Source organism: Mya arenaria, chromosome 3 (assembly GCF_026914265.1).
Source record: "Mya arenaria isolate MELC-2E11 chromosome 3, ASM2691426v1".
Lineage (NCBI taxonomy): Eukaryota > Metazoa > Mollusca > Bivalvia > Myida > Myidae > Mya > Mya arenaria.
This window is the reverse complement of record NC_069124.1, coordinates 92528953-92639252: the sequence shown is the minus strand read 5'-3', so window position 1 is coordinate 92639252 and position 110300 is coordinate 92528953. Positions and strand designations below refer to the sequence as shown.

The window sequence follows — 110300 nt, the reverse complement described above, 5'->3', positions numbered from 1 at the left end:
TTTTAAAAATACTAACCACTTTTATAGAATGACTTAAAATTGTTGTTATAAACAATACATTTCATTATTTTTTAGCTCGACTATTGGAAGAATACTACTCGCGTCGGCGTCGGCGTCTGGTTAAAGTTTTAGGGCAAGTTGGGATTTTCACTTATAAGTCCAATACCCTACATTCAATTGACTTAATACTTCACACAGTTGTTCAGGGCCATCACATGATGAGGTTAGATAACTCCATGTTATTCTTTACACAGATTATGGCCCCTGATTGACTATGGAACTTAGGTTAAAGTTTTAGGGCAAGTTGGAATTTTTATTAATAACTTCTATATCCTTTGTTCAATTGACTTAATACTTCACACAGTTGTTCAGGACCATCACACAATGAGGTTACATAACTCCATATTATCCTAAATACAAGTTATGGCCCCTGATTCACTTAGGTTAAAGTTTTAAGGCAGGTTAAAGTTTTAGGGCAAGTTGGGATTTTCACTTAAAACTCCAATACCATTCATTCAATTGACTTAATACTTCACACAGATGTTCAGAGCCATCACATAATGAGGTAAGATAACTCCATATTATCTGTTATACAAATTATGGCCCCTGATTGACTATGGAACTCAGGTTAAAGTTTTAGGGCAGGTTGGGATATTGTTTAATAACTTCTATACCCTTCATTCAATTGACTTAATACTTCACACAATTGTTCAGGACCATCACCCAATGAGGTTAGATAACTCCATATCCTTAATACAAGTTATGGCCCCTGATTGACTTAGGTTAAAGTTTTTGGCAAGTAAAAGTTAAGGGCAAGTTGGGATTTTAATAAAAAAAAACTTCTATTCCGTTCATTAAATGCACTGAATAAAATTCAAAATTATTTACGACCATCTTACAACAAAAAACATAACTCAGTTTTAAGCCTAAATACAAATTATGGCCCTTGAATTTAAAAAAAAAAAAATATTTTTATTTTAAATTTCCTTTGAAAGGCATATTTGTATATTCTTAACCACATTTTCATAATGGGAAATCAAGTTATTTGAATGACTTGCGTCATTGTTTGGGCGGGCTGGTGGGAGGGCAGCATCAAAGTTACCTTATGTATCGAATAATTTTAGTTAGGTTTGACATAAAGAGACCAAACTTGGTATTATTACATCGTTATTGTATTCTAAGACAAAGCGGAGTAGTCGAGCAATTATATTATATATATATTATATTATATTATGCAAACAAGAGTGCCAATTGTCGCAAAATACGTCCATCCTTTATTTAGGATTCCAAGTTTGGTGGTAACTGGTTGTACGTTCACCAAATTTAGAGAGCAGACAATGTTAATACACACTTAGCAAATTAAAGGGTCGTAACTCTGAGTGACTTAGGCAACATGGCTGACCAAGATATTCTGCCCATATACATTCTGACCACATTTGGTGATGAAGGCTTCAACAGCTATTGATTGGTAATTGATTTTAGGTAATTTCTATAACTAAAGGGCAATAACTCTTGAGTGACTTGAGCGATAAGGCTGGTTAACAAATGAGGTCAAGATAATTTGTTGATTATTGGACAAAGGCTTCTAAAGTTATTGATCGGACAAGACAGATTTTAGGTAATTTCTATATTTAAAAGGCTAAAATGATCAAGAAGCTCAAACGATATGGCTGACCAACTTTGGTGATAATTGGAAAAAATGCATCTAAAGTTATTGTACTGGATGCAGCCCGCCTGCTCGCCCATAGGCCACGGGTGAAACTATAATATATCCCATTCTATGAACCCTCGTATAAAAATGATACTCTAGTCATTATGGTCACATCAATGGTCAAGCATAAGGTGGAAGAGGTACTTAATTATAATTATAGAACATTAACTGTCAAATTTAATCATATTTCAATCCATCAAAACAAAGACTCAATGATGGACCTAGGCGTTTTTCACAGCCCATATAGTTATCATTTCTATGGAAACATTCTTTACAAGTTAGTAACAGGCTTAATCTTCCATAAAAGGCATTTAAAACTATGAGTGCTTCAGAATTTTACATCACTAGAAATATCTGAACCTGTGAACTTCAGTTTTACAGAATTCACTGACATGATGAGCACATTATATCTGACATTTGCTTCAATTGCTCAATGAATCGTTATAGGTCACACAGCAAGTTGGCCATTACTGGCAATATATTTCAAATTGGACAAGAATTCCTCATTTCGAAACTCAAATCAGAAGAGTCCGGATTTAACATGGGAGCATTTTTTAGGTAAGAATTGTATAACACACCATGTATAACTGAACATGTTTGTTTTCTAAACATTGCCATGCATGTATCACAGACACAACTGAAGATGACACACCACATTTATTTTAAGTTGCAAAAATTGTAGGAAAATATTGTTTGTTCTTCTTGTTATATACTTTCAGACTGAACAGATCCTGTGCACAATAACATATTTGGTTTGAAATGGTCTACAAATATTCCATCATAACTTTTTGTATTTCCCCTTCAATTAACATAGAACTAAATTATCATTTAAAGGTTTTGTGAGAAGCAGTGTTTTTCACATCTTTCCTTTATTTTGCTGGTATAAAATAATTTTAATACTAAACAAGGCTTTCCAGCTCTGTCCCATAGAAAGTAGCTTTTTGTCAAAAAGGAAGCAGAAAGTATGAGTTATTGATGACAAAAAAAAAGAGGAAAATAAGGAGTAAAATCCATTTTAAAACAATTCCACATGCATGGACCCATTCAGTACAACTCTTATAAATTTTAGCCCTGTATGATAGTTCAGAGATTTTGTAAATTTTATAACTATCAGTCCTCCTTAAGTGGACATTTCATCAATTAACTGAAAATAGCATTTTGGCAGTACCAGATCATCGGTGAAAAAATCAACAAATTAGAAGACAACTTTCTGACAACTTCATATTGTGTTAAATTTAAAGCCCTTTTCGATAAAAGGTAGGAAAGTAATGGAGGCCTTTAAAAAAGGTTGGAAATAAATTGAAGACTAGATAGCCTGCCTAAACTTCTCTTGCATACTTGTTTTTCTATTATTATTTTTTATGATAAAAAATATTCTAATTTAGCTCTATCAAATAACCAAGTAGCATGTATCTTCAACTATATATCCAACACATGAAAACTGTTCCCCAGACTGCTGGTTGCCATGGTGGTTGTTGCTATGGTGATGTACCTGGTGCCCTGTGGAGTGGAAGGCTTCAAGCTTACCAAGGTGGGAATGTGCTACTGGGTGTGCCTCGATGACTGTGACGCGTGGGGCACCTGCTCTCCTAACTGTGAGCTTGTTGGGCCTTCAAATTACTGCTAAATATGGTATATAATTGTTGTTTGTTTCATGTTGTATATAAATTTCCATTGTAATAGCAGTGATTTATAATGAAATACTAGAAGATCGGGTAAAAATCAATGAAATAAAACCCTACATTAGTAGTGTCGAACAACATCAAGATAAACAATATTTTTTATGTGTCCTATATTGAGGCTTATAGTAATCACTCATACGTTAACAACTTCTAATAGTCATAACTAAATTCAACTAGAGCTATCACTGAAGGTGATTAATACCCCCGAACGCCGCCCTGATATGAAATTGCAGTCAACTATTTGGAAAGCCAACCTATAAATGACAGCTTTATTTTATGGACTATCGTCATTGTAATTTTGTAAATAGTGTAATGATTCATGTACACTGAACTCCTTCTCATTGTGCTGTTCCATTGTATAAAGTTTTATTACATTCCATCTGGTAGTTTTCAAGTTATGCTCCGGATAAGAAAAAAGTAACCAAGGGCAATATCTCTGTAATTGGCCGAAATAGAATTGCGGTTTCTGTACACTGCACTTCCTCTCATTATGATTTATCACTATATGAAGTTTTATAAAATTCCATCCAATAGTTTTCAAGTTATGCTCCGGACAAGAAAAAGTAACAAAGGGCAGTAACTCTGTAATTAGATGAAATAGAATTGCGGTTCCTGTACACTGCACTTCCTCCCATTATGATCTATCGCTGTATGAAGCTTTATTAAATTCCATCCAATAGTTTTTAAGTTATGCTCGGGACAAGAAAAAAGTATTAAAGGCCATAACTCTGTAATTAGCTAAAATAGAGTTATGGTTCTTATGCACTGCACTTCCTCTTATTGTGCTTTACCACTGTATGAAGTTTCAATAAATTCCATCCAATAGTTTGCAAGTTAATGTCTGGAAAAAAAATGACGGCAAAAAAATAAAATAAAGGGCAATAACTCAGTAATTAGCAAAAGAAGAGTTATGGTTCTTGAACACTGCACTTCCTCTTATTGTGCTTTACCTTTGTATGAAGTTCCAATGAATTCCATCCAGTACTTTTCAAGTTATACTCCAGACAAAAACTAGAGCTATCCCTGAAGGTGATTAATAACCCCGAACACGGCCTCTCATTATGATTTATCCTTGTATGAAGTTTTATGCTATTCCATCTAGTAGTTTTCAAGTTACTGTCCAGACAAGTTTGCCAAAAAAAAAAAAACACAGAAAAAGGCAATAACTCTGTAATTTGCTTAATTAGTGGTGTGATTCATGTACACTGAACTCATTCTCATTGTGCTGTACCATTGTATACAGTTTTATTACATTCCACCTGGTAGTTTTCAAGTTATGCTACGGAAAAGAAAAAAGTAACAAAGGGCAATAACTCTGTAATTGGCTGAAAAAGAATTGCGGTTCCTGTACACTACACTTTCATTATGATCTATCACTGTATGAAGATTTATTAAATTCCATCCAATAGTTTTCAAGTTATGCTCCAGACAAGAAAAAGTAACAAAGGGCAGTAACTCTGCAATTAGCTGAAATAGAATTGCGGTTCCTGTACACTGCATTCCCTCTCATTATGATCTATCACTGTTTGAAGTGTTATTAAATTCCATCCAATAGTTTTCAAGTTATGCTCCAGACAAGAAAAAGTAAAAAAGGGCAGTAACTCTGTAATTAGCTGAAATAGAATTGCGGTTTCTGTACACTGCACACCCTCTCATTATGATCTATCACTGTATGAAGTTTTATTAAATTCCATCCAATAGTTTTCAAGTTATGCTCCAGACAAGAAAAAAGTAACAAAGGGCAGTAACTCTGTAATAAGCTGAAATAGAGTTGTGGTTCTTGTGCACAGCACTTCCTCTCATTGTGTTTCACCTTTGTATGAAGTTTTAATAAATTCCATATAGTAGTTTGCAAGTTAATGTCTGGAAAAAAAATTGACAGCAAAAACAAAACAAATAAAGGGCAATAACTCAGTAATAAGCTAAAGTAGAGTTATGGTTCTTAAAATTGCACTTCCTCTCATTGTGCTTTACTATTGTATGCAGTTTCAATGAATTCCATCCAGTACTTTTCAAGTTATACTCTGGACAAAAAAAGTAACAAAGGGCAATAACTCAGTAATAAGCAAGAATAGTTATGGTTATTGTACACTGCATTTCCTCTCATTATGCTCTATCATTGTACGAAGTTTAATCCAATTCCATCCAGTAGTTTTCAAGTTATGCTCCGGACAAGGTAAATTGCAATGGACCGACCAACAAACCGACCGAACGACCGACCGACCACAGGATGACTCCAATATACCCCATTCAAACTTCGTTTATCGGGGGTATAAAAATTAACAAAGGCCAATAACTCAGTAATAAGCAAGAATAGAGTTATGGTTATTGTACACTGCACTTCCTCTCATTATGCTCTACCATTGTATTAAGTTTAATCCAATTCCATCCAGTAGTTTTAAGTTAAGGACAAGGTAAATTGCAACAGACCGACCGACAAATGACAAACCAACTGACCGACCACAGGGTGACTCCAATATACCCCCTTCAAACTTCATGTTAGTGTATGTTGAGCATCCTATTCATATTAATGGTCATAGTCACTTTTTTGTTGCTTCCGATTGTTGAATAATTCAGTCATGTACTTCATTGCAATGCTTAAATTTCAACCACATTCCAACAGTTTGTGATTTATATTAAACTGGGTTAGCACTTTGCTTATCTCTAACTCATTAAGAGACTAGATATATAATTAAAAGGAAATCATTATTTTTGATTTTGTAAAAAATTGAAGAAATTAATAATATACCGTACAAACTTTTGATGAACATGGATATATCAGATTTAAGATGGCTAACCCACAATGGTGTTGTTTTTTTATCATTAAAGAGGCTGCATGCCGTATGATGAAATAGCGAAAAAAAGAAAATTGTCGAAAACTGACATAAACTCCATATCAATGTGTACAATGCATTGAAATTTTCTAACTGTAGTACCACATAGTTTACAAATATTTTTTTTTCCGCAGTTTTTTCGTAGCTTAAATATTCCAACCATTTAGGGTAAGCCTTCGTAGCACAGTGGATACAACACTGGACTGCAATTTTGGCAACACCGGTTCGAACCCGGTCTCCAACTCGATTTTCTTTTTACATTTTGGTATTTTTTTTACAATAATAATATCAAAGCGTAAAAACATTTTATTAAATAATTGTCCTGAGATTTGTTACAGAAAAAACTTTTTTTGGTGCCGATCTGATGTATAGTCCCTTTAACATCTTCATTAACTCTTAGCAAAGTTAGAAAATTTGAACCTGTAAAGTCATGTAACAAGGTTTCTCTTCGTTTCAGTTATCTTGCTGGACAAACAGCAAAGACATGAAGGCCATTTGGTGGACAGCATAAACAGAAGAACCCACCAGTTGTTAGGGTGCATTTATTGACCTTATCATAAGCATGTAAACCATAGTTACCTGTAACATAATATACGTGATAATCACTCAACCATGATAGAACACACACCACTAAAAGCAAATGAAAGTATAAACTTAATGTTGTATAAAATTCTATATGATTTGGAACATATTATTATGAATGAAGACATACTTATTACTATGACAGATATTGTATATATATGCAGACATTTATCATTATTCTGACACTGTGGTTTGAACAAGTATTCATTCAAATGATGTATTTCCAAGATATTTCCAAAATAGTTAAGACTTAATTGAAATAAACAGCTTTAAACTTGTGTTTTGATTATTCAATTGGTAGTTTTAACCTTGACAAAAATAGATTGTTAAAGAAGTACTTGGCATCACTGCTTGTTACGGAAGGAATGTAACTATGGTAAGCGTTCTGTCCTATATGGTGATATCCTAAACCAATGTAAATCTCAGTGTAACGTCATATTTAGTCAAATTAAGCATTCATATAATTATCAATGGTTTTCTTCATGAGACAAGACTTATAATATCTACATAAACTCCGATCAGGTGGGACTTATAATAACAATAGTTTACAATTCATATAATGATATTTGCTACATTTTATTTTCATGGTGTGATATAAAAACAATAGTTTACAATTATTATCCCATATTTGCTACATTTCATTTTTACATTATACAATACCAGTATCTTTATAATATACTAAATAGAATTATAGAAATGATATCAAAACTGGATATCTAATCTGATTTGCCACCTCATCAAGACAACAGAAAACAAACATTAGGTTTTAAGACTTGCATATAAGTGCAAATGATATGTTAGTCATAATTTTGAGACATCTCTCATGTTTATCTCACACTGAACTTATTATAGTACAATTTGTGGGAAGTCAAATAAAAATTTGAACAAAGTAGATTAGATCACAAAAATTCAAGTCCATTTCAAATAGAAAAAATACAAACTTAAGTCAAAAGGTTTCGCACAGAAGATGCCAAATGAACACATTTTATGAGGGAGATCAGCATTCATCACTGACGACAACAAACTTCCCAAAATGAACCATTCCAACTCTTAACAAAATATCAACAAAGTAAAATGTTAAATAAAAGCAAGAATAATCACACTAAACAAAAACTGAAAACTGAAACTTTTTAAAAACAAAAACAAAAAAACATCATAGCAAAAATAGATTCTAAATAAGGGTAAATCACATAGCAGTTAATATACAAGTATCTTGATACATAAGTGACTTAATGAGCATTTACTCAAGGAATTTGCCACACAGTATGACAATAATGATCTTCTGCTACTTTATATAATAATGTATTTGCTGCACACTACTGTCTCTTAAGCACCACACAAAGACTGTTAAATTCTTGTTCAATGTGACAAAATAGAAACACATCATGTGTGATATGAAAGAGGCTGAAGTGATATATCAAATGCACCTCAATCTACATTATACGATGTAACCAAACTATGTATGTTTAGTGTTAATACGCTATGAACATGAAACAATATGGTAAAATATTGTATGTGTCCATTAGCCATGAACAAGCACCAACATGGAAGTATGTTCATGTTAATGTCCACAAGCAATTAACATAGGTTGCTGCAATATGGTAGTTTGTACATGTAAGTATCCATTAGCCATGAACATAACCCCAATATGGCATTATGTTCATGTTTGTGTCCAATAGCCATGCACATGCCCCAATGTATTATGTTCATGTTAGTGTCCATTAGCCATAAACAAGCTCCAATGTGGTAATATGTATGAGTAAACTAGGGGTATATTTGCGATGAAGATAATGTAGTGTTTACTCAGCATGCAAACATGTCACTACAGTCTGAAGGCTCTTCTTTATGATGTGCAGGTTTGAAATATTTCTTGTGAATATACATGTTTGTCACTACAGACAAGACTTTAAATGCAAGAACTGATTTGCAAGAAGAAAATAAATATACAATAGATTACAGAATAACAGAAAGACTAAACAAAAGGAATGTTTCATATTGTCCGGGAACAACGTAAGAATGATCCAATCCATGTTGATCTTCCCCCAGAAAACCAGAGGATCCTCTCCACAAAGAACTCCAGGCCTGCTTACCATACATACATACAATAGTCATAAACACTTACAAATCGCAGGTCATGAATTTCTCTAAATTGTTCTTCTTACAATTCCTCAGGTTTCAGTATGAGAGTTTACCAATAATTTGGATGGTTTTCGAAATGTTAGAGTCAAGATTTATATTGGTTAGATATATTTCAATTATTATGAATGATGTCAGGCTAGGCGGTGGGCAAAAACAAAATTGTGTGGGGAGAGGTCCACGTTCAATATACATTTGACATTTAAACCAAGGACTTATATGTACCTTTATCATCACTGAACAACATCTGTTAAAGTCTTTTGTTCATATAAAAATGGGCAAGAGAAAAGATTAAGCTATACATGGACATGCACCTAACCTTTACATGAATTAATGAAAATATACATACACAAATTTGGACATACTTATAAATAATGGTGCATTTAAAAACCTAAATTTATAGCTAAAAATCTACATGATTATAACTTAACCTTACACTAAATGCTAACACTGAAATATTGCAACCTGAATAATGACAGTACATAGTATGATACACAATCATATGAAAACATTTATTTTTGCAGTTTTCTATTTTTTCCAGCTTGAAGATAACGCCTGAATTTTCTATGTTGGAGAATTGTGCTGAATATCATACCACTGCAACAATAAATGATTTCATTCAAATAAACAATATAGATAGAACACAGCAATAACAAGCAACCCAAAAAGGTTTTACCCAATACAGAGAAATGATGCACATTATAAATGATGCCCGTTATAGATGATGCTTGGATTAAAATAAAGGCCTAGAGCCAACCCAACCACAAAAACTGAGAACATACAATTCCTGCAGATTTCAGCAAAACACAGAAATGGAACAGCAGAAGCATTAATTTTTGTAGAACTTTCTGACAGATTCTGTATCTTTTCTTGAAGATAAGGACAATCTCATGTTTTATGATAAACATGATAATTTCTACATAATATCAAATATTCTTATCATTTTATAATGATCTGATTTACTGGTTATTCATTGATATAACTTGATTACCAAAATACAATAAATTTCTCAGTGATCAACCTTGTGATATATTGCAAATAGCAATCATCAATTGAAAATAGATCACATATAAAAACATCAGAGACAAGTATTTGTCTCATATGTTAAACAACCTGATTGAATGCATCAAACTAGCATAATGTTTATCTTCTTTACTTCATTTCTCATCTTATAATGGTTGATGTGTAAAAAAAGTCCATATTATTTACAATCTGTTGACAATTTCTTCATATTTATGGCGGATAAAATCTCTGGTTGGCTCAAGGAAGGCTAGATGTGACCGTGCCTCGTTCATGAGGGGATGGTCAATGTCCGAGAACATCACCACACATGCTGACACAGTTAATGTGAAGAACAGGGAGAAGAATGTGTACGCGAAAATCTTGCCACATGAACAGCTGCCTTTTGCTTGTACGACAGGTCTGGTCGTAGGTTTAGTTTCCCTACTAGGCGTGTCAGGCTGGACATGGTTGTGTGTTTGTTCGATCTCTTTCTCAAGGTCCATGACCTGCTCCTCAAGGCTTTTGGCAACACCCTCGTCATCCTCATCCTCTTCCAAGGTTACGTTGGGCTCGTATAGCTGGGTTGTGTCAGCCTCCCCAACCCGGGTCTCGCTGTCCAACGGGGAGGAGACACTGATCGTGGGGATTCCCCCATTCATTTTCATGGAGTCTGGCCCCGCAGCCTGTACCCTGTCAGCCCGCTGTTGAACCATGGTTTCCTCCATAACTGGAGTTTCCTGGGTCACAGGCCGCGAAGATTGGGGTCTCTCTGCTGTCCTTGCTTCAATGGGGACATCCACCGCATTTTCTGAAGATATCAAAGAAAACCAATTTCAAAACTTAAAACCTACATGTAGTTGATATTAACACAAACTTTGATTTCTATGGCTTAGGACTGGAGAAGAATCCCACTTCATCAAGAGTACAGGAGTGTTCTACAACTACAGACCAACAGCAAGCACAGAGCTGTGGCAAAGAACATGCATAACAAGTGAATAAGCATACTAAATTGTGTCTTGTACAATTTGTATATATTACACATGTATGTGTATAATCTCCTATGAAACAAAATACCTTGGAATTTTGATATTGAATTTGTGTTTTTGTTTCATTTAATAACATAATATATTGCTTCAAAATTTATCTGTGAAAACAGAATGATTTATTATGTGAAGCAGAGAATTAAATCTTTGATGGCCAGTTGCTCAGCTGTTATCTATTCAATGTAGGTATACACTACAATAGCTGATAAATAGGAATAAATAGGATTATACCCATTGTTATTTTACTATGAACTCAGTTAAGGAAAGTTGAGCAACCGGCCATGAGGCAATCATCTACAATCCTGCAAATTAAAAGAGTTAGACTAGAGCTGAAGTGTAAATATTTGACAGATAATGGTGAGTTTTATAATAAGCCATAATTCTTAATTGATCACAAAACTCCACAAGAGTCCAGTATTTTATCACAGCTTTACCTGGACAGTGCCATTTTACTCTCTGTGCAAACCAACTTCCACCTGAGCATAACATGGCTGTTGTGTTTTAAAAAAAACAACAGCTGTTCCATAAATGTTGAAAGCAATCAAGGATGCATATATATATACAAAAGCAGATAATGCTCAACAAGGCCAGCAAACACACACACACACACACACACACACACACATAAACACTTCGAATGCAGTCCATTTGGTATACCAATTAAAAAAGCAGTTTTCAAAATATTTGTTGAAGGCATTTCTTCAGTCTAGTTATAGAAAAAGCATCTGTGATTTTTGACTTACCTCCTGGTGTGGAAATGTCTAGGTTATGGAAAAGGCAATGTTGATTATTTAAGTTACAAATGGTAAAAACTTTATATCAAGTTCTATGTCTCTGTAAAAGGTCTTATCTTTTAGCTCAGAATAATTCATCCAAAGCCGTTACCAGGCAACTGTTTTATAAACCTTAAGAATATGTAAGTTTAGTCTGTGCAAACTTCTGTGTACACTTTAAAGCTGTTCTTGATCATCTAATCAGTTAAATATACTTAGAACTAAATAAAGATCTAGCACCAAAGTAAGACCAATGCATGAGACCCATCTGTAAGAGGAGAGACTAACGAGAAATATCTGTACTGGGCAGTTGCTTCACTCCGGACAATGCTTTAATAGTCAGACAGCTAATACAAAGAATTGACAAAACAAAACCTAATATAATGTTATCTTCAAAACAAAATCCATGAATGGGAGCTACAACATTCCTAAACGGGACATTCTATGTGCAAGAGGAAAGCGTTTGAATTATCCTGGTTGATGAACCAATACACAAGTGACATGAAGCAAAATGTACATTTACTGTTGTCTGATTTTTATTAATTGTAACTGTATGTTCATATGAATATATGAAAGTAGAAAAACCCATTTCAGGTACCGGTAAGATACTGTACATGTTTGTTAATAACAAATAGTTTTTTCTGTGGTGTTTGGTAAGTTTAAATTAGGAAATCTTTATATAGATAAGCCAAGTATGAAACTCCGAGCAATGTTTTTGAAACTTGAGAAAATGTGAAATACAACAACAACAAAAAAGATAACTGGTAGAAATTTTAAGCTTGTTATCCCTTGTCATGCATTGTTATTAAAAAATAATCAAGAAATGTTCAGAATGAGGCACTGTTTAATATTTCTTTATTAAAAAATCTGCGTTAAGAGTTACAGTGAGTTTCCCCTTTGCAAATTGTTTTTGATTTAATCTAAACAAAGTTGTTCAATCAGCTATAGGCAGTCTTTCATAAGTAAGAAAATGAACAGCATATCTGTCAAGTGGTAATGGCACTGCCTTTAACAACACGCCAACAGTGAGGATGAAACCCAATTTGTAATGACATTTCTACATATGACATATTACACATCAGTAATATAACAACATCACTCCGCATGTTAGTAAACAAGTTAATTGGAAACAATAATTGCTTAAGTGGTCATTTTCTAATAATTTATTATAGCAAGTCGTACATTTATTTCTATTTTTTTATATCATAAAGATTTATTTGTATAAAGAAGTTAATAAAACGTGATATTTCTTATTGAACTGTTATCGTCTTCTGTTTATAAACAGGAATTGATGTCAGGAACATATTCAGACATGTGAACCTCTGGCTGTGCCAGAGAGGTAGATTTGTTTTTCAGAGAGGCAGATTATGGTCCAGAGTGGAAGATTTGTTTCTCAAGAGAGGTAGATTTGAGAGGTAGATTTGTTTCTCAAGAGAGGTAGATTTGTATCTCCATGCAGAGAGGTAGATTTTACTAGATGGACATTTTTAAGTAATTTTAATGTGTCCTTTTTGGGGTAGTAAAAGTGTACTTGTCCGAAGTTTCTTCTTTTTTGCATTGTCACATTGTTTTGCTCCTAAAAAGTATCTAAAACTAAGACACAAACAAAAGCAGCTAACATTTAAAACATACAAAATGGCTTAAATACATGAACTGTTAAAGATCTAAGTGCAGGGGGCAAATCTTATTTTGGAAGGACTTGGATAGGGTATGGATGTGACATTTAGCTGTGTTCTTTTTAGATTAACTTTGATTAAACATTTTTAACATGCTGACATTAAGGAACTATATGACATTTAAAATCACTGTCCTTGAAGGAAAATTCATTCATTCAAAAATAGAGTGTTAAAGAAAACAAACTTGAAAACTGTTTCTGATAAAAGAGCGCCTGAGCTGAATATTCAAATTTTAAAAAGAAAATAATGATAGTTAACATTACAAAGAGCAATATAAATAGTTAAGTGGTAACAATTAATTAAACTGTTATCATAAAAATTTCCCAAAAACATACAATCATTTGCCAAAAAATGTTCTACACAGCCATCAAAGGTGAGCATGTGCTAGTCTCGTGATACCACATGGCAAAGTGATATCACGAGTTGCGAATAAGCGACTTCTGTTTTATCGCTTTAGGCCTTCGAACTCTGTGATACAACAAGTTCACAATATATACACACTATTAGACGAAAGGGCCAATATTTCTTTGACACCATACAATCACCCATTTATTATCAACCTTTTATGATGTTATGAAAACAATGGACTTATAATGGGTGTTAATCTCTGCCATCCAGCAATGTGTGCAAGACAACTGCAGTTACAATATGAGAATTGTAAGACATTACTGGACGTAAAATGCATTGTTTTAGATTTTGTCGGGAAAGAGGTATAGCATAAGGTGGATCTCAAAAGTGGTAGATTTTACCTACTGGTGGAGTTCACATGTCTGCATATTACAAAACTATAAGGCATCAGACCTGTTGTGACATCATCATTTAAAAGAAAGCAAGTTTTGCTAAAAGTTTAATGTTGTGTTTTTAACTTGATATCATCTCAGTATTCACTCAACCTACATGTGGAATTCTAAACGATCAGATATATATATTTTTTGAAATTCTTCCGAGTACTACATTTCTGCAATGCATGTAGCATGGTTGCGTGGGAAATGGCGTTCGCCTTGTCAGTTTGTGGTATTTGGTTCATCATCAGTGCAGTGAAACAGGTAGGTCTTTTTGCTATTTTTTTTACTGGAATTAAGCATTTGCTAATAAGAATCTGCCACTCATCATCATATGATATACAGATTTATTCAACTCGTCCAGAAAATATGCTACTAAGCTAGCCAAAGGCTTGTTAAATAACAAATTTCTTGAACACGTTTAATAAATTTGTGCATTATATGACAACTTGTGACAGATACTCTATATAATTATATCAGCTAACAAAATGACCCAATTCAAAATATGAAAATAAATAAAAAATAAGTTGACCATTTAACAAAATGTAACACCTGACCATAAGACAGAAAAGTTACACGTCTACAAAGGCAGCGACTGGAATAGAATGATTAAATGATCTGTAACCAATGAACAGCAGCATAAATGAATACATGATGGTAATGATGGGTAGGGTGATATGGCTACCTTTGTATGCCAGTTTAGAGACGTCATCAACAGGCCGAGTCACAACTTTAGATTCCAGTTTAGCCGCCTTTGTGTGAGCAGGAATGACCACTGTTTCCGGACCAATCACTGTCTGTCTCTGTTCAACCTCGACATATTTTCTCACTTCCCGAGTAGTGTAATGACCCATCTCCCTAACATGTGGTTTCACATCTTTGTGGGCTACTTGAGTTACAGGTTGTTCCTGATTACCTGGTTCAGAGGCCTTGGGGACTTCATGTGTTTTGAACTCCGTTTCTTGATTTTTTACTTTAAAAGGGTCGAAAGCAGGCCTCTCTCCAGGCTTTACAGCATTTTGCTCTGGCGTCCTACCAGGCTTGGACTCGGGCATAGACACAGACACAGGCATAAATACTTCATCAATGCTGGTTTCTTTTGACACGGGCCTTGTGTCAGTCTTTTCCTGTCTGTACACCTCAACAGGCACAGACTGCTGCATGATCTCAACCTCGGCGAGAGGAGCCCGAACGGGAGCAATTGGCTCCTCTCTCTTAGTCTCAGACTCAGTATGGGAACCAGACATTTTCCTCTCGTTAAGTTGATCCCTTGACCTCCTACGACCTTCAGAATCCCGCCTTACGTTTTCCCGTGAACCCCGAGAGTTTCTACGCTTTTCGAAATTATCTGGTTGAACAGAGACAGACGGTGCACTGGTCATGTGCGGTAGAGTGTTCGCTGTAAAATATTAATGTTAGTAAATTTACACATGCCGAACAGTATCAGTTAACAGCAAACATTGGAACAAGGGTTTAACTTCATACAGGGGTATTTACATTGCTGTTAAGGTAACTATGTCCAATATAATACTCTAAATAAAAAGACATTACATTCAATTGCCTTTAAATATATATTTGATACGAAACAGATATTGTACTTGACGAACACTGACATGAGAATCAAGAAGGTTACTCTTGTGTATGGGATGATGTGAGTTCATTGAATTGTTTAGTTAAGCCATGCAAGCCTCATGAAAGATGCACAGACATGCTCTAAATCAGTGTTTAAATCTGCAAGCCATTTGTACTACAATGTAATAAATCTGCGCCGAGCAAAAAAAAAGGCCTCATCAGATTATTTTCACATAATGATTTAAGCAGAAGATATGACGTGATTCTTCCATGTGACTAAACATGAATTGCAGCACAAATACTTATTAGGTATATTCAATTCCTTTTATGTAAAGAATATTTAATATAGCATGACAAAAACAAACATTTTAATTTGTTAACTATATATAAGTCATCTATATTAGATTGTCAAGGTTTGTACTGGAAACTGTAGTATTATTGTTGGTTTTGTCAACAATATACTGTATAATAATTTATGTAAAACATAATTAAACATAACTTTGCAAGTACAAATGACTTGCATTGATGTGAAGTTCATGAATATCCGACATAATCCCTGAAAAATGAACGCCCCACATACGTTAAAGATAATGAATTTAAATGAGATTGTTATAATGAATGTCTGTCAGCCTCTCAGCCAATGAAAATGCCTAAAGTATGAAAGGTGGGTTAGGATAACTGGTTAATTCCTAGCTTACCTCGGAAACCACCGGTGTTTTTGTCTACAAAATATAATTCAGTAACATGAACATACTGTCAGAGTTTAACACAATAATACTGTTAAATTAATGCAGCCAGAGTATCATGAACAGAATAAAACTAGAATAATTTTAAAACTATATAAACTATCCTAATTTTCACGGAAGTTGAGAGTTACAAATAGAGTTACTGTACTGAAATAATTCATGGTGAAAACGATACTCATGTTTTTCAGAACATGTGTCTAACCCATTTTCTTTTTGTATATATTAAAACTGTCCACAGACAAACGCAGTAGAACATGTTTAAATCAATCAAAATGATTTATTTAGATTTATGTCTTAATGTCTAAATGAAGCATATTACAATTATCCATGGCAACTAAATTTCTTCTTATCATTGCAATCAGATTTGAATATAATCAAACCAGTAACTGTGTTTGAATCTCGCGACTTCTGTTCCAATATATGATAACAAGACTTATTAGGATGGAACGACACTTTTATTATACAAAACACTTAACTCCTCACATCAACAACCTATAAACCAAATAGCAACATATCCCGACATAAAGAATGCTTAAAACTATCTCGGGAATCCCGTTTTGCTAATGGTAGTTACAAAATTAAAAAATTATGTTGCCAAATTTAATTCTTTTGGAAAGTTAGGTGTTTTAATTGTTGCACGTTGATGCGGTGTGGATGTGGGGAAGGAGTGTCACTGACTAGCTACACAAGAATGATCGATGAAGTGGGAGGACAGACATCGCACACTCGGCACTAAGGCCGGAAATGTATACATCATTTATATGGTTTAACATCTATTTACTCCGACCACAGTCAACAAAATGCCATAAAATGAAACAACTGAATCACAAATAACAGAAACATTATACACTTGTAGTTTACAACAAGCAAGGCACGCTGAGGTGACTATGAGAGGTCATTTATACATTGTCACTAATGATACATAAAACCTAAACATTTCAATTATAGGAGCGATCTGGTAGCTCCCAGTCCTGTGTTTGCTGTTACCTACCCTCTGTGATGGAGAGGTTTGCAGAGTTGCGCATGTGGATCTTTGCGTCAGACTTCCGAGAAAAATTGGGCAGTGAACACGTCCTAGAATCACAGAAACCATTATGTCAATAAATGTTATATCAATTCCAAGTCAAGCAATACATTTACACAGTAACAAGTCATAATTGGTGCTTGATGATTATATACATATTGTAAAAGATATTAGTTGAAACTGTGAATACTCACTGAACGCATCTATTGCAGTAAAATAGTTCAAATCAACTGTAACATTCTCATCTCAGACACAATGATTAGGTAATGAAAATTGCTCACAAATAAGTATAACATGAATTACTCTAGTAGATCACCACCTTACATATGATCATCAACACTTCATAGCTTAGATTTCTCATACTTACAATAAATTTTGTTTCTCAAAAGAAAAATGAGTAATGAAAATTAGGTGTAAAACAAACAAGTTATGAGCATCTTTCACTAGTTGCTGCAAGTAAATCCTGTATGTAATTTAAAATTTTCAATTTCATGAATTTATAAAGCAGAGTTCAAAGAAAATCATTACCAAGTAATTGTCTGTATCAGTATCTAAGACAGACAAAAAGTTCATGCAGATTCATGCAACTTTTCATCACAATGGCTTTAATGCCTTCAAACAAATCTACTTGAAACAAACGTCTGTGACAAGATCAAGGGAAGATTGCCTGCTATTCTACAGTGCCAAGGTCATACATAAAGGATAATGAAAGTAATGTAAATGAAAACTGCTGTTGGCAACATATTCAATGATAAATCAGACCAAATCAGCCTCATCTTGTAGGAAAAAAACGCTGACAAAAAGCAAAGCAGAAATGTGATCGCAGAAAGCTGGGGCCGTATTCATGAAACAACTTAACAATTTGAAATTGCCTTTTTCCACATTTGAATTTAAAGGAAAAAAATATATTTGTATACAAAAAGTATGAAAAAGGCAAGAAAATGGTCTCAGTTACAAAAATATGTAAATAAACTTCATGACAAAAAAACCTTTTTCTTTGCTTTTTTGGATAATTTCACTAAGATGAAAATTCTCACAATGATATTTTTGTGAATACAGCCCAAGATTGTATTGAGATACGGCAGTGTGGCGTAGAACACAGACAGAGGCAGAATGGTGACAGGTTTGCTACATGATCTGCTAGCTCAATTTATTAACACTAACCATAAAACATCTTTATACCTTAAACAGTTTATTGCTATGCAATGTTTCTTTTCATATTACATTTATGGTGTGCTATTGGTTAAGACTTTGCTTTTTGTCAATTATGTGTTTGTGTCAATGGAATGTCAAAATACTACATCAAATGAAAACCTCACGTTTGGTTTATCTTTATTCCATGTAATTGTTTTATGAAGCTATCAATGCTACACCTGAAACAGTTATTCACTTGAGAAATTTTAAGAATAACTAGCATAACCCCTTAATGTGGCTCAAGGTTCATAAACTTAACAGTAAAACCTAACTTAACTAATATAAGGCACTTTGAACAGCAAACTATTGTAAATAAGCAAATTTTTATTTTTTCTCAATAAATCTCATTTTAATGAGTATAAGCTTGGAGCATACAACTGTGTACATAAGGCAGACATTCAAATTGTAATCTTAAGTTTGCAAAGCTTAAAACACAACTTCAGCATATATAATTCTGATTGATATAGGTTATTGTAAATCTAAACTAAGAGTAAGAAAACTTGGAACATTTTCATAGTCTTGCAGTGAGAATAACTTACAAATGAAATTCACAAAATGTGTGTGAAGAAGGATGCGCAATGATTACATTAAACATATAGGTATTTGAGATTAATGCTTGCAATATTAATATGTGTTTAGGTTTAACCATAATTTTATGTATTCTTATATAATTCCTTTTATCTTTCAGTCTCTGGTTCCTCAGGTGTTCACATTGGTTGCTTTTGCAAAAAAGCCTTTGAGAAAACAGGAAATGAATTCAGCAGTGAGTGGCTGAGTGAACATGTGAAAACCGGACATCCTTTTGGCCTGTGGACTTTGTGGACAGATTAGTTAGCCTTGTGCACAGTGGGCATTGTGAACAGATGGTGTTGTGAACAGTTAAGTGGCCCTTATGAAGAGAAGTCCCTTATGCCTTGTGAATAGTGGGCCTTGTGAACAGTTTTGTGGGCCTTATGAACAAAGGTCCCTGTGGAAGTGGGCATTGTGAACAGTTGGAGTAGTGAACAGTTTAGGGGGCCTTGTGACTAGTGGGTGTTGTGAACAGTTTAGTGGGCTTTTTGAACAAAGGGCCTAGTGAACAGTTGGTCCACAAGGTGACTGCTTACCTCTGGAAATCAGGCTCCTTCCTCTTGATATCCTCGCTTGCCATGTATGCCTCATTCTGGCATCGTCCACTTGAAACAAAACATTGATTGAAATGAACTTATGACTTCTTCTTTTATGAAAGAGTATTGAAGTCGAGATATTCATTATTATTTAGTCAAGATATAAACATTATTATTTAAATACCACAGAAAAAATATGTACAAATTACTCAGTAAAATGAAAATGTGGGGTGCATAATGTGTTGCACGAAAGATCAGCATACCTGAACCTGAACTTTGAGCCCCGGGAAAACAGACTGCCGCCCGACCGAATTTTCGGTGTGTGGAACGAGTTCTGCAACCTGCAATACACATGCAATAGTGAAACATTGGATATGATTATGGTAGACAGATTATATGATAAGGCAGGGAAACCATCTGTATCAATTTTTTTTTTAAATTGATCAGTATTTATATCCATGGTTTTAGTTTAACTTCTACTATAAATACTGTCAACACCTGTTGGTTTGAACTCACTTGGCTAGATTTTCATGTCGTCTCAATTTTTGTACAAAGCATGGCTCAATTCTGCCATTCTCAAAAAATCCTGGCTCAAGGTCATTTTCGTGGTCGCAGGTACAATTTTACATCTTGTTTTGTTTGCTTGGCTTGATCAAACCAGATACATTTAGCTGTGCTTGATTGGTGTGGTATGATCAAAGGTAATCAAGCTTAACAGTTTGTGTGTACATGTCACCACTTTAATTGCAAGCTGTCTTTAATTGGCATGAGTACAAAATGAATTAATTGAGTCACTATAAACCTCTCTGTGTTCGAGAAGGTAGCCGATATTGAGACATACTATGTTCATACTGTAGTATGGAGACTACTCACTACCGGTAATCCATTCTGCTCAACAACAACAACAGTATTCAAGTGTTGATTCAAGTTTCAGACATGTTAACATTACCGCGGATATGATAAGTTCTGTAGACCTCCTACAGGACATTCATAGAATTATGCTGTATTCTTTTACTAATGTCAAAATGCCTAGAAAATGCCTGCTGGTAAAGTGTTTGACATAATGACGCAAATCTACATCTCTGACACTGTTTAAATGTATAATATCCAGCCAAATATATTAGGGATAGGCACATACGTGAAGAAGAACTGCTGCTCAACGGCACACCGCCACAAGTACTTGCACGCTGCCACAGACAAACACTTGTACCCGATTGGCTGATGTTTCTATAACATAAAATACAGCTCCATTTAGACTAAAATTCTTTTATCAAAAAAATACTTTCTGTCAAATCAAACCTTGATTAAAACTGGTTTACAGTGCGACCCCACTAATATATATATATATATATATATATATACATCTTATTTTCCACTGAAAAAAATTAACAAAGTTACTGTGCTGTCACCAATAGAGTGCTGTTAGAATATACACATTAAAGTAAAAGGTCATGCAGGCCTTTTCAATAATGATCTTAGCAGATTATAGTCGGAAATTCAAATTATCTTAATGTCATAGTTGTATTATTTTCCTAAATATTCCAATGAACTGATCTTTATTATTATATAAAAATGAACACAAAGTATAAAGAAAATCCATGTGTTACCATTTGTGATGATAATAAAGATTTGAGATAACTGAATTACGACTAAACTCCTATATGGAAACAGGCCTGCTCCGAAGACAATATTATAATTTTTCAATTAATACTTTTAAAACTAACTTGTAAGTTGCCTTAAATGAAGAATTAACAAAAGTACTTTCTTCAAAAAGGTATCATTACAGGTTGTTCAGGAAAATACCAAAATGTCTGTACAGGGGAATTTTATATTAATATAAGCACCCAGTGGACCGAGTGATAAATATTGACCAGTTCTCCAAACCTAGTTGTCCATGACAACCAAAGAACCCCATGCTATAGGAACATAATAAAGTACACCAGTAAGCTGTTCAATTAATAAAGCTAATGCATGCAAAACAACTTATTCTTTAGGGTTTATTCTCTTGAACTAACTCAAGTCCATCACAATTAACTAAAGGCTCACTAAATTACAAATCAAAACAAGTTTCATTCAAATTAATATACTATGAATTAATGACGAAAAATAAAACACCTGAGATTCATAGCACCTAATTATGGGTTAACAAAATTTATTTAATAAAGAACAATCTATGAATTAACTGACACTTTTCAATGCTATCAGAAGTATAGCAATAAAACATTTTGAAGATTTAATGAATTTATGTGCAAGGTATAATACCAAACAAAATCACAACATTTTCCTTCAAAAGAATATTAATTGAGGAAAAGTGCAAAACTTTACAGACATAATGTCAGGCAATTAAGCGTAGGTACTGCTACGATATATATGGTGTGTGGCTTTGTTAGAGGAGTATTGTCCGAGTTAGTTCCTTCAATACGTATATGTTCCCATAAACAAGGGAGGTAATAAACCATGTAGGATTTCCTGTCCTCACCTTCTTGTGGCTTGTATCTGCATCCTGACAAGATTGTAAGCATGAAAAAATGATACATGGAAGTGTATTAGAGAGAATAGGAAATTTCTCATTATAAGATTTGAACCTACTGACTAAAAGTTTGTTAAACAGTTCTTTGTGCTGTCACTATAAAACTTATGCAGCTATCAAAGATTGTTTTTCTTTTAAAACTACTTATTGGTCAACCAGTCTGTAAAAATCAGCAAATATTAATTATTTCATGTTTCAATAATGTGGTTCATCCATGTATGAAAACATTCGGTCAGTGAATTCATGATTATTTCATCCATGCACTGATCAAATTTCATACATGGATGAACCACAATTCTTAAACACTCACTGTTTATATTAACACTCGTTATTTGCAAAAAAAATCTGGGATAATCCAACAAAAACACTGAAAAATAATGCTTCGAAAATATCAAAACATCAGAAAAATTGGCTGTTAGAAGAGAGGCGGCTTAGCATAAATGACATCACTTCATTCAGCGATGTCAGTCATTTGACCAATCACAAGCTTAGAATTTGTAGTATCAGAGTTATTTCAAGATGTTGTCTTCATTTGAATATAAATGCAATCGAAAGAATATACATTTTGAAAATGTTCATCTAAGAAATTGCAACAGGAATGCAAACAAGAACAGAAACAACATTGACATTACAGGCTGAATGTAAAATGTTCCCTGTTCAATGGTTTGGCTAATTTACATTCCTTCTCACAGAGCAATACAATACTGAGTACACAATAGTTAGCTTTTTGTCAGTCAGAATATCATGCAATTTACATAAAGGCTAGAAAGTACAGAAACTAATAGAATTCTTTCTGACTGCAGTGTCATCAAACAAGTAAAATGGTTGCTTACTGTAATTTCGATTGATCTTGCTGTCAATTGACTGTAACATGATTGTATTACTGTGCAATGAAGCTACCACATGGTTACAATGCACAATAGTCCTTGTAATAAAAACAAGAGAATGGAGAGATAAGATAATGAAGGAAGACCCCACCTCATTCACGTTCACATGTGCGATGAATGTTTTCCCTTCAAAGGCCAGCTTCTTGATCTGAGACCTGTAAGCACAAACACATACTGTGTCATCATTACGGCACAAGAACTCATTTGTTCATCTTTAAGAGCAAAAAAGTTTCTTAGAATTCACATTTATTGAATGTATGTCTCCTGCTATTGCAATTATTACAGATCTGGGGGCCATTTTAATAAAGATCGTAAAGCTTAAGATTGTAAAATTTCAGGTCAGGCATAAACTTTCTTATAGCGTTAACTGTGTTTCAGAAAATATCTAAGAACATTAATCATATAGACTCTGGGATGTGAGCACTTTTAAGCAGGGTAACGTTTATGACAACATATATCTTAATGAAACAAGCCCCTGGGTTTTAATTAATCTGCAAAATTCTTGTAGTCAGAGCAGCATTATGAAGCTAGTGTCTGTGGAAGATAAATTAATGGGGATCAGAAAAATTAGAAAATTCCCAAACTGCGAACTTCATCAAATTTTCATATAATTCATGATTTTAATATCAGATGCCAATTCAAGTTCAGGATATATATCTGGTCTACTGAGTGTCATAACATTTTTGGAAATTTTATCCACTAAATAATTTCTTAACACTTAATGTAAAACACAAAGCACTCTTATACACTAATTCATTAAAATACTCAATGAGATTGTAATTAAGGAATATTAAAGCACAGAGATATCGAAGCTTTATGCTTTTAATAAACTAACAAATGAGAAAAACACCCATTTTTACCATGAACAATCATTACACTTTAGGTAAGCAAGTCAAATGGTTTTGATAAGTGAAAAACAGTGAGAAAAAAAAGAAAGTAAAACGTGATAATGACATGAAAGGCCAATAATTATCTGCCTCTTAGAAGTGTACATGGGATAAGAAGAGTATTTACCACTTGTATATCTGTGTGCGTCGGCTGCCGTGGAAGGTCATGATTCCTTGGTGAGTCACGCCCAGGTACATCTGGTTGTTCTTCTGATCCTGGGAAATGAAGGACACAGTATAAAACATGTATTTTCAGATTACATCCCACCTTAGTGTCTTCATAAACAAAAACACTCATGGCATTCTGAAAAAATATTCCAAGTACATTTTCGAAACAAACAACAACCCTATCTTCATCTTGCTTGGCTAAGTCACAGCATGACCTCAGCCTTTGTTAATTCAAGATATTATGTGTTGCCTTGTTAGGTCATAATATATCTTTGCTTTGTATGGTCACAATGTTATCTTGGCTTTGTATGGTCACAATGTTATCTTGGCTTTGTATGGTCACAATGTTTTCATGGCATTGTATGGTCACAATGTTATCTTGGCATTGTAAGGTCACAATGTTATCATGGCATTGTATGGTCACAATGTTATCTTGACTTTGTAAGGTCACAATGTTATCTTGGCATTGTATGGTCACAATGTTATCTTGGCTTTGTAAGGTCACAATGTTATCTTGGCTTTGTAAGGTCACAATGTTATCTTGGCATTGTAAGGTCACAATGTAATCTTGGCTTTGTATGGTCACAATGTTATCTTGGCATTGTAAGGTCACAATGTTATCTTGGCTTTGTATGGTCACAATGTTATCTTGGCTTTGTAAGGTCACAATGTTATCTTGGCTTTGTAAGGTCACAATGTTATCTTGGCATTGTAAGGTCACAATGTTATCTTGGCTTTGTAAGGTCACAATGTTATCATGGCATTGTAAGGTCACAATGTTATCTTGGCATTGTATGGTCACAATGTTATCATGGCATTGTAAGGTCACAATGTTATCTTGGCATTGTATGGTCACAATGTTATCATGGCTTTGTATGGTCACAATGTTATCATGGCATTGTATGGTCACAATGTTATCTTGGCTTTGTATGGTCACAATGTTGTATCATGGCATTGTATGGTCACAATGTTATCTTGGCTTTGTATGGTCACAATGTTATCTTGGCTTGGTATGGTCACAATGTTATCTTGGCTTTGTATGGTCACAATGTTATCATGGCATTGTATGGTCACAATGTTATCTTGGCTTTGTATGGTCACAATGTTATCTTGGCATTGTATGGTCACAATGTTATCTTGGCTTTGTATGGTCACAATGTTATCTTGGCTTTGTATGGTCACAATGTTATCTTGGCTTTGTATGGTCACAATGTTATCTTGGCTTTGTAAGGTCACAATGTTATCTTGGCATTGTATGGTCACAATGTTATCTTGGCATTGTATGGTCACAATGTTGAAATGACCTTGTTTTGTCGCAAAAATATCTTGGCCTTGTTAGATCACAAATTTGACTAGGCAATTTTTGGATACACTGTTACCTTGGGCCTGAATTTAGCTTGTTATTGTCATGTCATAATGTTAACTAACCTTGCCATTATTATGAAAGAATGTTTCCTTGGCCTTAAAAAGTTACAATATTACCTTAACTTTGTGCGGGTCCACTCCGTAGGTATCCAGAGAGGCAGCCTTCTTCAAAAAATTGGCCTCCGCCTCGGCAGGCACCTGTCCCCTGTGACATAAGAACAAAACACTGTTATAAAATTGTTCATGTAAGACAACAATAAAACACATCCAATATAAGCAAGTCTGCTGCTTCTCAATAGGGTAAGACAATGATTGTTAACTTATAATAGCAGAAGCTCTGCAGACAAGAGCTAGAGGTGATCTATAATGGGCACAAGCTGGTGGGTGAGTAACATACGCGATTGTCTTGTGGAGCTCATGTATCTGCTCCTCCTGCTGGACGTTCTGGTTCGGCAGCATCTTAAACTCCGACACATAACCAGCCTGGTGATCCTCCGGGTCGTAGTCACCAACCTCCGCTAAAATATGTAACACAAAGACCTTATCTTCCCTAAAAAACATGACCAAACAAAACATTCACCTTAACATATAAAACAGATTGGTTTATATTGTTGATTAATTGCTACTCAAGACATAACTGTGTGGGCCATGCTTATATGTGTTTGTAATAACTATACAATGATATCAGCATCCCTACACTGTATGATGTATGCTGCGAGGAGGTTAGCATCCTGTGGGGAACAAAGGAGGCGGCCATGGTGCAAGTCTCGCCTCAGCTGCAGGAACAAATAGTACCTGAAACACAAAAAATGTCCTTTATACTTCTTGTCAAGGTCTTAGCCGAATAAATGCTTGCTAAAGTAATATTAAACAATTTCAAAATCGTTCCAGTGGTTTCAAAATTATGGAGCATACACAAAAAATGGCTATTGACAATTATTTTGAAGTGAACAGGCAGGCACAGTCTACAAAAACGCCAGATCTGGTGCATATTTATTTTAAAATCCTTCCAGTGGATAATCAATTTAAGAGCAACATGAAATAGGAATGGACTGAGTATGGGCACCATTGAGGTAAAGATTTCAGGTTGAAGAGTATACTTTCAAAGACATGATTTCCTTATTAATGTCAGTGAATCCTCTAACATAACAAGAAAAATCAAAGAGATTCATGTTTGAAATGAATAATTAATCTTGATACGATCAGCACCTTGATAGCGTGTGTTTTACAGCTGCATGTATCCCCTACTCGTCATCATTATTGTAGAAAAAGGCATAAAACAAGATCAAATAGGTCATATAATTATGCCTTATAAGACGTATGAGATCTAAGAAAAGCCCAGTGTGTTTTGATAGCATTCTATCTGACATTTGATGGCAGATGCTTTATATGCCTTATCATATTGACAATTGCCATGGTCAATATCTGAATGTAAAAATATGATCATGTCAACATACTGTAAACATGCAAATAGCAAACTGAAAGCACATAAGGTACAACCTTTACAGCATTTATAGGTACTCATACAACAATAGAAATGAGCCAAAGGGATCCTGTTGTTCAATAAAAAGTTTTTCCAAAATATGTTGAAATATCTACCTCATCTCATTATCATAAAACCGAGCCTAATTCAAGGGAAGATCAGAAATCAGACAGCCCAAATTCGGATGTCAGAAATACATTCATTGCTGACAATGAATGGAGAAAATCCCAGCAGTCAAGATCAGTGGGTGTATATCATGTCACAGACTGATGAATTTGTCTTTCTGTATTAATTGCCATGGCATAGAAATGATCACTTAGGTCTGGAGGCTGAGATATATAACTTTATTTATGACATTCAACAATTTATTCAATGTATGGAAATATACAAGCATATACTTGTTCTACGTTAGTCTGTCCAGCAATATCAGTTCAAGCTTAAAATAAATGTTCAAATTTGTCCTGAAGATCATTGAATTATAAATACATTAGTTGTACAAGAGCAAGACAATGCTATATACACATGGCAACCATGTCCCCCTTACATATCCACTCTATATTGGTCACCCATGTCCCCCTTATATATCCACTCTATATTGGTCACCCATGTTCTCCCTTACATATCCACTCTATATGGGTCACCCATGTCCCCCTTACATATCCACTCTATATTGGTCACCCATGTTCTCCCTTACATTACCTATCCATGGACCCCCATACATTACCTCGGTTTACAGGTCAACCATTTCCCCCCTAACATTTCCTCTCTATACAGGTCACTCATGTTCCCCCTTACATGGCCCCTCTATACTTGTCACCCATGTTCCCCATAACATGGCCCCTGTATACTGATCACCCATGTTCCCCCTTACATTGCCCCTCAATACTGGTCACCCATGTTCCTCTTACATTGCCCCTCTATACTGGTCACCCATATTCCCCCTTACATGGCCCTCTATACTGGTCACCCATGTTCCCCCTTACATTGCCCCTCAATACTGGTCACCTATATTCCCCCTTATATGGTCCCTCTGTACTGGCCACCCATGTTCCCCCTTACATTGTCCCTCTATACTGGTCACCCATTCCCCTCTTACATTGTCCCTCTATATTGGTCACCCATGTTCCCCCTTACATTGCCCCTCTGTACTGGTCACCCATGTCCCCCCTTACATTGTCCCTCTATACTGGTCACCCATGTTCCCCCTTACATGGCCCCTCTATACTGATCACCTATGTTCCCCCTTACATTGCCCCTCAATACTGATCACCTATGTTCCTCTTACACTGCCCCTCTATACTGGTCACCCATGTTCCTCTTTCATTGCCACTCTATACTGGTCACCCATATTCCTCCTTACATGGCCCATCTATAATGGTCACCCATGTTCCCCCTTACATTGCCCCTCAATACTGGTCACCCATATTCCCCCTAACATGGTCCCACTGTACTGGTCACCCATGTTCCCCCTTACATTGCCCCTCTATACTGGTCACCCACGTTCCCTCTTACATTGTCCCTCTATACTGGTCACCCATGTTCCCCCTTACATTGTCCCTCTATATTGGTCACCCATGTTCCCCCTTACACTGCCCCTCTATACTGGTCACCCATGTTCCCTCCCCCTTACATTGTCCCTCTATACTGGTCACCCATGTTCCCCCTTACATTGCCCCTCAATACTGGTCACCCATATTCCCCCTTACATGGTCCCTCTATACTGGTCACCCATATTCCCCCTTACATTACCCCTCTATACTGGTCAACCCAGTTCTCCCTTACTTTGCCCCTCTATACTTGTCACCCATGTTCCTCTTACATTGCCCCTCTATACTGGTCACCCATGTTCCCCCTTACATTGTCCGTCTATACTGGTCACCCATGTTCCTCTTACATTGTCCCTCTATACTGGTCACCCATGTTCCCCCTTACATTGCCCCTCTATACTGGTCACCCATGTTCCCCCTTACATTGCCCCTCTATACTGATCACCCATGTTCCCCCTTACATGGCCCCTCTATACTGGTTACTCATGTTCCCCCTTACATTGCCCCTCTATACTGGTCACCCATGTTCCCCCTTACATTGTCCCTCTATACTGGTCACCCATGTTCCCCCTTACATTGCCCCTCTATACTGGTCACCCATGTTCCCCCTTACATTGCCCCTCTATACTGGTCACCCATGTTCCCCCTTACATTGTCCCTCTATACTGGTCACCCATGTTCCCCCTTACATGGCCCCTCTATATTGGTCACCCATGTTCCCTCTTACATTGTCCCTCTATACAGGTCACCAATGTTCCCCCCTACATTGTCCCTCTATACTGGTCACCCATGTTCCTCCTTACATTGTCCCTCTATACTGGTCACCCATATTCCCCCTTACATTGCCCCCTCTATACAGGGTATTGCATAGCCCCCTATATACAGGGTATCCATGTTCCCCTTTACATTGCCCCCTCTATACAAGTCACCCATTTTCCCCTTTAATTGTCCCTCTATACTGGTCACCCATGTTCCCCTTACATTGCCCTCTATACAGGTCACCCATGTTCCCCTTACAATGCCCCTCTATACTGGTCACCCAGGTTCCCCTTACATTGCCCTCTATACAGGTCACCCATGTTCCCCTTACAATGCCCCTCTGTACTGGTCACCAAAGTTCCCCTTATATTGCCCCTCTATACTGGTCACCCAGGTTCCCCTTACATTGCTCCTCTATCCAGGTCATCCCTGTTACCCCTTACATTGCCCCCTTATTCAGGTCCCCCCTAACATTGCCCCTTTAAACAGGTCACCCATTTACCCCCTTACAATGCCTATACCCATGCCCCAGCTTACATTGCCCCTCTATACAGGTCCCCCATGCACCCCCCCTTACAATGCCCCTCTATACAGGTCACCTATGTCCCCTCTTACATTGCCCCTCTATACAGGCCATTAATGTCCCCCGTTACAAGGCCCCTCTATGCAGGTCACCCATGTCTCCCCTTACATTGCCCCCACTCAATTGTCCCCTCCCCCCCAACCTCACCTTGTGATTTCTTCATGCAGCTTCATAGGCTCAGCTGGGTAGAACTTGACACGAAAACATAGCACACACGGGCTTACACCTGCAATAACAAAGTTGTACCATAGAAAGACCAATGCTAAGCAAAATGCTACAGTGTACTTTGACATAAGTAAAAAAATATATATACAAGAATATGCCATATTGCTATTTTAAGGAAAAATCACAACATGAGAGCAGTTAATTAAATCTTGTTTAGAGCTTGTTTAGTTCTCTCCTTTTCACAAATCATATAAATCATTGTAAACATGTCTATGGGGACACACACATAGAGGCATAAAAATATTCAGAAATCTTTATGGTTATCACAGTAAATGATGCTTAAATACTGTACAATATATGACAAGTGTGATATTTGAGATATTTATAATCACAAATGGTATTAAACTATGTCCTTGGAGTGCTAAATTCATCTTTTACGACAATTACTGTGCCTTTTGTGTTATAAAGGCCTGCCATACACTCCATTCACAGTTTTATGATACAAGGACTGAAAATGCAGATAAGCCTAAAGAGATAACTACAATCTCCTAGATCCTGTCAGATGTTCAGGAACAGCTTAAAGATATTGGCCATTTTCCCAAACATATCATTCAGCTCCTGTTAATCAATCCTTCTTTGCATTTTAAGGAAATCTTCTGACTGCAAAGAAGCCATTTGATGCAATAAGATTTGACAGCAGTCTGTCGATCTTGCATTAAGTGATTGGCACAAAAGCTGCATGGTCTAGGTCTTGGATTTTTACACCTGATTTGTGATGTATCTTTCTGTTTCTCCTGATTATGATTCAGGACATGTTAAAGGTATCAAATCAACCAGATGCATGTTTGTTTCCCATGAGCATTTTTATTTCAGAAGGTGACATAGCTTATTTAAATGTTTAATTTTCTAGTTTAAACACAATTCTCATCATTTCATGCATGATTGAAGAGTCAACCTTTGAAATAAAACACTTAAAAACATAATGAAATATGTTTTTCTATGGTTCGTTAGTGTTAACATGTTTCGTGGATTATGTTACCAGTGAAAGATGATGTATTATGACCATGATGCATTATAACATGTGGCTTCAATTTAAGACATGTATTCTTTCAAATGAGAGTTTTAATACCCCCTATGTTAATTTTGTTAGCTAGGGTATATATATAGGCAATATGCAAATTTTGGCAAAATATTCTTCAATTCCTGAATATATTAATGACAATGAAATATTTGTTCTTGCAATAGTCCTTTTCTTTTAAGTGTGTTCAGAAATAAGAATGGGAAAAGGTGTATGTTTTAGCATCACAAATTTCCAGGGATCAAAATACAGCACCAAATTGGTCAGAAAAAAACACCCACTGGGAAAAGTACAGCACAAAATAAGGCAAATGTTTGGTACTGGTTTAAAACATTTTATTCAATAATGGAATTCACAGAATGTATTTAATAAAAATATTTATTTTTTATGAAAGCTGCATGTTTTAAACATGAACAAACCTTAAATATTACATCAAAACAAGTTTGATATGTATTAAAGATACTTCCATTTAGCATCAATAAAATGTTAGTATTGAGGTTATATTTTTGGTCTGTAACACAGCCACACATTCTGAAGAATGTAGGTAATGTGCCTGCGAATTATAATCTCTACTAGAAATATAATTAAAAAGAAATGACACCTCAATGAGATTGGTTTACCCAATATACATAATAGATTTTCATCTAATGGATGTAAAATGATTAGTACAATATTGCAATCAGTCATAAGCCAGACAGTATCAAGATTAGTGTTCAGGCCCTCCGCCAATGGGATCGCTGGGACACATTCACATTCAATATCTTCTAGAAGAGCTCCCAAAAATCCATCGTAAGGCAGACTTCAAAGCCAAATTTCCATTCAGTCATTAACTTCGTTTTATGAAATGGGTTATTTAGAAGTTCACTGGCTAGTATGGAGGCATTTTGTGCTCAAAACTAAGAAAGATATTACAATATGTGAGCATAAAAATGGAAGAATGCCGATAGTGACCAAGTTATATCCTCTTGATTTTGGTATTCATTTAATACAACATGTTTAATTTTTCAAACAATAATGTGACAGGTTGCAGACAAAAAAGTACCGGTATGTAAAAAACACACACTGTAAATGATTTTTATAAGAAATATTTTTTTCTTATTTTTTTTCTTTTTTGTATTGGAATGATTTTTAGTATATTTGTTTTCCTGGCAACCTGACTGGTACATTGAATCTGACCAAAATTGTACACAACCACTGGTCAAGAGTGGGAATATAGGAAATACAAGCTGTTTGATTGGTAACTTAAATATTCTTGGATATATAAACATATTTTAAAAGGATATTTGTTAAAGTTATTCATATTGTGTGTAGTGTAGGTTAGATCAATGTCAAGGTTATCTTGGCTAAAAAAAGAAGGAAAATGAGTCCTTGATTTATAACATCGATAAGATAGCAAGCCTTAAGTATTTTCCATGAAGTAATATGGTAATCCATCAATGCGTAAATATGTTATAGCGCGGACACAAGCATGTGTACTCTGACCTTTAAATGTCTCGTGTAGCCTTGACATTTGAGGTATGGACCCGGGTCAAGGTCACTGCACATCGTCGCGATGAGAACAACATTTGTACCAAGTAATATGGTAATCCATCAATGCATAAGTAAGTTATAGCGCGGACACAAGTATGTGTACTCTGACCTTTAAATGTCTAGTGTGACCTTGACCTTTGAGGTATGGACCCGGGGTCAAGGTCACTGCACATCGTCTCAATGAGGTCAACAATTGTACCAAGTAATATGGTAATCCATCAATGCATAAGTAAACAAGAGCGGTCACAGACAGCTATATCCCCCACCTCATGGGGCATTTTTTGTAACGAAAGCCAATCAATGGTAAGGGTAGTTTCTAAGGAACATAAGAAATGCGTAAAATCAAGAAAGGGCAATAACTCTTTAAAAAATGGTCAAATTACAAAAGCCTGACAATATATGCGCTGCATCACTTTATAGTCATAAACGTAAGTGAAGTTGCGAAGAAACCAATTTTAAATGTAAAATAAGCAAAGGGCAATAACTCTTTCAAAAATGGTCAAATCAGGAAAGCCCGACAATATGCGCTGCTTCACCTTATGATCATCAATCTGTGAAAGTTTGGTAGAAATCGCATGAAAAACATAAGAGCAGTTGCGAAGAAACCAATTTTAAATGTAAAATAAGCAAAGGGCAATAACTCTTTCAAAAATAGTCGAATCGGGAAAGCCCGACAACATGCGCTGCTTCACTTTATGATCATCAATCTGTGAAAGTTTAGTAGAAATCGCATGAAAAACGTAAGAGGATCAGTTGCGAAAAAAACAATTTTAAATGTAAAATAAGCAAAGGGCAATAACTCTTTCAAAAATGGTCAAATCAGGAAAGCCCAACAATATGCGCTGCTTCACTTTATGATCATCAATCTGTGAAAGTTTGGTAGAAATCGCATGAAAAACGTAAGAGGAGTTGCGAAGAAACCAATTTTAAATGTAAAATAAGCAAAGGGCAATAACTCTTTCAAAAATGGTCAAAGCAGGAAAGCCCGATAATATGCGCTGCTTCACTTTATGATAATCAATCTGTGAAAGTTTGGTAGAAATCGCATGAAAAATGTAAGAGGAGTTGTGAAGAAACCAATTTTATATGTAAAATAAGCAAAGGGCAATAACTCTTTCAAAAATGGTCAAATCAGGAAAGCCCGACAATATGCCCTGCTTCACTTTATGATCATCAATCTGTAAAAGTTTGGTAGAAATCGATGAAACACGTAAGAGGAGTTGCGGAGAAACCAATTTTGAATGTAAAATAAGCAAAGGGCAATAACTCTTTCAAAAATGGTCGAATCGGGAAAGCCCAACAATATGCGCTGCTTCACTTCATGATAATCAATCTGTGAAAGTTAGATAGAAATCGCATGTGAAATGTAAGTGGAGATGCAAAGAAATGAATGTGGGCCGGACGGACGGACACGCACGCACGCACGCACGCACGCACGCACGCACGCACACACACACGGAATCGGGCCTACCATTGCTATATCCCCTCGCCTTTTTAAGGCTGGGGTTAATTATAGCCTGAACGTGAAATGTTACGGACAGACAGACAAACCGACAGACAGACAGACTGACAGACGGACAAAGTGCATTCCTATAATCCCCTCCCCACTCTGTGGCGGGGGATTAAAAAGTGGAGAATTTACGCAAAAGGAAATACACAAGGAATCTCACAGTAGGATTCTACAGCTGTAACAAATGCCCCAAATAAGCAAAGACCAGCCATCATAATACACAAGATTAGGCTGTAACCAATACGGCAAATAAGCCAGGACCAGTCATCAAAATGCACAAGGATAGGCTGTAACCAATATGGCAAATAAGCCAGGACCAGTCATCAAAATGCACAAGGATAGGCTGTAACCAATATGGCAAATAAGCCAGGACCAGTCATCAAAATACACAAGGATAGGCTGTAACCAATACAACAAATAAGCCAGGACCAGTCATCAAAATACACAAGGATAGGCTGTAACCAATATGGCAAATAAGCCAGGACCAGTCATCAAAATACACAAGGATAGGCTGTAACCAATATGGCAAATAAGCCAGGACCAGTCATCAAAATACACAAGGATAGGCTGTAACCAATATGGCAAATAAGCCAGGACCAGTCATCAAAATACACAAGGATAGGCTGTAACCAATAGGGCAAATAAGCCAGGACCAGTCATCAAAATACACAAGGATAGGCTGTAACCAATACGGCAAATAAGCCAGGACCAGTCATCAAAATACACAAGGATAGACTGTAACCAATATGGCAAATAAGCCAGGACCAGTCATCAAAATGCACAAGGATAGGCTGTAACCAATATGGCAAATAAGCCAGGACCAGTCATCAAAATGCACAAGGATAGGCTGTAACCAATATGGCAAATAAGCCAGGACCAGTCATCAAAATACACAAGGATAGGCTGTAACCAATACAACAAATAAGCCAGGACCAGTCATCAAAATACACAAGGATAGGCTGTAACCAATATGGCAAATAAGCCAGGACCAGTCATCAAAATACACAAGGATAGGCTGTAACCAATATGGCAAATAAGCCAGGACCAGTCATCAAAATACACAAGGATAGGCTGTAACCAATAGGGCAAATAAGCCAGGACCAGTCATCAAAATACACAAGGATAGGCTGTAACCAATACGGCAAATAAGCCAGGACCAGTCATCAAAATACACAAGGATAGACTGTAACCAATATGGCAAATAAGCCAGGACCAGTCATCAAAATGCACAAGGATAGGCTGTAACCAATATGGCAAATAAGCCAGGACCAGTCATCAAAATACACAAGGATAGACTGTAACCAATATGGCAAATAAGCCAGGACCAGCCATCAAAATACACAAGGATAGGCTGTAACCAATATGGCAAATAAGCCAGGACCAGCCATCAAAATACACAAGGATAGGCTGTAACCAATACAACAAATAAGTGAAGACCAGTCATCAAAATACACAAGGATAGGCTGTAACCAATACAACAAATAAGCCAGGACCAGTCATCAAAATACACAAGGATAGGCTGTAACCAATATGGCAAATAAGCCAGGACCAGTCATCAAAATACACAAGGATAGGCTGTAACCAATACAACAAATAAGCCAGGACCAGTCATCAAAATACACAAGGATAGGCTGTAACCAATAGGGCAAATAAGCCAGGACCAGTCATCAAAATACACAAGGATAGGCTGTAACCAATAGGGCAAATAAGCCAGGACCAGTCATCAAAATACACAAGGATAGGCTGTAACCAATACAACAAATAAGCCAGGACCAGTCATCAAAATACACAAGGATAGGCTGTAACCAATAGGGCAAATAAGCCAGGACCAGTCATCAAAATACACAAGGATAGGCTGTAACCAATATGGCAAATAAGCCAGGACCAGTCATCAAAATACACAAGGATAGGCTGTAACCAATACAACAAATAAGCCAGGACCAGTCATCAAAATACACAAGGATAGGCTGTAACCAATATGGCAAATAAGCCAGGACCAGTCATCAAAATACACAAGGATAGGCTGTAACCAATATGGCAAATAAGCCAGGACCAGTCATCAAAATACACAAGGATAGGCTGTAACCAATATGGCAAATAAGCCAGGACCAGTCATCAAAATACACAAGGATAGGCTGTAACCAATAGGGCAAATAAGCCAGGACCAGTCATCAAAATACACAAGGATAGGCTGTAACCAATACGGCAAATAAGCCAGGACCAGTCATCAAAATGCACAAGGATAGACTGTAACCAATATGGCAAATAAGCCAGGACCAGTCATCAAAATGCACAAGGATAGGCTGTAACCAATATGGCAAATAAGCCAGGACCAGTCATCAAAATACACAAGGATAGACTGTAACCAATATGGCAAATAAGCCAGGACCAGTCATCAAAATACACAAGGATAGGCTGTAACCAATAGGGCAAATAAGCCAGGACCAGTCATCAAAATACACAAGGATAGGCTGTAACCAATATGGCAAATAAGCCAGGACCAGTCATCAAAATACACAAGGATAGGCTGTAACCAATAGGGCAAATAAGCCAGGACCAGTCATCAAAATACACAAGGATAGGCTGTAACCAATATGGCAAATAAGCCAGGGCCAGTCATCAAAATACACAAGGATAGGCTGTAACCAATATGGCAAATAAGCCAGGACCAGTCATCAAAATACACAAGGATAGGCTGTAACCAATATGGCAAATAAGCCAGGACCAGTCATCAAAATACACAAGGATAGGCTTTAACCAATAGGGCAAATAAGCCAGGACCAGTCATCAAAATACACAAGGATAGGCTGTAACCAATACGGCAAATAAGCCAGGATCAGTCATCAAAATACACAAGGATAGACTGTAACCAATATGGCAAATAAGCCAGGACCAGTCATCAAAATGCACAAGGATAGGCTGTAACCAATATGGCAAATAAGCCAGGACCAGTCATCAAAATACACAAGGATAGACTGTAACCAATATGGCAAATAAGCCAGGACCAGCCATCAAAATACACAAGGATAGGCTGTAACCAATATGGCAAATAAGCCAGGACCAGCCATCAAAATACACAAGGATAGGCTGTAACCAATACAACAAATAAGTGAAGACCAGTCATCAAAATACACAAGGATAGGCTGTAACCAATACAACAAATAAGCCAGGACCAGTCATCAAAATACACAAGGATAGGCTGTAACCAATATGGCAAATAAGCCAGGACCAGTCATCAAAATACACAAGGATAGGCTGTAACCAATACAACAAATAAGCCAGGACCAGTCATCAAAATACACAAGGATAGGCTGTAACCAATATGGCAAATAAGCCAGGACCAGTCATCAAAATACACAAGGATAGGCTGTAACCAATAGGGCAAATAAGCCAGGACCAGTCATCAAAATACACAAGGATAGGCTGTAACCAATACAACAAATAAGCCAGGACCAGTCATCAAAATACACAAGGATAGGCTGTAACCAATATGGCAAATAAGCCAGGACCAGTCATCAAAATACACAAGGATAGGCTGTAACCAATACAACAAATAAGCCAGGACCAGTCATCAAAATACACAAGGATAGGCTGTAACCAATACAACAAATAAGCCAGGACCAGTCATCAAAATACACAAGGATAGGCTGTAACCAATACAACAAATAAGTGAAGACCAGTCATCAAAATGACACTTCTGGATAGACAAGCACAAATTCTTATAATAAAGCTTGGCACAAAGCAAGCTGTGAAATATAGAATTCAGAAATTGAGCAAGCCGGGAAAACATTTTACCAGTGCAGGGTGTGAGCTTGTACTTATTTATATTAATTCGACCACTGAAAGAGAGGCACAACAGTATTATGGTATGTCCATTTTTACCATACTTCTGGAATCATTGAAGAACATTCTCTTTCAATGAACATCTCTTAGACTCATCATCCACTTTAAGATATTTTTTAAGCAGGCATCAAATACACTGGTCAGACAAATATTTACATAAGACCTTATAAGAAACCCCCAGACAACCATATTTCAACATCACACGACTTGACTGTCAGTCATAATTGGTTTATCGATGATTGTACTTAATAACTGTTTGCTGGTGATCCCTACTGACTGACTCTCAACAGCTTCCTATTATTGGAGCCAAACTGTTTCAGTTTGCTGGAAATTCCCCCCCACCAAGACATAAGTTGGTCGTCTAACTGCCTTACACACAAAACAGCAGCACATATGTCTTGCATTTCTGCTCATTAGTTCAGATTAAAGTTAAGATATTTTTTTACCATAAATTTTATACTTCAAAGGAGGATATACACAAAAAAATAGAACTGCAGATGATACCTGGTATTCCTGACGTAGATCCCCAGACGTTGGAGAAATCATGTTCATAACATCAATTTTAGTTATTCTAAATAAAAACTGCTTAAAAACATTTATACTGTGAAACAACCAAGCCCAAATTTGTATTTTTTGACAAATAGACATGTTATGCAAAGTAATAATCAAATAAATATTGACACGGGCAATAAATAGGGTACAGACCAATGAGAATATTGAATACAATATGTAAATGTTTATAATTTTTTATAAGTGTGTCCAGCATTTCTATGAGACACTTTCCATACTTAGATTTACCAGAATAGAATGTTTAATATGCAACTGAATAATACTAGAAGATTTATCGTTCTCCTCATCCTGTGTAATTCAAGATACGTTAAGTTCCCTTAAATGCAGCCTTAGTTTTGACGTTCTTAAAATGAAACTGTTAACTCACTGTTATTGTTAGTGAAATAATTTTGGAAATCAGCTAAAATTTGCTGAGTTATGGACATTTTATTTCTCTTGCAGCAGGCAGCCACTTGTTAATGAGTCAATTAACCCCTCTTAATATTATACATAAATTAAATCTTTTTATAATTCAACATATGAACATTTTCATTCTGAACAAATTGTTTTCCCTGTGACATTCCATATAAACAAACTGCTGTTAGCCTTAGCTCACAATTAAACACCTCAAAAGCATTATAAGAAAAAACATTATATATAACTTCTCCTGGACGTTATAAAAGTTTGGAACCTCAAGCAGTCCAAGCCCTCTTTGTGTATTACAACTTCTGTTTTTTTACTGACATCAATATTGGACCTAAACTGAAAAAAAAGAACAATTTTCGGATTTTTTACAAAAATCGCTCTGACAAAATAGCCATCTTTGGGGAACATAAGGAAAATACTCACAGAAAAGTTAAGAGCATAAAAAAGTTCTGGTCACAAAGCAAATTTTAAAGATGAAAATGAAAAAAATTATTATCAGACATTTGTCAATAGATGGGATGCATTTGATATTTGTAGAGCAATCCAGCCAATGTTTACAGATACCTGCGATGACTGCTGCTTTGAAAGCGACAATGTTTAAAATGGCAAACCGGGTATGTTCAGTACAAATATCTTTATAAAAACACATGTCATCTGCTCACAACATAAATACACAGAAGCTGTTAAATGGCAATGACAAGACACAGGGCATGATGAGGGGGCAGTATGGTGCATTTTAGGTAGTAAAATGGGCTGCATGGAACGACGTGCTCAAAAAGCCTGCACATACACAAACTTCCATTTTGAAAAATGTTCCCCAAAACTGAACATGACAGGAGCAGTCACAGACAGCTATATCCCCCGCCTTTTTTGTAACGAAAGCCAATCAATGGAAAGGGTAGTTTCTCAGGAACATAAGAAATGCATAAAATTAAGAAAGGGCAATAACTCTTCCGAAAAGAATCCCTTTATGAAAGCCCGTAGACATGCCAAGCCTTGTCAAATCACAAAAGCCTGACAATATGCGCTGCGTCATTGCAAAGAAGCCAATTTTAAATGTAAAATAAACAAAGGGCAATAACTCTTTCAAAAAAAGGTCAAATTGCAAAAGCCTGGCAATATGCGCTGGGTCACTATATAGTCATCAATCTGTTAAAGTTTGGTAGAAATCGCATGAAAAACGTAAGAGAAGTTGCGAAGAAACCAATTTTAAATGTAAAATAAAGAAAGGGCAATAACTCTTTCAAAAATGGTCGAATTGAGAAAGCCCGACAATATGCGCTGCTTCACTTTATGATCATCAATCTGTAAAAGTTTGGTAGAAATCGCATGAAAAATGTAAGAGGAGATGCAAAGAAATGAATGTGGGATGGACGGACGCACACACGCACAGATGCACGGAATTGCGCCTACCATTACTATATCCCCTCGGCTTTTCAAGGCGGGGGATAAAAATAAACAAATAAGGATTGCTATTTAATTTCAGATACAAAAATCACAAAAACAACATTTTACAGGAGTAACTGGGAGGATTGTTCTGCCTTCATTCAAGCATCCTCAGAGAAAACTGACTGTCATTTAACTTTGCTTTTTTCTATGATAAATCTTAGATAAACAAAGCAAAATTTTATCAAAACATTTTCACTTGGTAAATTCTTCCTTATTGTTTCATGTGTAAAAAATATTTCTTGTTCTTGAAAACCTGAAGTGACACCAAGTTGAGTGTATTTATTGGACAGCAAAATTGGTTTTTAGCGAGAAAGAGAATTGAGCATAATAATGGTCATTAAAAGGCTGAAGACTTTACTTCACAGTATTGATTGTACAAAATTTCATTTTTTCACTTACATGAATAATTATGTTAACATACCTCGTGTCTGGAAAAAAACTCATTCAACTAATGACATCTTTTGAAGTTCATATAGTATATAAATGAAATGTGCATACTATGTTTTTATGTGAAAATATATGAAAGCACTCAATAATTTTATTATGTTAATATGTATGGGAGCACTCAATGATTTCACTATGGGAATATGCATGAGACGATCCATGAGCTGTAGGGGAGCACTCTATGATTTCACTATGGGAGCACACCAAGATTGTAGCATGGAAATATGCATGGGAGCACTTCATGGTTTCACTATGGAAATATGCATGGGAGCACTTCATGGTTTCACTATGGAAATATGCATGGGAGCACTTCATGGTTTCACTATGGAAATATGCATGGGAGCACTTCATGGTTTCACTATGGAAATATGCATGGGAGCACTTCATGATTTCACAATGGAAATATGTATAGAAGCATTTCATGATTTCACTAAGAAAATATGCATGGAAGCACTCCATGATTTCACTATGGAAATATGTATAGGAGCACTCCCTGTTTTCACTAGTGAAATATGTATAGGAGCACTCCCTGTTTTCACTAGTGAAATATGTATAGGAGCACTTCATGATTTCACTAAGGAAATATGCATGGGAGCCACTCCATGATTTCACTATGGAAATATGTATAGGAGCACTCCCTGTTTTCACTAGTGAAATATGCATGGGAGCACTTCATGATTTTACTATGGGAATTTGTATGGGTGCACTCCAATCATAGAACTATGCCATGCAATCCTCAAAATCAAAACATAAGTGTATCGGATGTCATTTTATTATATGAATGGCCGACAGTGCATCAGGACAGGACCACCATTATTCAACTGATTTGACATATTCAGACTGATTCAGCAACATACATAACTTGTGTGCCCTTTCTGTAGAGCATAAACTGCTTCAATTTAATAAATGTGCCCATATGGGAATTTCAGGGATAAAAGGTACAATTTATGTCCCTTCAGTAAATGACAATAGATCATATAAGTGTATGGTTGTCATTTGTGTCACGTAATCTCATCATAGTGATGGTCACAGCCCACAATACCACTTCTATTGAGATTTTCCCCCAGGCAATTGTTAAGCTCAGAGTGCTGCATCAACATAACCATTTCCTAATTAGGTCTATAATTAAACCCATCATCACTCTTACTTGTCCTGGGCAATCAATGATGTGATTGTTTCATTATAAAAGTAAAAGGGTAAACAACAATGTCATGCTAAGTAGTTGCAATCACGTCAGAAGCTAACCCTTCAGCTGCTTGTACACTGCACAGTGTTTGTTGGTCACACCAGAAATTACCCTTTAGTTGCTTGTCAACTGTGTTTGTGGGTCACACCAAACACTTACCCTTCAGCTGCTTGTACACTGTGTTTGTGAGTCACACCAGACACTTACCCTTCAGTTGCTTGTACACTGTGTTTGTTGGTCACACCAGACACTTACCCTTCAGCTGCTTGTACACTGTGTTTTTGTTGGTCACACCAGACACTTACCCTTCAGGTGCTTCTAGACCGTGTTTGTTGGTCATACCAGACACTTACCTTTCAGGTGCTTCTACACTGTGTTTGTGGGTCACACCAGAAGCTTACCATTCAGTTGCTTGTACTCTGTGTTTGTTGGTCAAACCAGAAGCTCACCATTCAGCTGTTTGTACTCTGTGTTTGTGGGTCAAACCAGACACTTACCCTTCAGGTGCTTCTAGACTGTGTTTGTTGGTCATACCAGACACTTACCCTTCAGGTGCTTCTACACTGTGTTTGTGGGTCACACCAGACACTTACCCTTCAGGTGCTTCTACACTGTGTTTGTGGGTCACACCAGACACTTACCTTTCAAGTGCTTCTAGACTGTGTTTGTTGGTCATACCAGACACTTACCCTTCAGTTGCTTGTGCACTGTGTTTGTTGGTCACACCAGAAGCTTACCATTCAGTTGCTTGTACTCTGTGTTTGTTGGTCAAACCAGAAGCTCACCATTCAGCTGTTTGTACTCCTGTGTTTGTGGGTCAAACCAGAAGCTTATCCTTCAGTTGCTTGTACTATGTGTTTGTTGGTCACACCAAAAGCTTACCATTCAACTGCTTGTACACTGTGTTTGTTGGTGGCACCAAAAGCTAACCCTTCAGTTGCTTGTGTGTACTGTTTTTGTTAGTCAGAACAGAAGCTTACCCTTTAGTTGCTTGTGTGTACTGTTTTTGTTGGTCAGACATGAAGCTTACCCTTTAGTTGCTTGTAGACTGTTTTGGTTGGGTCCAGCCAATGCTGAAAAACAAACAGTCTCATAGTAACATAAAATGGAAACAATCATCAAAGAGTACACATCTTATTCAATCAAACGTAACATCAATACAGTATTTAGAAATCATAACAGATAAAAAACTCCATACTGCTTCTTTAACACTAAATATGACGCTGAAGAGAAAATAATCATGATAAATAATTATTTGAAAAGTAACTATGAAGAATGAGCACACTTTTTCTTGTGTTTATGCTGTATGAATTAACATAGGAGTGAATGCTTGCAAATTTCCCCAGAATTTAAAAATCAAGCTTCATTGAATTAACTAGCATGCCCTCCTACCTTCATAAGCATGAAAATATAAAAATGCACCGGCAAACTGCAATTTTTTTAAAAATACAAACAAGAACGACAACTGTCCCAAAACAGTCCATCCTATTTTCCAAACACAAAGTTTTGTGATGAGTGGATGTATTTTAAGCCAGATTTAAAGAGCCGTTACTGTAAATACAGTTTTTGCCAATTCAAGGGTTATTGGTCTGGAGTGACTAAGGCGACATGGCTGGTTATCGAATCTGACCAAGATATTTTGTCAATACACATTCTGACCAAATTTGGTGATGATTGGACAATGGCTTCTAAAGTAAATGACTGTAAAAGATCGGTTTCAGGTAATTTCTATAATTAAAGGGTGATTACTCTTGAGTGACTCCAGCAACATGGTTGGTTATTGAATTTTTCTGATATTTTATGCCCTCGGATACAAATTCTGACCAAATAAGGTTTTTAAAGTTATGTAATGGACAATATTGACGTTAAGTAATTTCTATAAATAAAGGGCGACTCTCAAGTGACTATAGCGATATGGCTGGTTATCAAACTTATGCCCAAACACATTTTGACCAAAGTTTGTGATAACTGTACAAATGCTTCTGAAATTATTGATTGGAAAACATACTGGATGCCGTTGTTAGCTGCTTGTCTGCATACTTTCATTTGATCGAAGAAACAAATGAATTAAGTGACTCAGTAAGTGACACTTTTGATACTATTTGCGAAAAATACATAGACACTACCACGGGCATATTTGCTACTAAAGAAATATTTAACAACTTTTGACATCTTTGAAGAAGATGTGTTTTTTCAACAAAAATATTCTGAAAAAATAAATTAATAAGGTTTGCTTAAGCCTGCTCTGGTCGCAGTAAACATATGGGATTAATCCAATATCAAATTTCCATTTACTTTTTTCAATATATTGTGTAAAAACAAAAGAGGCAGACAATTTGATAACAATTGGTCAAGAGTTATGGCTCTTGTAATACATACACATTCACATTGCCATAATTTTTTGATGCTTACGTTTCATACAGTTCCTTCGCTGATATTTTAAGAAGTTTGCAAAGTGAAGATCAACATCATTCATCATTTTCTCCTACTTCAGTCTAACATTGATATGAGCTACCAACATCAGAGCTGTTACAAAGTGATTTCAAGCTCCAGCAGACTTGTATATATGGTATTAGGCACCCCAGGGTCAAACCCATTTGCCAATACCCTCACCTTCACATCAGCCTTTCATTAGGATTAATGCCTAGCTATGGACTTATATGGTTCAATATCGTGATCACATATTATAAAACATTGATCCTCCATGTAATTTCCCATCCTGCTCATTTTATTGACAATTAACATGAAAAAATAATACAAAAGCATGTTTAGATACAAAAGCATGTTTAGGCTACATTGAACTATTACTAAACACTGTCAATCAATCACTTCCATCATTTTCTCTAATAATCTGAGATTAAGCCACTGGATCTTCTGAAGCCGCTGATTGAAATATTTGTGATAAAAATAAACACAACATTTAATATTTTACTGTTTTTCATTGCGTTATATATAATTATGATGCAAATATGATTCTCCAAAGTACCAATCTTATTAGATCGAAACTTTTTGTAGCCATTGTTTCATGTTTGAGTGTACTTTTTTTTTTTGTCTAATGGTCAACTCACATATTGGAACAGAAAATAGTAGAATGGCTGTAAAAGTGCAGACTAGCTACGGTGATATTCACTTATGCCGAAAGCAACTTATTGAACGCTGTTCATGACAACATGGTACAAAACAGCAATGAAACTCCCAACCCTCTAAGTGATTAAAATTTTACACTTGTGCTAAAGCTCTAGTGTATAAATTGACAATAACTCTCATTATGGGGGCTAAAACTATTACGTATAATTTTTTTTCTAGATATGCATACATTCCGAACTTCATATATTACATTTCTATTCAGATAGATCAATGATAAGTAAGCATGGATTTACTAGCTAAACATACACTTTGTTATGCATGTGTGTAACTTCCTGCAGTTGCAAAAGTGAAAAGTTTTGACATCACTATCCTAAACTTTTCATAATTAAATTTAAAGAAAAGTACAAATTTTTGACGTTAAAGTTTCCATATCACACGACCAAGTGAAATACCTCAACTTAGGAAAATGAACTAAATTAGGAAATGACTTAATACATATGATGAATAACTGCCCTTGTGAAAACAAACCAAACAACAATGTGTGGTGAGTGAAGAGTGTTACGTACCCGCTGTTTCTCAGTATCGACATAGCGGAGGCCAAAGTAGTCCTTCTCCACGAGGTTGAGGGTCTCACACACCTTGTCAAGCACATACTGACCCACCGTCTCCTTCTGTAAATATACAACATAAACGGTCTGCAAACATGTGGCATTAAACATCGGCTAACATCACCATGATATATTTATATTATCTCAAACCGTTTGTTGGAACATGATGTACTGTTGTGAATTCGAGTAAAAGTAAGAAAAACACATTTAACTGGTTAGATTTACACATATTTACATATTATACTGTGTATAGGAAGCTAGCATTGATAGGATGCACAGGCAAAAAAAAATGAATGAACAGTCGGGTAAAAAACCTTAATACCATAGATAGGACACAGTGAAAAATGTCAAATCAGCAGTAACCATATTTGTTTTGAAGAATTTTATTGAAACGTGAAAATGGCAAAGGTTATCAAATAGTACAGCACGATCATGTACATAAATAATAAAATAAAAAATTTACAATCCCAATTGTAAAAGCAACAGCGATATATTGTACATAAATGTAATCAAAATGTCAACACCTTCAGCTAAGTATAGCAAACACATTGTATAATGCGACCAACAACATGGCCATTGCAACAGTTTGTACTGTTGGTATATTTGTTACTACAGTAAGACAGAGGGAGGTTTTCACACCGTCACACATTTACAGGGCACAATGATTGTAACTTTACAGTATGCATGTTTACTTATTATTTTAATAAAGAATCATACTTTGTAAAATGTGTTGTACAATATTGAAACTTAAAAATAATGAACTCTGTTTATTTGTACTCATCTGAGTAATGCTAACTGTACCAGATTTTCTACAGCCAATATAACTTAATCAATCAATTGATGTGAGTTATGTCCCTTTAAAGTACAAAATGTAAACAACACCTTTGCTACCATTTATTTTTCTATTCAAGTATATTTGGCCAGAAATAGAATCTGAAAAAAGTCAGAAGCCTAAAACAACAGATCGGATGCAGGCATTTTTTAAAAAAGAAAAAAGTTCAAATACAAAATATATAAAAAACTACTTGTTCCAGTAATAATAAAATTTCATCACATGCTATAAATACTTATTTACAGTTTTATATATCATTCTGCATGTTTGCAAACAATAATTGCTTTATTGGTAACATTCCTGCAAGTCATACGATTATTTCACTCATTTTTAAAGATTTATTTGAATAAGGTAGTTAATGTCCCATTTAAATCAGAGGAAACATGATTTTTTTCTTCTTTATTTGGGGTTTGGGGGCTGCTACGGGGCAACGCCCCTTTAGGCCAAACAAAAACTGGCTTTTTTAGAAGCCCTTTTGAGGGCTTTCCTGGCTTAAATTTTGAAGCAAGCAGGAGTGTCAATATTGACAACAAATGAAGTAACAACCAAATTTATTAGATCACCTGAAGAATGCAAAAGAAACTGTCTGTTCATGTGATAACCTCATTACATCACCTTTTTTAAGGAAAAACATTACAGCAAGTAGATACTTTGAGATTCCTGATCAAAGGCCATCTTTAATGCACTAGATTTTTGGAGTTCAATCAATGTTGCTACACGAGCTAGCCGTGTCCCAAAAACTCAGGACATTTTATGTAAAAATGCTGTATCGCCCATTAATAGTCTGAACATGAATATGTTAGACGCCAATTTCCATATAAATAGCAACAAAAAGTGTAATTAATATCAGGGTGTATGTCAACAGGCCATACTTATTCTTATATTCATGGGAACATATCTAAGGAAACTTTTACTGGTATAGCATAGAACGTTTCTAAAGAGAGGAATTTGTAAGTCCGATGTTCTAACAGTTGATATTTATCAACCCTGAAAAATGGCTGAGGATCCGTTGGATTTTGAGGGATTCGCCTAAAGCAGGGCAAAGGGGGTTAGTCTCCTTTTAAAATTGTTTCCAAAGTAATTTATATTAAATTCAAGGTATTTAAAAAAAACAATACGGTCTTGTCTAATCAATAACTTCAGAAACCTTAGTTGTCCAACATCACCAAATTTGGTCAGAATATGTATGGGCATAATAATCAGACAAATTCCATAACAAACCATATTGCTCGAGTCACTCGAGAGTTATTGCCCTTTAATTATAACAGTCTGAAGTTAAATTACGCTCTCAATCCTGATGACAGGATTAAATCTAAACTTGAGAACCCCTGGTAAATACATGAAAATAGAGTTTTTTAACATGTCTAAAAAGAGCCTCAACATTTTGATGTAATATAAATCTTCATTAGTAAACTGACATATTGGTTTTCATGGAGAAAATAGCACATAAGCCACTATGGGAAAATAATGACAAAGACTGGTTCTCGGAAAATATGAAGGTGTGAATACAATATTTGTAACCAACAGAAAGTCTGACAGTTTCAGACAGTTAATATTTCACAATTCAAAATCTACACCTATATTATTACCTAGAGACCTTCTTGAAATTGGAATTTTCCAAATATAGCTTTAATTTCAACCCCCTCAGACTTCATTTCATGTCCCAATGTCAACAAACCCAGGAAATTCTAGTCCTGTACTTTTTTCCATTATGAAACTAAATGGTTAATTTCTAAACCATCTTTGACATTTGAATAGTACTATAAGATAAATAATTAATAGACAAATTGCTTCATGATGCCATGAGAAATGCCTCCCTGGTACTATACATAGGAAGATCATGTTGATTTTGTCCCCAAGTGTGCTACTCATGAACCACACATTTGTGACAGTATAAACTACTGTACCACAACAGAAGAGGGAGTTACTGTGAAATCATAAATATTTGTGGGACATTATTTTTGTGTAGATTTCTTGGCTTATCCACAAATTCAAGATCACAACAAAACTCTGACTTTTACTTCTGAAATCATACTGTCTATGTAGAAGGGTATACATGTATTCACAGAATGTACACGGTCGCGGTATGCAACTTGTAAGTACCTAAATCAGTGTTTATTTTACTGTTAATATGGTATATCATTTAACCTAAATGAAAATAAATTAAAGTCAATAACAAGTTGATTATCAACCTCATGACTTACTAAGCAATTGACATTAAATGGCTTCACTATTTGATATCCCTGTTATTATTTATGACCTTTCAACTACAAATTGTATGGCTGGTTATCGAGAATGACCGAGATATTTTGTCCATACAGATCATTCTGACCAAATTTGGTGATGATTAGACTAAGGCTTCCAAAGTAATTGATCAGACAACATGGACAGCAGTATAGAACAGGCTTATAAAAATGCAAGCAGGGCACTGGAAACAAAATGTAAGCTGAATTTTGTAGTTTTTATTCAAGTTAAAAAAATATCATATCTTCAAAAAGACATTTGGTCATCCACATGTATTTTTTATACCAAAACAGATTTTTTATTTAGTTTCCTTCACAACTGACTTAAAATTGGGTAGACAAAATTAAGCTTTATCCGTATATAAGAGGGAAATAATCTTTCGAGTTTCTGACCCAAACAGAAACTAAAAATGAAGATGCACCACTGAGCGGTAATCAGCACTTTCTAAAATTTTCATTTACTTCCATCTATAAGAAACATTGAAATGGCTTGTGGACAGAAAGATGAGTTGGATAGACAGAAAAGCTAGGTTAACAAAAAATCAGTGATAATGACAATGATTTTATTTTTAAGGCATTTCTTAACAACTGAATCCCTACCCGAATTCCTTTCAACTTGCAAGATACTTCCTCCATGGATCTGACCTGACGGATATCGGGGTCTGAGGTGTATGCTGACCTCTGAGGCCCGAGTCCCCCGTTGCAGTATGAGGTGTTACAAGACCTGTCCTCACCCTGGCAACCCCCGTGCCCATTCCCGACACTTACAACCAACTCCTGCTCATTATCATCCATATTCCATTAAAACTAATTTCCTTCCAGTCCCCAAAAAACAAATGCATCCAAAAGTAGATTCCTTATAAGACCTAACAATTGACAATCCGTTGTCATGGTAAACTGACATGTAATATCACTTTGCTCCTTAAATGTTGAACTTTCCTGCTGAATACAGTGCTTAAGAGGTACACATGGTTTCTCATATCTGAGTCTGTCTGACATCGAGGATCTTTACGTGACAATCCTTGAGAGCAAAATGAGTTTTATGATTGAAATGTCCAGCAGCCCTGCCGACCATCAAAGTCCTGAATTAACTGGAGAAGACGGCTCCCATTTTTGGCTGCCTAACACATCCATATGATAGATGAACTCAGTTTTTACATGACATATCATATTCCTATGACTCTCATTACTTTTCTTTGATTTTGTATACTGTTATTTTTCTGTCGTATTGATCAAAGAATATCTTTTTTCCCCCAAATCATCTATTTTCTTATCCTTGGTGAAACAGCCAGGTTAGCTTGCTGCCAAAAATGTGATCATTCACACTGAAAATGGAATTTTTCTTTTGCCTTTTCTTTAAATGTCTGATTAATTTCAGTATATTTCATTAAAATGAAATTAACTTATTAATAGCATATCAATTCAAAATGCATTATCACAATAAATTAACCCAATATTATCCACATAATGACCATTGATAGGTAATCTTATCCAAGAGGACACTTTGTAGCCAACTGTCTGGCATCACATCACAAATACTTTCACTGGAAAAAGAATTACTTCCAGTAATCAATTGGGAGAATCATCAGTCTTGGATATAAATAAATCTCCTTCTCTAACAAGACATCGAGCCTGCTTCTTTCTTGTTGTGCGAGGGTCTGGCACCGAGAAAACCAATTGATGCTTCTTAGAGACACTATACACCACATTCAGTGGCACACTGCGTTAAATCTTCCACAATCATGTGGATAATTTGTTAATACTACCATATCCAGCATTGATAGTAGCAGATCATTACTTGAGGTGACAAGTATCAGCCCGCTTTATTTATTGTAGATTACCAATTTTGAATTCTTAAGTATACATTAAGTTTCCTCAAATTAATATATTACATAGCCTATCTGACCAGGTGAAAGTCAGAAAATACCATGTTCTATAAGATAATAATTCAATGAAATATGGTTTCAAGTTATTTAAGTTCTGTTATGTCCAGCAAGAATCCCAGCAAAGAACACGAGCCTCTGAGCATGAATCCCAGCAAAGAACACGAGCCTCTGAGCATGAATCCCAGCAAAGAACACAAGCCTCTGAGCATGAATCCCAGCAAAGAACACAAGCCTCTGAGCATGAATCCCAGCAAAGAACACAAGCCTCTGAGCATGAATCCCAGCAAAGAACACAAGCCTCTGAGCATGAAATGGCTTCTATGAATATCACTGCCTTCAGATCAATATAAGATCATGGTACAAATCAGTGTCTCCGTCCAATGCCACAATTACTGATTACCAAACTGCCAATTAAAGGGAACATGCCATTTACTTTTATAACTGTATTTCACATAAAGCAATATAATTAGAAAACCTGATTTTATCCAGGTAACCATATTAGCAGTTATATTTTCTGACACAATCATACTATAACAGACACAAGAAAATCATTTCTCCAGAGGGGACAATTTGCCATGCTGTAGTATTTCGATCAGCTCATATTAAAATTCTTAGTGCAGCATCTTCAGTGTTTGTTTAATTGTTACAAAAGTTCAATGCAAAAACATTTGGTGTAGTACACAACCTGCTTTAGTTCAATGCAAAACCATTTGGTGTAGTATGCAACCTCCTTTAGTTCAAGGTTTTACCATTTGGTGTAGTATGCTACCTCCTTTAGTTCAAGGTTTTACCATTTGGTGTAGTATGCAACCTCCTTTAGTTCAATGTTTTACCATTTGGTGTAGTATGCAACCTCCTTTAGTTCAAGGTTTTACCATTTGGTGTAGTATGCAACCTCCTTTAGTTCAAGGTTTTACCATTTGGTGTAGTATGCAACCTCCTTTAGTTCAATGCAAAACCATTTGGTGTAGTATGCAACCTGCTTTAGTTCAAGGTTTTACCATTTGGTGTAGTATGCAACCTGCTTTAGTTCAATGCAAAACCATTTGGTGTAGTATGCAACCTGCTTTAGTTCAAGGTTTTACCATTTGGTGTAGTATGCAACCTCCTTTAGTTCAAGGTTTTACCATTTGGTGTAGTATGCAACCTCCTTTAGTTCAATGCAAAACCATTTGGTGTAGTATGCAACCTGCTTTAGTTCAAGGTTTTACCATTTGGTGTAGTATGCAACCTCCTTTAGTTCAAGGTTTTACCATTTGGTGTAGTATGCAACCTCCTTTAGTTCAAGGTTTTACCATTTGGTGTAGTATGCAACCTCCTTTAGTTCAAGGTTTTACCATTTGGTGTAGTATGCAACCTCCTTTAGTTCAAGGTTTTACCATTTGGTGTAGTATGCAACCTCCTTTAGTTCAAGGTTTTACCATTTGGTGTAGTATGCAACCTCCTTTAGTTCAATGTTTTACCATTTGGTGTAGTATGCTACCTCCTTTAGTTCAATGTTTTACCATTTGGTGTAGTATGCAACCTCCTTTAGTTCAAGGTTTTACCATTTGGTGTAGTATGCAAGCTGCTTTAGTTCAATGTTTTACCATCTGGTGTAGTATGCAACCTCCTTTAGTTCAATGTTTTACCATTTGGTGTAGAATGCAACCTCCTTTAGTTCAAGGTTTTACCATTTGGTGTAGAATGCAACCTCCTTTAGTTCAATGTTTTACCATTTGGTGTAGAATGCAACCTCCTTTAGTTCAAGGTTTTACCATTTGGTGTAGTATGCAACCTGCTTTAGTTCAATGCAAAACCATTTGGTGTAGTATGCAACCTGCTTTAGTTCAAGGTTTTACCATTTGGTGTAGTATGCAACCTCCTTTAGTTCAATGTTTTACCATTTGGTGTAGAATGCAACCTCCTTTAGTTCAATGTTTTACCATTTGGTGTAGTATGCAACCTCCTTTAGTTCAAGGTTTTACCATTTGGTGTAGTATGCAACCTCCTTTAGTTCAAGGTTTTACCATTTGGTGTAGTATGCAACCTCCTTTAGTTCAAGGTTTTACCATTTGGTGTAGTACGCAACCCTCTTTAGTAAGAGGCAGGGTTTCTGCCAGGAATTTCATAAGGCATGTCGGAAGGGGAGGGTTTGTGAGGGGTGTCCCCTCCCGACGTTGATTTTTTTTTTATTTTCGTATCCAAAATGGTGCAATTTCCTGCATTTTAAACAAGTTTACAGTTATGTTCCTATGATTTAGAATTACCAACTCAAGTCCGATTAACATTAAACATATTTTTGTGAAAAGGTTTAATGGTTTCTCTTCATTAATTATTGCTATTTCTCAAGTTTTCCCAACAATACATTATCGACGATATCAATCGACTCATGTTTCGTTTAGTGCGGGTATTATTTTTATTGACACCGTTGACGTCATAGCAAAACGTGTAAAGCATGCTGCATGCTGGAACACAAAAGAGCCCGGAGCAAAGCGACTGCTCGTGGGTGTATTCGTTTTTAAAGCTGCAACAGCTAATATTTTTAAAGCCGGGTCGGCTTAATAATAACTTAAAGGGAATGTAATGTGTATTTTCAGATTAATTATCTTTTTTCTAAATAAATTAAAAGAACGATAAAATAATCAAAGTTTAATAATAAGCAACACAAAATATAACTTTACACTAAACTAAAGATGGGAACGCGACTCAATTACATACGATGACATAGCATAACCATTGTTTATAATAACACAGATATCTTAACACGGTTCTCAATTACAATTTAATAATTGGTTAACAAACGGACTCTGGATTAAGAAACAAAATAAAACGACACATGATTTATGTTACCGAAATCAATTAACACTTATTGTTTACTTTGCGTTCATAGATGATTATAGGGATGAAGGTCGCAATTACGACAGTGGTGTTTTTCACACATTCCCATTTTGATAAAGAATAGGAGGAGTTTGGTTAATTGCTCTGTTGAACCTCACCGACACGCCTTCATGCTGTCGTCGATCTTGAATGGCTGATACAAATGCCGTAATAGTCCCGACACGACTTCTGGCTGTCAGTCAACCGTTGCAACCGGTTGAATGAAATATGCATGGACCGAAATGACAGCTGATTTGTTGCCGTTAAGGCAGTTTTAAGATTATGACTATTAAAGTGTGAGGATAGAGTGTGTTATGACCATGACCTTTGACTCTATGAACTCAAAATCCAGAGTCATCAGCTGGTCCTCAGAAACCTAAATGTCAAGTTCGAGGGCCATGGGTGCAGGCATTGTCAAGTTATCACACAGACAAGTTTTTTTCGTTCAAGGTCACTGTGACCTTGACCTTTGACCCAATGACCCCTTAAATCATAAGGGGTCATCTACAAGTCAGATGCAACTCCAAGTCAAGTTTGAAGGCCATGGGTTCAGGCATTGTTGAGTTATCACTCGGACAACCTTTTACCATTCAAGATCACTGTGACCTTGACCTTTGGCTCTATGAATCCTAAAATCAATAAGGATGATCTACTGGTCAGGCTTAACATCCATGTCAAGTTTAATGATCATAGGTTCAGGCATTGTTGAGATATCAGTGGGAGAAGATTTGTTAACTTTTTTGCGTTAAAGGTTACTGTGACATTGACCTTGGCCTGATGACCCTCAAAGTCGATAGGGGTCATCTACTGGGCAGGCCCAACCTTCATGTCAAGTTTGATGACCATAGGTCCAGGAATTGTCGAGTTCGCTTTCAAGGTCACTGTGTCCTTGACCTTTGACCCCTAAAATCAATAGGGGTCATCTACTGATAAGGCCCAACCTCCATGTCAAGTTTGAGGGCCATGGGTGCAGGCATTGTTGAGTTATCACTCAGACAACCTTTTATCATTCAAGGTCACTGTGACCTTGACCTTTGGCCCAATGACCCCTAAAATCAATAGGGACCATCTTCTGGCCAGGCCCAACCTCCAAGTCAAGATTGAGGGCCATAGGTGCAGGCATTGTCGAGTTATCACTCGGATAACCTTTTACTATTCCAGGTCACTGTGACCTTGACCTTTAGCCCAATGACCCCTAAAATCAAAAGGGACCATCTTCTGGCCAGGCCCAACCTCCAAGTCAAGTTTGAGGGCCATGGGTGCAGGCATTGTCGAGTTATCACTTGGACAACCTTTTAGCATTCCAGGTCACTGTGACCTTGACCTTTGGCCAGATGACCCCCAAAAACCATAGGGGTCATCTCCTGGTCAGGCCAATTCTCCAAGTCAAGTTTGAGGGCCATGGGTGCAGGCATTGTCGAGTTATCACTCGGACAACCTTTTACCATTCAAGGTGACTGTGACCTTGACCTTTGGCCAGATGACCCCCAAAAACAAAAGGGGTCATGTACTGGTCAGGCCCAATTCCAAGTCAAGTTTGAGGGCCATGGGTGCAGGCATTGTCAAGTTATCACACGGAAAACCTTTTACCATTCAACGTGACTGTGACCTTGACCTTTGGCCCGATGACCCCCAAAAACAATAAGGGTCTTCTACTGGTCAGGCCCAACCTTCAATTGAATTATGAGGGCCATGGGTGCACGCATTGTCGAATTATCACTCGGATAACCTTTTACCATTCCAGGTCACTGTGACCTTGACCTTTGGCCCGATGACCCCCAAAAACAATAGGGGTCATCTACTGGTCAGGCCCAACCTCCAATTCAATTATGACGGCCATGGGTGCCGGCATCGTTGAGTTATCACTCGGACAACCTTTTACCATTCAAGGTCACTGTGAACTTGACCTTTGACCCGATGAGCCCCAAAAACAATAGGGGTCAGCTACTGGTCAGGCCCAACCTCCACGTCAAGTTTGAGGGCCATGAGTGCAGGCATTTTCAAGTTATCACTCGGACGACCTTTTACCATTCAAGGTCACTGTGACCTGAACCTTTGGCCTGATGACCCCCAAAACAATAAGGGTCATCTACTGGTCAGGCCCAACCTCCATGTCAAGTTTGAGGGCCATGGGTGCAGGCATTGTTGAGTTATCACTCGGACAAGCTTTAAAATTATTTTACCATTAAAGGTCACTGTGACCTTGACCTTTGACCCGATGACCCCCAACATCAATAGGGGTCATCTACTGGTTAGGCCTAACCTTCATGTGAAGTTTGATGACTATACGTCCAGGAATTGTTGAGTTATCACTCGGACAAGTTATGGTCTACCGATCGACCGACATACCTGTGCAAAGCAATATACCCCACTTCTTCGAAGGGGGGCATAATAACAATGGTACAATGCACATAATAGTTAATTGCAATACTGTATTAAGTAATCAATAAACAAAAATTTTAATCTGATCCCGATGTCACTCTCGGTGAATCCCTCAAATTGTCTAAGAAACAGGCATATATTATACTTAAATGATCTCAACAACTAAGAAAAGTAATTAAATCATGTGGTATAATGGGACGAACAACACTGTCATCGAAACAGTTTGTACTATTGGTAGTAAGGCAGCGGCCATAAAGTAGAGGGACAATGCACAAGACACCACATCACATGATGCATGTCTATTTGTTTTTAATACAGAATCACACAATGTAAAAACTATCATACAATTTTGAAACATTAAAATAATTTAATAATTTTATTTGTTGTTGGGTGCTAATGCTAACTGTACACAATTTTCTACTGCCGTTATAACTAAATCTATCAATCAATGTGAGTAGCATCCCTTTAAAGTGAAATGTAAACAAACATATTTCCGCCTGAAATGGACTTTGGAAAAAAAACACTTCAAAAGCCTAATATGATATACAAGATGATTTACGGTATCTGCTTAGTTTCCTGTACACCAAATATGTAATGGTGTATTGCTGCAGGAGGCAAATGAGGTCAAATGGAGGTGCAACAGGTGCAGTTTAATCAAAATGAAATGAATGCAGATGAGATTTGTTTACAGGAAGTACTCTCAAAAAAAATGCCAGACTCTGCCCTTACAGACTCAGTACAGGCATCTGAGCAGACGACCAAATACACTTAAAGGGAGATTTATCTGCAAGAACTGGGAATATGTTTGTGAGTACATGATTGTACATCTAAATGGAAGTGGTCCATATTTGGCAAATGTCTTCTTAACCTGGAAATTCCATGCTTATTCTGGCAAACAAGATGTCTGATCTGTCAGTTGAACCGGGTCCATTTCTTGTTTTCAATATGCACCTTGTGCAATGTCCACCATTTTGATGTTCTGAATGGCAAAAACATGTCTGAGTTAAATTTCAACAGAACACAGTGGTAAATAAAAAGCTCATCAATAATGCTCACAAATTCAAAGAACTAGCATCATGGGAGATATGTAGATAATTTGTCAGGGGCTTATGCAGCCATTATGTCAAATGTAGCAGGCAAATGTTGTCCAGTTAGCCACCTGATAATTCAGTTTCCAGTATTTTCTCCATATTTTCCCAACAATCAAATCACAGGATGTGAGACTTGGGTTCAGAGTCTGGAAAAATAGTTATAGGGACTAAAAATGTTTTCTGGCTTGCTGGCCTGCAAATAGAGGATACATTATTTAACACAAGTAATGCCTGTCTTGGACAAAGCAGGGTGAGGCTTAGGATATATAACATCTGACCACTTCATATGATTACATCGCATTTAGACAAGCAGAAGGAAGTATTCACTGTGCAGCCGAAAAAATATACATACTTAAGATGTTTTTATAGGAGTTCTTAAAAGAGGAAAATACGTTGTACTGAAAAGTAAAGTTGGAATGTCAACCCTCGTGTAGAACTGATGTTCATCTGCAACTATTTTAGATTTTGCAGAACATACCAATTTTACTGATCAATTTGGCGCAATGGGAAAAGAAGAACAAATCAAGAATCATTTTGCAACAATAGACTCATGGGAATTGACATTGGCAAGAGGTTCATATCTACAGTGCATTCTCCAGGAATAGAACAGCAGCAGGGTATAAACTCGGCGTGTTTCTGTACTTCACCAACATGGGTATCAGATGGGTATCAGAAAGAGTTGCTTAGTGTATGTATCAGAAAAGGGTATAGCATGTGTATGTACTACACCACTGTGGGTATCAGAAAAAGGTATACAAAGGTACAGAATGTGTCTGTTCTACACCACAGTGGGTATCAGAAAAGGGTATATAATGTGTCTGTACTACACCACAGTGGGTATCAGAAAGAGATGTGGAATGTGTCTGTACTTCATCACTGTGGGTACTAGAAAGAGGTATAGCATGTGTCTGTACTACACCACTGTGGGTATCAGAAAAAGGTATAGAATGTGTCTGTACTACACCACTGGGGTATCAGAAAAAGGTATAGAATGTTTCTGTACTACACCACAGTGGGTCTCAGAAAGAGGTATAGAATGTGTCTGTACTAAACCACAGTGGGTATTAGAATGAGGTACAGAATGTGTCTGTTCTACTCCACAGTGGGTATCAGAAAGGGGTATATACTTGTCTGTACTACACCACAGTGGGTATCAGACAGAGATGTGGAATGTGTCTGTACTTCATCACTGTGGGTACTAGAGAGAGGTACAGCATGTGTCTGTACTACACCACAGTGGGTATCAGAAAGAGGTACAGTTTGTGTCTGTTCTACACCACAGTGGGTATCAGAAAGGGGTATATAATGTGTCTGTACTACACCACAGTGGTTATCAGACAGAGATGTGGAATGTGTCTGTACTTCATCACTGTGGGTATCAGAAATGGGTATATAATGTGTCTGTATTACACCACAGTTGTTATCAGACATAGTTGTGGAATGTGTCTGTACTACACCATAGTGGGTATCAGACAGAGTTGTGGAATGTGTCTGTACTACACCATAGTGGGTATCAGAGATGAGCAATGTGTCTGTACTACACCACAAAGGGTATCATACAGAGATGTGGAATGTGTCTGTACTAAACCACTGTGGGTATCAGACAGAGATGCCGAATGTGTCTGTACTACACCACAGAGGGTATCAGACAGAGTTGTGGAATGTGTCTGTAATACCCCACAGTTGGTATCAGAAAGAGGTACAGAATGTGTCTGTACTACACCATAGTGGGTATCAGACAGAGATGTGGAATGTGTCTGTACTATACCACAGTGGGTATCAGAAAGAAGTACAGAATGTGTCTGTACTACACCACAGTTGGTATCAGGCAGAGATGTGGAATGTGTCTGTACTACACCACAGTGGGTATCAGGCAGAGATGTGGAATGTGTCTGTACTACACCATAGTGGGTATCAGACAGAGATGTGGAATGTGTCTGTACTACACCATAGTGGGTATCAGACAGAGATGTGGAATGTGTCTGTACTACACCACAGTGGGTATCAGAAAGAAGTACAGAATGTGTCTGTACTACACCATAGTGGGTATCAGACAGAGATGTGGAATGTGTCTGTACTACACCATAGTGGGTATCAGACAGAGATGTGGAATGTGTCTGTACTACACCATAGTGGGTATCAGACAGAGATGTGGAATGTGTCTGTACTACACCATAGTGGGTATCAGACAGAGATGTGGAATGTGTCTGTACTACACCATAGTGGGTATCAGGCAGAGATGTGGAATGTGTCTGTACTACACCATAGTGGGTATCAGGCAGAGATGTGGAATGTGTCTGTACTACACCATAGTGGGTATCAGGCAGAGATGTGGAATGTGTCTGTACTTCACCATAGTGGGTATCAGGCAGAGATGTGGAATGTGTCTGTACTACACCATAGTGGGTATCAGGCAGAGATGTGGAATGTGTCTGTACTACACCACTGTGGGTATCAGGCAGAGATGTGGAATGTGTCTGTACTACACCACTGTGGGTATAAGACAGAGATGTGGAATGTGTCTGCACTTCACCACTGTGGGTATCAGGCAGAGATGTGGAATGTGTCTGCACTACACCATAGTGGGTATCAGACAGAGATGTGGAATGTGTCTGTACTACACCATAGTGGGTATCAGACAGAGATGTGGAATGTGTCTGTACTACACCACTGTGGGTATCAGGCAGAGATGTGGAATGTGTCTGTACTACACCACTGTGGGTATAAGACAGAGATGTGGAATGTGTCTGCACTTCACCACTGTGGGTATCAGGCAGAGATGTGGAATGTGTCTGTACTACACCACAGAGGGTATCAGACAGAGTTGTGGAATGTGTCTGTACTACACCACAGTTGGTATCAGACAGAGATGTGGAATGTGTCTGTACTCCACCACAGAGAGTATCAGACAGAGATGTGGAATGTGTCTGTACTACACCACAGAGAGTATCAGACAGAGATGTGGAATGTGTCTGTACTACACCACAGTTGGTATCAGACAGAGATGTGGAATGTGTCTGTACTACACCACACTTGGTATCAGACAGAGATGTGGAATGTGTCTGTACTACACCACAGAGAGTATCAGACAGAGATGTGGAATGTGTCTGTACTACACCACAGTTGGTATCAGACAGAGATGTGGAATGTGTCTGTACTACACCATAGTGGGTATCAGACAGAGATGTGGAATGTGTCTGTACTACACCACAGAGAGTATCAGACAGAGATGTGGAATGTGTCTGTAATACACCATAGTGGGTATCAGACAGAGATGTGGAATGTGTCTGTACTACACCATAGTGGGTATCAGACAGAGTTGTGGAATGTGTCTGTACTACACCATAGTGGGTATCAGACAGAGATGTGGAATGTGTCTGTACTACACCATAGTGGGTATCAGACAGAGTTGTGGAATGTGTCTGTACTACACCATAGTGGGTATCAGACAGAGATGTGGAATGTGTCTGTACTACACCACAGTTGGTATCAGACAGAGATGTGGAATGTGTCTGTACTACACCATAGTGGGTATCAGACAGAGATGTGGAATGTGTCTGTACTACACCATAGTGGGTATCAGACAGAGTTGTGGAATGTGTCTGTACTACACCACAGTTGGTATCAGGCAGAGATGTGGAATGTGTCTGTACTACACCACAGTTGGTATCAGGCAGAGATGTGGAATGTGTCTGTACTACACCACAGAGAGTATCAGACAGAGATGTGGAATGTGTCTGTACTACACCACTGTGGGTATCAGACAGAGGTAAAGAATGTATCTGTACTACACCAACATGGGTATTAGACAAAGGTGAAGAGTGTGCTCTACTTCACCACAGTGGGTATCAGGCAAAAGTTGAAGAGTGTGTCTGTACTACACCACCAAGACTCACACTAAGACCATGGTCTGACGAGCTAAATAACAAAATCACACTGACAACAAACAGAAAACACATACATAAAGGAAAGCACTGCATGCATATGCCAAAAAGGTAAGACAAGACTGCTGCACCAAGTCAATCCACCAACATACCCCTTGTGTGTCTAGATTGAGAACTACATCTGTTTTTAGTGTCTCCATGATATTTCCTGCACAATTCACAGCACTGTCAACTAAGCAAGAAAATACTGCCATCCATTTTCCATGCTGCCTGTCACTTGGTTCTCAGATATCCTAGCAACCAACTTTTTACCTTAGCAATTTACAATGAAAATAGAAATTTCAATAACCACTGTAATATGTATTAATTGGAAGAAGCAGATAACATGTACAAGTAATAAGGATTTAGTTATTAAGCCCATTATAAAAGAAAACGTAGACGTTGTAAAAACTTGGTTTATACATGATGATTATTATGTGAAGCATAGGGAATCATTTTATAATTGTATCTGTTTTCAAACTTCGTTTTGTCAGTTGTATAATAAGACTTATTTTAACTATTGTTACAAGATGGAACAAGATGGAACAAAATGTTTTAACAGTGAAAATATTTGCTTCTTCCATTTGAATGTCATTTCTAACAGGTAAACTTTAAAAGCTTGCACAGATGTCTAACAGGTTGGGCCTCAACCCATCTGAAATTTTCAACCTACCCAAAACTACTGTAAATAGCATAGTCCTGTCATAAAACACCACCCAATCTGACCTTATACACACAAATATACTAACAGATGCACATTAGGGTGTATACCCAATGTAGGCAATTTTGTCATTTGATTGAGCCATTTGTTATTATGTTTAATTTTGTAACTTGGTGACCTCATAGAGTTTGGGTATGATTTGAAAGGGTAGGTCCTACTGATTAATGACATGTACAACAAATGACCAAAATAAAAATATAGGATAAAAGTAAGTTAGTTAGTTGAACGTTAAATTTGCAATTTGTTTTTTATTTCTTTATTTTAAGTGAAATCGGTTATTAAATTACCTATTTTGCAATCTTTCAAATCAGTGGTCGACACTATGTTTCCCAGGGATTCCGAAGAAATACCACCAGTTGAAATAAAGGGTCCCTTCCTGAAGTCAGTTTCCCTTCCAAAAAAAATCTTTGTTCTTTGTGTTAGTACCGTATTATATCATGCATAGTACGCACTTTTTTACCCCCAATTCTCGTCTTAAAAATTGCCTGCGTCCTTTCTATGCTATTAGAATTTCATCTGTTTTTTCCAAGTCCATTTCAGGTCGAAATTATCGGCCCGGGGAAGAACGCGGTAATAGTAAGTATCTGTACTGCGTCACCGAAGAGAACAACTGACATAGGTACAATCACACATGTTAACACACGCAGAAATATATTGAATGTTAACTTTAAAATGATTTATTGAGAAATAAATTGAAAACAAACATGAGTGTTTAATTTTTTTACAAAAGGGACGCTACTCACAAAAACTTGATGTGAGTCAGCATTTAACTGGATTTAGTTATAACGGAAAATCGGGAGAGAAGGTAAATATCAATTAATCATTGTTCATAATTTTAATGTTTAGATATTTTACAAAACATTTTGTTGTATGTTACTGTTTTAAAAAATTAATTAAGAAATGTGCATAACGCAAAGTAGCATTATTGTCACTATCAAATCTTTTCAAATGTGCAAAGGTGTGAAAAACACCCGCTGTCTTTCATTAGAAAAACATCAATAGAACAAACTATTGCTATGGTAATACCATACGGTTGTTTGTTCGCACTTAACCCGTCGTGCCTTCAGCTGGCAGGGATAATTACCGACACGCATTAATTATGTCTGACATGCTTTATTTCGCGCAGCGACAAGCCTTATCAAAACAATCATCAGTTTTGACGATACACAGTTTTGCAACGGTTGCAACGGTTGACTGTTATTCAGAAGGCATGTCGGGACTATTGCAACGGTTGCAACGGTTGACTGTCAGGCAGAAGGCGTGTCGGGACTATTACAGCATTTGATAAGTCTTGTAATATGCGTGAATGTTCTCAAAATGTCAAGACTTATATCATTGTTGTGTACACTAAATTACCGAATTGTTAAATTTCCGAAATATGACGATAATTTTCGAAATACACAAGACAGTTATAAGAATATGCCTTATATACATTGTTTTTTACTTCAATATGTTATAAATACTTTACCAACCTCAATTTTTCGGCTCTGATTTTGACATTTTTCCGCTGCGTCCTATCTTATATATTAAGGGGTTTTACCCCTTTTTTTCAACTATTTTTTGGCCTGCGTCCTATCTATGCTAGCGTCCTATACATGATATAATACGGTATAGGCTTTTATATGCCTGTTTAACAAAGAATTTTTCATGACGTCTGGTGTAAAAGGGCTCTTAAATTCTTTAGCTTTAAGCTTGCAGAGTGCAAGCTTATATCTCAAAATTTGAAACTGGACATTGACTAGGAAAACCATTGATGTGCACATTATAATCTCATGCGCTAAATAATGCAAATTAAAATCATTTTCCAATTGTTAATTAACTTCTGCTTGAACTTATGATGGTAAAAAAAATCCAAAAACCACATATAACATCTACCAAAAAAATAGCAGATAATATGTATGAGCCTAACGGTTAAGCAAGTTCGCAATATTAGATTATTTCAAGTTTCATATACACGTTGTGCTAGTAAATTATCATGGTAGAATATACGCACATATTATGAATAGCACTTTTTGTATTTGATATAAAAAAGTAAGTGCCAAAACAGGAAATTAATTGACTAATTTAAAAAAAAGTGATATGAATTTGATAGATGATTTTGCATGGCACTAGTCAGGATCCAGATGGAGTTTATGTGGTGACGCCATGCCAGAGATCACCAAGAACTTTACTTTCATTGATATAGCTGTGAAAAATATTGTTCGCACCAATATTGTATTGCTATAAGTCATAAGTCATGACATAAAACCATCATAGCCGTGACATTTCCATGTTTATTCAGAATGTTTCCCAAATATATTGAACCTCGCCAAACAAAGCATGTTTCTGTTAGAGTTGTCTCGCTTGATAAACAGATTGTCTTAATTTTGTATTCAGGATGTGGACGTCTTGCATTTATACATTTTTTTACCAAGATATTTAATGATATACAATTTGTGGATGTTGTCGCACAAAATATTGATAATTCATGTTTTTTTGGGGGGAAATCAATAGCAATAAATAAATTTGCAAATTGATCATTACACATCACAGTCAATCTCACATGACCATGCCCCACGTCACAGTTTTTGATTTTTGAAACACATATCACAAACTTTACATGAATATTTGAATTTTCTAAATTGCCATGAAAAAGTAAATCAACCCATTCAGCCATGTGGTTGATGCCTTGCATCAGCATTCGTATTGTATTTTTTTGGTATGATTTTTCATATGATTTCTCTAGTCACAAAACCCTTACAACTGCTATCATCTGCTTTATTCCTAACTCAACTTTTGTATAATGATAAGTTTTGGTTCATAAATAGCACGCAGATGATTATAATGACATGTGACCCGGTGGTGTATTAGGACAAATATGATATTCTCACTTTCAATCTGGATGGATAAAAAGCAAAATAATTATTTGGTTGTTGAAACATTATAAGTAACTTTTGCTTTAAAAAAGCCTTGCTCAATGTATAGCTTGTGTTCCACGTTTAGTTTCTCTGTCCACCTTCCTTTTTTTCCCCAGACCTATTTAATGAACTACTTTATATTTTGTTTTCTCATGAAGTAACCTTGTTTTGTACTGGCAAATATAATCAAAGGGAGACAACACAATTTTCAATACAAAGTACCCATCCTGTAGTTATTTCCCTTCAATTCCAGTATCAGTAAAACAATAATATGGTGGATGTATTGTTGTATGCTTCCTGAACACAGGTACAGTAAAACCATCATAATACATTCATATACACCTGTAATGTGATGGAGAATTTCAAGCATCTTCATACAATCTTTTAATAGGAAATAATTAAAATGTGTCAGAATGCAAGAGAATTGGTCAAACTTATTTATGTCTACAAATGTAAAGAATATTTAATTTAATATCTCGAATAATACCAACATCAAGTAGTATATAATTATTGTGAATATATAAACAATAGTCTCAAATTAAATCATGTATGACTTAGAGGTATCCAATTTACAATAATGTGAGTTTTGGATGTCTGGGGCCATCTTCCTTAGCATCTTAAATCTTAATCTAAGCAACAAAGTCAAGGTGTTTTCATTGGTCATAAAATCTTATTATAGTCCAATCAGAACAGCCCAACTTTTATCTTTGTGTTAAATCTTAGATGTTTATGAAGACAGGAACCCCTTGTGACCCAATATAATGTTGGTATCATTTCAAAGGGTTTTATGTGTCAGTGGCCTAGCTAGCCCTCTGTTTATGTGGATTGTCCTAGGGGGGTTTGGGGGCTTGGAAAATTTTGAAAACTATGGTGCAATCAGTTTTTGGATCATGTAGTCAATTATGCATACTGCAACTTAGGCTGATTTTTTTTGTCAGAATCATGTGGATTCAGCCACGTACTCACGTTTAGGCAGCTACGCACCTGTGTGTACAGGAAGAATATCTAAGAATTATAATCAAAAATATATTACAAACAAACTTTTGGGGCCTTGAAAGTTTGCCAATTTCATGTCTGATTTCGATTGAAACCAAGAACAAAACTGCAAGCTGCATCACTAGGCATGAATATTTAACAGTGTTAGCAATGACTTGGTAAAACAACTGGCTAAATTGTGTACTGGATACATAAGACAGAATAGCCAGCAATCTACTTTTCATCTAACGTTGGAAAAGTTACATAAACAACTAAATTATTTTATAAATCATATGTATACCGTAAATGCCCTATTAGACAACTTTTGGGTCTTTTCATGGCTCTATTTTGCATAACTGCGACTTGAACAATGCTTCCCTTCACTCTTAACTCTTAACTTAAAAAAGTGCAATTTGTTTGCATGAAATGCACAACATTTGCACCATTAGTTTTTAGCGCACATATTCAGGCTAATGACGTGATGCATCAAAACCCATACCAGGGCTTCTAAAAGTTTTAAACCTCAATTTTTCCAGGTGCGCATCGAACCCCCCCACATTTCAATACATGTGTTAATAAGTTAAACTTTCGTAGGTGTTTGTTTGGATTGCAGTTCATGGGACTTGAATTAGGCGTAGTAAATAACCATTGATAGTTGCGGATTAATTAATGAGATGTATATTGAAACCTGCCATTAAGCGTGTATATACAAATAGCCTGATAGTAAGAAAAAAGTAGGTTTTATTTCAGACATGGAAAAAATAACACGGTGAAAAATATCCAAAATATTTAAATTAGTTTGTCAACAAAATGTGTCTCCTGGTTTCTACCATGTCTTTGGTCCGATTACAAGCATCTGCCAATTAGAAGATATTGTGTGTTTATTGTAGCAAAACAAAGCAGCTGGTTGTGTTAATCTGATGGTTATGACCTTGTCACTTTTATTGGGGTGTATGGGGGATGTGTGAATAACAAATCAGGTCTGTGTGTTACACAATTTTACTGACTAAGCCGTTTTGGATCGAAAATATAAAAAAATGAACATATTTCAGACCGATTTTTTAACCATTTTCTGTTCCTGAAATCGATCCGGCATGGTCAAAATCAGTCCAGACCAGCAAATTGTCAGTTTTTAGAAGCACTGACCCATACCCTATCATATAATTTAGGTTACACACAACTACATTGATAACAGAGTGAACCATTTCTCATTCTTGCTGAAAGTAAGGTATTGATATTTTGAAGACATGTGTTCAGTGGACCATTTTATTGATTTAAACACCAGGGGGGCGTATACATCTATGCAGAAACTGATCAGTTCGAGACTTTTTTACTCCGCCCACTGTCTAGGTGGTGATTTATTCTTACAGGTGAAGTCAGTATTTCATATTTACAATACTTTACACGACTGTAATCAAATTTAACAAATTTTGTGAAGTTTGTTGGATGGGGAATAATGGTTAGATGGCATGGGCATCTAAAAGGAAATATCATTAATACATTCTCATTGATGGTTTTAATTAATTTAACAGGGTATCTGAGAAATATCTAACAGGTATTAATGATAATTATGTTACCATGCACTGAGCTTGCAATATAGGGCAACATATCTAATAGTATGTTTTAATCAATCCATGCATGTATGTTGCTGGCATACCTTAGGAAAAATAGGTATGCTCTAATATAAATATCAACCATTAATTTGTTCATATAAACTGTTTTTAGAAGTAATTTTATGCAATACTGGAATCGTATTTGGTCATATATATAGCCTAAGTGGTTTGTTCAACATATATGCAAGACTTTAGTCTGACAGACTAGAGCTGCTTCCATGCCATTCAGTTGTAACATTTCATTCTTTCATTAATGTGCTATTACACACGCTGCTGTCTGTTAGAAGCTTAATTAATAATTGAGGAAGATCAATACTTGGGGACATCTGTCACCGATGTGCCAACAGAACATTCCCGACTGCTTACTCAGGGCCGGTAGCCATCTATAAGGTGGCTTTAATCCAACCTCAGCATTATGTCCCTAGCTTAAAAAACATACTATTGCAGCCATTGTTGCAAACAGCTTGCTAATATGAAAAAAATAAATATTATTAAAAATGCAAGAGCACAAAAAAAGAAAGAAACATAAACGGTAGTATGTTTTACAAGTGAAAAAAATCATTTTGTACGATGTAACGTGGCCATTTTAACAACAAAGTCCGAAATTACTGTTTTTTTTGGTTTTCATGATGACCATTATATACAGAACTGAGGGAAGTTTATGAGTCAACAAAGATATGATGATGATGACAACAAAAAAATGACAATGATGACAAGAATATGACGACGATGAAAACAAGAATATGATGACGATGACAACATGAATATGATGACGTTGACAACGAGACTATGACGACGATGACAAGAATATGACGACCATGACAACAAGAATATGACGACTATAACAACATGAATATGATGACTATAACAACATGAATATGACGACGATGACAACATGAATATGACGACTATAACAACATGAATATGACGATGATGACAACATGAATATGACGACTATAACAACATGAATATGATGATGACAACATGAATATGACGACTTTAACAACAAGAATATGATGACGTTGATGACAACATGAATATGACGACTATAACAACAAGAATATGATGATGATGACAACATGAATATGACGACTATAACAACAAGAATATGCATGACGTTGATGGCAACAAGAATATGACAATACCTTATCTTTTTCTACTTAAAACAAACAACACAATCAAGCTTAAAATCAGAGAAATATTTCAAACAGAAAATGAATTGAAGCAGAGTATTTTACTTTAACACTTCTCATACATGTTTAAGCTGGCATTATATGAAGGTATCATGCTAAGAGATGAACTAGCAAGTGAAGAATTTATTCAAGGTATGACTTTTCATTAGGATTAACATCAGCTGTGCATTTTTGTTACAGTACATTAATTAACTGGGGCTGATTAACCCTATGTTTTCAGAATTATAACCTGTAGCTAAAAAACATATAAATAACTATTAGTTCAGTCATGTTTTTGTTAACTGATCTGCAGTATGAGAAATGAAATCAAAGCTAAGCACAACTTTTTTTTGATAATTCTGAGTAGAAGTTTCCGGCTATGTCAGAATTTCTGGCTCACCTGCCAAAGTTTCTAGTGTTTAACATCTCACTACAGTAGATGCGAGATATTTGCCTTTTCTTTCAGGTTAATAACTGTTCAAAAAAGAAATATTTGTAAGTTTAAACAGTATTTCATTCTAGAATAAATATATATATTTGCTGGAATGGAGCTACATAATTATATTTAGAGTTCAAATAAGCACTGGGAGCCATCAATGTTCCACTACATGGTAAGCAATTACAGCAATCAAGGGCCATAATTCAAGAAAGCCTGTGCCCTTTAACAGTTCATACACCTTGTAACCAAATTTGGTGACCATAGGATTAACTTAGGGTCAAGCCCTTTCTAGTTTAATTTGGTACAGTTTTGACAATATAAGGGCCATGCAATTATTAATATATTTAAACTCATATCTGACTCAAAATCTAACAATTGCCTAAGCCCAGACATCAGTATTTTTGGGGCCAACAGTCCTGGCCAGTAAATTTTGACACAGTCTGAGTAAGATGGTTGGGTCCAACTGACCAACATAAAATTTCAACCTTTGATTAAATGTTTTTCAGACTCCTGATATTTGTTTTAAATGCATACACAATTGCACTACCTCGTATTTCCGGTATTATTGTTTAAGATGCTGGACAAAGGAAAATTAGTATAAATTATGTAATGACATAGATATGAATTACATAATCAATGGAATCTATATCATCAGAAAGGATAATCTGTTCACAATGTCAAATGAATTAAATTTATTGGTATTATTAGCGTCAGAGTAGTTAATGTTCTAATATATATTTCTGAAGCTTGAAGAGCAGAACTATAAAGACATGGACACAGTGCGAGTGCATTTCAAGCATCATTTTATAAATTAATATATGCAGTATGCGTACTTGACAAAACACTCCATGAAAACTAAAATGTTGAAAAGCTTATATAAACTATATAGATTTTCCACATTTAGATACTGATCGAGTGTTTTGTCTTTGAGAAAATAAATAACGATTCTACCTATTAATAATTGCAGGAATTTTTTTTATCCTGAAATGTTTCAGTCCTAAAATATTTATCAGGTCCTGCACATTGTAACAAGACGGCACACTTTAGCATGGGTCTAAAATCGGTAAAGTCTAGTTATTTGTCAGACTGAACATTTTCCTGTCCCGAACAGTTATTCACGATGCCTGAAAGACCACCATATAGGCAGTTACATTTCATGTGATAATAATCACTTATTAAGCATGAACAAGCAAACTGGGTGAAAATTAAATATTCAAGTTTTCCACTAACAATATTGACAGATCACAATTAGCCATGAATTTGAAAAATGGCATGGTGACTTTAAGAAACCTGTTTGACCATACTCAAAATGACCAGGTTTTTGTGCAGAATAATGTTGTAAACATGCTATGTTTTGTGTGGAAATGTTTTGCTGAATGGCCTGCACGCTTCGCAACATAATTATGAGAACAATTATGTTAAAAATGCATGTACACAAAGTCATACTGTGACCAAGTTCGATTAATTTAGGAAAATTATTGTATTTGCAAGAGAATATTTATAAAGCTTAGTTTTGAAATTAAGCTTTATAAATATTCTCTTGCAAATACAATAATTAAAAACTTTAAAGGCCATAAGAATTTTCCGAATGATCTTTCTGAACCATATAGTCTTCAAGACAATATTTTCTTATTGGTGTTATGACAAATGTTAAGCCATGATCATTGCAAAGAAAAAAATTTATGATGCATTCCTGGACATTCCTGAACAAATGACTTTGTAATTTTATGGTACCGGTATATCATGATTGTCCAAAACACTAGAAGTGAAAATCAATTCTAATATTTAAAGTAAAATCAAACACATTTTTATGGCAGATTTACCATAAGGAATTTGCAACATCCAATAACCCTGTAGGCCTTTGCTATATTCTCATCACAAGTTGCCTAGTTAAATACTAGGTTTTATAAATCAATCTTATGTTGGGAGAAAAAACTTGTCAATGAAATACAAAAGAAAATTCTATTCATTCAGTCTTTGCATAAGTGAAAGATCCATTCTTAATATTGTGAAAAGCTAGTATGATTATTGGGGATGAGGAATTGAAATGACATGCTTATCCATTTTTCTAATATTTACAAATATAATCTATATGACTATTTAAATATTAGTACAGTTTTGTGATAAACTTCACATTTCTTGCATTATTAACCCATGACAGGTAATGAGACTTACTATGACAGGCAGGTGACCATGGTCAGACCACTGACCTCATGTGACACTGACCATAACACTGTCCTCCAGCTGTCTCATTATCACCCCCATGATGACTTCATTACTACTCAAGAGCTAATTATTACCCCAGTCTGCCAACACAAGTGCATGCCTCAATGATCAAAGTTGATGAGTGGGAACACTGTGACTTTGTGAGGAGGCAAACATTTTGGGATGTAAATAAGTGCTGTGGTGCATAAACCCACATAATGTTCTGAAAGCACAACTTTAGGAATTTCTACATCATTCATAATTTAAAGACGTACACAGTTTGTGGAAATAAGCTGTCTTATTGAAAGCATTAAGCAGGGTTGTTTTGATTAATACTGTTATATTGTTTATTTTAATTTGTACTGTAATGCAGAGTGTTAAACTGATTATGTATGATTAAAACATGCATGATCATGCATTCACACATGATCAACTTTGTCTTTCATTGGTGACACAGATTAAGCAAACCCTTGTTAATAAACAATTTCATTTGTTTAAAGCCCAGTACAGTAGTGTTACAGCCATAAAATATTTATGACAACATTTCCCAGCTTGCATAAATCAGAAAAATGAGCACATTTGATATTTTCTACATATACCATTCATGTTAATATGGGACTTGTGCGACCAGTGAAATGTAACGTACATTATAACCTATACATGAATTTGTAAATATTAACAATAACATTGAGATACAGGTATCAAATTCTACAATATATATATATATAGCACAATGGGTGTTTTTTTCTTACTCCAAAACATAACAATACCTGTACAGATGGGCATTTAACTGATAGACAATATAACACTACAAAAAATTCAGTGTTTTTTTACCATTTTTGGAAATGGGCATGGTGCGCCGCGGCAAGGACTTCCGATTTGGAAAAATATGTTATTATGACTAAAATTGGGAATTTCAACTTTGCCTAGAAATGAGCTATAGTGCTTTAAAAAAACAGACAGAAAAGATAGAATAATGTGGTCAAGTTTTTGTTTTTTAAAAAACAGACCCTTTTCCAAAAAAATATTTTACATATTTTGGGAAACCATATTATGTTCTAGCATTGGGAAAGAGTTTTCAAATTGATCCAAAAAACAACACTAAGGTTAATTACAAAACAATTTTCTGATGAACTGATTTTATCCAATTATATATATGTAATAATGTTCATCGGATACAAGACTCTATACATTATTTCCTTTCCATTGGCGTCCTGATAAAAAATGGATGTAAGCAAGTTCAACATATTTTTCCATTTTTTTTACCCAATTCTTTCAATTGATTCCAGATATGTATTAAATGCATTACATATGTGCATGTATATATGTTTGTTATACCATAATGTTAAGAGATTGATGAATAATCTGCACACTAGGCTTCAACAACAAGCTGCAGTACACTGCCTACTAGTGGAAACAACAAATATTGATAAACAATAAAAAAAACTCCTGATGCTAAATAAAGGTTGAAAGCAAAAATTACCAAGTGATCGACATGATAAACATCGGAGCAAGTTAATGTCAGCACTGTTCATGGTGCACTATTAATTCTTATTTTCTGGCAATTTATCAAAAACACTAGTTATATATCCTATAAATGGGACATTAAACACTGTATTCCAGCATAGCTCACAATTTACAGCCCACCTGATTTAAGTAAAAACTGGTCCAAATTTTAATATTTAATGGGAGAACCCAGAATCAGCAGTGTCATCGCTAATCCACACTTGTTAAATTTATCACAAAAAATGAACATTATTGATATTTTTGTAAAAATCACAACTCTGAAGTCAACCAATTTAAGCCAGCAGGATTTGTAGACTTTGGAGTATCAGGAGCTGATTATGATGTTACTACAGTACTGTTACATTCATATGTGCGATAGGAACATAGTTTATACTAACTAGGGGGATTTGGAAGAGAGCTGATAGCTTATAGAATCATGCAAGTCTATTTTCAGGGCAGAAATAAGTTCATTTTGAGGTACCATTAGAACGTTCCCCGTTTCCCTGGTGGGTATTGAACCCACATAACCTCTTGCAACATTTAAGTTTTCCATACTAGGATTTTTTTAGCTTACTTCACTCTTATGAATGACTGCATTTTAACTGTCAGTATGCAGGGTTGTTGTTTCTCTTCTGTTACTATCATCAGTCCCCCACAATCCTACTGTCACTAATCACCACACTTATCCAAACCATTTGCTCCCTTACTTAACAGGCCAACCCATTAGTTACCATTTCAAAGCCTCTATTTAATGATACCAATCAACACTTGTTAGGAAGTCAATAACAATTTCACTTTGGTGCCAGAGGTTTTCCAAAACAACAATCCAGAAATACATCGGGTCATGATGGTGCAAATAGGTTCATGTTAATGTGTAGACTAGATTGCATTTAGTATCACCTTCCTGAAAAACAAACGCATCCTACTGGAATGATGTTGTAGCTGAGATATGTTACTACAATATTCTTGTCTGCAATACTGTTATTCCTAAGTAAGTTAGAATGCTATTCCTGCCTGCATGGAATCTAAATGGAAGACTGGATCCAAGGACAAGCTCTGGGAGAACCTCTTAGAAGAACTGATAACAAGCAATACCTATTCAATACACCAATCACGCCCTAAGTAATGATTCCTGATTCTGACAAAATCTTTGTTTCAAGGCAACAGTCATACAGTATGAAATTTAGAAATACAACTCTAGGTTTAGTTTATTAGGAAAAAAGCAAGTTCTAACAATGAGGCTGTAGTTTATTTCAGATACTGCCAGTCCAAGGGTGAATCATGAAATGGTGAGCAAGTTGGTGAAATTTACAAGTGCTTTGTAAGACTATGATTCAATAGTACACATGCATTCTACTGCGTTACAAGTAACACACATAATTATATTTTGCCATTATTGATAATGGTTGGGCATTTTATAAGGTTGTGTACTGTTGTAAACCGGTTTAACCTCCCACTGGGCCGATGAACTCCCATTTCACTGACCATTCAAAGACGGTAACCCCAACATTTATTAATAAAGATTTTTTAAGGAAAACATCTAATCTGTGATTCTTGTCTGAGTATTTCTCTCATCCAGTGTCTGTTGTTTTGTGACTGAGTGTGTCTCTCATCGAGCCTCTGTTTTTTTGTGACTGAGTGTGTTTCTCATCAAGTGTCTGTTGTTTTGTGACTCAGTGTGTTTCTCATCAGGTGTCTGTTGTTTTGTGACTGAGTGTGTCTCTCATCGAGCCTCTGTTGTTTTGTGAATGAGTGTGTCTCTCTCGAGCGTCTGTTGTTTTGTGACTGAGTGTGTTTCTCATCCAGTGTCTGTTGTCATGTGACTGAGTGTGTCTCTCATCCAGTGTCTGTTGTTTTGTGACTGAGTGTGTCTCTCATCCAGTGTCTGTTGTTTTGTGACTGAGTGTGTCTCTCATAGTGTGTCTGTTGTTTTGTTACTGAGTGTGTCTCTCATCGAGGGTCTGTTGTTTTGTGACTGAGTGTGTCTCTCATCCAGTGTCTGTTGTTTTGTGACTGAGTGTGTCTCTCATCCAGTGTCTGTTGTTTTGTGACTGAGTGTGTCTCTCATAGTGTGTCTGTTGTTTTTTGACGAGTGTCTGTCATTAAGTGTGTGTTGGACCTAGAACCTTGTTTCCCTTAACAGGGTCATAGTTAGAGTTGTTGTCTACGGGAACTGTCCCTGAAGTTTCGATTGTAGTATTCATATTTTTCTAATCAAGTTTCATTCATATATTTCAGGAATTAGTACACTGGTTACATGTGTAATATAGTTTTAAACTTAGTTACATAGTTACCATAATATCCGTGTTCAAAGATCCAAATTTTATACGCAACATTTTTTCCACTTGAAACTTCAAACACTAAGACAAGCACTGATCTATACACCAAACAATTTGAAACTGAAATTATTTTTCAGTTACAGAACAAAATGAAGAAGATGGAGTCTTTACCAAATGTGGAATGTAGAATCAAAATTATATGGAAGAATAACAGTGCTGTGTAGTTACTTAAGCACACATGAAATGGCATTTTCAATATTTGTCAGTTGACTATGGTCTGACAATGTTCTTCTTGGAACTTGAAGCATCTTAAAACTTAGGACAGCAAATATGAGCAACATTAGTTCTGCACTGCCAAGGTGAGATCCATAGGAGAGGCTTTGAACCAGACCTGTGGTATTTACATAGAATTATTTAAAGTAAACATGGCCATATCGAGATAAAATCTATATATCTGTGAAACCAAGACATGCATTAAGAACACATTCATAAATATGGTATAACCTGTTCCATACAATAATGAAAATGGTGAGGCTGCCATCCAGGAAAGACATGCCAGTTACGTATATTATTTACACATACATAAATATGGTGACTTGATGCAAAGGCAATCGCCTCCACAAGGCATTTTAACACACCTCCATCCCCCAGGGGTAGGGGAGCTTCAACAGATAGTACAGTAACCAGGGAACAGCCTTTTTCTGATTATTGTTCATGGACTTATCAGCAAATTTACTGATGATCAATAATATACTGTTCTGCTGCAGCTCTTATATGAAATCAATTACTGGCAATACATAGCCATTGTTGTAAGGCCATAGTCACGTCTGACTAAAAAAAACTCTATCATGATAAACCTATGTTTGATAGCACAAGAACAAAATTTTCTACCATTTGAAATTAGTTAAATAAAAGTGATGAATATGAGTGTTTTTAAGCCTATTCCCATCAAATTTCCCACTTTTTTGATATTTTGCCAAAAGAATCACATTTGTTTAAATAAATTAAAAAGAGTAACTATTTTTCCTAATTTATAATTATAGACATATATTTTGCGTAGTTTGATGCAACTCTGTTCAACAAGACAGCATCTTTTGGCATTTAAGTGTTTCAAAATATATAGGTACCGTCAATCTGTGAAACGATACAACAAAAAAACAACGATCATGAGACAATATGTTCCTTACTTAAGTTACAGGACAACAAGTCACGTGACTTATGTTTCTTCCACAGAGTGTGTATGGAGTTATCCGAAATATTAAACCATTCCTGATCACAAGTGTGCTTTGATGTTTAACAACTATTAGTTTGCTCTTTTGTTAGCCATTTTTCACACTATCAGTTGGGACTTTTTTACAAGGCATTTTTGCGAAAACGGCAACAACGAATATGCATGCGTCAGTTCACATGTAAAACTATGTCACAAAATATGGTAGATATAAATAATGATATTGCATCTTTGAGGTGATATAGTTTTGACCATTCAAATTTTCCATTTTTCATTTGTAAATGGACAGTGTTAAGGTAAGTTCAATAAAGTATAATAGATTTAGCATATTACCATATTATATCATGCATAGGACGCACTTTTTTACCCCCAATTCTCGTCTTAAAAATTGCCTGCGTCCTTTCTATGCTATTAGAATTTCATCCGTTTTTTTCCAAGTCCATTCCAGGTCGAAAATATCGGACCGGGGAAGAACGCGGTAATAGTAAGAATCTGTACTGCGTCACCGAAGAGAACAACTGACATAGGTAAAATCACGCAAGTTAACACACGCAGAAATATATTGAATGTTTACTTTAAAATGATTTATTGAGAAATAAATTGAAAACAAACATGAGTGTTTACTTTTTTACAAAAGGGACGCTACTCACAAAAACTCGATGTGAGTCGGCATTAGCTGGATTGAGTTATAACGGCAACGGAAAATCGGGAATGGAGTTAAATATCAATTAATCGTTGTTCATGATTTTAATGTTTCGATATTTTACAAAACATTTTGTTGTATCCTACTGTTTTAAAAAAAAAAAAATTAATGTGCATAACGCAAAGTAGCATTATTGCCACTATCAAATCATTTCAAATGTGCGAAGGTGTGAAAAACACCCGCTGTCTGTCATTAGAAAAACATCAATCAATAGAACGAACTATTGAGATGGTAATACCGTATGGTTGTTTGTTCGCACTTTACCCGTAGTGCCTTTCGTTGGCAAGGATAATTACCGACATGAATTAATTATGCCCGACATGTTTTAATCCCTGCAGCGACAAGCCTTATCAAAACAATCATCAGTTTGACAATACACAGTTATGCAACGGTTGCAATGGTTGACTGTCATTCAGAAGGCATGTCCGGACTATTGCAACGGTTGACTGTCAGTCAGAAGGCGTGTCGGGACTATTATGGCATTTGTATAAGTCTTATAATATGCGTGAATGTTCTCAAGATGTCAAGACTTATATCATTGTTGTGTACACTAAATTACCGAAGTATGACGATAGTTATCGAAATACACAAGCCAGTTATCGAAATATGCCTTATATACATTTTTTTTTACTTCAATATATGTTATAAATACTTGACCAACCTCAATTTTTCGGCTCCAATTTTGACATTTTTCCGCTGCGTCCTATCTTATACATTAAGGGTTTTTACCCGTTTTTTTTTCAACTATTTTTTTGCCTGCGTCCTATCAATGCTAGCGTCCTATACATGATATAATACGGTAATGCCTTAAATTAGTGTTTATTTTTGACAATATTTTTCAGACATGTTGCTAAATGATTTCTTTCTTCTTGTGTGTTCATGGTTTTACTGCAGTGGGGGAATATCTGTAAGCACTAATTTTTAAAATTGATTTAAAAAATAATCATTTACGAGTGCAAGAAATGCAAGAAAATAGTTTCAATCAGACCATCATTCACAGTCTGTAAATTTGTCATTACATTAAATTTATCGTTTTTCTGATAAGGATTGCAATGTATAAGCAAAATGCTTCCTGGTTCCACTGTGCAGCAATTATTTTCTTTAAAGATACAATCTTATTTGGATTCAAATGGTTATCCAAGCAGATAATGGCCTAATGTAGACAATTTGGCAATACAATACTTGTAAAACCCATGGAGTTACCATGGAAGTGGAACTTCTGCGAGGAGTGGACCGTATATTGATTAAATGAACAACGAAAAAAAGAATTAAGTCATATTCAAAAATTGTAATTTTGGTTTTATTTTGAAATTAACCATTTTCAGAATTACGATTTTTGTTCTTTTATTTTAGAAACCAAATAGGGTTTAGTTATGAGTTAATACCAAGCAAATTCCGAAATCTGTTTATTGTTCTAAGCATCGACATGAATAAAATAAACGCTATCACGGACCTATAAACCAGGTTAACTATAGGTCCATGACGCTATCTGGTTTAAAATTGAATAGTTAAACCAATTAAAAAAGTGTGGGAAAGTTAAAGCCCTGCCCTCATAACAATTTATCAACAAGCTGATTTTTTATGCAATGACTTCAACCGAAAAAGCACTTTCTGCATGGCCGCAACGGGAGCAAGACAAATCGGCCCCTTACCAAATCGGCCTACTACCAAATCGGCCCCTAAGACATTTCGGCCCTGCCATTTCGTCCCCTTAATTAAAATGACTCGAGACGTTTCGGCCCCTTAGTGATTTTCAACAGAGACATTTCGGCTCCTTAATTTTATTTTATATTCTAGTCACAAGCAGCGACATACAGGTTGCTTAATTTAAGCTTTAGCTTTGCATAGGATTCAAAGTCACTTATTACTTGAAGGCCATATGATACATTAAAGGACAGAATCCTTGGTAACTGTGGGGTAAATTTCACCAAATACTTTAGTTCTTATTAAATGATTAATAAATGTAAATTACTATCTATAATTGATTTATGGACTTTAAAACTAACAGGAGACTACCAATCACCACTTTCACGTTAGATTTGGAAGCATCCTTTTTTGTTAACTGATGAAAAAGATGAGAATAAGCAAACAATTTTATAAACAAGATGTAACGACAAATAGTTCAGTATGTATACGTTTTCAACACTTCCACGGCTGAGTGCACATGAAGAGTAAAGTTTCAGTTTTTTGACAGGTGATATGTCAAAACAAACCGGCTAAAAATGGTCAAATCTTACCGTAAATGGCACTTGGATTGGCTCAGAATCATCTAAAAACCTGACGGTAGTCTGAAACTCCTGCTGCAAATCTCCTTTACTTTTACTTTTCCGAAAAAGTGTCATTTTTAATCCTCGAAACTGTACCGGTCCCACTGACGCTTAGATCAAACAAACCCGACTAACCGCTCAAGGAAGTTTTGGTCACATGACTGGAATGTGCATAGTTCAAGGTCAAGGCAGGTGCTCGTTCGCTTAATTTGTACTGGGTATTTTACACTCTGAGTTATATAATTAGCAGTTTTCCTATTCATTGCATGAAATAGACATTACTTTTCTCATTTACTTTAAAAATTAATGATAATTTATTATGTTAATCACAGTATGTTCAGCGCTTCCGCATTGCCTCGTTTTAAAGGGAAAGTAAATGACACATGCCTAACATATGACCTACTTTCGTTTTAGTGACAAAGCGAAAGAGATGCTGATTGTTTTGATGGGTGTGTGCGGTTGTGGAAAGTACGTTTTTGTTTGGCATTAAAAGATTGACATGTTGCTCTGGCTTGTAAATTTTGTAACGGATCTTACATTTTATTATTTCCATCATATATGTATTTCGTAAAAAAATATTACATACATTTACTGTATATAATTTTAATTATAATTATAGTATACTGTATATATGTATATATATTATTATGTATGCACTATAATGACAGCTGTTACTCTGTTTACTCCCAGGACAACCGTTGGTGAGGCTGTTGCAGATTCTGTAAGTTTAGGACATGACAATATTACTCTAAAGATCTTACAATAGTTATTGTAGAATCAAATGACATGTTTAATACACCGGGGTTTCTATTTTTTTACCCTATAATTTTATATCATAATGACTTTAATATATATAAATGGGAAAGAAAATCGTGAGAAACCCCTATGGTTCAATAATATGAGGGCTATTAAAGAAGTTGGTGGACTTTTTACATGTTTATTTTTTACAAAATACTCATATGTTCTGTTCTGTTCTTCATGATTCTGTTCTTCATGATTTTACCCTATTTTTATGATTCTGTTCTTCATTATTCTGTTTTTTCATGATTCTGTTCTTCATGATTCTACCCTGTTCTTCATGATTCTATTCTGTTCTTCATGATTCTACCTTGTTCTCCATGATTCTCTTCTTCAAGATTCTATTTTGTTCTACATTGATTCTGTTCTTCATGATTCTGTTCTTCATGATTCTACCCTGTTCTTCATGATTCTACCCTGTTCTTCATGATTCTTTTCTGTTCTTTATGATTCTGTTCTTCATGATTCTACCCTGTTCTTCATGATTCTATTCTGTTCTTCATGATTCCTTCTTCATGATTCTTTTCTGTTCTTTATGATTCTGTTCTTCATGATTCTACCCTGTTCTTCATGATTCTATTCTGTTCTTCGTGATTCTGTTCTTCATGATTATATTCTGTTTTTCATGATTCTATTCTTCATGATTCTACCCTGTTCTTCATGATTCTATTCTGTTCTTCATGATTCCTTCTTCATGATTCTATTCTGTTTTTCATGATTCTGTTCTTCATGATTCTACCCTGTTCTTCATGATCCTATTCTGTTCTTCATGATTCCGTTCTTCATGATTCTATTCTGTTTTTCATGATTCTGTTCTTCATGATTCTACCCTGTTCTTCATGATTCTATTCTGTTTTTCATGATTCTGTTCTTCATGATTATATTCTGTTTTTCATGATTCTGTTCTTCATGATTCTACCTTGTTCTTCATGATTCTATTCTGTTCTTCATGATTCTTTTCTTCAAGATTCTATTCTGTTCTTCATAGATTCTGGTCTTCAAGATTTTGTTCTGTTCCTGTATGATTCTACCCTGTTCTTCATGATTCTATTATGTTCTTAATGATTCTGTTTTTCATGATTCTATACTGTTCTTCATGCATACATGCCATATTTCTGAGAGGCTTCCCAGGGGATTTTGGTCTGAATTCCAGGGGATTTTGATATTACACCAGGGGATTATTACGTGACGAAAATTTGCTCAATATCTGCATTTATAATAAAAGAATAAATACAGAAATGCACTCAAACTACAATAATTTTTTAACTTAGTCATCATGGTCCTTCATGGATTTTCACACTCATAATATTATTGATGCTTTCCACTGTCAACCTTAAGCAAGTTTTGAAAAAAAAATAATATGACATAAAAATATGGCATGTATGTACATGATTCTGTTCTTCAAGATTCTATTCTGTTCTTCATTGATCCTGTTCTTCAAGATTCTGTTCTGTTCTTCATGATTCTACCCTGTTCTTCATGATTCTATTCTGTTCTTCATGATTCTGTTCTTCATGTCTATTGTTCAATCAATCGGTGCAACTTTAGCTTTATGCTCATTCATGTATAATTAAAAGAACATATCAGTGTTTTCCTGTCCAAAAGTTATCTAAATGCATAATAAAATTTATTATAAAATCTACAAACTTCTTCAGCATACCTTGTACATGTGTGTATTCTGTAACTTTACTGATGTTAACATGTATATTTATGTTTCTACAGTACTTTTTCTTTATCAGACAGGCTGGGGTTATTGGGATGCTGATGATTTCCACCCAGAGTCTAATAAGAGTAAAATGAAGAACAGTCTTCCTCTCAACGACGAGGTAAAGCTACTATCAATATTGTTAAATTCACTGGAAGTTTCCTAAAACAGAACATTACCCAAGTGCAATAACCCAATAAACGCACATAGAACAAAGAGCAGGTATAGAGTTAAGAATAGAACTTGAACATGTTAAAAAATGTTATGCCCATTTTTGGGAATGTTTTTCCATAATTCTGACATATATTTGAAATTTAAGAGCCAAGAAATTGAGATTAATAATAATATGGATTGAAAGCAATAAAACTGACTACCAATGTTAATTGGCCAGATCCAGACTCGTTATGGCTTCAAATCATGATCACATTTGCTTGCTGTATTGTAGTTTAAAGCAGGTTACAGGTAACTTGGCCCGGTCCAGACTCGTTATGTCTTAAATTCATGATCACATCTGCTTGCTGTATTGTAGTTTAAAGCAGGTTACAGGTAACTTGGCCTGATGTAGACGCATTATGGCTTCAAATCATGATCACATTTCTTGCTGTATTGTAGTTTAAAGCAGGTTACAGGTAACTTGGCCCGGTCCAGACTCGTTATGTCTTAAAATCATGATCACATCTGCTTGCTGTATTGTAGTTTAAAGCAGGTTACAGGTAACTTGGCCTGGTCCAGACTCGTTATGTCTTAAAATCATGATCACATTTGCTTGCTGTATTGTAGTTTAAAGCAGGTTACAGGTAACTTGGCCTGATGTAGACGCATTATGGCTTCAAATCATGATCACATTTGCTTGCTGTATTGTAGTTTAAAGCAGGTTACAGGTAACTTGGCCCGGTCCAGACTCGTTATGTCTTAAAATCATGATCACATTTGCTTGCTGTATTGTAGTATAAAGCAGGTTACAGGTAACTTGGCCTGATGTAGACGCATTATGGCTTCAAATCATGATCACATTTGCTTGCTGTATTGTAGTTTAAAGCAGGTTACAGGTAACTTGGCCCGGTCCAGACTCGTTATGTCTTAAAATCATGATCACATTTGCTTGCTGTATTGTAGTATAAAGCAGGTTATAGGTAACTTGGCTTGATGTAGACTCGTTATGGCTTCAAATCATGATCATATTTGCTTGCTCTATTGTAGTATAAAGCAGGTTACAGGTAACTTGGCCCGGTCCAGACTTGTTATGTCTTAAAATCATGATCACATCTGCTTGCTGTATTGTAGTATAAAGCAGGTTACAGGTAACTTGGCCTGGTCCAGACTCGTTATGTCTTAAAATCATGATCACATTTGCTTGCTGTATTGTAGTTTAAAGCAGGTTACAGGTAACTTGGCCTGATGTAGACGCATTATGGCTTCAAATCATGATCACATTTGCTTGCTGTATTGTAGTTTAAAGCAGGTTACAGGTAACTTGGCCCGGTCCAGACTCGTTATGTCTTAAAATCATGATCACATCTGCTTGCTGTATTGTAGTTTAAAGCAGGGTACAGGTAACTTGGCCCGGTCCAGACTCGTTATGTCTTAAAATCATGATCACATCTGCTTGCTGTATTGTAGTTTAAAGCAGGGTACAGGTAACTTGGCCCTGTCCAGACTCGTTATGTCTTAAAATCATGATCACATCTGCTTGCTGTATTGTAGTTTAAAGCAGGTTACAGGTAACTTGGCCCGGTCCAGACTCGTTATGTCTTAAAATCATGATCACATTTGCTTGCTGTATTGTAGTATAAAGCAGGTTACAGGTAACTTGGCCTGATGTAGACGCATTATGGCTTCAAATCATGATCACATTTGCTTGCTGTATTGTAGTTTAAAGCAGGTTACAGGTAACTTGGCCCGGTCCAGACTCGTTATGTCTTAAAATCATGATCACATTTGCTTGCTGTATTGTAGTATAAAGCAGGTTATAGGTAACTTGGCTTGATGTAGACTCGTTATGGCTTCAAATCATGATCATATTTGCTTGCTCTATTGTAGTATAAAGCAGGTTACAGGTAACTTGGCCCGGTCCAGACTCGTTATGTCTTAAAATCATGATCACATCTGCTTGCTGTATTGTAGTATAAAGCAGGTTACAGGTAACTTGGCCTGATGTAGACGCATTATGGCTTCAAATCATGATCACATTTGCTTGCTGTATTGTAGTTTAAAGCAGGTTACAGGTAACTTGGCCCGGTCCAGACTCGTTATGTCTTAAAATCATGATCACATCTGCTTGCTGTATTGTAGTATAAAGCAGGTTACAGGTAACTTGGCCTGATGTAGACGCATTATGGCTTCAAATCATGATCACATTTGCTTGCTGTATTGTAGTTTAAAGCAGGTTACAGGTAACTTGGCCCGGTCCAGACTCGTTATGTCTTAAAATCATGATCACATCTGCTTGCTGTATTGTAGTATAAAGCAGGTTACAGGTAACTTGGCCCGGTCCAGACTCGTTATGTCTTAAAATCATGATCATATTTGCTTGCTCTATTGTAGTATAAAGCAGGTTACAGGTAACTTGGCCCGGTCCAGACTCGTTATGTCTTAAAATCATGATCACATCTGCTTGCTGTATTGTAGTATAAAGCAGGTTACAGGTAACTTGGCCTGATGTAGACTCGTTATGTCTTAAAATCATGATCACATTTGCTTGCTGTATTGTAGTTTAAAGCAGGTTACAGGTAACTTGGCCTGATGTAGACGCATTATGGCTTCAAATCATGATCACATTTGCTTGCTGTATTGTAGTTTAAAGCAGGTTACAGGTAACTTGGCCCGGTCCAGACTCGTTATGTCTTAAAATCATGATCACATCTGCTTGCTGTATTGTAGTATAAAGCAGGTTACAGGTAACTTGGCCTGGTCCAGACTCGTTATGTCTTAAAATCATGATCACATTTGCTTGCTGTATTGTAGTTTAAAGCAGGTTACAGGTAACTTGGCCTGATGTAGACGCATTATGGCTTCAAATCATGATCACATTTGCTTGCTGTATTGTAGTTTAAAGCAGGTAACAGGTAACTTGGCCCGGTCCAGACTCGTTATGTCTTAAAATCATGATCACATCTGCTTGCTGTATTGTAGTTTAAAGCAGGTTACAGGTAACTTGGCCCTGTCCAGACTCGTTATGTCTTAAAATCATGATCATATCTGCTTGCTGTATTGTAGTTTAAAGCAGGGTACAGGTAACTTGGCCTGATGTAGACTCGTTATGGCTTCAATTCATGATCACATCTGCTTGCTGTATTGTAGTTTTAAAGCAGGTTACAGGAAACTTGGCTTGATGTAGACTCGTTATGGCTTCAATTCATGATCACATCTGCTTGCTGTATTGTAGTTTAAAGCAGGTTACAGGTAACTTGGCCTGATGTAGACTCATTATGGCTTCAATTCATGATCATATCTGCTTGCTGTATTGTAGTATAAAGCAGGATACAGGTAACTTGGCTTGATGTAGACTCGTTATGGCTTCAATTCATGATCACATCTGCTTGCTGTATTGTAGTATAAAGCAGGTTACAGGTAACTTGGCTTGATTTAGACTCATTATGGCTTCAATTCATGATCACATCTGCTTGCTGTATTGTAGGATAAAGCAGGTTACAGGTAACTTGGCCTGATGAAGACTCGTTATGGCTTCAATTCATGATCACATCTGCTTGCTGTATTCTAGTTTAAAGCAGGTTACAGGTAACTTGGCCTGATGTAGACTCGTTATGGCTTCAATTCATGATCACATCTGCTTGCTGTATTGTAGTTTAAAGCAGGTTACAGGTAACTTGGCTTGATGTAGACTCGTTATGGCTTCAATTCATGATCACATCTGCTTGCTGTATTGTAGTTTAAAGCAGGTTACAGGTAACTTGGCCTGATGTAGACTCATTATGGCTTCAATTCATGATCACATCTGCTTGCTGTATTGTAGTATAAAGCAGGTTACAGGTAACTTGGCCCGGTCCAGACTCGTTATGTCTTAAATTCATGATCATATCTGCTTGCTGTATTGTAGTATAAAGCAGGTTACAGGTAACTTGGCCTGATGTAGACGCATTATGGCTTCAATTCATGATCACATCTGCTTGCTGTAGTATTATGCAGGTAACAGGTAAATACTCATATTTCTTCAACTGCTTGCTCATAATTTAACAAAATTTAACTAATTTCCAGGACAGGGTACCATGGCTGCTTGCAATACACAGACATCTTAAAAGGTGAATGATATGCCACTGCTGAATACACCACTGTAACATGATCATCTCAATAGCCAGAAAATGTTAAATCCACCATTAGATTTGATTACAACAAAATATTAGTTTCATTTCTGGTTCATCATACAGCAACTTCATTTTTTCACGGATAATACATACATAAAAACTACATCAGAAACTCACATGATGATGTCACTAGATAATCATCTAATTATATTAATGAACAACTAAATTAATGTATAATGCTATGATTTAAGTTTGCAGGAAGCAGGTTCTTCTGGAATTGTTTCATGTTCTTCTCTGAAGGCATGCTACAGGAACATCTTGAGAACTGGTCACACTGGAAGCCTTTTGGGAGACCATAATTCTGGTGCAGATTTAAAAGGGGAGAGATGTAGTGCGCCAAACACCACCAATCAAGGCAACAATGAATCTTTGAATGGGCACAGTAAGGACAAAGAAGACGGTGTAGTTAGCCTTGACCTAGTCTTTGTCCACCTCAACGGTAGTGAAGGTGTTCTGCAGGGGCGTCTGGAAGCAAGGCGTGGCCATTTTATGCCCCCAGCCCTGCTGCAATCCCAGCTGGAGACCCTGGAGCCACTTTTGCAGTGGGAGGCTGGCTTAACCGTGGACGTGGACCAGCCCCACCAGGACACTGTGAGGGAGATTTTGCAAAAACTGGGGCAAACATGACTGGAAAATATAGTGATGTCATATATCAATAAATACCAGGACTTGAGGCAATTGTTTTGGGTTAGGGTTAGGACCATGTTTTAAACATGCCATCAGCAATACATAAGCAGACAAGTGTTCAACTTCAGTGATTTGTTTTAATTTAACAGATATTTTACAACATTTTTATTGAAGTTAAGCAATTTTATATTTTTATACTTTATTCAAACAAATCAGTCTCTCTATTTAACCTGTAATTCCTTCGATACAGAAAAATAAATTGTACAAAACATGTTGTATGTATGTGCAAAGCTTTTGTACAAAGCTGACATATTAATATTGGTTATGCAAATGAATCTGCCAATAAAGCTTGTTTTCAAAATAAGTACTAGTAATTGAATCTCCATATTGGCTCCTGGTCCAAAGAGTATGTCTTGACTCCTGATTCTAAGAGTATGTCTTGACTCCTGGTCCAAAGAGTCTGTCTTGACTCCTGATTCTAAGAGTATGTCCTGACTCCTGATTCAAAGAGTCTGTCTTGACTCCTGGTCCAAAGAGACTGTCTTGACTCCTGGTCAAAAGAGTCTGTCTGATTCCTGGTTCTAAGAGTCTGTCTTTACTCCTGATTCTAAGAGTACGTCTGACTCCTGGTTCTAAGAGTCTGTCTTGACTCCTGATTCTAAGAGTCAGCCTGAATCTGGTTCTAAGAGTATATCTTGACTCCTGATTCTAAGGGTCTGTCTGACTCCTGATTCTAAGAGTATGTCTTGACTCCTGGTCCAAAGAGTATGTCTGACTCCTGGTTCAAAGAGTATGTCTGACTCCTGATTCTAAGAGTATGTCTTGACTCCTGGTCCAAAGAGTCTGTCTTGACTCCTGGTCCAAAGAGTCTGTCTTGACTCCTGATTCTAAAAGTATGTCTTGACTCCTGGTCCAAAGAGTCTGTCTGACTTTTGTTCCAAAGAGTCTGTCTTGACTCCTGTTCCAAAGAGTCTGTCTTGACTCCTGATTCTAATAGTATGTCTTGACTCCTGGTCCAAAGAGTCTGTCTGACTTTTGTTCCAAAGAGTCTGTCTTGACTCCTGTTCCAAAGAGTCTGTCTTGACTCCTGATTCTAAGAATCTGTCTGACACCTGATTCTAAGAGTATGTCTTGACTCCTGGTCCAAAGAGTATGTTTGACTCCTGGTTCTAAGAGTCTGTCTTGACTCCTGGTCCAAAGAGTCTGTTTGACTCCTGGTTCTAAGAGTATGTCTTGACTCCTGGTCCAAAGAGTCTGTCTTGACTCCTGGTCCAAAGAGTCTGTCTTGACTCCTGATTCTAAGAGTATGTCTTGACTTCTGGTCCAAAGAGTCTGTCTGAGTTTTGTTCCAAAGAGTCTGTCTTGACTCCTGTTCCAAAGAGTCCGTCTTGACTCCTGATTATAAGAATCTGTCTGACTCCTGATTCTAAGAGTATGTCTTGACTCCTGGTCCAAAGAGTATGTTTGACTCCTGGTTCTAATAGTCTGTCTTGACTCCTGATTCTAAGAGTATGTCGTGACTCCTGGTCCAAAGAGTCTGATTGACTACTGATTCTAAGAGTCTGTTTGACTCCTGGTCCAAAGAGTCTGTCTGACACCTGTTCCAAAGAGTATGTCTGACTCCTGGTTCTAAGAGTCTGTCTTTACTCCTGATTCTAAGAGTATGTCTGACTCCTGATTCTAAGAGTATGTCTTGACTCCTGGTCCAAAGAGTCTGTCTTGACTCCTGGTTCTAAGAGTCTGCCTTGACTCCTGATTCTATGAGTATGTCGTGACTCCTGGTCCAAAGAGTCTGTCTTGACTCCTGATTCTAAGAATCTGTCTGACTCCTGATTCTAAGAGTATGTCTTGACTCCTGGTCCAAAGAGTATGTTTGACTCCTGGTTCTAAGAGTCTGTCTTGACTCCTGATTCTAAGAGTATGTCGTGACTCCTGGTCCAAAGAGTCTGATTGACTACTGATTCTAACAGTCTGTTTGACTCCTGGTCCAAAGAGTCTGTCTGACACCTGTTCCAAAGAGTATGTCTGACTCCTGGTTCTAAGAGTCTGTCTTTACTCCTGATTCTAAGAGTATGTCTGACTCCTGATTCTAAGAGTATGTCTTGAGTCCTGGTCCAAAGAGTCTGTCTTGACTCCTGATTCTTAGAGTATGTCCTGATTCAAAGAGTATGTCTTCCCTCCTGGTCCAAAGAGTCTGTCTTGACTCCTGGTCCAAAGAGTATGTCTTGACTCCTGGTCCAAAGAGTCTGTCTTGACTCCTGGTCCAAAGAGTCTGTCTTGACTCCTGGTACAAGGAGTCTGTCTGACTCCTGGTTCTAAGAGTCTGTCTTTATTCCTGATTCTAAGAGTATGTCTGACTCCTGGTTCTAAGAGTCTGTCTTGACTCCTGATTCTTAGAGTATGTCCTGATTCAAAGAGTATGTCTTCACTCCTGGTCCAAAGAGTCTGTCTTGACTCCTGGTCCAAAGAGACTGTCTTGACGTCTGGTACAAGAAGTCTGTCTGACTCCTGGTTCTAAGAGTATGTCTGACTCCTGGTTCTAAGAGTCTGTCTTGACTCCTGATTCTAAGAGTCTGTCTGACTCCTGGTTCTAAAAGTCGGTCTTGACTCCTGATTCTAAGAGTCTGTCTGACTCCTGATTCTAAGAGTATGTCCTGACTCCTGGTCCAAAGAGTATGTCTGACTCCTGGTTTTAAGAGTCTGTCTTGACTCCTGATTCTATGAGTATGTCTTGAATCCTGGTCCAAAGAGTCTGTCTGACTTTTGTTCCAAATAGTATGTCTTGACTCCTGTTCCAAAGGGTCTGTCTGACTCCTGGTTCTAAAAGTCGGTCTTGACTCCTGATTCTAAGAGTCTGTCTGACTCCTGAATCTAAGAGTATGCCTTGACTCCTTGTCCAAAGAGTATGTCTGACTCCTGGTTCTAAGAGTCTGTCTTGACTCCTGATTCTAAGAGTCTGTCTTGACTCCTGGTCCAAAGAGTCTGTTTGACTCCTGGTTCTAAGAGTCTGTCTTGACTCCTGATTCTATGGGTCTGTCTGACTCCTGATTCTAAGAGTCTGTTTGACTCCTGGTTCTAAGAGTCTGTCTTGACTCCTGATTCTATGGGTCTGTCTGACTCCTGATTCTAAGAGTTCGTCTGACCCCTGGTCCAAAGAGTCTGTCTGACTCCTGGTTCTAAGAGTCTGTCTGACTCCTGATTCTAAGGGTCTGTCTGACTCCTGATTCTAAGAGTTCGTCTGACTCCTGATTCTAAGAGTCTGTTTGACTCCTGGTTCTAAGAGTCTGTCTTTACTCCTGATTCTAATGGTCTGTCTGACTCCTGATTCTAAGAGTCTGTCTTGACTCCTGGTCCAAAGAGTATGTCTGACTCCTGGTTCTAAGAGTCTGTCTTGACTCCTGATTCTAAGAGTATGTCTTGACTCCTGGTCCAAAGTCTGTTTGACTCCTGGTTCTAAGAGTCTGTCTTGACTCCTGATTCTAAGAGTATGTCTTGACTCCTGGTCCAAAGTTTGTCTGACTCCTGGTCCAAAGAGTCTGTCTGACTCCTGGTTCTAAGAGTCTGTCTTTACTCCTGATTCTAAGAGTTTGTCTGACTCCTGGTTCTAAGAGTCTGTCTTTACTCCTGATTCTAAGAATCTGTCTGACTCTTGGTTCTAAGAGTCTGTCTTGTATTCTGATTCTAAGAGTCTGCCTGAATCTGGTTCTAAGAGTATGTCTTGACTCCTGATTCTAAGAGCATGTCTTGACTCATGGTCCAAGGGTCCTGGTTCTAAGAGTATGTATGTACTCCTGGTCCAAAGAGTTTCTATTGAGTTCTGATCAAAAGAGTATGTCTTGTCCTGGTCCGAAGAGTATGTCATTAACAGAAATATGTTTTGGTCAAATTACTTAAATGTACTCATTTCATAACCAGGATATAAGCATACCTTATATATCAAAATTAGAATGTTACTCAGTTACAATTACTGCATGAAATATCAATATTGTTAGATTTTCAGATGATCATTTTTAATGCATTTTGCTAACTGCAAAGCATGACGAAATATGAGATCATTTTATAAAAAAATATGTTGAAAATAACATAATATTATAATAGAGGACATTCAGAGCTTTGGTTCTTTGAGGTTACAGTATTTTAATTAATTTTATTTTTTTGATATTTTTACATGACCTTACATTATGGGAAAAAGTTTTTTTTTTTTGCAAAATAGATGCTTTTGAGGTCAAATTTTACTGTTTCTTTGCCAACCCAATAGTCTAATACAGCTGGTAACCATAACCATTCCTACTCCCACAATACAACAAGAGTTGAGATGATAAAACAGCATGAAAATGTCATATTTCATTAAAAAGTACAAAACAGTATGAGAAGATAATATTACGTTAAAAACTTAATATCTAGGACATTTTGTATTCATTATAATGGAGCAGGCTTATCTACATAAATATAATGATATAGAGTATAGTGACGTTTGAAATAGTACTCTTGAAAAATTGAAGTGTACAGGGCATCAGACCAATGATAAACTTCATTATGAAAGAAAGCTTGAGATACAAAGGATAGTAAAATGTAAGACATCTTATTTCAAGTTAAACTTGATCAAGTTGAATAATAAACCTATTCCTACATTTACAATATTACAGGACTTTTTTAAAATGATGAATGCTAGGATTTGAACACATACAAATATGAATGACTTTCAGTCATGTTGTTTATTTAACATGCATACTTGGAAGACAAAAAAAGACATGCATTCCTTGCATTTAAACACAGCCATCACAAGTATGATATTGTAAGATTCAATCTAGGTGTCTCTCAGCTGACCGTCTCCGTTTGTATGATGTGTCTGATGTTCTCCGCATCTGCCTTCAGCTGCTCATTGTTGGGGTCAATCTTGACGGCAGCCTCATAGTCCAGCAGACCTGCAATGGAGATAGGTGACAGTGGACGTTAACAGGTGTACACATGATAAATACCTGCAGACCTGCGGGGAGATAGATGACAGTAGCCGTTAACAGGCTAAACATGATGAATACCTGCAGACCTGCGGGGAGATAGGTGACAGTGGCCGTTAACAAGCTTAGACATGACAAATACCTGCATACCTGCGGGGGGAGATATGTGACAGTGGCTGTTAACAGGCTTACACATGATAAATACCTGCAGACCTGCGGGGGTGAGATAGGTGACAGTGGCCGTTAACAAGCTTACACATGACAAATACCTGCAGACCTGCGGGGGGAGATATGTGACAGTGGCCATTAACAGGCTTACACATGATAAATACCTGCAGACCTGCCGGGAGATAGGTGACAGTGGCCGTTAACAGGCTTAACATGATAAATACCTACAGACCTGCGGGGGGGAGATATGTGACAGTGGCCGTTAACAAGCTTACACATGACAAATACCTGCAGACCTGCAGGGGTGAGATAGGTGACAGTGGCCATTAACAAGCTTACACATGATAAATACTTGCAGACCTGCGGGGGTGAGATAGGTGACAGTGGACGTTAACAGGCTTTCACATGATAAATACCTGCAGACCTGCGGGGGGAGATATGTGACAGTGGCCGTTAACAGGCTTACACATGATAAATACCTGCAGACCTGCGGGGGGAGATATGTGACAGTAGCCCTTAACAAGCTTACACATGATAAATACCTGCAGACCTGCGGGGGGAGATAGGTGACAGTAGCCCTTGACAGGCTTACACATGATAATACCTGCAGACCTACGGGGGGGGGATATGTGACAGTGGCCGTTAACAGGCTTACACATGATAAATACCTGCAGACCTGCGGGGGAGATAGGTGACAGTGGCCATTAACAGGCTTACACATGACAAATACCTGCAGACCTGCGGGGGGGAGATAGGTGACAGTGGCGGTTAACAAGCTTTCACATGACAAATACCTGCAGACCTGCGGGGGGGAGATAGGTGACAGTGGCCGTTAACAGGCTTACACATGACAAATACCTGCAGACCTGCGGAGGGGAGATAGGTGACAGTGGCCATTAACAGGCTTACACATGACAAATACCTGCAGACCTGCAGGGGGAGATAGGTGACAGTGGCCGTTAACAGGCTTACACATGACAAATACCTGCAGACCTGCGGGGGGCGATAGGTGACAGTAGCCGTTAACAAGCTTACACATGATAAATACCTGCAGACCTGCGGGGGGAGATAGGTGACAGTGGCCGTTAACAGGCTTACACATGATAAATACCTGCAGACCTGCAGGGGGAGATAGGTGACAGTGGCCATTAACAGGCTTACACATGACAAATACCTGCAGACCTGCGGGGGGCGATAGGTGACAGTAGCCGTTAACAAGCTTACACATGACAAATACCTGCAGACCTGCGGGGGGAGATAGGTGACAGTGGCGGTTAACAAGCTTACACATGACAAATACCTGCAGACCTGCGGGGGGTGATAGGTGACAGTAGCCGTTAACAAGCTTACACATGATAAATACCTGCAGACCTGCGGGGGGAGATAGGTGACAGTGGCCGTTAACAGGCTTACACATGACAAATACCTGCAGACCTGCGGGGGGAGATAGGTGACAGTGGCCGTTAACAAGCTTACACATGACAAATACCTGCAGACCTGCGGGGGGAGATAGGTGACAGTGGCCGTTAACAAGCTTACACATGACAAATACCTGCAGACCTGCGGGGGGGAGATAGGTGACAGTGGCGGTTAACAAGCTTACACATGACAAATACCTGCAGACCTGCGGGGGGAGATAGGTGACAGTGGCCGTTAACAGGCTTACACATGACAAATACCTGCAGACCTGCAGGGGGAGATAGGTGACAGTGGCCGTTAACAAGCTTACACATGACAAATACCTGCACACCTGCGGGGAGAGATAGGTGACAGTGGCTGTTAACAGGCTTACACATGACAAATACCTGCAGACCTGCGGGGAGAGATAGGCTACCTGCAGACCTGCTAAGGGTGAGATAGGTGACAGTGGCCATTAACAAGCTTACCCATGACAAATACCTGCAGACCTGCGGGGGTGAGATAGGTGACAGTGGCCGTTAACAGGCTAACACATGATAAATACCTGCAGACCTGCGAGGGGTGAGATAGGTGACAGTGGCCAATAACAGGCTTACCAAATGATTGGATAGAAGTTATTTTTGTATAGATATTGACCAATCCGTAAATATTTTGGATAACTCTGACCAAACTTAAAACTTAACTGGATAAATACAAATGGCTGCAGCTAAATACAAGGTCAACAAGAGAAATGATGTTGTGCAAAAGCTTGTTCATTTTCCTCTGTTCGTCATGGGGCATAACTCTCCAATGGGTTCAGCCAGAGGGATTGGCCAATCTTACAAATAGGCATATTGTAAATGGTAACCAAGTTCAATATTAAAATCATCAGTGATTTTTGAGCTTTGGCCAAAGCTTAAACTTAGTGTAACTCTGCAGCTGGCAGCAACTTTGGAAATTTAACAAGCCAAAACAAAAGTTAGTGTATACTTTCAGCAGGAAATATTAAAGGAACAACAAAGCAAGCATTTTAAAGAACTTGATTAAAACTAACTTAGTTTAGGCATTACACTGTTCTAACCTTAGTTAGATCTGGGCCAGTATTCAATATTGATCTAATCGGAGTGAGTGAGGCTTATCCTTAGACATGCCTAAGTGATCCCATTTAGCCTATCTGTCAGCTAAATATACAGGCCAATCAAAACACTTTGTTTTTAATCTTAAATTTAAGTTCAATCTGAGTGGCTCATTGAGAAAGGCCCCAGAACACAAGAACTTTCAATCCCCTAGGTAGCAATAGTCATGTTAAAGGAAGACCTACCTTCCACATACATCTCCAGTTCACAGAAAGATGTGCCCCGCCGTACATGGCACTTCAGACGGCTGTCTGCATTCTGCTGCACTGCAGGCACCAACAACTCCAGTGCCTGTTGTAGACATGGACATGAATAAATATTAAAACCTTATGCTAGATTATAATTTTCAAATAGATATTATGCATTTCATATTTTTTTTATGTTACAACATTATTTTTTGTTGATCTTTTAGTTATTGACCATTAAAAAAAAGGCTGTATGAAGTTTCTTTGAAATCAAATCCCTCTATTCCCATTTTCAGAAGTTGAAAGTAGCGATTATTTTTCCCACTATGTCCTTACTTGAACATTAGAGAAAAGCTCAATCATTACATACATGTCTAAAATTACTGAAGTAAATGTTGAATCCATTCTTGGTGAAAATTGTGCCCTTGATAGTGAGAGAAACACCAACTATCTTTACTATCGCTTTAGAAATTCATCCAAGACTGGACGCATTTATGATTATCTAAAGTCCCCTGCTCCTATTGCTGTGTACCTAAACTTTCTTGTCTCTCTTCCTCACTATTTTGTGTACCAGGCTTGATAACCTTCTCACACTGTTCATACCTTAATTCTTTCAATTATAATGATCAATCTCTACAGTCAAAATCTCATGCCTCACATTTGTACATTCATCATTGAATATCGTTAACATATCAAGTAATATTTCATACCTATATAAGCTTCTAAAGTTTGCGTTCTTTGGCTTATAAGTGTCAGTAAAATTATTCAAAGAGAAACATTATAAGCTCTTCATCCATTTTAATCCATTTCAATATATCATGTATAAAACTGTATAACATAAACGCTGCAATCTGATGTTGAAAAAAAAAATATTAAGAAAAGATAAGAGGAACACAATCATTTCTGCCAGTAACTGATATTTGTTACCAATGTACTAACCTTTGAAGAATCTTCTATACTTTTGAAGAAATTCCTCATCTTCAGATGGCAAGCTGCCCTGTTTGAGTAACATCTGACAAAGAGTTAAGGTTCAAAAAGTGTAATATGCATGCATTAAATCCATTCATTATTCTTCAGAGAGTAGAATACGCATACTTCTGATTATGATACAGTTAGTTGTCATTAACTTTACCTTTAAAGCTTAGATATCCTCACATATGAAGGCAATTTGATTGTGATTTTCTGATAAAATGGATATTTTTGAGATATTTGCATAATGAAAAAGTTGTACATTTCAAACAAGATCTTGACAGGCTGTCATTATAATGCAATGAATCAACAGTTTGCCATTGTAATGCAATGCATCGATAGTTTGTCATTGTAATGCGATGAGGCGACGGGGCTCAGCAAAGCTCACTAGCGTTGTCATTGTAATGCGATGAAGGTACAGTTTTCAAACAAGCCTTTGACTATATATCACATTTTCAATTCGCTTCATACTGCTTTTTTGATGCCTCATACATTTGGCAAACAATGTCACAAATGGAGACCAAAAACAAAAAAAGATCAATGCTGAACTAATCTTTTTATGCTGACATCACTCAGAGTACTACAAACGGAAAAAAAGTGGTTTCACATATTTTTTAACATTTGTAGAACCCCAGAACCAACCACGCAGAAGTTGAAATACCGCTCTTCTAATACAATGAAGTAATCCTCAGTATATTTCCACATGCAAGTTATTGTCTATTAAAAGAACATGGGAACATGATTTTCTGGCTTTAATAACTCTCAAAATTCAAATGCCACCTGAGCTAAAATACACCCGCCATGGGCATCTGTCAATGCAATGAGGTGACAATGAAAAGGATACGAGTACAGGATTGGACTCAGTCTGATGGCATGGGTGTAGACATTCACTGCTGCCTCAAAATTGCCAGCCTTGAAGAACTCACTGTTAAATAAAACATCATAATATTTTGATATTACATAGTTACACAATTACAATTAAATTACTTTCAGATAAAAAAAACACTATGTAAAATCTTCTTATTGGATGAACGCAGCAAGCGGCTTAAATTACAATTCAGCAGCGACATGCAATGTTGTTTCTTTCGAATTAAGAAATGCCAATGATTGTAAAATGAGCATGGATTGAACTATGTTACTTACCTATGCCATGAAATCAATATTTAGCCTGTATGTTAAAACTTGTTCCCTCAATCTTGCTTGTCTTTTTCTAAATTAATATTTAGTTTGTTGAGTGCTACTCACTTGCCCTTGTGACGTAGAGGCTATTTGCGCTGCATATTTAATTGTGTTGAGTGCTACACACTTGACCTTGTTGTGTAGCTAGACTTACCCTCTTATGTTTTAAAAACTTCAGTGCTATTCACTTGCACCAGTTATGTAGCCAGATTTACCTTCTATGTGTAGAAATGTTGAGTGCTACTCACTATCAGTTTTCAGTGGGGTAGTATTTACCCTTTATTTGTTATTGTGTTAAGTGCTACTAACATATCCTTATACCAAGCCAGACTTTATCCTTTACCAGTACATGTGTTGAGTTCTACTCACTTTCCCTTGTCCCGGAGCCAGACTGGGTTACGTTCCTCCTCTGTCAGGTTCTCGTCCTCAAGCTCCACAATCCTGCGTGCCTCTGCCTGCTTTTTCAACCACTGAAAAAAACAACAATATAATGTGTCCCATTTTAAAAATCAAACAAACAAGAGCTGTTAATGTTTTTGCTGAAAGCCCTCATAGTGGCAGACAGATCAATGGAATATGCCTACATTCAGAAAGCCCTCATAGTGGCAGACAGATCAATGGAATATGCCTACATTCAGAAAGCCCTCATAGTGCCAGACAGATCAATGGAATATGCCTACATTCAGAAAGCCCTCATAGTGCCAGACAGATCAATGGAATATACCTACATTCAGGAAGCCCTCATAGTGCCAGACAGATCAATGGAATATGCCTACATTCAGGAAGCCCTCATAGTGCCAGACAGATCAATGGAATATGCCTACATTCAGGAAGCCCTCATAGTGCCAGACAGATCAATGGAATATACCTACATTCAGGAAGTCCTCATAGTGCCAGACAGATCAATGGAATATGCCTACATTCAGGAAGCCCTCATAGTGCCAGACAGATCAATGGAATATGCCTATATTCAGGAAGCCCTCATAGTGCCAGACAGATCAATGGAATATACCTACATTCAGGAAGCCCTCATAGTCCCAGACAGATCAATGGAATATGCCTACATTCAGGAAGCCCTCATAGTGCCAGACAGATCAATGGAATATGCCTACATTCAGGAAGCCCTCATAGTGCCAGACAGATTAATGGAATATGCCTACATTCAGGAAGCCCTCATAGTGCCAGACAGATCAATGGAATATGCCTACATTCAGGAAGCCCTCATAGTGCCAGACAGATCAATGGAATATGCCTACATTCAGGAAGAACTAACATAAACTAAAAGTTTATAAGCAGGATTCAATGATAGTTGACTTCAAGAGTGTGAGCAATGAACCAACAGATATGATACTGTGACTTGCAAAAAATCATCCGGAGATAAGAACCTGCACCTTGCACCTGCCTTTATATGCCAAACATCAGGGCCATATTATGGATGGAAGGATGAACACAAATATGCCAAATGCCTACCTGCTGGGTCATAAAAAGCAAATTGATGTATGTTTATGTTACATTGTATTTGAAAGGAAACATATTCACTTAATGGATTCTACTGCACGGTAAACTCTGCTTGGACAATTGTTCAGCTACACTTATCCTTATTGTTAATACCTCATCTTCTAGGGGCCGGCAAGACTCCCTCTCAGGTGTTGGAAATGCGCGCTCTGTGAATGAGACCTCGATCTTCCCCACCTGTCGACGCGGGGCGCCCTCTGCATTCTCCTCAAATATGCTTGCCTTCTTGCCTGGAATGTGACGATAATTCAATCATGACTTTATCTTGATAATTAGTTTTGATATTTAATTATGTTTCAAATATTCACAATTGTATCCCCTTGTGTACTTTTCATTGCCTGATATAGAATAACATTCATTTTGCCTTGCACAAAAATGGCTTTTAACCTGCAAAGAAATAATAATTTAATTGTTGAAAAGAATAAAATATTGCATGTATTGAACAATTTAATGTCAATGTCTTTCTACCTGAGCCATCATTACTGCGGGCCTAACACATCATAACTCTGTGCCTAATCCATTATAACCTCATGCCTAACCAAACATGACCTCATCCCTGACCATTCATTACCTCATGTCTGACCAACCCTTACCTCATGCCTAACCAAACATAACCTCATCCCTGACCATTCATTACCTCATGTCTAAACAACCATTACCTCATGCCTTACCAACCATTAACTCATCCCTGACCATTCATAGCCTCATGTCTGACCAACCATTACCTCATGCCTAACCAAACATGACCTCATCCCTGACCATTCATTACCACATGTCTGACCAATCATTATCTCATACCTAACCAACCATGACCTCATCCCTGACCATTCATTGCCTCATGTCTGACCAACCATTACCTCATGCCTGACCCATTATTACCCATTGCTAGACAAATCATTACCTCATGACTGACACTACATCCCATACCTGAACAAACATTCCCTCATCCCTAACCATTCATTACCTCATGTCAGACCAACCATCATAACCTCATGCCTGACCAACCATTACCTCATACCTGACTCATCATTACCCATTGCCTGACCATTCATTACCACATGTCTGACCAACCATTACCTCATGCATAACCAACCATTACCTCATACCTGACCCATCATTACCCACTGCCTGACACATCATTACCTCATGACCGACACTACATCCAATGCCTGAACAAACATTACCTCATCCCTAACCATGCCTGACCAACCATTATCTTATACCTGACTCATTATTACCCATTGCCTGACCATTCTTTGCCTCCTGACTGACCCACCATTACCTCGTGTTTGTCTGCGCTGCTGCCTCTCAACCACCTTTCTTCTCTCCCTTTCCAAAGCCTCTTCCTTTCGCCGCTCCTCAAGTAATCTCTGCTTCTCCTGCAAGGAAAACTAGAGCTATGACAGGAGTGATGACTACACCATACACTGCCTTGATACTGGATACTATTTATTGATTGTTGCAGGCAAAGATGATTTTTGAAAGGAAAGTAGTTGTAATTTGCCACAAGGGCATTGCAGTAAAAAAAAATAAGTGTGGACATGACACAAACTGTTAATGTACTATTTAAGTTCAAATATAAATCAAGAGCTGTCACAGAGACAGCACGCTCGACTATTCCGCCTCTTTTCAATGTAAGGATTGAAAAGTTTTGGTGAAACATGCATGGATCACTGTTAGATTAGATTTCAATGCAATACATGGTGTGCTGAGATATTAACATAAATGTGGTTCCATGCAAATGAGAAATTCTAAGTCTATTAATAAAGGGCCATTATTTGCAAAATACAGTTATCTAACTTGGTTATTCAATTAAGTTGGTTGGTTGAATACCATTGTATAAAGTCTCAATGCAATACATCAAATAGTTGCTGAGATATTATCTTGTGTGCTAACATGCAAGACCTTAACCAGAATTTCTAAGTCGCATAATAAAGGGGCAAAAATTATATATTATAAAAGATAGAGTTATCTTACTTGATTAAATAAGAAGGTTAAATAGATGGGAGCCTGTGTGTAAAGTTTTAATGCAAACCATGATGTACTCGCTGAGGTATTGACTTAAAAGTGGTTACATGCAAAACCTTAACCAGAATTTCTATGTCGAATGATAAAGGGCAATTATTTGCATTAAATGCAAACTAGAGTTATCTAACTTGGTTAATTTAGTAGGTTGGATGGTTGAGTACTAATGTATCAAGTATCAATGCAATACCTTAAGTAGTTGCTGAGATATTAACCTATGTGTGCTTACACGCAAAACCTTAACCAGAATTTCTAAGTCGAATAATAAACGCCTATTATTTGCATTATATTCAAATAATTATTATCTTACTTCATTAATTTAGTATGTAAGATAGTTGGGAATACTTATCCAAAGTTTCAATGCAATAACTGATGTATTTACTGAGATAATGACTTAAAGGTGCTTACATGCAAAACCTTAACCAAGGTGTGACACCAACTCTGACGCCAGGGTGAGTAGTATAGCTCTCCTTATTCTTCGAATAGTCGAGCTAAAAATGGTGGGAGCATTTCATTCTGAAAACCCATGCTAACAATAAAGTAAAAAACAAAAGTAAAAGGCATTAAACTCTTTAACTACCGTAAACAACTTGGCTGTAAGTGACAAACAGAGGTATCTCTAAAGCTATTGGAGAAGTTCAATCCATAATCTGCTATACTGCCCAGATAAACATTGGGCACTTCTACACAACATGGTGGGTATGTGTACAAAGTATCAAAGTAATATCTCTTCAACTGACAGAGAACATTACACCACAAAGTCTAATAAGCCAAATATGACAAAAATTATATTCAAGGGCATGTAACTCTAAGACGAGTAGGCGATTGGTCACCATCAAATTGTCAGGAAACAGAACACATCTTGGTGATAATATTTATCATGTATCAGAGTGATATCTCTAAAACTGTGTGGCTAATGCGCCCAATAGAGCAAAAACAGTAAACATCATGCTCATAGGCAAGTAGGCTGTTAGGGCACTGCTACACATCAGGGTGGTCATCTGTACCAACTATCAGAGAGATATTTTGCAAACGTGGGGAGCAGTTTGCTCCAAAATGTCCAATAAAGCAAGGAATGTAAAACTCATGTTCAAGGGCACATTACTCTTAGATAAGCTAGCAGTTCATCTCATCATGGTGTGTATGAAACATCAGAGTGATATCTGTAAAACTGTCAGAGAGGTTTGGTCCAAAATGTCATATATACCATAGCTAAAAGGAGCCATGTGAGAGCCCTAAGAATGCCTCTACCTACCAATTCTGCTGCCTGCCTTTGTTCCTCTTTCCAATTCTCCAGCTCCTCTGTGGCCTTCCGTCGCTCTGACTCTTTTGCCTCCTCTACTCGAGCTCTCTCAGCTTCCTCTGCCTGGTACAACAACACAGATTTCACTTTCACTTACAAAATACACAAGGTAATGGTTATAATAAAACAATTTTAAGTTTAATCGTCAATAAACACAAACAAATGTGGGTTGTTTATAATCACACATTTTACTGTTAACCTTAGTTATAAATTACAGTTTGGATTTGGTTTAGTTCAGAATGTAATTATAGATACATTACCAATACATTAAATTACAACATTTACATAAAATCAATCTACATGCAAGCAACCGAATCTAACCTTCATGATTTCTTTCAGAGCATACTGTTCATTTTCTCGTTTCACTTCATCCTTCATCTTTTTCTCAACCTTTGCTCTCTCTTCAGCCTTAGCAAAAGATTCTTCTCTCTTCATCTTCATGGCTTCTTTATCACCTACAGGTAAATTGCAACAAAAATAAATATACCTAAATATGGGCACACTCCACAACAAACTTGAAACATTGACTTCAGTGGGGGAAAAATTAACACATATCATGTTTAGAGCAAGATTACGAGATTGTATTTTAAATTTTATTACTGCCTTATATTTGTCATATTGATACTAAAGTAACATAGTGTGTATTGAGGATTGTTTTACCTATAATGTCCGACTGCAGTTGAGGCCATTTGTCGGCATCTTGTTTCAGCAGTTTAAAGATGACAGCACCATTTCCTACCTGGGCCACACTGTCTGTGTCCCGCACAGGTGCATACAGGAAACATTCAAACAGGTAGGGAGGGTAGCTGATCTGCAGAAACAAATTGCTGATTTATAGGTTTATGTGCAGGTGCAATGCTTTTATTGAGATTTCATAAGCGACCAAAATTTGAGGACATAAATGTAATTTGTACAAAAGACTCAACTGTCATCACATAATTCAGATTGAAAGATTCAGTTTTGGTATGTGACTTTCAGGCATTTGATCAAACAGCTCTAGCCATTTTGGACTTAAAAGACTGGTATGAAGAAGCTCAACTTAGAAAAAAATAGTATGGCCTAACCTTTAAGAATATGACATCAAGTTTTCAAGTTCAAACTTGAACATTTTGTTTTAAATTCAATACATTTTTAATCTGATAATGTCTTACTATAATTTTGAGAATATGCATTCTGCATTCTTGACAATTGATCTACAAATCATTTTAAAATTTGACAGCTTAGCCTATGTTGTGAAAACACTGGTCAAATGATGAGTGTGATACCTGATATTCAGTTTTTGTTGTTATTGATGACACTGTTTAAAAAATCAAGTTCTTTGAAAGATTTATTCATGAACGGAGTTTTTGCGAAATAAACTATTCTGAGCAACTGAAACGTTTTCCTATCTACCAACATTTCATCGATAAAAATGTAAACTGAAAATTAACGAACAAATGTGGCGTCCGAAATACCTTCAAGTATTCCTCTGAAGAAAATATGTCGACCTTGCTTGCTTTAACCCCCTTCAAAGGAACAGTTATAAAAAGAACTTTGTCAGTTTGCTCCCATGAATAATCTTTCACAATAAGAGGCATCTTGTCTGTTCTAAAATAGTGTTTACATATGTTGTTTTTCAACGAGTAAATTCACGTTTGTTTATCCTTGATACGGTGTCGTTATATTTTGTAGCATGGTTTTTGCAATCAGGTTCGAGACAAAACGTCCAATTACTTATTCAGAATATCATTCGCAGTGACCTCCCTTTACAAGTGTATATTTATTCACACACAATTACGTAAACTTTACACTATATATTCAATTGATTTATTCTAACTTACATGTGCTCGATTGGAAAGACGGCTGAAAGCTGAGCTGACTCTCGTTTCCTAGAGACCAGTACTGGTGTCCTTTTTGAGAGGCCATGAGAAAGAACACCTGGTGGGGATTTGGTGTGTAAGCTTATTTATACTCGCACTCGGGCCTTGCCCATTCGGCGAGTGCTCCGTTAAGATTGTTAGTCATTTAAGATTGTTGGAGCATAGTGCCCAGACATAATGTACCCCTGGTTAGAGCTACCCTGGTTCATTAACGTGCACCAGTGAATAACACTGTCACACAGGATCCTCATCTCACGTCCCTCCCGGAAGACGATTAGTATTTACTGATGCGACGGGGAATCGAACCTGCGACCCCTGGACTGATAGTCAAGTGAGCTAGACCACGGATCCGCCAAACCTGGTGGGACTCAAACCCACAACTCAATTGTATTCATCGTCAATCAAGCGATGATTTTCTCTTGACAGATTTTTAAAATATACTCAAATAAACACACCATCATTCAAAATGTGCATGCGTGCGTTTGTTGGTGCGTATGTGCCCCGTTTAGCAAAATAAAATCCTTTGCTCACTTTAATGTCGGTAAAGTAATTATTTCCTAATCTCATAATAAATAAATTGCAACAAATAAAAGCTAGGATTAGGTCGTTGTATTCCGTGGCAATTTACCTTTCATTTAAAAAATGCATTGACTCAGCAAAAATATTTTTTCCAAACATCAGTTGTAAAGGTGGCGTGCGATTCGTCCAGAAGGGGCACGGTAGCTCAATCAGTAGAGCACTCGACCCGTTATGGAGAAGTACCGGGGTTTAGACCCGGTCTGGCGGCACATATCTATCGCCCTATGACATATGTATTATTCGAAACAAGAATAATTTCCGTTAAACATTTACCATAGGAATTAGCGGCATGTTGTATGTTCTGTTCTGTTATGATCCGTTACTCCGTGATTTAACCTACATCGTATAGACAGCCTCCGGAAGAAAAAGAACCTCGTTGAGAATATTGGTGTTCTTTTTTCTAAGATTTGCTTCCCTTGAATATGTTTTTATTAAAAACAATTAAGTTTCAGACATAATGTAATCAAATGGATATCGCACAAACCACAGTGCATAATTCAGTCAAGGATTAATTTGAAATGCATTCACACCTGCATAGACTTGAGCGAGACAAAGATCGTGCCCGGATGGTGACGGGAAAAATAAGGCAGTGATGAAGCACAGGTCAGAAGGCGGCTCTTAGTTTTCTACATTCTACGCCAGAAGATAGAATATCTGACTGCATAATATGATGTAACGTAAACTTTATTAATGCGATGCATCTGAAACGCTGCATCGGTATAGTATATCATAAGATTTTGAAGTTTAACTGTAATCTATTGTAATGTTTATTGCATTTCCCATGTTTTGGCTCTCCAACATGGCACATAATGCATGTAGATAAGCTGATGTTCTAAATCTAGATCATGGGCGGTAGAGCTGATGTAATATACATTTGAAATAGGTTCATTTCATAATTTCAGTTATTTGAAATTACGCTAACTTGGCCCCACAGTCTCATAATTACAAACACATATGACAGAATTCGTAGGGCTGTTTATGAGTATTTCACAATACAAAGCGTCTGGGGGGGGGGGGGGGAAGCTGAAAATATAGTTTCATTTTTTTTTTCATTTGATTTCAAGGTAGGTAAAACATTTCTCCATGATGAGCAAATATTACGAAGGAAACAATTATCATTTATTGAACACATTTGTTGAAATTCCTTTTGTATTCAAACGGATAAGGATTTCAAAAATACGAATTTATTTTTGTGCATTTTTTATGTATTCTAAGCCATTCAATCAACACTTTATTGTGTTTATGCGAATATAGAAATGTTGACAAAGTAGTGACTTAAATATACTTCCTGGTAACAAATATTCACATATCTTTTTTAAATAAAAGCAAGCACATGGAAGCCAAAACACAATGTCACTGGATAGTGTAAAATGGTTTGGCACGTCAAAAATATTCATACTCTTGTAGAATGCACATGCTTCTTGAACTAAATTTTGTTGAAACATTCTAACGAAAAATTCACATTTTTTTTTAAAAAACACCTGAAAATGAACGGCTTGCATGACCTTGAACCTTTAAAATACATGGAACTTGATTTTTTCTTTCTTTTGGCCATTCTACCCGTTATTTAATGACATTAAGGCCATGCGTTTACTCTGTTGATGGACATTATCTACATATTTGCACTGAATACCAAATTAGACTGCACATTGTAATGAACAAATTATTTCAGAAAATAATGTTGTAGCATATGCTTTATAAGCAAATAAAATAAGGACTGCTGTTGCCTATTAAATCGCTAATATGAGTTTGCGCATTAAAACTTCAATCAACCTTCACCTTCCTAAATGATACTACAATGTAGCATTTTTTGAATAGTTATACATTCTGATTTATGAAATATTCAGGAGCATGCACATACACCCCAAGTAAAGTCCATGGTTATTCTAATGAAGAGGCGGTTCCAGAATGTTACGTTAAGTAGGGGCAATACGAAAACATATTAGGTTAAAATGTATTGAGGAGGTTGGTATTCTCCCCCAGACATTTTATTTGCTATTTTAGATCGTAAATGGTGCATTCCTGTGATTTTAATAATTATTTTCTTCGATATTGCCATATTTATTTCTATATCGGTAACTCGGACATATTGGGGGGGGGGGCGTGCCGCGTTCTCCCACCCTGAAACCTGCTACTGTATGACTTTCCACCATGTCCATGTGACATTTACCCCACAATTTATCAGTGCATGTAACCCTCTTGTTACATAATACACCTTCGACAGAATGTCCCTGTGTTTGGGCCCGACTCAGCTGTCAAAATAACATACCTTCTGCTGCACACTGACATTAAGTAGGTCTATAGATGTGTCTGTTGCCTGACCCGGGGAAATTAGATCTCTACCCGCGCTACCCAGCATGCAATCTCTACTGCAGTGTTATATTATGTTATGTCTCAGCCAATGAAATTTGACACCCGAGCTGCACACTTTTTTGTTGAAAAATAAAGTTTATGTTTTTCGACACGCTTTTTGATAAAGATCAACTTCCTATAGTATTTTCCTGTTTTCAATACATGGCCACCACAGATTAAAGATTTAACTATGACATTTTATTTTAAATTCGATTTCAAACTTTTTTTAAAATTGTATTAAATGAATGAACTACGTAAGAAGTGCTGTTTATGAAGCATAGTTGAATGCAGATTATACGAACTATTCACCGTATAAACGTAATAATACTTTCTTAAGATGTTGAGCAAGATAATAGTGAAATCAGGTGTCAGGATTTTCATGAAATAGAAGCTGTATTGTCTATTTCATGGAGAACGTGAAGTCAAGAATAAAATAAAATTTAATCTTAATTATAACGTTCTCTTCATTCTGCCTATATGTAAAATCAGTTATCTTGAACAACATTTGAATCGGTTAAAACTCACATAGCATTTTATAAATGAGCTCTTATATATAGTTCAGCAATACATATAGGCTGGATTTTATATAGAAGTTTCTACTTTCTAAAATTCAATATATAGCATGAACTTGGCCTGATAAAATGGGCATTGTTTCCAGAAGAATATGCATATTACGTTTCATCTTTTGTTTTGGTATTATTTACATGAGAGGACGGACATATATGGTAATCTACCTTATAAACGGGTTCGCAGACAGGGACATGTTTGGCGGTTGTGAGACGGTAACATCATTTTTATTAGTAATATTTTTTTCATTTTTAAACCAACACACGTTTTATGTGAGGGCATATCATAACTGATAAAAATGAAAATAAAATAAAACACATTTAACTACTGTCTATTGTACTATTTATTGTATGGAAGTTATTTTTAATTTGATGAGTACATGCATGCACTCGTAAAACCCTTTTTCATGTAGGACATCATCTCAAACATCTAGAACTAATTCACATACATCAGTGACTAAATGTGACAGCCGATTTCTTATTTCAGATTTTTGTCTAAATGTTTTATTCGTCCAAGTCTGATAGTTATGTGCAAAGGTTTAAAGGGTAATTATTCCAAATCACGCAATTATTTGGCTTATTACAGCTTTTGTTATGCACTGCCAAATTATTCTGTTCAACTTCTATGCAATACAATTTGAAAAGGAGTTATAATTTTGCAGCAAGTTTAAATGGGTCAATGGTTTTTTATGAAGTAATGCAACACCAATTGCATGTCATGTGCATAATTTATGACTTGTAAGAAATGTTTGATGTTAGGTTCGACCGCAAGTTTGGTAGCAAAGTGCAGCAATTATCCTCCTAGTTGCATTTCATTGTAATAAAGGCGACCATTAGCAGGCTAAATGTGATACCTTCGACATGGAACTGATGTATGGTCGGCTTAATCAGTAGTGACATAGTATAGAAACTTGGCATAAACTATCATTTATGTCCGCTGCAGTTTTTTATTTAGTTTTTCTTTTATTTATGTCTTGCTTAAATCAGCTTTGGCGTTAAATATACGAGAGACAAAACTGTTAAATATAATTTTATTTATTTATTTATTTATTTATTTATTTATTTATTTATTTATTTATTTATTTATTTATTTATTTATTATTCATTTATTCATTCATTTATTTTTCCCTTATTTATCTAATTTGTTTAACCTTTATTTGAATAAATAATTGAAATAAAAGTAAAATATCACTACCATTATTATTATTATTATTATCATTATTATGTTTAAAATTTACTCAGTATCATTTTATTTATTGTTTTTCTTTTTATTTCATGAACTATTCATTCAAATAACCTAAGTACTATATACCAACGTTTGAACAAGCATTGTAAAAAACAATTAATAATGATAATAATAATAATAATAATAATAATAATAATAATAGTAATAATAATAATAGTAATAATAATAATAATAATAATAATAATAATAATAATAATAATATGCTAATAATATATGCTAATAATATAATAATAATAATAATAATAATAATAATAATAATAATAATAATAATAATAATAATAAAAATAATAATAATATAATGTTCCCGATCCTAAGCTTATTTCATTTATTATTTCTTTCTCAGCTCGATCCTGCGTATTCATATACTACTGATTCTATATGAAATTACAGTAATATATTATAACAAAACATATTCGATAAGACTCTTTAACTCTAGCATTCAAAAACAATGAGTATAAAGATAATTACTACTTTTTCTTCTTCTTTTACAAATCGGATTATTGGCTTTAAAAAAGTATTTTATTGAAATGTCATGCTCATTATTGAAAGTGTTACCATGGAGATTTCAATAAATTCCATTTTTTCCGCTAATGTGAGATCTCTTCATGTTTAACCGCAAGGCTCGGTCTAGAACCACAGGGCCGCCTGTCATTAGTGAAAACAAGAGAAAATGAGCGAAAAGACAAGTTCCTAATTTACAATGTGTCGTGACCACCTGTCACCCTAAAACCTCGGAAACAGTGGCTTTGTCTCTGAAAAAATAATATCAAAGACTTGATTAACAGATGAAATATTCCGTGAAATTGATAAGTGGATCTATTGATTTTAGAAATCTGCTGGTCACGCAGAGAAAAAGAAAATTAACTTCAAATAAAAGTATCATATTTTTTTATCAATAAGTGACCCATGAACTATTGTTCTTGTTATTTTACTTCAAATTTTAGAATATCTATACGTTTAACATCTTAAGTTCATGGTCACGTGAATATCTAATTACAAAGGGAAACGGTGAATTAAATATATTAATATATTTTTAAATATCATATCTTTAAAATGAAATGAGGCTGCATGACTCGTGTATGCATGAATTAATAATAATTATCATGGAATTAACAGAGCTCCTGTTTAAAGCAGATGGATGAACAGAAACGTCAAACATACGCCGTCATAAGACAACAAACATACGCCGTCATAAGACAACAAACATACACCTTCATAAGACAACAAACATACACTGTCATAAGACAAAAAACATACACCGTCATAAGACAACAAACATACACCGTGATAAGTACAACAAACATACACCGTCATAAGACAACAAACATACACCGTGATAAGGACAACAAACATACACCGTGATAAGGACAACAAACATACACCGTCATAAGGACAACAAACATACACCGTCATAAGACAAAAAACATACACCGTCATAAGACAACAAACATACACCGTCATAAGGACAACAAACATACACCGTCATAAAACAACAAACATACACCGTCATAAGGACAACAAACATACACCGTGATAAGGACAACAAACATACACCGCCATAAGGACAACAAACATACACCGTCATAAGGACAACAAACATACACCGTGATAAGATGACAAACATACACCGTCATTAGGACAACAAACATACACCGTCATTAGGACAACAAACATACACCGTCATAAGACAACAAACATACACCGTCATAAGACAACAAACATACACCGTGATAAGACAACAAACATACACCGTCATAAGACAACAAACATACACCGTCATAAGACAAAAAACATACACCGTCATAAGACAACAAACATACACCGTCTTAAGGACAACAAACATACACCGTGATAAGATAACAAACATACGCCGTCATAAGATAACAAACATACACCGTGATAAGACAACAAACATACACCGTCATAAGGACAACAAACATACACCGTCATTAGGACAACAAACATACACCGTCATTAGGACAACAAACATACACCGTGATAAGATGACAAACATACACCGTGATAAGACAACAAACATACACCGTCATTAGGACAACAAACATACGCCGTCATAAGATAACAAACATACACCGTGATAAGACATCAAACATACACCGTCATAAGGTCAACAAACATACACCGCCATAAGGACAACAAACATACACCGTGATAAGATGACAAACATACACCGTGAAAAGGACAAGAAACATACACCGTCATTAGGACAACAAACATAAACCGT

General features: G+C 36.5%; 3 protein-coding genes and 1 long non-coding RNA gene across 9 annotated transcripts; 2 read left to right on the top strand and 2 right to left on the bottom strand.

Annotated features, from left to right (window-relative positions):
* The first annotated feature begins 2149 nt into the window (after nucleotides 1-2149).
* LOC128225599 (uncharacterized) lies at nucleotides 2150-7087 on the top strand. The gene is made up of 3 exons (XR_008259661.1): nucleotides 2150-2269; nucleotides 3164-3343; nucleotides 6685-7087. It is a non-coding gene; the product is annotated as an uncharacterized LOC128225599 (long non-coding RNA).
* On the bottom strand, nucleotides 6756-79273 carry LOC128225595 (FERM domain-containing protein 5-like). 5 transcript variants are annotated; one of them, XM_052935483.1, is made up of 18 exons: nucleotides 79139-79273; nucleotides 45906-46010; nucleotides 43283-43325; nucleotides 30220-30298; nucleotides 26398-26495; nucleotides 26098-26218; nucleotides 25818-25905; nucleotides 24295-24383; nucleotides 23372-23435; nucleotides 22343-22366; nucleotides 21002-21090; nucleotides 20127-20204; nucleotides 19864-19932; nucleotides 17531-17613; nucleotides 16492-16515; nucleotides 14907-15620; nucleotides 11734-11751; nucleotides 6756-10755 (listed from the first exon to the last, which is right to left on the bottom strand). In XM_052935483.1, exons 1-18 carry the CDS (start codon nucleotides 79241-79243, stop codon nucleotides 10151-10153), a joined length of 2496 nt encoding a protein of 831 aa, XP_052791443.1. In that variant the 5' UTR covers nucleotides 79244-79273; the 3' UTR covers nucleotides 6756-10150. The 5 variants fall into 5 exon arrangements, with proteins under 5 accessions (XP_052791443.1, XP_052791444.1, XP_052791446.1 ...); XM_052935484.1 differs by lacking the exon at nucleotides 11734-11751; XM_052935486.1 differs by lacking the exon at nucleotides 14907-15620.
* Nucleotides 79262-86984, top strand: LOC128225598 (probable gluconokinase). 2 transcript variants are annotated; one of them, XM_052935491.1, is made up of 6 exons: nucleotides 79262-79386; nucleotides 79583-79636; nucleotides 79859-79889; nucleotides 81706-81792; nucleotides 85887-85930; nucleotides 86185-86984. In XM_052935491.1, exons 2-6 carry the CDS (start codon nucleotides 79599-79601, stop codon nucleotides 86618-86620), a joined length of 636 nt encoding a protein of 211 aa, XP_052791451.1. In that variant the 5' UTR covers nucleotides 79262-79386; nucleotides 79583-79598; the 3' UTR covers nucleotides 86621-86984. The 2 variants fall into 2 exon arrangements, with proteins under 2 accessions (XP_052791451.1, XP_052791450.1); XM_052935490.1 differs by having other exon boundaries at nucleotides 79326-79360.
* Nucleotides 86962-103087, bottom strand: LOC128225597 (dynein axonemal assembly factor 4-like). Its single transcript, XM_052935488.1, has 11 exons — nucleotides 102911-103087; nucleotides 102117-102267; nucleotides 101778-101911; nucleotides 101409-101519; nucleotides 99411-99507; nucleotides 98225-98358; nucleotides 96983-97083; nucleotides 96279-96359; nucleotides 95405-95477; nucleotides 94466-94571; nucleotides 86962-91545 (listed from the first exon to the last, which is right to left on the bottom strand). Exons 1-11 carry the CDS (start codon nucleotides 103031-103033, stop codon nucleotides 91439-91441), a joined length of 1218 nt encoding a protein of 405 aa, XP_052791448.1. The 5' UTR covers nucleotides 103034-103087; the 3' UTR covers nucleotides 86962-91438.
* Nucleotides 103088-110300: the final 7213 nt, after the last annotated feature.

What these genes read in the sequence shown, in the direction of transcription:
- LOC128225598 (XM_052935490.1), top strand. Translation starts at nt 79,326, where the DNA reads ATGACTGGAATGTGCATAGTTCAAGGTCAAGGCAG. An exon ending in GTGAGGCTGTTGCAGATTCT is followed by an intron (nt 79,890 to 81,705) that starts GTAAGTTTAGGA and finishes TTTCTTTATCAG; the next exon opens with ACAGGCTGGGGTTATTGGGA. An exon ending in GTCTTCCTCTCAACGACGAG is followed by an intron (nt 81,793 to 85,886) that starts GTAAAGCTACTA and finishes ACTAATTTCCAG; the next exon opens with GACAGGGTACCATGGCTGCT.
- LOC128225595 (XM_052935483.1), bottom strand. Translation starts at nt 79,243, where the DNA reads ATGACACTTTTTCGGAAAAGTAAAAGTAAAGGAGATTTGCAGCAGGAG. An exon ending in CACATGTGAACGTGAATGAG is followed by an intron (nt 22,367 to 23,371) that starts GTGGGGTCTTCC and finishes CAATCTTGTCAG; the next exon opens with GATGCAGATACAAGCCACAA. An exon ending in GGCTCAAAGTTCAGGTTCAG is followed by an intron (nt 19,933 to 20,126) that starts GTATGCTGATCT and finishes TTTTGTTTCAAG; the next exon opens with TGGACGATGCCAGAATGAGG.
- LOC128225597 (XM_052935488.1), bottom strand. Translation starts at nt 103,033, where the DNA reads ATGCCTCTTATTGTGAAAGATTATTCATGGGAGCAAACTGACAAAGTT. An exon ending in CTTCAGAGGAATACTTGAAG is followed by an intron (nt 102,268 to 102,910) that starts GTATTTCGGACG and finishes TTGTTTCTGCAG; the next exon opens with ATCAGCTACCCTCCCTACCT. An exon ending in CTGAGTCCAATCCTGTACTC is followed by an intron (nt 95,478 to 96,278) that starts GTATCCTTTTCA and finishes ACTCTTTGTCAG; the next exon opens with ATGTTACTCAAACAGGGCAG.